Source organism: Coregonus clupeaformis, unplaced genomic scaffold (assembly GCF_020615455.1).
Source record: "Coregonus clupeaformis isolate EN_2021a unplaced genomic scaffold, ASM2061545v1 scaf0596, whole genome shotgun sequence".
NCBI classification, from domain to species: domain Eukaryota; kingdom Metazoa; phylum Chordata; class Actinopteri; order Salmoniformes; family Salmonidae; genus Coregonus; species Coregonus clupeaformis.
In genome coordinates, this window is record NW_025534051.1 from 138,764 (window position 1) to 282,942 (window position 144,179).

Below are 144,179 nucleotides of genomic sequence, written 5' to 3' on the forward strand. Positions count from 1 at the left end.
TCTGGCAGACATATCAGTATGGATGACGGATCACCACCTCAAGCTGAACCTTGGCAAGACGGAGCTGCTCTTCCTCCCGGGGAAGGACTGCCCGTTCCATGATCTCGCCATCACGGTTGTCAACTCCGTTGTGTCCTCCTCCCAGAGTGCGAAGAGCCTTGGCGTGACCCTGGACAACACCCTGTCGTTCTCCGCTAACATCAAGGCGGTGACCCGATCCTGTAGGTTCATGCTCTACAACATTCGGAGAGTACGACCCTGCCTTACACAGGAAGCGGCATAGGTCCTAATCCAGGCACTTGTCATCTCCCGTCTGGATTACTGCAACTCGCTGTTGGCTGGGCTCCCTGCCTGTGCCATTAAACCCCCTACAACTCATCCAGAATGCCGCAGCCCGTCTGGTGTTCAACCTTCCCAAGTTCTCTCACGTCACCCCGCTTCTCCGCACACTCCACTGGCTTCCAGTTGAAGCTCGCATCTGTTACAAGACCATGGTGCTTGCCTATGGAGCTGTGAGGGGAACGCACCTCCGTACCTTCAGGCTATGATCAGTCCCTACACCCAAACGAGGGCATTGCGTTCATCCACCTCTGGCCTGCTGGCTCCCCTTCCTCTGCGGAAGCATAGTTCCCGCTCAGCCCAGTCAAAACTGTTCGCTGCTCTGGCACCCCAATGGTGGAACAAGCTCCCTCACGACGCCAGGACAGCGGAGTCACTCACCACCTTCCGGAGACATTTGAAACCCCACCTCTTTAAGGAATACCTGGGATAGGATAAAGTAATACTTCTACCCCCAAAAAAAAAAAAAATATATATATATATTTTTTTTTAATTAATTGGGAAAGTGGTTATCCCACTGGCTATAAGGTGAATGCACCAATTTCTAAGTCGCTCTGTATAAGAGCGTCTGCTAAATGACGTAAATGTAATGTAGCCCTGTAGGTAGAGCATGGCGTTTGCAATGCCAGGGTTGTGGGTCAGATTCCCACGGGGGGCCAGTATGAAAAGTAAAAAAAATAATGTATGCACTAACTAACTGTAAGTCGCTCTGGATAAGAGCATCTGCTAAATGTAAAAATTTAAATATCGTTTTGTTTTCTCATGATTTGGTTGGGTCTAAATTTGTTGCTGTTGCTTTCCTGGGCTCTGTGGGGTCTGTTTGTGTTTGTGAGCCCCAGGACCAGCTTGTTTAGGGGACTCTTCTCTAGGTTAATCTCTCTGTAGGTCATGGCTTTGTTATGGAATGTTTGGGAATCGTTTCCTTTTAGGTGGTTGTAGAATTTAACGGCTCTTTTCTGGATTTTGATAATTAGCGGGTATCAGCATAATTCTGCTCAGCGTGCATTTTTTGGTGTTTTACGTTGTACACGGAGGATGTTTTTGCAGAATTCTGCATGCAGAGTCTCAATGTGTTTTTTTGTCCCATTTTGTGAATTATTGGTTGTTTAGCAGACCCTAGACCTCACAACCATAAAGGGCAATGTGTTCTATAACTGATTTAAGTATTTTTAGCCAGATCCTAATTGGGATGTCGAATTTCATGTTCCTTTTGATGGCGTAGAAGGTCCTTCTTGCCTTGCCTCTCAGATCGTTCACAGCTTTGTGGAAGTTACCTGTGATGCTGATGTTTAGGCCGAGGTAAGTATAGTTTTTTGTGTGCCCTAGGGCAACGGTGTCTAGATGGAATTTGTATTTGTGGTCCTGGCAACTGGACCTTTTTTTTAACACCATTATTTTTGTCTTACTGAGATTTACTGTCAGGGCCCAGGTCTGACAGCATCTGTGGAGAAGATCTAGGTGCTGCTCTAGGCCCTCCTTGGTTGGGGACAGAAGCACCAGATCATCAGCAAACAGTAGACATTTGACTTCAGATTTTAGTAGGGTGAGGCCGGGTGCTGCAGACTGTTCTAGTGCCCTCACCAATTCATTGATATATATGTTGAAGAGGGTGGGGCTCAAGCTGCATCCCTGTCTCACCCCACGGCCCTGTGGAAAGAAAATTGTGTGTTTTTCGTCAAGTTTAACTGCACACTTATTGTTTGTGTACATGGATTTTATAATGTCATATGTTTTTCCCCGAACACCACTTTCCATCAATTTGTATAGCAGACCCTCATGCCAAATTGAGTCAAAAGCTTTTTTGAAATCAACAAAGCATGAGAAGACATGTTTTGGTTTGTTTGTTTGTCACTTAGGGTGTGCAGGGTGAATACGTTGTCTGTCGTACAGTAATTTGGTAAAAAGCCAATTGGACATTTGCTCAGAACGTTGTTTTCACTGAAGAAAATTATGAGTCTGCTGTTAATGATAATGCAGATAATTTTCCCAAGGTTGCTGTTGATGCATATCCATTCTCATATGAGAATGTTGCCAAGCTCCAGTGCACAGTTTAGCTTCAGTGAAAAACTGTCCCATGCTTGTAACCTCGGTCTACACTAGACTCTATATTCGGTCAAAACAGCCTCTCCCGTATGTGCTAGAGCTCTTATGAATTTTGATCATCATAGATCTTCAAGCCGATATGGACATTTGGGATCTACACTACTTAGTGAAAACATGATGATGTTTCTGGATATTTTGCTTCCATCAATAATTACATATCTACTGTGCATGGACAACCTCTCAGACTCCTTATGCAGGAGCTATAAAGTCCCAAGTTACCTGGGACATGATACAGCTGATCCTGGAATAAAGGTTGTTATGATTTTCTATTTACATTGAGGGATATTGAATTGAGAAATGGGACCAGGCTAGGAATCACTGTGATGACATGATCAGTATGGGATGATTCCTGGTGCTAAATCTTTCATCTGTATTCAGCTATTTGAGTACACGAAGAGACATCCACTGGATTGATCATTAAGGTAAGGATTCATGTTTGAAATTGTAATGTTATTGAGCTTGGTAAAACTATTTGAAAACAAATCTTAAACTCCCACTGTAAGATTGTTCATAGTTTATAACAAATCAATAGAAATGTAATCTATCTTACTAAAAAGAGTTACAAAAAATTATGATAAACAATTGAATAGTTACATTAAATGATGGATAATTTGTATGATACTGTAGAGGTTGATATTTCTTTTTAAATTCTGTCAACTAGTGCCATTCATGGACCAGTGAGCTTAGTGGAGGAGAGGTTTTTGTACAACCTCCTCATCTGTTTAAATCACTGTGGTACATGTTTGGGCAAAGGACCAAACTGATCATTAAGAGTAAGTTGCAAAGAATTTCTACAATGTTTCTAATCAATAGACTATACTGTTTATAGACATTTCTGTTATTACTATTTTTTTAAAATAATTAAATAATAAGTTAATAAGTTAAACTGACTTTTTGAAATGACTAGTGAAACCCTGGGATTATTGTAAGTGGAACCATCATGGTGTAATTATGAACAGATATTTTACTGTAACAAACAACAACTAATTTAATTAAAAACAAGAGTTTATTATTCTTTCAGAGACATTTTTATTTTGATATTGCCCTCTCTATGCTGCTGAATTTGAATGGGTCCATCAAAACACTGCAGTTGTGTAGACTGCTTAATGATTTTCTTTTTTTAATCAATTTCATAAATCTAATGTTTTGGTAACACTTTGTATTTCATCCTATCATATAATAACTTTTGTGAAGCCTTCATAAATGCTTATACATGCTTTATAAATTATTATAAATGTTCTAAATTATTATGGAATGGAAGGCTTTTAATGCTTATAAATGTTTACACATTTATTCATGATAGTTATTATAATAAAGTCTTACCAATATTTCTGTTAATAATTATGTTGTATTTTACAAATTTACAAAATATATTTTATTATTATGTAAATCAAGAATACATATATTCATATTGTCTATCTGCATGTATACATATTTCATTCTGTTTATGCTGGAGGCTACGAAAATACTAAGGGGGGAGGGGGGGGTTCTACTAAGCTAACATATGGAATTGTTTTAAGATGGTCATACCATGGATCATTTAGCTATTTGATATTGAATTTTAGGACCCCTGTAGGTATCAACATTTTAAATGTTTTATTATTTGATAAAATATCAAATTTGGCCTTTACTACTATAGCCCATAAAAACACATTGAATAACACATTCATAAATGGCAAAACAACAAATAAATAATAAGGAATAAGGTTTTGAAGTGTCTGTCCTATATCTAGAAGATAAGAAAGCTCAGGAAATATATAAATATTTTTTGGAAACCCCTTTTATTTGTTGGCACAAAACTACTTGAATACTTATATTTTTTTAAATATCCGGTACCGGGTTACCTTCAGACGAGTCCCGTGACACTAGTCAGGGTCGGAGAGCAAAACGGAGAACACCATCATCTTCGTGCGTGGGAGTCTCCCCTTTCCAAAGAGTGGTTAAACCGTTCGGGTGCTACAAACATTTTCGTGAGAAGACTGATTTTCGGGAGGTCTCCTGGTCTGACAAACAGCGATGTAGCTCTGCCACTTTCCACCGCAGATGCGGAAGGCCAACATAGGCGGATGCGGTGGATTGAGACGCAGCCCATACAAAATAACAGATATCTCTAGCTTAAACAGACGGATTTTGATGGGGATGTTTTATTACGTTAATTAATTAATTAAATACATGCTAGTTTGATTTTCAGGTTGTATAATGTCTTACCTTTTTTATTTAGAGAGAATTGTAAAAAACAAACAAACAAAAAACATAATGTAGTATATTCCCAGATGCTGATGGTTGGATTTCCATTTATTCATTAATATGTTTTCCACAGGTCGTGCCACATCCGCCCCTCAGGTCGGTGTGTTTGCCCCAACTGGTAAGGACCAGAACTGGTGGTCAGACCACGCTGCTCTGTCTGATCAACAACTTCTACCCTGATCAAGTCACTGTGAGCTGGACAATGGATGGGAAGGGTGTCTCCGGAGACCAACAGGACAGCCAGTCCGTACGTAGCCCTGATGGGACTTACAGCACAAGCAGCACTCGTACTTTACACCGCTCCACCTGGGAGTCTGGAGAGAAGTACGTCTGCCAGGTCCAGCATGAGAGCCAGACTGAACCCATCACTGGAACCCTTCTGAGGAACCAGTGTGTGATGGAGGAGTAGCATCTCTATCTCTATACTTTCATGAAGTGTAGACATACAGCTGGTGTTTTCACTTCTGCTTTTCAATAGAATGGTTCTGTTACTATAGCTATAAGTGAATTTGATTACTTTGACTACAACTAACAATGTTTCACTTCAGTAGTCTATTTGAGAATAAATTGAGAGATCATATTTCAATAAAGTGTGTTTGTTGTAATTACTGTTTCGTCTGAAAATGAAAGTTATTAAGAGGCATTTCTCTATTTTCACTTACATTAAATTAAACGTTAACACACTAATGAATCATTACAATCTATGATGAAATGAAATGGTGTACATTTGTTAGATAGTATCGTCTTTGCTTGACAATAAACATTTCATTAAAAAAAGATAAATGCCTCAGCGTTACTATTTGATGGGCTGTTTGATTAGCTTATCGAGACAAGTGGGAATGCTGGCATGAAACAGGTTCTACTTTATTGCTCATGATTGCGACACATACCACAAAGCCACATTTATATTTATTTTGGGCATTCTTCAGGTTGTCAAGTAGGCTTATAATAAAACAACAAAAACACAGCATTATGAAAAAGGACCAAAAAAGTTGTATTTTTCACAGACATTTGTTTTTCCTTTCAGAATTGATGTACAGCAAGAGCCTCTCCTTATGGCAAGACATGAAATCAAGAACATGAAATCAACATATAGAATACCGTACAGTTTTGTCCTTGAATGTCCTTCACTGTGTGTCCACCCAACACCATACCTCATTCTCCCGTTGAATGCTCTGTCAAAAAAGATTGGTCATAGAAAATATATAAGCCACCGGCATCTGCAATCCAATGTTGACAAAGTGCCACTTACCCATCCCCAAAGCTCCTAAAACCATCCCTGCTGTAGTCCCTATCGTACCTGCCCATGTGGACCACCCCACTGCCACTGCTGCTGTTGCCCCAACAGACACCCCTGCTGCGCCTACCACCCCTAACAGTGCCCCTGAGGTCCCTCCCGCTCCCAGCACCACAGGGGAAGAGACCCTCACTACTATCAGAATGACCACTGCCAACCCAGCTGATCCTGCTATAACCCTCCCTTTATCTTCCCCCTGTTATGATTTAACTGGATAGAACCCAAATGCAGACAAGTACACCAAGCCAGAGAAGTTTTAACAGGTTTATTATAATGTTCAATAGTCCAGGTTTCCAATAAATGGGGAAGAGCAAGTCCAGGTTACAGGGAGGGTACAGATCCAGGTCAGGGCAGGTGTGGTACCGTAATGTCCTAGTGTCCGCGGTGAGTCCAAAGGAGAGGCCCGATAGTGGAGAGCAGGATGGTGGTGGCAGGAGTGAAGCGGAGGCAGGAGTCAGGTTCCAAATATCTGTGGCACAGGAGAAAAAGTAAATAAACAGTCCAAAAAAACACAAGAGCGAAAACAGACAGGTTGAGTCGGCAGCGAGACTAACATGGTTGTCTTGACTTTGATCTGACGATGAGTGGAAAGTTTGACCGGGTCTTAAAGGCTGAGGTGATTATGGTGAATGAGCTGCAGCTGGAACCCTGACTCCCGCACACCAGACTTCACTCCTGCAATCAAGGACAGACAGAGGGGAGGGGGAGAGCAGAGAGAGAGCTACCTAGCAGCAGTAGGCCTAACAGTACCCCCCTCTACGGACGCCACCTGGCGGCCGACAGGGTTTATCAGGATGTAACCTATGAAACTCACGAACCAGAGCAGGATCCACAATGAAGCTCCTGGGCACCCAGGAACGTTCCTCAGGACCATAACCCTCCCAATCCACCAGGTACTGGAAACCACGACCCCGGCGGCGAACATCCAGAAGTCGCCGGACAGTGTAGACCGGACCCCCACCCACGATCTTGGGCGGAGGAGGGGGACGAGAGGGCGGGCACAAAGGGCTAACCGACACAGGCTTAATCTGGGAAACATGAAAGGTGGAATGAACCCGTAGGGAGGCAGGAAGCTGTAGCTTAACCGCGCAGGGGTTAACAATAGACAGTATCTTGAACGGTCCTATAAAACGAGGCGCCATCTTCTTCGACTCCACCTTCAATGGAAGGTCCCGTGACTTCAGCCATACCTCTTGACCAGGAGAGTAACCGGGAGCCTGGGACCGGTGACGGTTGGCTTGCCTCTGCATGTACGCGAAGCTCGGGACAGAGCTACCCTGGCCTTCCTCCAGACCTTGCAGCAGCGGCGCATGTGGGACTGCACCGAGGGTACCGCAAGTTCCCTCTCTTGGGAAGGGAACAGGGGAGGTTGATAACCCAGAGCACACAGAAAAGGAGACAAACCAGAGGAAGCGTTAGTCAAGGTGTTATGAGCATATTCCACCCAGGGGAGCATGGAGCTCCATGACCCAGGGGTTAGACCCAGTGACACAGCGAAGTGCGGTCTCCATCTCCTGGTTCGCTCTCTCGGCTTGCCCGTTGGTCTGGGGGTGATATCCAGAGGACAGGCTGGATGTAATGCCCAAAGCTTTACAGAAAGCTTTCCACACCTGGGAGACAAACTGGGGACCCCTGTCAGAGACAATATCCGTGGGTAGACCATGAGAGCGGAACACATGTTCAACCAAAATATCAGCCGTCTCTCTGGCAGTGGGCAGTTTAGGTAGGGCCAAAAAATGAGCGAACTTAGAAAAACGATCAATCACCGTAAGAATGACAGTCTTACCAGATGAGGGGGGAAGTCCAGTGACAAAATCCATAGCGATATGCGACCAGGGCCGGCTGGGTATAGGTAGAGGTCGTAGATGACCAGCGCTGGCCTGGGTGGAGTTTTTACTTCGTGCACATACCGTACAAGCAGCAATGAAGGCTCGAGTGTCCGCCTCCATCGTGGCCCACCAGAACTTCCGTCGCACAAAGTCAAGGGTCCGCGAAACTCCAGGGTGACAGGTAAGGGGAGACGAGTGAGCCCACTGAAGTACCTGGGAGCGAGCAGACTCAGGGACAAACATCCGGTTAGGAGGACCCCTCCCAGGGTCAGCTTGATGATGTTGAGCCTGTCTAACAATCCCCTCGATGTCACATGTGATGACTGCAATACTGCAGGTAGGAGGCAAAATGGGTTCAGGGTTACTACCAGTATCAACAGCCGAATGAACACGAGACAGGGCGTCAGGCTTGACGTTGCGTGACCCAGGACGGTAAGACAGAGAAAAATTGAATCTCCCAAAAAATAGTGCCCACCTGGCTTGACGGGGGTTGAGCTGCTTCGCTGACTGGAGGTAAGCCAGATTCTTATGATCCGTCCAAACGATGAAGGGTTGTTCCGCCCCTCCAACCAATGTCGCCACTCCTCGAGAGCCAGCTTAACGGCGAGCAGTTCACGATTTCCAACATCATAATTCCTCTCTGCCTGAGAAAGTTTCCTTGAGAGAAAAGCACAGGGATGCAGTTTGTTATCTTCAGGAGAATGTTGTGACAACACTGCACCTACCCCAGTGTCGGATGCATCCACCTCCACGACAAACTGGCGGTCGGGGGTCCGGCTGCATCAGAATGGGAGCCGAGGCGAAGCGATGTTTCAGTTCTTCGAACGCTGATTCGGCCCCTTCATTCCAAGCGAACGGTCGTGAGATGGAGGTGAGAGCGGTGAGTGGCGCCGCAATGCGGCTGTAGTCCTTGATGAACCTCCTATAGAAGTTCGCAAACCCCAGGAATCGTTGAAGTTGTTTGCGGGTAGAGGGAGCTGGCCAGTCCGTGACAGCAGAGATCTTAGCTGGGTCCATCCGCAGCTCCCCCTGAGCTATGATGTAACCCAAAAAAGAGGTCTCAGACACGTGAAATTCACATTTCTCCATCTTCACAAACAGTTTGTTCTCCAACAACCTTTGCAACACCTGGCGCACATGCAGTTCATGTTCCTGGGAGGACTCTGAGAAAATCAAGATATCATCCAGATAGACAAAAACAAACCGATTCAACATGTCCCGAAGGACATCATTGACTAGTGCCTGAAAAACAGCAGGGGCATTAGACAACCCAAAAGGCATAACCCGATACTCAAAATGTCCCAAGGGTGTGTTGAAGGCAGTCTTCCATTCATCACCCTTACGAATGCGCACCAGGTGATACGCATTTCGTAGATCCAGTTTCGTAAAGATGGTAGCACCATGAAGGAGGGGAAAAGCAGAATTAATCAAAGGCAGAGAATACTTGTTCTTAATGGTGATGTTGTTAAGTCCACGGTAATCAATACAGGGTCTGAGGGTCTTATCCTTCTTAGCAACAAAAAAGAATCCCGCTCCTACAGGTGACGAGGAAGGACGCATAATACCTGCCGCCAAGGAGTCCCGAATGTAGTTCTCCATAGCCTCCGTCTCCGGCCGGGAGAGATTGTACAGGCGACTGCTGGGGAGCGGGGCTCCTGGCTGGAGGTCAATGGCGCAGTCGTAAGGCCGGTGAGGAGGAAGAGAAGTAGCTCTGTGTTTGCAGAAAACGGATGCCAGGTCATGATACACGTCAGGAACAGCAGAAAGATCCATGGACTCCAGTGGAGGTTGAGGCACAGTACTGGCAGGAGTCTGAGCAGAACACAAACAATTCACATGACAAAATGTGCTCCATGAAACAATGCTACCTGTCACCCAATCAATGTGTGGATTGTGTTTTATGAGCCAGGGGATACCAAGGACCAGGGGAGTCTGTGGGCAGTCGATAATATGGAATTGAATGTTCTCCTGATGATTTCCCGACACTCTAAGACAAACAGGAACAGTCTGATGGGTAATGCGGGTCAACAATTGTCCATTTAGACCCTTAGCCTGCAGCGGACAGTCCATAGGAACAGTCTCCAAATCCATTTGTTGAGCCCACTCTCTATCCAAAAGCTTTCGTCGGCACCAGAGTCAATCAGCGCACTAACAGAGAAATTCTGGAACTGCCACTGGAGGGATGCCTGGAGCAGAATGCGGGGAGAAGAGGAAGAATCCGCTGCTCGGCTCACCAAAACTTCTCCCATAAATGATGAGCCGGCCCTTTTCCCGGACGAACTGGGCAGGAAGGAACGAAATGACCAGCTTCTCCACAATACAGGCAGACCCGAGCCTGAATACGACGTGCACGCTCCTCTGAGGACAACCGTGCACGACCCACCTCCATGGCTCGGGTTCAGTGCTCCTCGTATCGACTCGGGAAGACACGGCTCTCTCCGTAGGGACGATGCAGGGAGGAGTTTGTTGATGACAGACAGGTTGCTTGGAACTAACACTCCTCTCCCGGCGGCGCTCCCGAATCCGATTATCCAACCTGATAGTGAGTGAAATAAGATTATCCAGCGTAGGCGATTCATCATATGACACCAATTCATCTTTTAAAGTCTCAGACAAAGCATTGATGAACACTCCTTGTAATGCCTCGTCATTCCAACCACTCACTGCTGCTAAAGTCCGAAACTCCACTGCCATCTCCGCCACACTACGAGCCCCCTGCCGAAGAGAAAACAACCGTTTAGCAGCCTCCTTGCCTCGTACGGGGTGGTCAAAACCTTCCTCATCTCCGTGGTGAAGGCCACGTAAGCGTTGCAAATGTCCGACTGACTCTCCCAGACCGCGGATCCCCAGGCACGAGCGGAACCGCTAGTAGAGTTGATAAGGTAGGCAATACGGGCTCTTTCTGAGGCGTAGGTGAGGGGCTGTTGTTCAAACACTAACGAGCATTGAGTCAAAAAATCGCCACAGGTTCCCATGTTCCCGTCATAGCGCTCTGGAGCAGGAACAAAAGGCTCTCTGATCTGGGCTGAAGGGGTAGTAAGGGCAGACACTTGATTGGTGAGTAATTGAACCTGATTAAGCAGCACCTGACTGTCCTCAGCAATCGTCTTAAACAGGGTATCATGTTGGCCAAGTAGAATGCCCTGATTGGCTATGGCAGTCCAAATTTGAGTGCACTCTGGGGTGGTATCCGAGCTACTGTCTGCTGGGTTCATGTTGGTCAGATCATACTGTTATGATTTAACTGGATAGAACCCAAATGCAGACAAGTACACCAAGCCAGAGAAGTTTTAACAGGTTTATTATAATGTTCAATAGTCCAGGTTTCCAATAAATGGGGAAGAGCAAGTCCAGGTTACAGGGAGGGTACAGATCCAGGTCAGGGCAGGTGTGGTACCGTAATGTCCTAGTGTCCGCGGTGAGTCCAAAGGAGAGGCCCGATAGTGGAGAGCAGGATGGTGGTGGCAGGAGTGAAGCGGAGGCAGGAGTCAGGTTCCAAATATCTGTGGCACAGGAGAAAAAGTAAATAAACAGTCCAAAAAACACAAGAGCGAAAACAGACAGGTTGAGTCGGCAGCGAGACTAACATGGTTGTCTTGACTTTGATCTGACGATGAGTGGAAAGTTTGACCGGGTCTTAAAGGCTGAGGTGATTATGGTGAATGAGCTGCAGCTGGAACCCTGACTCCCGCACACCAGACTTCACTCCTGCAATCAAGGACAGACAGAGGGGAGGGGGAGAGCAGAGAGAGAGCTACCTAGCAGCAGTAGGCCTAACACCCCCCTGCCCAAAGGGCCTCCTACGGTCGCCCCTAAGCCTAGCTGACATAGCTTTGACACAAAAAATCCTGCGCCCAAGGCCTCTAGAGAAGATCTGTGGTTCATCCGGGTGCTAATGTTCCCTCTTGATATATACTGACCAACCCTGCGCATTTTGATCGATTCCGACACCACTTCCTGCCCTGCGTGCACAGTGAGCACCGCTATGGCAAATGTGGCAAACATTCCCATGCACCCTGCGAACATCCAGAAGTTAACATTTGATGATTTCATGAACATGAAGGACATGAACAGGACCAAAGCTAAAAGGACCACAAACACAAACCGGTAGTCCCCGAATCCAAACACCCCAAATCCTGCTGTGATCATGGCGGTCATAGTCATGGGTATCCACCACCATTTTGTTGATCTGCTCTTGAATGGTCCTTTGCTCATTTACCTCCTCCATCCATTCTCTCCTCTTTCTCTCCATCTCCTCTCTCTCTCTGCGCTGTGCCTCCCAGGTTCCTCTGTGCTCCAGGTCCTCTGTCCTCTCTCCCTCCTTCTCCAATGTGACAATCCTCTGCTCCATCTCCACTGTCACTCTGTCTCTCTTCTTATCCTCCCTCGCCTCCATCTCTCTCAGCTCTCTCTCCCTGGCCTCCAGAGTGCTCTGTCCCAGGCGGACACAGGACTCTCCTTGTCTCCATTTGAACTTGAGAAGGAGGTGCAAAGCAAGTTTGAGCAGGGTGAATATGCTCAGTGCCCAGAGAAGTCCCACCATCCCTGAGTCCACCACGATTGCCTCAATCACTACGCCAAGTGTTGCTCCACTGGCTGTGGTCCCGAAAGCGCCAGCCAGTCCAACTGCGATCCACACAACCACAGATTCTGCCTGGGATGCTCCACCACCACTGCTCCTGGCACCCAGCAATATGGAAGCCATAGCCGCTGCGACTATGACCCCAGCCACCACTGAGGTCATGACTGTGGTTAGTGCCGTTGCTCCCAGGAGGGTACCCAGTCCCAAGGGCCCCACAGTCTGGACTCCGTCAGACACAGGCTTCAGCAGGGCCCCTGAGGTCATCACTGACATAGCCTCATTCACTGGCTCCTCGGTGGCCCCCAGCACACAGCCTCCCACCACTCCCAGGACAAAGCCCAGAGCTGCTTCCAACATGGGGCTCCTGGCCTCTGAAACACAGCAGGAAAAGAGAGAGTTACTGACATAAACACTGGATGTGGTATAACAGCTTTGTGGTATAGTTTCTATATATTGCCTAAAGATGTGTAATAAGTAAATATCGATGAAGTAAGTAAAGACATCTAATCATCCCTGATATTTAATTGTTGGCAATTTGAGTACATTAATCATATTCCTCTATTGTACTTACTGTATTGACAGTATTTAACTGTAGGCCTATGTATTTGTATTGTACTATGCAACTGAATGAAACCACCATTTGCCACTTCAACCGTGAAGTGCCTGTAGCAAGTGACTCTCAATAGACTTGCTGATCGGGTTTAACCAGCAGAGCTGCCAAGCATGGTGCTATGATATTTATATATTGTTCACATTGCTCACATGGTTCTAACTCTTGCAATACTAGGATTTAGCTCATGTTCAAGCACGTTACTGGATATACTGTAGATGTCCCAATGCCTTCTCTCTGAAGCAACAAAGTTGTTCTCCAATACTTGTTTGCCATAAGATGTCACAAAATAAGTACATGGTCAACATTATTCACAGTGTGCTGTCTGCACATGTATGTCAAGGCAAAACATGAGTTTCCATCTCATTGATAAATAGAATCAGCCAAACATGTCAATTCAAAACCACCTATCAAACAATTTGCCTCATATGCAAAGGTTGTTGCACACTACCTTATACAGCATAGGGAAATCATTCACCACCACCCCCACTATCTGAAATTAAAGGTTCAGTAAAATGCAGGTGACTTACTCAGCTTTGATGGAACCATGATGATACAGGAAGCTCAGTGAACAGTAGATGAGATCCCTCTTCTTCCAGAGATTACAGTGCAGCCTCTCCTCCAGCTCTTTGTTTCAGGTGAGCTCTGTCTGTGTGTGATACAGGTGAAAGTACTCCTCTGCTCCCTATTTGAGAGCCTGACCAGAACAGGATATACCCGTTACCTGTTTCACGAATTCTCCCTATCATTCTGTTCATACTAATCTCCATAATCTCTACTACATCAAATGAGTATCAACACTCACATGAGCATCGATGGTCTTCCTTTGTCTGGCATCTGACCTGACTCCTCCCTGTCCCTGTCCTGTCATTCATCCACACGCTACTGTCTTGTTTGGGGCAAGTTGAGTTGAACTATTATGTAGTTTGGTATGTGAAGGTAAAATAAGAGAAAGATATACACACATGCTAGTAATGTATTCATCTTTATTTATTAATTGCTTTCTTTAGTAGCGTGGAACCCCGTATTATCGGCATATTCAACAGCGTTTAAAAAATACATTAGCTTCAACAGTGTTATCTTGTGATCAAGCCATCAATGTTATGTGATTATTGGTGTCGTAAAAATTTTAGCTAACGGGTTAGCAATTAGCAAGTTTGACATTTCAGTTGAAATACTACTATTATCAGCTTTTTGATAAGCGGTTTAGCAAAAAAATACGTCCCGTATTATCGGCATACGGCCCCCAGTTATTGGCCACCTTACTATTCTGTTCAATTACAAGATATATCAGTTTAATTTTGTTCAAAAAAGAGACACCAACCACGTACCCAAAGTGTTTACTAGATAGTTGACTAGTTGGCTAGCCTTCCGGTAAAAAATAACTTGCCTGTCAACTTTTCATTACGTAGCCCGGTGCGCCCTCCTGTGGACTCTTAAAAAATGGTTCTTCACCAACATATTCAGTGTTGTAACCAAATAATGTGTCATCATTTGTTTTACAGATTCATCTTATATTTTGAGAAAGTATATAAATTGAATTCTAAAATATGAGTATTAATAATTTACATCAAAGAAAAACTTTAATTTCAGTTATGTGCATTGACCTAAACAATGAAAACACTGTTGGAGTTTGTTGCAGAGATGCACTTGGAAAGTAAAGGAAGAAATACACAAGATGGGTTCAATAAATATATATATTATATTTTAGACATTTCTTTTTTTGTACAAATAAATAATTTCATATGAACACAAACAAAACAAACAATTAAATCTCGACCTCCATCCCTATATTGTCAAAAAAAAAATCACAATAATAATCCAGCTCCACTGCTACCTCTTGATCCCACTGCACACACCTGCAGTGGAACCAGTGCTGACAGAAGTCACAGCACACCCATGGCACCTCGGATCTACACTCCTGAGTGGAGCTTGCAGGCGGATCATGCTCCACGCAGCGAGCACAGCAGGTGGTGTCTTCTTTTATAAAAAATAAAATAATAAAAATTGATTAATATGGTTTTGCAAAATGTAGAAGTTCTTCAGCAACAGTAGTAATTGATACAACTGAGAGAGAGAGAAAAACAGATGAAGTACCTGAGAGTGGTGCCATGGGTGGCGTGACCGACGTGACCGGTGGAGCTTTTCTCTTCCTTTTCTGTGCTGCAGTTTGAGAAAAAGTACTGTTAGACAGAGCATGTTTCATGAAAACCCTTTTCAACTTTTTTACATCAATACCTCTGGAGGAAGCTGCAGAGGTTTTGGAGGAGGTGGAGATGACTTGAGGGCTGGTGCTATGTACTGTAGATATGTAAAGAGAGATTATTTTTTTTACATTGCTGTTTTATAACAAACAGTAATTTTTTCGTAATTTAACATGTGTTTACCTGTGGAGGTGGCGGTATTCAAATTGCAGGGGGCAGGGACACCAGACGAGGCTGCTATGGTGGTGTGACCAGGGGAGACTGAGGAGGCAGTTGGTCCAGAGGAGGCCGTGTTGGTGGTGACAGACAGGGTGGGTGGTGTGCATCATGGTGGTGGTGGACAAAACCGCCGACGATGGCTTGGAGGAGCTGGTGTTTGTATTGGTGGGATTGAGGGGCCGACATTGGTGTGGCCGGGAGAGTAGGCACGTGGCCTTCTTCTGCAGCTGGGGACTCCGGCGGCTCCTACAGGTGTTGCACACTGGGAGGCACTGGCAGTGGTGATGCAGCTGTCAGGAGTGGTTCCAGCAGGGGGTCCTGCAGAGGCGATGGCGTCAATGGTCTCATCCATGGCAGCCCTCTCCTGTGCCCTCTGTGTTCTGAGGGCTGCCCGACGCTCTTTCTCCTCTGCCTCGGCCCTCTCCTTCTCACCCCTCTCCTGCCACTTGTGCGTGTATTCTTCCCCGGTGAGGCATGTGGCGACCACAGGGAGTCTTCTGTATCGGTCCAGCCGATACTTCAGGACAGTAAGGATGTGCCTCAGGTCCTTCGCTATCAGCCCACCCTCTATTAGGGGGTGCTCTTGTAGAGCTAGGCCTGGGACTGGAGCAGGGACTGGGACTGGAGATGGGGCTGAGGGTCCTCCTGTGGTCGCTGGGGAGGAGGCGCTGATGGATGGCACAGTGCTGCTGGTTCCAGGAGAGGCGGTGGTGGGACTCAGTAGGGACCGAGACAACATTAAACGCAACCCTTCAATGGCTGAAGGGTCAAAAAGGGAAGAGGCCACACTTCTTTAACCCTTCCACCACATAGCGCATGTCCTTGCATCGCTGGTACGGGTAGCGGAATACTCTGGCAAATTCTGATTTGTTTACCATGTAGGAGTGGTCAAAATGGCTAAGGTCTCTCAGCCTTTAAAGGGCCAAAGTATGCCACGTCCAGTGGCTGCAGGACATGGGTGCAGTGTGGTGGAAGACAAAGAAGTATAACCCCTTCCCTTAGTGCCGCCGCGAGCACTTCCGGGTCCATGTGGCTCTTGTGCCCATCGAAGAGGAAAAGGAGAGGGCGCTCCTTCACTGCATGCTTAATGAAGTGCAGAAACCACTTCCTGAACAGGTCCCAGTCAATGTAGCCACTGCTAGCCAAGGCTTGGGGGGGGGGCTCCCAGTGTGTAGTGGCCACCGGGGAAACACTTGGGGTAGATGATAAACGGGGGGGACGTCCTCCCCAGCTGCGTTGAAGCAGGCCAGCACTGTGATGTGCTCCTTGGTCCCAGGAGCCTGCTGGTACACGTGTTTTGCGCCCCGGGGAGCCAGCACTTTGTGCCTGCTCTGGTCGCTACGAAACCCAGACTTATCGCAGTTATAGATTTGTCTGGGTTTCTCCCTCAACCCACTCTCCTCCAAGTGCTTCTCATAAGAAGTGAAGAAGGTGTCCATCGTCGGACGTGTGGCACACTCAGCACTCCCCCTGTCCAGGGTGTCCGGCCTCCTCATGCTCAGGTTCTTGTGCCTCCTCCTGAACATTTCCCACCACCTCTTCCCCAGTGGTGGGATTGTTTCCCCTGGATGGCGAAACCTACAATAGAATAGAATATATAATTGTCCCTCCAGGATGAAAATATTTGTTTTGGCATCACCATACACATCCACATTTACATCACACACATTGAGAACAGTCAGTCCACCAATCTACATACATAAATACATAGAACACCAAATACCTGCGTATTTTGTCGGCGTATTTCATCAGCCTCTGTCTGGTGAAGGGGAACCCATGGCTGGCGCAGTAGATACAGTACTGCACCAGATAATTTGCAAGCAATGTGGGTGGTCCACTGCGACAACCATGGGTCACCCGGACGCTCAGCCTGTCCGCCAGGGTCTGCCGAGGTACACCATGCACCTTGGTAGATAAGAAAAGAAAACTGTTACTAGCAGATAAAATTCACATACTCATGGTAATCTCCTGAAAACAAAAGATGCCTAACCTTGGCAGCCTGTCGGATAGCCATCCCTGCCCCGCAGTCCTCCATGGCATGGAACATGTCCACCTCACTCCACTGCTTCCTCTTGACTTTCTCCATGCTGTGGTGTTAATACATGTAGCTAAATAACTTGGCATACTATACACATTTTAGAAAGATAACTCAATCTGAATATGTATAAACATTTACATTTCAGAGCTAAGGCATTGAAAGGTGATGAAAGTTTTCACAATAACTGAAAGTGTACCCACGTTTTTTGTTTGATGTTATCTGTAATGAAAATTAGTGTCCCAATTAGTTTAATATTGATGCATACATTGTACAATTTGACTAAATACTGCCTCTATGTAGCTGTTGTAAGATTAAACATAACCAACAGTGATAGGTGTCAAAAAGTTCATGGTTCAAAGTTTCAAATACATTTTTGCAGATTGTGCAAAACGCCTCCGTCAGAGGACTCCAATTTCGATACGATAAAGCTTAACAACATTCCGCTGTTTTCGTGATATGTATTATCTAATGCTTACAATTTATTTCCTTTTTGCTGTCTTATCAGTTCTATCAACATTTAGCAACTAAGCTAGTAACATTAGAAAATCAGTTAGCTATATTTCAGAGGTAAAAAGTTGGATATTAAATTATGTGTGGTCTGTCGCGCAGTCAAATTTTACAATAAGCAGCGTGTTCCACAAAATGTGTACATATATAACTTTTTTGATAACGCTCAAAACCTAACTTAACTTACATAAATTGCACTGAAAATCGGTGGTCAGCTAGCTAGAAGGGTGTCGTTAGTCGCAAAACTTACCGTTCTTTTCCAGTCCATTTAAATGTTGAGCTCGAGGTGATTTAGTCCTCCAACCGCTAGAGAGTGTCCGAAGTTAGGGGGTGTCCGATGTTGGGGGGAAATTAGCTAAGTGTAATAGAGTTCAAGTGCCTGTGCTGTTGTCTAAATGGGTTTGAATAAAAAAAAGGCATTGTCATTGTATAAGTACATTTTGACGAATTAGACTCAGAAATAGTTTTTCAGGGCCCATGATCAGAGTGACATCCAGTGACATCCAATATGGATGGTTGTAAATGTTAACAGTAGATTTCCAGTCCATCCAGCTGACCCCAGTTCAGTAGTTAGTAGTTCAGCTGCTCCCAGCACCATAGCCCCCAGTGCCACTAAAGCCAAGGCAGCTAAACTCAGAGCAGCCTCCACTACTGGAAGAATGTCATGTCCTTTATTGCGTCTGACTGGAGGTTCTGTTCCCCTCATCCAAGCAAACACTAGTATTGGCAAGGCTAGCGTTGCCACAAGAGCTGTATCTACTTTGCTCAATGTCACTGTTAGGTCTCCCAAAATGGTGCCAGTCACTGACCCAAAAACTGCCAGCCCAAGTCCCATCTTTGAATGTTGTTTCCCTACGATCATAACAACTGCTTCTAGAGACACCCCCGATGCCCCAGCCATGCCCATTAGCAAACCTATCGCTCCTCCAGTACCAAGGTATGAGTCTCCTTCATGGCCGACCAGTGACATATTCACCTGTATGTTGTTGAGCACCACAACCGTCATAAGAGATATACTCATAGACACCCAGCCAGCTCTGTCTGCCTCCAGGGAGCTAACTGAAACTGCCCCCAGAACAGAGCCAACCACCCCAACCAGCGTCACTGCAGTATGAGCCAGTGTGTAATGGATGTTTCATACTGAGGGCGACTGCCTTCCTCAGCACCAGTGGCGATTTTAGCATGTAAATCTTGGTGGTGCAAACTAAAAATAAATGTTGGGGATGCATGCCAGCAACACCATTACACAACACAACACAACACTAAACGATACATTAATTGCACTATAATGGTGACAAACTGTGCCCACAAACTGTTAGGGCCTACATAAAGCTGTCCCAACAGCAGAGTCCCAACAGCAGTCCCAACACCTTACCACTGCTACACCTGGCTATCAGCGGAGCCTTGTCTGGCAGCAAAACAGTACATTCATTTACTGCCTTAAAAAAAAAACATAGCTGATATGGCTGACTTGCTTAAACAAATGTGGTTTCTACTGACAATTGAGATGTTCAACCTATAGCATAAGGGGATGACAAGCGGATAAGAGGCAATCCGTAATTTCGATTATGACATTAATGAGCGATCTAGGACGGACGTAGTCAATATAACTATTTGTTCAGCACTTCTGAAATCTACAGCGACAGAATTCAGAACATGGGCCGTTCTTACAGTGTTCTCCCTGTACACCAAGTCAGAACCGTAGGATAAATAAAGGGAGCATATAAGCAGAAAGCACTGAGCTAGGCTGAAACACCTGCATTTTGGAGCTGCCTTACTCAAGAAAGCAAAAAAGAGACCATGTTTGTATGCGGCTTTATTAACTCAATACTTTTTTTTACATTGTTTGCAAATATTTTGTTGTTTTTTTTAGCTAAAAATGTGGGGCTCAAAACAGGTGGGGCTCTGCCCCACCTGCCCTGAATGACGGGTCGCCACTGCTCAGCACTCAGTCCGAACAGGAATCCTGCCACACCGACAAACCGTCTACACAGGGCTCAATTCCCTGCCTCTGTACTTAGTTTCCCCAAGATCATCTCTGCCAAAAAGGTCAGATGACCGGCTATAGGTAACAAAAAAATGCCTGCTAAACGAATGGAAGGCAGGACACCACCAGGAGACCTTGTAAACACCGCCAGCCAAACTCCTGTAAGCATAGTCATGAATGCCACAGCCATGAATAACAGCAACAGTCCAATCTGAGTAGTTGTCGTTGGCCTCTTTATTTGCCGTCTCAAGGGAAGTAAGGAGAGGCTGAGAATCAGTCCCATGACACAAAGCCCTTTTGGTCCCACTGTCATCAAAGTAGATCCTAGTACAGCTCCCCCTATTCCGGATCCCAGTGCCATTACCAGACCAGTTAAACAGCTGATCCTACTCTTGTTCTCGTGACCATTAACATAGCTCCAACTCCAAAGATAATGCCACATGAGATGGATAAAAAGACCGTCCAAGTACTAGCAAAACCAATGATTTTGGCTGCCTCATAAGCGACTTCAATGGATACATCATGCCATGCAATCATCACTTCCACAGTCTTCATGGCTTTCGCTGCTGCCAGGATCAAACTCTTATCAAACTGTCTGAGTGTTGGCCTGGGATCTTACTTATCTGATTCTGGCATAGCTTCAAGAGCTTTGTCCAAATACTGGTGGACTCAACTAACAAAAGAATGGACGATCTGACCAGAGAGGTCCAAGACCTTAAGAACAGTTTGCAGTTCTCCCAGGAAGAGGTGCATGTCCTGAAAGAGACTTGCAGCAAGATGACAACAAACGAAGTCCACGCGAGATGACATCAGCACTGTCTGCGAATCATTATTACTGATGACTGGGAAAACAGAATTGTCTAGAGGGACAATCCAGGAGGAATAACACTGTTGTTACCAGAGTCTCTACAGGTCTGGAAAATCTGTAACCAGCCCAGGTGACAGACACAGGCCGATAGTTGTCAGGTTCAAGGACAAGATGGCTGTTCTTGAGAGAGCCAAGAACTGGAGCTGTGCACCAGAGGCAGAAATAACTTATCCCAGCTATGTAAGCTGCCAAAGAGTGTGAGGACATTGCTTACATCTACTACGACAAGCTCACTGTCCACCCTCCCTCCCAAAAGTCTGGGAGGAGTGAGAGAGCCAAGCTTCCGGGTCAGTAGCTTCAGCACAACATCACACACACACCAACTGACATTCACAAGTGCCTGATTGACTGACTCTATAAGCTAAACAATGTTTTTATTTATTTATTTTTTGATAAGCTACACAGGAAAGGGCTAAGAATAGCCCATATTAATATATGTAGCCTTAGAAATAAGGTTCACGAAATCAATAACTTGCTAACATCGGATAACATTCGTACAATGGCCATCTCTGAAACTCACTTAGATAATTCCTTTGATGATACAGCAGTAGCAATACAAGGACATAACATCTACAGAAAAGACAGGAATGCCTATGGGGGAAGTCTTGCTGTATATGTGAAGAGATGTAAGGACAGCTGCTGGGACACGAGAAGCAAGTACAGGGAGTGAACATTTATTGAAAAAACAGACAGGAACAAAACACTGACAGCGTCTGGACAACGGAAAACGAAGCAACATTAATGCTGACACGGGGATCAAACAGAGGAACAGACAGATATTGGGGAGGAAATTAAGACGTGAGGAAGTCCAGGTGAGTCCAATGAAGCGCAGATGCGCGTAACGATGGTGACAGGTGTGCGTAACGATGGTGACAGGTGTGCGTAATGATGGGCCCCAGGTAGGGGGAGCGGGAGCAGGCTTGACTTCACCGTACAGAGGTTGCTCTCCGGTTTTGTGATGAAACAAAGGTATGGTTGAATCTATTCTGCCACTGTGTCTTCTTATTGTCTGGGCCTTAGGCCTATATATCACGGTCGCAAGGAATATTAACTAACAGGTTATAGAGCAAACAATGCAATTATCACAACACATAGGTTGTAATATGTATTTTACTGGCTTGGCTTCCCTAGTGATTTTACCCACACACCGCTACTGACTGTGTGTAGGCTAATGAGCTGCTTGTTAGTTAGCTAGCCAACTTTACATACTATAGCTAAGTGAAATATCATCAGCTAGTTAACTTCATATTAGCTTGTTATCTTGATGTAGGCCTATTTATCATTGTAAATTAAAAACTCATGCTCCACATGCATTTGTAGATAAAAGCAACGGAAGAGGGTGAAATGATTTTCTGCTCCAGCTGTCAGAAAAGGGAGTAGATGTACTAGTTAGATAGGGCAGGTTGTGGGATGACATTAAGATAATATTATCCAGTTTTAGTCCCTAGAGAGCAAAACTATGAAGACAAAGAGATAATAGTCAGGGCTGTCTAATTGTAATTAAATGAAGCCCCTGTTTCTTTGATGTCTGTCCTCAGATATGGAGAGCTGCGAAAGCCTGTCTGCAGATGAAGAGGTCCGAGTGAATGTCCCAAGAGACTGCAGGCACATCTTTGTATGCCATGTGTTGTCTGTGTACTTATGTTAGCAAATGTTGTATACAACAATACAGTTAAAAGTCACACACAATGTAGGCTACAAACCTATTACAACTGTAGCAGGCCAATCCTTCTCCCGGAGGTATGCTGGGTGCGCAGGCTTCTGTTCCAACCCAGCACTAACACACCTGATTCAACTTATCAAACCTAATGAGTTGATAATAATGTGTATTGTTGCTGGGCTGGAATAGAAGTCTGCTCACCTAGTATATCAGGGAGTGGAGCAAGGTTGGCCACCTCTGGTATGGACTTATTTTTTCAACCGGAATTATGTTTTACTAATAATAGCCTACTTACTATGATGTCTAACGTTTACTAACAAGTTAGATTACTTGTAAACGTTGAAAATATATTTTCATTGATTCAATGTTAATTCAGTGAAGTGTTTAAACTTGTTTTAATTGTTAACTTAAAAACATCATTCAAGATTAACTAGTGTCAATTCATCATAGATCACAATTCTGCAATAAAAAGGTGTAAAGGGTATCAGTCTCTAATGTGTCTGTGTTTCTGTGTTACTTTCTCAAAATGAGCATTACCTTTTTGTCCAGTTGTGAGCTCACCAATCGGTTTTATTTGATTGTCACTCTGTCTCAGGATATCAGCCATGTGAATCCATTTAGCAGCTTATCATAATGGCATGCTTCACCAATGCAGCCATAGGCCTACAGTAGGATGGCATTACTGGCCTAATGGGCATGTGCAATCAATGTGCCCCTTGTCATTGTACATCTGAAGCTGAGAATAGCTAAACTCACACATAATTTGCATATTGATGAGCTGGTTATATGTTCTCAATTTAAAATGATACCAGTAGATAATGCGTAGGAGGCTAACCATAAAACAGATGTTCTACATGATTTTTCTGACATTCAATTGTTTAGTGCAAATCCAACCCTTGTATTCTAGGTACAGTACTGTACATGAAAATAAGGAGCTGGCAATTTGTAGGCTAATTAAACATGTCAAAAATGACAATAGTGTGGCGTGTGGAGCGTAATTCTACCTCGTTGATTTGCTGAGAATGACTAGAATACAGAGACAAAATCAGAAGGTCAATGGCATGGAGGATTGCAGAGATGTTGGTGTTGATGGTGGGTAAAGAGAGATTTGCACAACAATGTTTGCAAGTCAAAGCCACAATTTCCTTTACCAAAAGTACCCATTCATGTGCATGTAGGCCTATGTATTTTACAGGAAGTGAGCAAAATCATCAGTCATGACACAAGTATAATGAAAGAGCAATAAGCTATAATATCTGAGAATCATAGTGTTAAGATACCAAAATCCAATTAGTAGCATATTACATTGGAAATTCATGCTTAGTGTATCATTTACAATGTTATAATACATGCTACTGGTGATTTCTATCCTTTGGAAGGGAAATTTCACAATTTAATTTACTCAACACATTCACAATGGTGGCTTTCATCACAGTTTTGAAGATTAGGTTGCTTGATGTTCATAGCTAGCTAGCAGCACAAACAAACATTGTCGCGCAAATCTCTCTTCACTCACCATTAACACCAACAATCTACGCAATCCTCCTCCATGTCATTGACCTTATGATTTTGTCTCTGTATTCTAGCAAAGCAAAATCATATAGAATTGGAAAACCAGACACAGCTATGATTGGCTTTCCTCAATTTCTTTGGTTGTGCTTGCTCGGAACTAATGACAGGCGGAACTATGTTTCACGAACAGAAGATTTTCAAGCAAACATCTGCTCCTCATCTGATTGTTTAACATCTGCTTCTCACCTGATTGCTTAACGGCAGCGGTGGCCGTGTGCAATTTGCGTAAAGCAGAGCTGAACTTTTTATTTTGCTCTGCTATGTCACGCCTGCTCCCCCTCCCCCTCCCTAGCGCTCGAGGGTGCCAGGCTGCCCATCATTACACACACCTGTTACCATCATTACGCGCATCTGTGCTCATTGGACTCACCTGGACTCCTTCAGGCTTCCACGCCTCAGCCGGCCCGTCATGCTCGACAGGTTCCTGCTCCTCGGCCGGCTCGTGAGGCTCCCATGCCTCCGCCAGTCCGTCAGGCTCGCCCAGGTGGGAAGGCGGGTGGCGTCCCTAGAGGGGGGGAGGGGGGAGGGGGGGGGGGGGCAGGTAGGAGGGGGGTACTGTCCTTCACTTTGTTGATTTCCCCTTCTATATCTGTCTGTTCCCCAGTTTGATCCCCATGTCTGCATTGATGTTGTTTCGTTTCCCCTGTCCAGACGCTGTCCGTGCTTTGTTCCATGTCTTTTATTTATTAAATGATCACCCTGTACTTACTTTCCGTCTCCCAGCGTCTGTCGAACCGAGATCGTCACACGCTAGCAGGGTTCACGCCGCTCACCTTCCTACAATCCCCTGTGCATTGCTCCGCGCAAATTCGGAAGTGGTGGAAACCCGACGTTAGAAAGGTGTGTTCCCACTAATTGCATTTTGGAACATTTGCGCATACCTACCGTCATGTTCGCATTGCTGGGCTTATAATGTGACTAAATAGCCTAATAGTTTATCAACAATTTAAGTTAAACGTTCTGCATCAGCCTCATTGCTTTTTTTTCTTTGCTTTTTTGATGTACAGTAGGCTAGTTGTATGAATTTTGGATCTGTCATCCCAGAACTGTCCCAGAGTCTGTTTGAACCGTCCCAGACATAGCCTTTTTTTTTTATCGTCCCCGGGACAACGAGACACCCTTAAATTCGAGCCCTACATAGCCTACCCAGAGAGAAAGCACATAGTTCGATCTTCCCTCCCTCTCTCTGAAACTGTTGGAGGACTATTTCTCAGTTTCTCTCCCTTGCTGTGTTGGCTCTAGTAATGATTGCTAGGACTGGGGGCAGTCAGGATGCAACGTGTCCTCTCTTTTAACTCCACTGCAGCACTCTCTCAACATCAATGACTGCGCTCAACACACACACACCCCTGCGGCCCTCGCTCTCTCTCCCCACCACTCACTTACTCAGCAACAGCTTGCCTCACTGCCTGATAGTCAGCAGCAGCAGGTCACAGTGAAATACAAAATACATTTTAAAAATGTAAATACCATAGCGGCCTCGGTGCAATTTAGAAGTAGCCCAAAAACCTGCAACCCGTGACCAATACATTTTCACCGGCAACATTGTTTTCAAAGTAACCCAATTTTGAGGGAAAACCGTGGACATGGCACTGTACAGAACTAACATCAACAACATGCATGCCAGTCTTTCGTGGTTGAGGGTTGAAGTGAGATTAACTACTTCCCTTCTAGTTTTCCTGAGAAATATTACTGTAATGAAAATTCCAGATTGTCTGCATAATCAAATAACATTCAGCTCAGACACCCATACATACCCCACAAGACATCCCCCCAGGGGTCTCTTCACAGTCCCCAAGTCCAAAACGAATTCACGGCAACACACAGTATTATACAGAGCCATGATCGCATGGAACTCCCTTCCATCTCCAATTACTAAAGCAAACAGCAAAATTCCCTTTAGGAAACGGATTAAACAACATTTAATGGAACGGCGAGGACTGTGAGGAGACACACACAAACACACATTATTTTTTTAGTTGTATTGTTTGTATTATTTTTTGTTGTTGTATAGTTTGTATATCGTTGTATTTAACATTTGTGTGAATGTCCTTGTCTATCAGAGTATCAGTGTTTTGTTACTTGTCATTGTTTGTGTTTTTTGTGGATCCCAGGAAGAGTAGCTGATGCTTCTGCAAAAGCTGATGGGGATCCAAATAAACAATTACATAGACTATGGCTAAGATGACTGTATCGTAAGAAATGCAGACTCAGACTTGATATTCTGGAAAGTCAAAGTGAAACAAAAATGTTGTCCTATGTGGTCTAGCGGGTAACGCCGCCTGCAGCACATAAACAGTGTGTGTACAATCCCGACCCCACTACTACTCTGCATCTTCATCCCTCTCTGTATCCCCTCTCGTTTCATACTTTACCTATCTGAAGAAAGTGGAAATACTGAAAAATATACAGTATCAGTAAAAAGTTTGAATACACCTACTCATTCAAGGATTTTTCTTTATTTTTTACAATTTTCTACATTGTAGAATAATAGTGAAGACATCAAAACTAAGAAATAACACATATGGATTCATGGAGTAATCAAGATTTTTTTATATATTTGAGATTCTTTAAAGTAGCCACCCTTTGCCTTGATTACAGCTTTGCACACTCTTGGCATTCTCTCAAACAGCTTCCTGAGGTAGTCACCTGGAATGCATTTCAATTAACAGGTGTGCCTTGTTAAAAGGAATGTATTTCCTTCTTAATGCGTTTGAGCCAATCAGTTGTGTTGTGACAAGGTACGGTTGGTGTACAGACGATAGCCCTATTTGGTAAAAGACCAAGTCCATACTATGGCAAGAAAAGCTCAAATAAGCAAAGAGAAACGACAGTCCATCATTACTTTAAGACATGAATGTCAGTCAATACGGTAAATTTCAAGAACTTTGAAAGTTTCTTCAAGTGCAGTCACAAAAACCATCAAGCACTATAATGAAACTTGCTCTCATGAGGACCGGCACAGGAAAGGAAGACCCAGAGTTACCTCTGCTGCAGAGGATAAGTTCATTAGAGATACCAGTCTCAGAAATGGGTAATTAACTGCACCTCAGATTGCAGCCCAAATAAATGCTTCATAGAGTTCAAGTAACAGACACATCTCAACATCAACTGTTCAGAGGAGACTGCGTGAATCAGGCTTTCATGGTCTAATTGCTGCAAAGAAACCACTTCTAAAGGACACCAATTAGAAGAAGAGACTTGCTTGAGATTTTTGGCTCCAACCGTGTCTTTGTGAGACGCAGAGTAGGTAAACGGATGATCTCCGTATGTGTGGTTCCCACCGTGAAGCATGGAGAAGGAAGTGTGATGGTGTGGGGGTGCTTTGCTGGCGACAATGTCTGTGATTTATTTAGAATTCAAGGCACACTTAACCAGCATGGCTACCACAGCATTCTGCCATCCCATCTGGTTTGTGCTTAGTGGGACTATCATTTGTTTTTCAACAGGACAATGACCCAAAACACACCTCCAGGCTGTATAAGGGCTATTTGAACAATAAGGAGAGTGATGGAGTGCTGCATCAGATGACCTGGCATCCACAATCCCCCGACCTCAACCCAATTGAGATGGTTTGGGATGAGTTGGACCGCAGAGTGAAGGAAAAGCAGCCAACAAGTACTCAGCATATGTGGCAACTCCTTCAAGACTGTTGGAAAAGCATTCCAGGTGACTACCTCATGAAGCTGGTTGAGAGAATGCCAAGAGTGTGCAAAGCTGTCATCAAGGCAAAGGGTGGTTACTTTGAAGAATCTAAAATATATTTTGATTTGTTTAACACTTTTTTTGGTTACTACATGATTCCATATGTGTTATTTCATGGGTTGGACAATATTGTTTTCATCACTTATATTGAAGAATCTATTACTTAAATACTGGAAGTCAAATCATACTCCAACGTTAAGAGAATGGAAGAATCAAATACTTTATTATTTAAATATTGAAAGAAATCTGGCTACAGACAGAAACAGCATAACACAATCTGAAGTCGTATGGGGCAGAGTCTTACAAGCATTGGAAACAACATTGGGTGTGGATACGGTGGGAAAATGTGGGTCTGAGCAAGTGTGATGTCATTAATGTTTGTTGAAATGTAAATGTTAAGTTGTATATTGTTTTTGTCTATGAATGTTTTTGTTTATTGTCAAAGAAAAGTAAAATAAAATACTACAGAAAAATAACTCCAGTCCATCCAACTGACCCCAGTTCAGCTGTTAGTAGTTCAGCTGCTCCCAGCACCATAGCCCCCGGTGCCACCATACCCAGGGCAGCTGAACTCATAGCAGCCTCCGCTACTGGAAGCATTTCATATCTCTTTCTGCATCTTGCTTGAGGTTCTCCACACGTCATCTGTTCAATCACCAGCTTTGGAAGGGCTAGCGTTGCCACCAGAACTGTAGAAACTATGCTAAAATTCCCTGTTGGGTCTCAGAGTATGGTGTCAGTCTCTGACCCAAAAACTGCAAGCCCAAGTCGCTTCATTGATTGGTGTTTTCCTATAAACATTCCAACTGCTCCAAGAGACACCCCTGATGCCCCAGCTATGCCCATCAGTAAATCTACCACTCCTCCAGTGTGAAAGTAAGCGATGGATAAAAATACTGGTCCAAACACTAGGATGCCCAACAGTGCAAAAAGTCCAGGCATTCCAATTATTTTGGCTGCCTCAAACTGCATCCACAGGATTTTCCTTCAATATAATGGCTTTTGCTGCTGCCAGGATCAGAGCTTAACTACCCAGGCCTGCGATCAGCAGCCACCCTACAGCTGTGGAGAACTTAGGAAGTGTATCAGCAATATCCCAGCCAGTGCTTAATTTGAGCCAGATCTTGCCGGAACACGATCCGGCACCTCTCGGTTTTGGACTGTTTCGTTCCGGAACCTATTTGGCAGGATCCGGTACCTCTCAAGGCATGAAAAATAATTTTCACTTTTTGCAATGTAAAAATTATAATAAAAGCTATCAAAAAGTTAATTTGAGTTGCCTCTTCGTTAGTTCTCCTGATATTCTGTCACGGTTTCGGCCGAGGCTGCTCCTCCTCCTGGTTCGGGCAGGCTTCGGCGGTCGTCGTCCCCGGAGTACTAGCTGCCACCGATCTATGTTTCATGTTCGTTTGGTTTTGTCTTGATGTTGTACACCTGTGTCTTGTTAGTCCTCGTTAGTGTCCTATTTAGTTCTCGTTGTGTGTGTTTGTCTTTGTGTGTGATTGCTCTTCTGTTTTGTGTTGGAGCTACGTACTTCCCTCCAGTGTTTTGGAGAGGTTTTTCGCACATGTTAGTGCGCCGTTTGTTTGACGCATGTGTGCGCCGTTATTTCGCCTTCGGGCTTATTGTGCTTATTTTCTACGTGAATATTGCACTAAAGTCTTTTGGACTGAGCTTCTGCGTCCTGCGCTTGATTCATGCACCACACCCACCTTCAGCACCCCTTGACAGAATCACACACCAAAATGGAATCAGCAGGATCTGCAGTTACGCTTGAGTCGCTCGAGGAGCATGTTCGCGGCCAAGATGACCAGATACGACAACTGGGGACCGCTCTACAGGACGTCATCAACACCCTGCACCGATGGGAGGCCAGCGGGGTACCCACACCTCCACCTACCCTGCCAACCCCATCGGCCGGTCCACCAGTCCCAGGTCCGGAACCCAGGGGGATTCGGCTCTCGCTCCCGAGGGCGTATGACGGAACAGCTGCCGGGTGTCAGGGGTTCCTCCTGCAGGTGGAGCTCTACCTGGCCACTGTACACCCGGTGCCCTCGGGACACGAGAGCGTTTCCGCCCTCATCTCCTGTCTCACGGGCAAGGCGTTGGAGTGGGCTAACGCCGAGTGGAGGAAGATGGACGCCAACACCATCTCCTACGCCGGGGAGCGTTTAGTCCACCTGAGACAGGGGAGGAGGAGCGCACAGGCGTTTGCTCTAGAGTTCCGGACTCTAGCGGCGGACGCAGGGTGGAATGAACGGGCCCTCATCGACCATTTTCGATGTAGCCTACGGGAGGACGTTCAACGTGAGTTGGCCTGCAGGGATACCCATCTCACCTTCGACCAGTTGGTCGATATGTCCATCCGTCTGGACACCCTGCTGGCCACCCGTGGACGTCCCGAGGGGGTCCGTCCATTCCGCCCTCCGGCACCTCCGAGCCGAGCCCTATGGAGCTCGGGGGTGCCGCGCTAGAGAAAGGAGGAGGAGGAGCCCGAGGGGGGCCTGTCTCCTGCACCAAGTGCGGTCATGGAGGGCACACTGCGGCCAGGTGCTGGGGAGGGTTCTCCGGGGGAGAAGACAACAGGCCACGCACTGGGGGGGCCTCCCAGGTGAGTAGACGTCCCACTTACCCAGAGCTTTCTGTTGCGCACTTTTGTATACCTGTGTGTTTTCCACAGGTTGCACCTCATTCCCAGCATAAGGCGCTAGTAGATTCAGGCGCGGCTGGGAATTTTGTTGATCGGAAGTTTTGTTTAGATTTAGGGATCCCTCTCCTACCTGTTGACAAACCTTTTCCCGTTCATGCCTTAGATAGCCGCCCGTCGGGGTTGATTAGGGAGATCCCAGCACCACTTAGGATGTGTGCGCAAGGGGGGTCATGAAGAGACTATACAGCTGTATCTGATCGACTCTCCTGCGTACCCAGTGGTGCTAGGAATTCCCTGGTTAAGCACCCATAACCCTGCTATTTCGTGGCAACAGAGGGCTCTCGATGGGTGGTCTGCTCAGTGCGAGGGGCGATGTCTGGGTGTTTCCGTGGGGGCGACTTCGGTGGAAAGTCCAAACCAAGTGCCCGCACTGCACCTTCCGCCTGAATATGGGGATTTAGCTCTCGTGTTTAGTAAAACTAGGGGCGACGCAGTTGCCTCCTCATAGACAGGGGGATTGTGCGATTGATCTCCAGGCAGGAGCAGCGCTCCCACGGAGCCACGTGTATCCTTTGTCTCAAGAGGAGAGAAAAGCTATGGAGACTTACATAGCCGAATCTTTGAGACAGGGATACATTCGGCCCTCCACTTCTCCCGCCTCCTCGAGTTTCTTTTTGTGAAGAAGAAAGATGGAGGGTTGCGCCCGTGCATTGATTACCGTGGTCTCAATCAGATTACTGTGAAATACAGTTATCCACTCCCTCTGATTGCGACCATGACAGAGTCATTGCATGGAGCGCGGTTCTTCACAAAATTGGATCTCAGGAGCGCGTATAACTTGGTGCGCATTAGGGAGGGCGACGAATGGAAGACAGCGTTTAGTACCACGTCAGGTCATTTCGAATATCTCGTCATGCCATATGGGTTGATGAATGCTCCATCAGTCTTCCAATCCTTCGTAGATGACATTTTCCGGGATATGCAGGGACAAGGGGTGGTCGTGTACATTGATGACATTCTGGTGTACTCGTCTACCCGAGCCGAGCATATAACCCTGGTGCGTCGTGTATTGAGGAGGCTGTTGGAGCACGACCTATATGACAAGGCAGAGAAATGTCTGTTTTTCCAGGAGTCGGTCTCCTTTTTGGGTTATCGGTTGTCCGCGTCAGGGGTGAGAATGGAGGTGGATCGTGTGTCCGCTGTGCGTAATTGGCAAACTCCAACCACTGTAAAAGAGGTGCAGCAGTTCTTGGGCTTTGCGAATTACTACCGGACGTTTATCCGGGGTTTTGGACAGGTGGCAGCTCCCATCACGTCCCTTCTGAAAGGGGGTCCGGTGCGCCTGCAGTGGTCAGCTGATGCAGACAGGGCCTTTAGGAGACTGAAGGACCTGTTTACGTCGGCTCCGGTGCTGGCGCATCCGGATCCCGCATTACCCTTTCAGGTTGAGGTAGACGCGTCTGAGGCTGGTATAGGGGCCGTTCTCTCTCAACGGTCCGGCACGCCACCTAAACTCCGCCCCTGTGCTTAACTATGACGTTGGGGACAGGGAGCTGTTAGCTGTAGTTCAAGCCCTTAAGGTGTGGAGGCATTGGCTTGAGGGGGCTCAACACCCTTTCCTCATTTTGACTGACCATTGGAACCTGGAGTACATCCGGGCAGCGATGAGACTGAACCCTCGCCAGGCTCGATGGAGTATGTTTCTCACCAGGTTCGTATTTAAAATCACGTACATCCCTGGGTCCCAGAATGGTAAGGCAGATGCGCTGTCCCGGCGGTATGACACAGAGGAGAGGTCCGTTGAGCCTACTCCCATACTACCGGAGTCTTGCCTTGTGGCACCGGTGGTGTGGGAGGTCGATGCCGAAATCGAGCGAGCGTTGCGTACCGACCCCAGCCCTCCACAGTGTCCTGAGGGTCGGAAGTACATTCCTCTCGAGATTCGGGATCGACTCATTTACTGGGCTCACACGTCACCCTCATCTGGACATCCGGGTATTGGCCGGACAGTGCATTGCCTTAGCACTAAATACTGGTGGCCCACTTTGGCTAGGGATGTGAGGGTTTATGTCTCCTCCTGCTCGGTGTGCGCCCAGTGTAAGGCGCCCCGACATCTGCCCAGGGGTAAGTTACAACCCCTGCCCGTTCCCTAACGACCATGGTCCCACCTCTCGGTGGATTTTGTGACAGACCTTCCCCTCTCTCAGGGGAATACCACCATCCTGGTCGTTGTGGACCGGTTCTCTAAGGCCTGTCGTCTTCTCCCTATGTCAGGTCTTCCTACTGCCCTACAGACCGCTGAGGCCCTATTTACCCACGTCTTCCGGCATTACGGGGTACCCGAGGATATAGTGTCTGATCGAGGCCCCCAGTTTACCTCCCGTGTTTGGAGAGCGTTCATGGAGCGTTTGGGGGTCTCGGTTAGCCTTACCTCAGGGTACCACCCGGAGAGTAACGGGCAGGTAGAACGTGTCAACCAGGATGTGGGTAGGTTTCTGAGGTCGTATTGCCAGGGCCGGCCGGAGGAGTGGGCACGGTACATTCCCTGGGCCGAGATGGCCCAGAACTCTCTCCGCCACTCCTCTACCAACCTAACTCCCTTCCAATGTGTGTTAGGTTACCAGCCGGTTCTGGCACCTTGGCAGCAGAGCCACATCGAGGCCCCTGCGGTGGATGATTGGATGAGGCGCTCGGAAGAGACGTGGAACGCTGCCCATGTCCACCTGCAGCGGGCCGTCCTTCGTCACAAGGCGAGCGCCGATCTCCACCGCAGTGAGGGGCCGGTGTACGCACCCGGAGATCGAGTCTGGCTCTCTACCAGAAACCTACCCCTCCGCCTGCCCTGCCGGAAGCTGGGTCGGCGGTTTGTGGGGCCCTTTAAAGTCCTGAGAAGATTGAACGAGGTGTGTTATAGGTTACATCTACCTGTTGAGTATAAGAATATTAACCCCTCGTTCCATATGTCTCTTCTCAGGCCGGTGGTAGCTTGTCCACTCCAGGACAATGAGATAGGGGAGACTCCTCCGCCCCCACTGGACATCGAGGGGGCTCCGGCGTATACCGTTCGGTCCATCTTGGACTCAAGACGCCGGATGGGGGGTCTCCAGTATCTCGTGGAGTGGGAGGGGTACGGCCCGGAGGAGCGGTGCTGGGTGCCACGTAGGGACATCCTAGACCCATCTCTCCTGTCGGAGTTCCACCGGGACCATCCCGCGCGCCCTGCTCCGCGTCCTCCTGGTCGTCCCCGAGGCCGGGGGTCGGCGCACGGCTGGAGCCGCGCGTCAAGGGGGGGTACTGTCACGGTTTCGGCCGAGGCTGCTCCTCCTCCTGGTTCGGGCAGGCTTCGGCGGTCGTCGTCCCCGGAGTACTAGCTGCCACCGATCTATGTTTCATGTTCGTTTGGTTTTGTCTTGATGTTGTACACCTGTGTCTTGTTAGTCCTCGTTAGTGTCCTATTTAGTTCTCGTTGTGTGTGTTTGTCTTTGTGTGTGATTGCTCTTCTGTTTTGTGTTGGAGCTACGTACTTCCCTCCAGTGTTTTGGAGAGGTTTTTCGCACATGTTAGTGCGCCGTTTGTTTGACGCCTGTGTGCGCCGTTATTTCGCCTTCGGGCTTATTTTCTACGTGAATATTGCACTAAAGTATTTTGGACTGAGCTTCTGCGTCCTGCGCTTGATTCATGCACCACACCCACCTTCAGCACCCCTTGACATATTCTAAGAGTTGAATCGGGTTGGTTGGGCCAGCCCGGGTTTATGGTTTGCGCAACATTGTAACCTATGTTTGAGACCAACGAGTGGCCTTGGCTGTGTGAAAAGCGCTGTATCTCTCACAGAACTAGAATGAGATTCACTTTCTATGATCTCACTCCCTCTCTCTGCTCTGATAGACATCTCTCAAGCATTGCACTTCATTTATTTCCTTATAGAATCATAGCCGCGCAAAGGGTTCTGGAGGAGCTGAAGCACAACTGATCAATTTTAATACATTTTGAAAAAATAGTTAGAGTTACTGCTGTCTGTTCAGAAAAAAACAAAATAATAATCAGAATAGCCTACTACACCATGAGAAAGCCTAACATTTTGCCCCAGAGGATCAATAGCTTCTTTTAAAAAATGACCTAGCTGTGGAGTGTAGCACAAAAACAAGACATAGCTGTAGCGGGTGATTTTGGACGGAGTCAGGCACAGGAGGGTAAATCACAGAATAAATGGTTTATTCGGCAATACAGCAGTACGCAAAAATGCGTAAAACACTCCAGTGCCGTAAAACGGTGAATTGTGGAAAACAAGGGTGAATATCCCGGAGATACACAATACAATATAGCTCCACGAGCTATAGTAACCTCCACAATAAAAAATCACACACAAAGACATGGGGGGCAGAGGGAAAACTTATACAGGTACTGATGAGGGGATATGAACCAGGTGTGTGTAATAAACAAGACAAAACAAATGGAATGATGAGATGAGGCAGTGGCTAGAAGGCCGGTGACGACGAACGCAGAAGCCTGCCCGAACAAGGAGAGGAGGCAGCTTCGGAGGAAGTCGTGACAATACCCCCCCTTGACGCGCAGCTCCAGCAGCGTGCCGACACCGGCCTTGGGGACGGCCAGGAGGACGAGGAGCAGGGCGAGCCGGAGGTCGACGGTGGAAATCCCACAACAGGGAGGGATCAAGGACATCCCTCACCGGGACCCAGCACCGCTCCTCTGGACCGTACCCATCCCACTCCACGAGGTACTGAAGGCCCCCCACCCGACGCCTCGAATCCAGGATGGAACGGATGGAGTACGCCGGGGCCCCCTCGATGTCCAGATGGGGCGGAGGGACCTCCCACACTGGAGCGGACCAGCCACCACCAGCCTGAGAAGAGACACATGAAACAAGGAGTTAATACGGTAATCAGGAGGGAGTAGTAACCTATACGTAAGCTCGTTTACTCTCCTCAGGACTTTGAACAGCCCCACAAACTGTGGGCTCAGCTTCCAGCAGGGAAGGCGGAGGGGCAGATTCCGGGTCGAGCGCCAGACCCGATCACCTGGTACAAAGACCGGGGCCTCACTGCGGTGGCGGTCAGCGTTAGCCTTCTGGCGACGCACGGCACGCTGGAGGTGGACGTGGGCAGCGTTCCATGTCTCCTCCGCGCGCCGAAACCAGTCATCCACCGCAGGAGCTTTGGTCTGGCTCTGATGCCCACGGTGCCCGGACCGGCTGATAACCTAAAACACATTGAAATGGAGATAGGTTAGTGGAGGAGTGGCGGAGAGAGTTCTGGGCATATTTGGCCCATGGTAAGAAGTCCTGGCAGTAGGACCACAGGAACCTACCCACATCCTGATTCACCCATTCCACCTGCCCATTAGATTTGGGGTGAAACCCAGAGGTCAGGCTGACCGAGACCCCCAGATGTTCCATGAACGCCTTCCAGAACCTGGATGTAAAACTGGGGACCCCGATCAGACACTATGTCCTCTGGCACCCCGTAGTGCTGGAAGACGTGAGTAAACAGGGCTTCCGCAGTTTGCAGGGCCGTGGGAGACCGGGAAGAAGAAGGTGGCGGCAGGCTTTAGAAAAGCGGTCCACAACGACCAGGATGGTGGTGTTACCCTGAGAGAGGGGAAGATCAGTTAGGAAAACAATGGATAAGTGGGACCATGGCCGTTGTGGAACTGGTAAGGGATGCAACTTACCCGCTGGGAGGTGCCTAGGTGCCTTACTCTGGGCGCACACCGAGCAGGAGGAGACATACACCCTCACGTCCTTAGCCAAGGTAGGCCACCAGTACCTCCCGGTCAGGCAGCGCACTGTACGGCCGATACCTGGGTGACCCGAGGAGGGGGACGTGTGTGCCCAATAGATAAGACGATCACGGACAAGAGATGGCACTTTGGCAGCTGGGCACTGAGGTGGACATGGCTCTATGGGTAAAGCCCGCTCTATGTCCGCGTCCACCGCCCACACAAAACAGTGGACATGGCAACACTGTACAGAACTAACATCAACAACATGCATGCCAGTCTTTCGTGGTTGAGGGTTGAAGTGAGATTAACTACTTCCCTTCTAGTTTTCCTGAGAAATATTACTGTAATGAAAATTCCAGATTGTCTGCATAATCAAATAACATTCAGCTCAGACACCCATACATACCCCACAAGACATCCCCCCAGGGGTCTCTTCACAGTCCCCAAGTCCAAAACGAATTCACGGCAACACACAGTATTATACAGAGCCATGATCGCATGGAACTCCCTTCCATCTCCAATTACTAAAGCAAACAGCAAAATTCCCTTTAGGAAACGGATTAAACAACATTTAATGGAACGGCAAGGACTGTGAGGAGACACACACGAACACACATTATTTTTGTAGTTGTATTGTTTGTATAATTTTTTGTTGTTGTATAGTTTGTATATCGTTGTATTTAACATTTGTGTGAATGTCCTTGTCTATCAGAGTATCAGTGTTTTGTTACTTGTCATTGTTTGTGTTTTTTGTGGACCCCAGGAAGAGTAGCTGATGCTTCTGCAAAAGCTGATGGGGATCCAAATAAACAATTACATAGACTATGGCTAAGATGACTGTATCGTAAGAAATGTAGACTCAGACTTGATATTCTGGAATGTCAAAGTGAAACAAAAATGTTGTCCTATGTGGTCTAGCGGGTAACGCCGCCTGCAGCACATAAACAGTGTGTGTACAATCCCGACCCCACTACTACTCTGCATCTTCATCCCTCTCTGTATCCCCTCTCGTTTCATACTTTACCTATCTGAAGAAAGTGGAAATACTGAAAAATAGACAGTACCAGTAAAAAGTTTGAATACACCTACTCATACAAGGGTTTTTCTTTATTTTTACAATTTTCTACATTGTAGAATAATAGTGAAGACATCAAAACTAAGAAATAAAACATATGGAATCATGGAGTAATCAAGATTTTTTTTTATATTTGAGATTCTTTAAAGTAGCCACCCTTTGCCTTGATTACAGCTTTGCATACTCTTGGCATTCTCTCAACCAGCTTCCTGAGGTAGTCACCTGGAATGCATTCAATTAACAGGTGTGCCTTGTTAAAAGGAATTTATTTCCTTTGTGATGTCACGAGAGGCTGTGTCCTGGAGGGACGTTACATCCCCCTGAGATGGCTGCAAACCCAGACAGCTATGGCTCCATCTGCTGGTATGGTCGGGAACTCCACCCCTCTATGGCCAATCTTCCCACGCAGCTGAAACAAATCAGGAGCTGATGAGCTGAAGGTTTGGGAAGGGAAGAGACACACTGAGGGAGTGTGTGGGGGGTGAAGAAACACAGTCTCCAACCTGGGCTCTCTGGAGGACAAGAGTGCTGCACGTCCACTTCCATGAGGAATATAAGGATTTGGAGATACTTACCTTTGGGAAATACTCACCTTTGGATATATGCACCTGTGGAAATACGTGAGAGACATTTGGAAGGACTTTTTGCTGGGTTGGCCACTAGCTGCAACGTGGACTACAGTAAGGCTGGGGAAAAGTTATCTGAGCGAGTGAGAATTATGACTTTGGATGTGGAAGAGACATCCCTGAACTGTTAACCCTTAAAGAGCCACAAGAGAACAGAATTTTGTTATATTTTCGTTAATTTCCCAAGACCTATAATAAAATCCTTGTTTTGTTTGAACCTTGTCTCCTTGCACTACTTGAGCAATCCCGCTGAAAGCTGTGTAGCCTCTCGTGACGTCACAGATGGTGGAGAATACGGGCAAGCTCAAGCGTTAATAGTGCATGTCAGAGGAGGATACCGAAGGTTTGATCACCCAGTTTTCCAAGTTGGCCGTAGGCTCCCCGCCCGACTGAAATGGAGGACATATTGAAAGCCCTTGTTGCTGGCCAGCACGCCCAGATGCAAGCAAACGTGGCTCTCTTGGAGGAGCAAAAGAAAGCCAACCTTCTGAAGGCAGAGGAATTGCAGTTGCAGAGACAGAGGGTTGTCCAAAATACCCGCCCAATAAAGGCAAGTGACTTTATATCTAAGATGGGAGCTACCGATGACATTGAGGCATACCTGCATGCATTTGAGGCCACGGCCACTAGGGAAGCCTGGCCCAAGCAACAGTGGGTTGGTCTGTTAGCCCCCCTTTCTAACCGGGGAATCGCTGAATGCTGTCCGGGACCTGGGCCCTGACCAGGTTACTGACTATGATGCCCTGAAGTCTGAGATCCTCAGCAGATATGGACTCACAAAGTTTGGTATGGCCCAGCGCTTTCACAGCTGGACCTTCCAACCAGACCAACCTCCTCGGGCGCAGATGCATGAACTTGTCCGAATCGCAAGGAAATGGCTGGATCCGCAGAGGAATACAGCAGCGGCGGTGGTGGAGGCCGTTGTGGTGGATCGTTACCTACGCGCCCCTGCCTTATGAGGCAAAACGGTTCATCAGTCAACAGGCCTTGACCACGGCTGATCTGACCGTGGAAGCTGTGGAAAAGTACCAGGCCACAGCGGAGATGCTGAATGCTTCCCGAAAAGACCCCAGGAGTGCGGCCCCACCACAAATGGGAAGAACCCGTCCAAAGGACCCCAAGGTCTCGAACCCAGCCACGTCAGGACTTATCCCGGCTCCAGGGGGAGCCAGAAACCAGGCGGGTCCAAGAAGAGTACACCAGGAGGGGGAAACTCGACAGTGTTACCGGTGTGGGGAGATGGGACATATCTCCTGGCAGTGTGGGAAACCAGCCGATGAACCTATGCCCACTGCGGAGTCCTCCAGCTCAGCACCCACACACCGTTTTGCCTCGCTCTTGGGAGTCGTAGATGGCGGCCCAGATCGACCCCCCACCTGCCCGGTAACTGTGAATCACCATGATGTGGAGGCCTTACTGGATTCTGGTAGCCGGGCCACCCTAGTGCGTAAGGATTTGGTGGGCCCAACGTGTCTGACCCCCGGGAAAAGTCCTCCCAGTTTCCTGTGTCCATGGAGACACCAGAGAATACCCCATTACTGAACTTACAATGACCAGCACACGGGGAACCATACACACGACGGCGGGGGTGGTTGATTCCCTCCCGTCCCTGTCCTAATTGGACGAGACTGCCCAGCCTTTTACCCACTCTGGAGAGAGTCTCAGGAGAGGATAACCCGAGTACCTCGGAAACGGAGAGGCAAGACTCATCCTGGGAAGGCTCCGGTGCAATCCTCCGAATTACTCACTCCCGCCCGGGCTCTGATAGGGATGGCAGGTGCCCAGACCGACACAGAGACAGAGCTACAGAATCTGGACAAAGAACTGTCTGGTCTGAAGGGGACCGCTGAGAGGTATCGTTTGTTAAAGCAACAGTTAGACATGAAGACAGAAGAGTTAGATATCCTCCAGGCTAAACTCCAACAGAGCTCCTTCCATAAGCAACAGGAGGAGCTGGAGATGCTGCGCAGGACCAGCGAGGAGTGTGAGGAGACCCTGCGCAGTAGTAAGGAGGTCCAGAAGAAGGCAGAGGAGAAGTACAAGGTGTTGGAGAACAAGATGAAGAATGCGGAGGCAGAGAGAGAGAAGGAACTGAAAGCTGCTCAACAGAAGCTAAACTCTGCTAAAACCAAGGCTGATGCGTTCAGTAAGAAACTCAAGGAGAGACAACAGGAGGCTGAGTCCCTGGTCCTAGAGTTGGAGGAGTTGAAGAGAGAGCAGGCTGGCAAGCACCACGGCAATGCGGACGCCCTCTCCCGGCGTGATGCCTTCTTCGCTGCCTTTACCCTGACGAGGACGTCGGTCCCGAGGGAGGGGGATGTGTGATGTCACGAGAGGCTGTGTCCTGGAGGGACGTTACATCCCCTGAGATGGCTGCAAACCCAGACAGCTATGGCTCCATCTGCTGGTATGGTCGGGAACTCCACCCCTCTATGGCCAATCTTCCCACGCAGCTGAAACAAATCAGGAGCTGATGAGCTGAAGGTTTGGGAAGGGAAGAGACACACTGAGGGAGTGTGGGGGGGTGAAGAAACACAGTCTCCAACCTGGGCTCTCTGGAGGACAAGAGTGCTGCACGTCCACTTCCATGAGGAATATAAGGATTTGGAGATACTTACCTTTGGGAAATACTCACCTTTGGATATATGCACCTGTGGAAATACGTGAGAGACATTTGGAAGGACTTTTTTGCTGGGTTGGCCACTAGCTGCAACGTGGACTACAGTAAGGCTGGGGAAAAGTTATCTGAGCGAGTGAGAATTATGATTTTGGATGTGGAAGAGACATCCCTGAACTGTTAACCCTTAAAGAGCCACAAGAGAACAGAATTTTGTTATATTTTCGTTAATTTCCCAAGACCTATAATAAAATCCTTGTTTTGTTTGAACCTTGTCTCCTTGCACTACTTGAGCAATCCCGCTGAAAGCTGTGTAGCCTCTCGTGACGTCACACCTTCTTAATGCGTTTGAGCCAATCAGTTGTGTTGTGACAAGGTACGGTTGGTGTACAGACGATAGCCCTATTTGGTAAAAGACCAAGTCCATATTATGGCAAGAAAAGCTCAAATAAGCAAAGAGAAACGACAGTCCATCATTACTTTAAGACATGAATTTCAGTCAATCCGGTAAATTTCAAGAACTTTTAAAGTTTCTTCAAGTGCGGTCACAAAAACCATCAAGCACTATGATGAAACTTGCTCTCATGAGGACCGGCACAGGAAAGGAAGACCCAGAGTTACCTCTGCTGCAGAGGATAAGTTCATTAGAGATACCAGTCTCAGAAATGGGTAATTAACTGCACCTCAGATTGCAGCCCAAATAAATGCTTCATAGAGTTCAAGTAACAGACACATATCAACATCAACTGTTCAGAGGAGACTGTGTGAATCAGGCATTCATGGTCTAATTGCTGCAAAGAAACCACTTCTAAAGGACACCAATAAGAAGAAGAGACTTGCTTGAGATTTTTGGCTCCAACCGCCGTGTCTTTGTGAGACGCAGAGTAGGTAAACGGATGATCTCCGTATGTGTGGTTCCCACCGTGAAGCATGGAGGAGGAAGTGTGATGGTGTGGCGGTGCTTTGCTGGCGACAATGTCTGTGATTTATTTAGAATTCAAGGCACACTTAACCAGCATGGCTACCACAGCATTCTGCCATCCCATCTGGTTTGTGCTTAGTGGGACTATCATTTGTTTTTCAACAGGACAATGACCCAAATCACACCTCCAGGCTATATAAGGGCTATTTGACCACGAAGGAGAGTGATGGAGTGCTGCATCAGATGACCTGGCCTCCACAATCACCCGACCTCAACCGAATTTAGATGCTTTGGGATGAGTTGGACCACAGAGTGAAGGAAAAGCAGCCAACAAGTGCTCAGCATATGTGGCAACTCCTTCAAGACTGTTGGAAAAGCATTCCAGGTGACTACCTCATGAAGCTGGTTGAGAGAATGCCAAGAGTGTGCAAAGCTGTCATCAAGGCAAAGGGTGGTTACTTTGAAGAATCTAAAATATATTTTGATTTGTTTAACACTTTTTTTTGGTTACTACATGATTCCATATGTGTTATTTCATGGGTTGGACAATATTATTTTCATCACTTATATTGAAGAATCTATTATGTAAATACTGGAAGTCAAATGATACTCCAACGTTAAGAGAATGGAAGAATCAAATGCTTTATTATTTAAATATTGAAAGAAATCTGTCTACAGACAGAAACAGCATAACACAATCTGAAGTCGTATGGGGCAGAGTCTTACAAGCATTGGAAACAACATTGGGTGTGGATACGGTGGGAAAATGTGGGTCTGAGCAAGTGTGATGTCATTAATGTTTGTTGAAATGTAAATGTTAAGTTGTATATTGTTTTTGTCTATGAATGTTTTTGTTTATTGTCAAAGAAAAGTAAAATAAAATACTACAGAAAAAGAACTCCAGTCCATCCAACTGACCCCAGTTCAGCTGTTAGTAGTTCAGCTGCTCCCAGCACCATAGCCCCCAGTGCCACCATACCCAGGGCAGCTGAACTCATAGCAGCCTCCGCTACTGGAAGCATTTCATATCTCTTTCTGCATCTTGCTTGAGGTTCTGCACACGTCATCTGTTCAATCACCAGCTTTGGAAGGGCTAGCGTTGCCACCAGAACTGTAAAACTATGCTAAAAGTCCTTGTTGGGTCTCAGAGTATGGTGTCAGTCTCTGACCCAAAAACTGCAAGCCCAAGTCGCTTCATTGATTGGTGTTTTCCTATAAACATTCCAACTGCTCCAAGAGACACCTCTGATGCCCATCAGTAAATCTACCACTCCTCCAGTGCGAAAGTAAGCGATGGATAAAAATACTGGTCCAAACACTAGGATGCCCAACAGTGCAAAAGGTCCAGGCATTCCAATGATTTTGGCTGCCTCAAACTGCATCCACAGGATTTTCCTTCAATATAATCATCACCTCCACAGTCTTCATGGCTTTTGCTGCTGCCAGGATCAGAGCTAAACTACCCAGGCCTGCGATCAGCAGCCACCCTACAGCTGTGGAGAACTTAGGAAGTGTATCAGCAATATCCCAGCCAGTGCTTAATTTGAGCCGGATCTTGCCGGAACACGATCCGGCAACCTCTCGGTTTTGGACTGTTTCGTTCCGGAACCTATTTGGCAGGATCCGGTACCTCTCAAGGCATGAAAAATAATTTTCACTTTTTGCAATGTAAAAATTATAATAAAAGCTATCAAAAAGTTAATTTGAGTTGCCTCTTCGTTAATTCTCCTGATATTCTAAGAGTTGAATCGGGTTGGTTGGGCCAGCCCGGGTTTATGGTTTGCGCAACATTGTAACCTATGTTTGAGACCAACGAGTGGCCTTGGCTGTGTGAAAAGCGTTGTATCTCTCACAGAACTAGAATGAGATTCACTTTCTATGATCTCACTCCCTCTCTCTGCTCTGATAGACATCTCTCAAGCATTGCACTTCATTTATTTCCTTATAGAATCATAGCCGCGCAAAGGGTTCTGGAGGAGCTGAAGCACAACTGATCAATTTTAATACATTTTGAAAAAATAGTTATAGAGTTACTGCTGTCTGTTCAGAAAAAAACAAAATAATAATCAGAATAGCCTACTACACCATGAGAAAGCCTAACATTTTGCCCCAGAGGATCAATAGCTTCTTTTAAAAAAGTACCTAGCTATGGAGTGTAGCACAAAACAAGACATAGCGGTAGCGGGTGATTTTGGACGGAGTCAGGCACAGGAGGGTAAATCACAGAATAAATGGTTTATTCGGCAATACAGCAGTACGCAAAAATGCGTAAAACACTCCAGTGCCGTAAAACGGTGAACTGTGGAAAACAAGGGTGAATATCCCGGAGCTACACAATACAATATAGCTCCACGAGCTATAGTAACCTCCACAATAAACAATCACACACAAAGACATGGGGGGCAGAGGGAATACTTATACAGGTACTGATGAGGGGATATGAACCAGGTGTGTGTAATAAACAAGACAAAACAAATGGAATGATGAGATGAGGCAGTGGCTAGAAAGCCGGTGACGATGAACGCTGAAGCCTGCCCGAACAAGGAGAGGAGGTAATTTGGTCGCCTGTGTTTTGGAAAACGTGTGTGCCAAGTCGAGGTATTCGGGGGGAATGCGCACGGTGGAGGTAGTGTCTAGACTTTCCACCGTGGTTGCACCAACGGAAACAGCTAGATGCCTACCCTGACACTCTCGCGACCACCCTGTGAGAACCCTCTGCGGCCATGAAAAGGTGGGGTTGTGTAGTGCGAGCCAGGGAAGACCCAACACAACAGGAAATCAGGGGACTCAATAATATAAAAGGTGATTTGCTCCCTATGGCTCTCCTGCATAATCATCGTGACTGGTGCTGTAACCTCCCTAACAAAACCTGACCCTAATGGTTGACTGTCAAGCGCTTTGATGGGCAATGGAATGGGTAGCGGAACCAATGTGATACATAACCTATTAGCTAAAGACCTGTCCGTAAAGTTCCCAGCTGCGCCTGAATCGACCAGCGCCTTACACTGGGGAACTACCGTGTGCTCAGGGAAGTTGATGTGTATGGTGAAGTGTGCAGCAAAGGGCTCTGAACGAGTGTGGGTTTGCGCAACCTGGGGTGACGCGAGAGTGCCCTGCCTGCCGCCTCCAGACCCAGAAGAACTCTGACGAAAGCGTGCATCAGTATGTCTTCTCTTGCTACAAGAGTGACACTGGATCTGTCATCCTCCGTTCTCCCGGATCGCTGCACCGCTCAGCTCCATCGGAACATAATCTGGGTTGCAGGGGGGTGAAACGGGCAGGCCCCTTCCAGGACGTCCTCTGGAAGCCAGCAGGTCGTCCAACCAGATGGCCATGTCCACCAGCTGGTTGAACGTCAACGTGGTTCCCAGCAGGCTAGCTCCCTTCGGACGTCCTCCCGCAGGCTGCACCGGAAGTGGTCGATGATGGCCCACTCGTTCCACCCGGACCCCGCCGCTAGAGTCCTCGTCCCCTGCCTCAGATGGACCATGTGCTCGCCGGCCTCTCTTCCTTCGGGGGGATGATCGAAGACTGCCCGGAAGAGGCGAGAAAACGCCCTGTAGTTGTCCAATGCGTCTCCTCCTTCACTCCAGACCGCGTTGGCCCACTCCAGGGTTTTCCCCGAGAGGCAGGAGACGAGGGCGGACACCTTCTACCGCTCCGAGGGAGCCGGGCTGATGGTGGCAAAATAGAGGTCCAGCTGCAGGAGGAATCCCTGGCAGCGGGCAGTTGTCCCGTCGTACTCCCTCGGTCGGGATAGGTGAATCCCTCTGGGTGCTGGGGTGTGGGTGGCTGGATCCGGTCACTCAGCTGGTCCAGAAGGGTCAGGTCCTCTCCTCTCCCAAGCCCAAGCTGGCTAGCATGTTGGAATGCTCCCGGACCTGCGCCACGACTCCAGGCATATTCCCGTTTCCTGCTGACTCCGTGCTGTCAGGTGTGTGATTCTGTAGCGGGTGATTTTGGACAGAGTCAGGCGCAGGAGGGTAAATCACAGAATACATGATTTATTCGGCAATACAGCGGTATGCAGCAACGCGTAAAACACTTCATTGCGGTAAAACGGCACACTGGGGAAAACAAGGCACACGGGTGAATATCCCGGCGATACACAATACAATATAGCTCCACCTCCACAATAAACAATCACACACAAAGACAAGGGGGGCAGAGGGAATACTTATACAGGTACTGATGAGGGTATATGATCCAGGTGTGTGTAATAAACAAGACAAAACAAATGGAATGATGAGATGAGGCAGTGACTAGAAGGCCGGTGACGACGAACGCCGAAGCCTGCCCGAACAAGGAGAGGAGGCAGCTTCGGAGGAAGTCGTGACAATAGCCTACAGTTGGGAACGCGTAGCAAAGGTGGTAATTTCGCTTCTAACAGAAACATACCCTGAACATGGTTGCCCTATTCTCAGAATATCAGAAATGTGTATATTTACAGAAGCCTGTCTGTACTTTCTCACATTTGCCATTTAAGCAATGATGATGCCAGTTATACCAAAACAATAATAATATGCCATTTAGCAGTCGCTTTTATCCAAAGCGACTTACAGTCATGCGTGCATACATTTTTGTGTATGGGTGGTCCCAGGGATCTAACCCACTACCCTGGCGTTACAAGCGCTGTGCTCTACCAGCTGAGCTACAGAGGACCACAATATACAACACAGAGTTCCATCTCCAAGTTTTAATGTGGAAAAATATACAAACTGCAACAGAATCCCTTGGGACCAGGGGATAATATATTACTTACAGTGAGTAACGGAGTAATATAACGATTTACTGTCTTCAAATATTGTAATATTATTACAGTTACTTTTTCAAGTAACCCGTATATTACAGCCAATCAGCATTCAGTGCTTGAACCACCCAGTTTATAAATATATTTTAAAGCCTTGTCTCATGCTAATGGAAGTCATGCTGTAGGCTATCCTATATCCAATAGGCTATCGTAATGCCACAAATCTAAGAAAGATGGCAGCTGTGTTGTTACAGATGTCAGATTTTAACTTGATCACTCTTTTGTCACAGAGAATTTTCCTGATGCAGCAGTAAATTCAAATGAGCCTCGTGAGTGGCTGACAATGAGCAGTTCTCTTTCTCTCCATGTGGGAGGAGTCGAGTAATTGGGACAAGTGCTTACTATCAAAATTATATTCTCTCTCGCTGGTAAACGAGGAAATACTTTATTTCTATTGTATGGATTCTTGTCAAATAGATGAATCGACCTTAGTCTGTTCAAAAAGGACTAAGTTGTTGTGAAGAAAATAACAACCAGAGGGCGAACATACACTATATATATACAAGTACATGGACACCCCTTCAAATTAGTGGATTCGGCTATTTCAGCCACACCGGTTGCTGACAGGTGTATACAATCGAGCACACAGCCATGCAATCTCCATAGACAAACATTGTCATAGGATGCCAACTTTTAACAAGTCCGTTCGTAATATTTCTGCCCTGCTAGAGCTGCCCCGATCAACTGTAAGTGCTGTTATTGTAAAGTGGAAATGTCTAGGAGCAATAACGGCACTGCCGTTAAGTGGTAGGACACACAAGCTCACAGAAAGGGACCGCCGAGTGCTGAAGCGTGTAGCGCGTAAAATCGTCTGTCCTCGGTTGCAACTCTCACTAACAAGTTCCAAACTGACTCTGGAAGCAATGTCAGTACAATAACTGTTCGTCGGGAGCTTCATGAAATGGGTTTCCATGGCCAAGCAGCCGCACACAAGCCTAAGATCACCATGCGCAATGCCAAGTGTCGGCTGGAGTGGTGTAAAGCTCGCCGCCATTGGACTCTGGAGCAGTGGAAATGTGTTCTCTGGAATGATTATTCACGCTTCCCCATCTGGAAGTCCGAGGGACAAATCTGTTTTTGGCGGTGCAAGGAGAACGCTACCTGCCCGAAAGCATAGTGCCAACTGTAAGGTTTGGTGGAGGAGGAATAATGGTCTGGGGCTGTTTTTCATGGTTCGGGCTAGGCCCCTTAGTTCCAGTGAAGGGAAATCTTATTGACATTATAGACGATTCTGTGCTTCCAACTTTGTGGCAACAGTTTGGGGAAGGCCCTTTCCTGTTTCAGCATGACAATACCCCCATGCACAAAGCGAGGTCCATATAGAAATGGTTTGTCGAGATCGGTGTGGAAGAACTTGACTGGCCTGCACAGAGCCCTGACCTCAACTCCATCGAACACCTTTGGGATGCTTGCCGACCGTGAGCCAGGCCTAATCGCCCAACATCAGTGCCCAACCTCACTAATGCTCTTGTGGCTGAATGGAAGCAAGTCCCCGCAGCAATGTTCCAACATCTAGTGGAAAGCCTTCCCAGAATAGTGGAGGCTGTTATAGCAGCAAAGGGGGGGACCAACTCCATCTTAATGCCCATGATTTTGGAATTAGGCGTTCGACGAGCAGGTGTTCACATACTTCATTGCAAAACAGTGTGTTTTATTCAGTTATTTGGAGATGTGAATATAGTATAGTTTTATCTAAAAAATTAAAATGTATTTAATGTTTCACTATTTTTATGTTATTGAAATTTACTGAGTAGGATGGTCCTCAATTCATCCAGGCATGGACTTTACAAGGTGTCTAAAGGAGCTGAAGCACAACAGAGGGATGTTGGCCCATGTTGACTCCAATGCTTCCCACAGTTGTGTCAAGTTGGCTGGATGTCCTTTGGGTGGTGAAACATTCTTGATACACATGGGAAACTGTTGAGTGTGAAAAACCCAGCAGCATTGCAGTTCAGATCGATTCTGTTAATTGTTTACTTGTTACTTGTTATTCGTGTCAGATATTTCCATTTTGAGATAGTTGTTATTTTGACAGAATAATTATTAATGACTAATTATTACACCCTGAAACTGTGTGAAATGTGTTAGAATGTGTGAGTGTAGGACCAGTAAAGATTATGACATTGTGTTACTATTTAGCAATGTGAGTAAGAGTTAGGCCAGACAACAAAGGACAGGGAGAACTGTCTACAGACAACTGAGAAACCAAGATAAAGAGGCCTCCCAATTTAGGGAGGAGAGAAACTGTTAGGCTTGAAAGGAGAGTATGAAAAGGTTTCAGGATATTGTGAGGACGGCGATAACTAAGGAATGCAGCCTATGATAAGAACATGTGTGTGTGACCTGATGGTTAGGAGAGCAGAGGAAAACATGAGCTAAACCCAGGTACAGTGGAAATATACAGCCCGCCTACAGCGGGGTGGGATTTTTGTATGACGTGTGTGTATAAAAGATGGACTCTGAAATTGTGATAACAGAATTCTCAATGAATAAAGATCTCTGACTATTGCAACTGGGAGCTCTGTCCGTTTCTTGATCCAAAAGCCTTACAACCTTTTGGGAAATGCACAGAGACACTGAAATAGTTAATAAATTATCTTAACATCTATTCACTGACTTGCTAGCACTGGTTACTCACACTGCTACAGTGGCTACAGTGTGGCTACAAATGTCCTGTGTTCGGTGGAACGTGAATGCGTTATCATGGGATGCTGCCTTCGAATCCTGTCCCAAATGGCAATAACCTACTGGAAAAGGCAGGTAGGCAGTAGCGTTTGGATTGGTTAAATAACAACAGTATGCTACACCAACATTAGTTTCCATTCATACAAACTGTCAAAATGATTTCTCAGCACTGGGTGCTTAGACCACTGCACTATGGCAGTTCACAATGCTCTAGCAAGCCGTGAGAATCTGGGTATTTTTCTAATGAGCTCCGGCCCCAAACAAGACCAAATTTTGTCGGTCCGGACCAGACCAAATCGCTGAGCGCAATACGCAACATCCGGATCTAGCATTCCTAGGCATTAGCCACTAGCATGGTGGTGGAAAATTGTGTTTCATAAAGAAAGTACGTATATTTTCCCAATTTTTTTCCACCTTCTCGCCATTAAATCGAATTAAGGAGGAAATCGACGCCTTTGTAGCCTGAATGGAGAATATTTTATGGATGAATCAGTCCACGGGGGATACAAGTGTAAGCTGTCTACATGGGTTCCCTTTGGACGGTAAGATGAAACGACTCAATATCGCCATCTGCCGGCCTTTGGACTACAGTCAAGTGGGAACTTTTTACACGGAACTAAACATCACGGAACGGTTTCAGTGCTGCACAATAATGGCAGCTGTGGAAAAGGCACATGTGGAGAACTCAGTAGAGATATTAGGTAAGCGTAAACCTTTACTGTGTCAACTTTAATTGTTTTTTCTTAGAATTGTTCAAAAGTAGCCAGCTAGCTAGATGATTAACCTTATATCGCTGGTCTCCTAGACTCAACAGACTGGACTCAAGCTGGTAGCAAGGCTAGCAATAGCATTGCCACTCTAGCATGATCATATAGTCTATGGCTGTACGTTAGGTATAGTTGGCTAGCTAGCTAACGTAGGTATCTGAAAAGTGACATTTACATTAAACCATACGTGGTTTTAAGTAGCCAGATCAACTAGCTAGCTACAATACTTGCTTTTAGTCGTCTGCACTCTGCATTTGAAATGTCAAATGGCATTAACATTCGCTAGCCTTTGTGACGTAACTTGGCTAGCATAGGGAGCTAACTTAGATAGCTGGCTAGCAAGCTGTCTGTGTAAGCCACGCATTTGATCGAATCAATAGTTAATGCCCAGCCTTAGATTGTAGCTAGTGTTTATAGAGAAGCCTGAATAATGATAACATTAAAGGGTGTTAACTGTCGGTTAGGTTAAGCTAGATCTGAAGTGGCAGAGCTAAATTGTTTTGAATTTGCAACCGATTAGGTCTACCTAGTATTTGTATCAGACAAATTGATAAATGCCTTATTTTCACACATCAGAAGAAGATTCTGAGCCCCAGGAGGACCACAACGCTGAGAGTGATGATTCTGACAGAGGGAGCGATGGAGAGGGGTCAGGTGATGGAGAGGGGTCAGAGGATGGAGGGAGCGATGATGGAGAAGAGGAGGATGGAGAGAGTGATGGGGAACAGGCTGAGGATGGAGGGAGTGAAGGAGAGAAAGAGGAGGGTGAAGGCAACAAGGAAGTAGATGATGTAGACACCAACCCCAATGCTGGATGGGCGGAGGCCATGGCCAAGATTCTGCAGAAGAAAACACCAGAGAGCAAACCCAGCATCCTGCTGAAGAACAAACAGCTGGACAAGATGAAGGAGAAGGAGAAGAAGGAGTATCTGGAGAGGAAGAAACAGGTATTGTGTATTTTTTCATGACTGTAAATGTGTGTGTGCATGCATAGTCCTACTTGTTTGTTTGTGCATGTACCTGTATGTCAATTTCTCACTTTAATCAAAACAGCTATTAACCTGATACTGGTTATTGAAATCATATAGATCATAGCCTGATAACAGAAATTGCCTCCAGTTCACCTGGAGTTGAATTGCACCCATGGCATTTATTCAGTACAGCTTGCCTGTATGTGCGTGCTTAATTACTATTTTTTCTGGCCGACAGACTGATAAAAAGCGAGCTTGGGAGATGATGTGTCGAGAGAAGCCAGACGTTGTAAAAGACCGAGAGAATGAGAAGAACCTGCAGAGAGTTGCTACCAGGTACATACACACTTGTGTGCCGCTTACAAACCTACAGTGCGTTCAGAAAGTATTCACACCCCTTGACTTTTTACACATTTGGTTGCGTTAAAGCCTGAATTTAAAATGGATTAAATTGAGATTTTTGGTCACTGGCCTACACACAATACCCCATAATGTCAAAGTGGAATTCTGTTTTTAGAAATTGTTACAAATTAATAAAAAATGAAAAGCTGAAATGTCTTGAATCAATAAGTACAGTGCGTTTAAAAGTATTTAGACCCCTTGACTTTTTTGACAAAATAAAATGCATAGATACCTTATTTACAATTCAGACCCTTTATTCAGTACTTTGTTGAAGCACCTTTGGCAGCGATTACAGCCTCAAGTCTAATTGGGTATGACGCTACAAGCTTGGCACACCTGTATTTGTGGAGTTTCTCCCATTTATTTTCTGCAGATCCTCTCAAGCTCTGTAAGGTTGGATGGGGAGCGTCGCTACACAGCTATTTTCAGGTCTCTCCAGATATGTTAGATCAGGTTCAAGTCCAAACTCTGGCTGGCCCACTCAAGGACATTCAGAGACTTGTCCCGAAGCCACTCCTGCGTTGTCTTGGCTGTGTGCTTAGGGTCGATGAACCTTCGCCCCCAGTCTGAGGTCCTGAGCACTCTGGAGCAGGTTTTCATCAAGGATCTCTCTGTACTTTGCTCCGCTCATCTTTCCCTCGATCCTGACTAGTCTCTCAAGTCCCTGCCGCTAAAAAACATTCTCACAGCATTATGCTGCCACCACCATGCTTCACCGTAGGGATGGTGCCAGGTTTTCACCAGACGTGATGCTTGGCATTCAGGCCAAAGAGTTCAATCTTGGTTTCATCAGAACAGAGAATCTTGTTTCTCATGGTCTGAGAGTCCTTTAGGCGCCTTTTGGCAAACTCCAAGCGGGCTGTCGTGCCTTTTACTGAGGAATGACTTCCGTCTAGCCACTCTACCATAAAGGCCTGATTGGTGGAGTGTTGCAGAGATGGTTGTCCTTCTGGAAGGTTCTCCCATCTCCACAGAGGAACTCTTGAGCTCTGTCAGAGTGACCAAGGCCCTTCTCCCCCGATTGCTCTGTTTGGCCGGGCGGCCAGCTCTAGGAAGAGTCTTGGTGGTTCCAAACTTCTTCCATTTAAGAATGATGGCGGCCACTGTGTTCTTGGGGACCTTCAATGCTACAGAAATGTTTTGGTACCCTTCCCCAGATCTGTGTCTCGACATAATCCTGTCTCGGAGCTCTACGGACAATTCCTTTGACCTCATGGCTTGGTTTTTGCTCTGACATGCACTGTCAACTGTGGGACCTTATATAGACAGGTATGTGCCTTTCCAAATCATGTCCAATCAATTGATTTTAGCACAGGTGGACTCCAATCAATTTGTAGAAACATCTCAAGGATGATCAATTGAAACAGGGTGCAACTGAGCTCAATTTCGAGTCTAATAGCAATGGGTCTGAATACTTATGTAAATAAGGTATTTCTGTTTTCACTTTGTCATTATGGGGTATTGTGTGTAGATTGATGAGGAATTTTTATTTATTTAATCCATTTTAGAAAATGGCTGTAACATAACAAAATGTGGAAAAAGTCAAGGGGTGAATACTTTCCGAATGCACTGTATTCAACCCCTTTGTTATGGTAAGCCAAAATACATTTAGGAGGGAAAATGTGCGTAGCGAGTCGCATGATAAGTTGCATGGACTCACTGTGTGTGCAATAATAGTGTTTAACATGATTTTTGAATGACTACCTCATCTCTGTACCACACATATACAATTATCTATAACAGGGGTGTCAAACTCATTTTAGCTCAGGGGCCACATGGAGGAAAATCTATTCCCAAGTGGGCCGGACCGGAAAAATCATGGTATATATAACTTAAAAACAACAACTTCAGATTGTTTTCTTTGTTTTAATACGATCAACATACAACATAAAGCTGGAGCCTGAGGACAGTGTGTCCAAAATAGTACAAGCACAACATCACTATTAATCATAAAACACGTCAAGTTTATTTGAAAATTCTAAAGAAAAAGAACACACAAACACACAATGCCTCAGTGATTAACAGAACTGTTTCACAGATCACAGAACTATATCAGGGTGTCATTTCTCAGGCAGAAATGTAGATAAAAAGAATGAAATCCTGTTCCCCAAACAAGTGCAAGAACCTCAGAGTCAAGAATAGGTTAATTATACAAATAAAATAAAATCAATTAAAAACAATAGCACATCAACATAAAAACATATAAACATAAATCTGAAAGCGTTGCTCAAACTCCCGTAACAGTCCAGTTATTTTATCTTTGAACCGCTTCATGTCTGCCACATGTTGGGTCGCGCACACATTTTTCAGACAGGGGAAGTGAGCTGCATCACCACCGGCAAGTTGCGTCTCCAACAATGACAGCTTCAACTTGAAAGAACGTATGCTGTCATAATACTTCGTGACAACTTTGTTGCGCCCTTGCAGCTGTTTGTTCAAGTTATTCAGGTGCTCTGTAACATCCACCATAAATGCAAGGTCCGGCATCCATTCTGCGGAATGAAATTCTAACACTGGTTTGCCCTTTTCTTCCATGAACTGTTCAATTTCTTCTCGTAAATCAAAGAAACGCCTCAGCACAGCACCTCGGCTTAACCATCTTACCTCAGTATGGCAGGCCATAGATGTGGTCTTTCTCTCTGAGAAGGCTGTCAAACTGACGGTGATTCAGGCTTCTGGATCGGATGAAATTAACAGTTTGGATGACCACCTTCATGACGTTATCCATCTTTAATGACTTGCAACACAAAGCCTCCTGGTGCAAAATACAGTGAAAAGTCAAAAAATCACGTCCTCCATTTGCAGATTGCACTTTCTCTCTGAACTTTGTCACAACGCCTGCTTTTTTCCCGATCATTGAGGGCGCACCATCTGTAGCCAGGCTGACAGTCCACTCCGACCCTGTCCAGCGCGCCGACGAGTGCGGTAAAAAATCAGCTACTGTCGTTGTATCTGTCATCGGCACCAACTCCACGAAGTCCTCGGTGACGGTCAATGTGTCATCAACTCCATGGATGAAAAAATGGCCAGTTGTGCAACATCTGTAATGTCTGTGCTTTCATCAATTGCAACCGAAAACGCAATAAATGACTTTACTTTTTGCTTCAACTGGCTGTCCAAATCCACTGAAAGATCGGAAATCCTGTCTGCAACTGTGTTTCTTGTCAGGCTGATATTTGCAAAAGCCTGCCGCTTTTCAGGGCACACAATCTCTGCTGCCTTCATCATGCATGTTTTTACAAATTCACCCTCACTAAATGGTTTTGAAGCCACTGCGATTTCATTAGCAATGAGGTAGCTAGCTTTCACTGCAGCGTCACTGATGTCTCGGCTGTGAGTAAACACAGACTGCTGTTTCTTCAGACCCGCCAACAGTTCATTCACCTTCTCTCATCTCCGCTGTCCTTGAAAGTTGTCATATTTGTCGGCATGAAGACTCACATAGTGGCGACGAAGGTTATATTCTTTCAGCACTGCAACATGCTCTGAACACACCAAACATACAGCTTTCCCATTCAATTCCGTGATTAAATAGGATGACAATTTTTCTTGGAACACTCTGCACTCTGCGTCCACTTTTCTCTTTTTTGACAGAGACATATTGGGGCAATGAGGGTGCCAAAGCACATAATGTTAAAAGTAGAAGCCGTAATTAATATCGCGGGCAAAACAAAGTAGCTCATTGGCTGCACGTGCTTGACCTACTTGCTCTGCCCCGGTATAAACAGTTTGCTTGCTTAACACAATTGCTATTGCGCCATCCAGTGGACGCAATTGGAACAGCAGTTAATTTTACTGAAAAATTGCAGCGCATTTTTATACTTAAAAAAAAAAATCTTTTTTTTTTTCCAATTTTTTTTTTCAAAATCATCTCGCGGGCCGGATTAAACCCGTTTGCGGGCCTGATCCGGCCCGCGGGCTGTACGTTTGACACCCCTGATCTATAAGGTCCCTCAGTCGAGCAGTGAATTTCAAACACCGATTCAACCACAAAGACCAGGGAGGTTTTCCAATGCCTCGCAAAGAAGGGCACCTATTGGTAGATAAAACATATATATTTTTAAAGCAGACATTGAATATACCTTTTGGATGGTGTATTAATACACCAAGTCACTACAAAGATACAGGTGCCCTTCCTAACTCAGTTGCAGGAGAGGAAGGAAACCGCTCAGGATTTCACCATGAGACCAATGGTGACTTTAAAACAGAGTTTAATGGCTGTGATTGGAGAAAACTGAGGCTGGATCAACAACGTTGTAGCTACTCCACAATACTAACCTAATTGACAGAGTGAAAAGAAGGAAGCCTGTACATAATACAAATATTCCTAAACATGCATCCTGTTTGCAACAACACACTAAAGTAATACTTTAAAAAATGTGGCAAAGCAATTAACTTTTTGTCCTGAATACAAAGTGAGTACCATGCGCCATATTGTCAACCATAGTGGTGGCTGCTATGGGTATGCTTGTAATCGTTAAGGACTGGGGAGTTTTTCAGGATGAAAAACTAAACAAGAATGGCGCTAAGCACAGGCAAAATCCTAGAGAAAAACCTGGTTCAGTCTGCTTTCCGCCAGACACTGGGAGATTAATTCACCTTTCAGCAGCACAATAACCTAAAACACAAGGCCAAATATACACTGTAGCTGCTTACCAAGAAGACCGTGAATGTTCCTGAGTGGCCGAGGTTAGTTTTGACTTAAATCTGCTTGAAAATCTATGGCAAGACCTAAAAATGTCTAGCAGTGATCAACAACCAATTTGACAGAGCTTGAAGAATTTTGAAAAGAATAATGGGCAAATATTGTACAATTGAGGTATGCAAAGCTCTTAGAGACTTACCCAGAAAGACTCACCGCTGTAATCGCTGCCAATGGTGATTCTAACATATATTGATTTAGCGATGTGACTTTATGTAAATGAGTTATTTCTGTATTTCATTTTCAATACATGTTTTCACGTTGTTATTATGGGGTTTTGTGGGTAGATGGGTGAGAGGGAAAAAACGATTTAATCCATTTTTAATTCAGGCTGTAATTCAAGGGGTATGAATACTTTCTGAAGGCACTGTAGTTTGTATATCTCTTAATGATACAGTGCCTGCCGGATGAGGATGGGGATAACAGAATGATTAAATCAGGAAAAAATCCCATGCATATATGATTTATGCTAAATATAAGCTTCACAAAATATCACAATGAATCTTAAAGTGAATTGACTTTAAATTCTACCAGAATAACAGTGTGGTGTGTGTACCTCTCCTCTCCACAGGGGGGTAGTACAGCTGTTCAACGCCGTGAGGAAGCACCAGAAGACGGTGGATGAGAAGGTGAAGGAGGCGGGTGGCTCTGAGAGGAAGAAAGCCAAGCTCCTCTCCTCTGTCTCCAAGAAGGACTTCATCAATGTGCTGCGGGGCACAGAGGGGGGTAGTGAGATCATCACCAAGAAAGAGAGACAGACGGTGAGTTTCATCCACGAAACCTCTCTCTACCACTGTTGATGTGTTGTTTTCCCAGAGTTGTTCTTCGGGCAGGGGTTAAAATCCCCCCCCACCTCCCCCAAATAAAGAAAATATATTTATTGCGGCCAAAGTGGCAGTTGTGCCCTTGGGCTGAATATAATAATTATAATTCCATTCTCCCAGATGCCAATCGCTGTGCACCAAAGCACCACTCACTCATATGGCTCTCTCAGATATCTCAATTCGTATTAGCTAATGCCCGTCACGTGATCGGATCCTTCTCACAGGCCTAGCAGCTCCGAAGTAGCCTAGAAGTGAAGACAGACACATTGGGGATGCAACGGCGTGCGTCCTTCTTATCGAATTCTGAGGCGCACGTCCTTCTTATAGAATTCTGAGGCGCACTTTGAATATGTTAGAAGAACTGTCCACATTTACTTTTCCTCAGCCAACAAGACAAGTAAAAAAACAGCAAAATCACTAGCCTATGTCAATTTTCTATCCTCCATAGTAATAAATCTATTGGTTAGCTTGTCGTTCTGTGCGAGAAATAAAGATTTGAAACAGACTCTGGGACAGTTGTGGGATGATAGATCCTAAATTCATACAACCACTGCACATAATTGTAAAAAAAAAAAAAAAGCAACAGATCAAAAAGTTTAGCTTAAAATGTGGATAAACTATTATTTCTTTACATTGTAAGCAATGCGCATACGGCAGTAGGCCACGCACGAATGTTCCAATATGAAATTAGCAGGGAAAAACATTCTCAAAGCATAACGCACATGAGTGGTTTCATGTGACGGAGATGAAAATATCTGTTAGTGATTTAGAAAGCGGGGAGATCAAAACATGCAACAACTAGCATGGGTTGCTAATATGACTATAATTGTGCCTTTGGCTACTTGACAATGAAAGAAAGTTGATTTGAAAACCAATAGAACATGAGAGAAAGGCTTTTTCCAGTGGCATATAAGGAGGTGTTTATATAATTCCTTCATTTTTTGGGGTCGGATTTTGGCTAGTTAAGACATGCCTCATAAAATGACAAAACATCCAGGTTTTAAACAATTACTTTGATGGTTAAATAGTTTCAAAATGCTAATTGACTGAAACAGTCAATGCACAACAATTCTTAATGCAATTGTGTGAAAAACACTTTTGTAAGCCAGAAATGTTTTTTCAAGTGATTTTATAATTTTACATAATTCTTATTGATAATAATAACAATCAGGATGTTGTGTCCAATGGGATAAATGCAGATGGACAAACCCTATGCTGCAGCCCATGTATAGCCACTATGCTGCATCAGTTGGGCTACAGGTGATAATGCTTATTGCTAATAGCACATCTGATAATATAGACCTCAAATATTCAACTCTGGACCTCGAAGCCAGTTCCACTGCCTTTTTTTCATTGTTCCTCTCTAGTCAAGGACTGATTTAGACCTGGGACACCAGGTGTGTGCAATGAATTATCAGGCAGAACAGAAAAACAGCAGTCTCTGGACCTCGTAGGGTAAGAGTTGAATACCCAGATATAGACCATGCATAGGTTATATGCATGGTCCAATATGTTAAAATCATTTTTACTAGTATGTTATTGGGCTCATTTATGGAGGTGGAAATTGTATTTTAGATGTGGTCAGCATCATTTTAATTTGTTTTGGGTAGAATGTCCTTTTAAAAAGTCACCAGACTTCTGTCCTTCTACATAAAAATTATCCCAGGGAGGACATTGGACCCCCTAAGCAAGGTGACTGGAATTGATAAAACTCGCAGTTTAGTACATATACAAAATTATCCTCTTTCCCTAAAAGCATGATGGTCATGACTTGTTTTTACATGAAAGGGGAAGTTAACTTGGCCCCGCAGATAATCGAGCTGAGATCGACTTGTTTCAGTCATGGGAATATTTTTTGCTTAAACACCTGTCTTCGGGACTGTGTTTTGCTCTTAATCATCTATTGGTCAGGGGTCCATGCTAGATAAGCATTAAAGTGACCTTTTTGTTGCCATTAATTGTATTGCAACTAGGGCTGTCCCCAACAACAACAAAATCTAGGCCGACGAAGAGTCGTCTGTTCTTTTGAACAATCACTTGGTCCACATTTTTAAGCTTGTATTTTTCCGTATACAGTATAGACACATCCTATTTGTTTGAATCAAATCAACAATATGCACTGAGCTTGTCTGATGCTTTAAGTGAACATGTTTTATTAAATAATTAAGACACACATGACTAGTGAGTCCGTCCGCAATTGATTTGATTGCTGGGCCTGGGTCAGCCTTGCTGGACTGTGTTTTTAAAAAAAAAAATACAGCGAGTGACTGTGTGACTAGCACCCGTTGTCTCTCTCTCCTCCCTGCTGCAGCGACCACCACAGAACATCAACAGTGTGTATCGCGCTGTCCGTGTTGCTGAAGCTGCAACCTAATTACAGCCATTTCTGACTGAAAAGTGATCTTACTGAAATCCCTAATTTGTTTAGGAAAAACATTCCCTATTCCCTCAACGTGACACTTGTATGCATCGCATGCACGTGACCAATAAGGCCTGACCTATAGCATATCATAGTCGCATCAATAAATTGGTTATAACATACTCTGAACACCATAACACGTGACAGCAAAATAGATGCAGAGGACGTGACAAACTCGAAACGGGGGAATGTTTACTGGTTGCTCAGGAGGTAAAGGGGAAGTCAGATGTGCATTTTCTTTTTTACTAGTTGTGGAAAATTAAGGCAAGGGCTGTTTTCTCATCTCTTAAGTCCGCTGCTGCCTCCGCCGCATTGTTCTCAACACCAATATGCTGGTTAACTTTGCTGTTATTCACATAGCAACATGGTCTAGGAAAAGGTGCCAATTCAACAGCGCACTGATGTGTTTTAGAACTGCGGAGAGCGACCACTATCCAATGCGGGACAAAGCACATTTGTTATTAAATAATAATATTTTTTATTTGTGTTGCTCCATGGACTATGCCATCCCCATGGCCTCCACAATGGATCAGTCCACTGGTGTCTTGTTACTCCCGAGTGGCGCAGTGGTCTAAGGCACTGCATCGCAGTGCTAGCTGTGCCACTAGAGATGCTGGTTCGAGTCCAGGTTCTGTCGCAGCCGGCCGCGACCGGGAGACCCATGGGCGGCGCACAATTGGTCCAGCGTCGTCCAAGGTAGGGGAGGGTTTGGCCGGCAGGGATGTGGGTTCGTTTCCCACGGGGGGCCAGTATGAAAAATATATATATAATAATAATACATGTATGCATTCACTAACTGTAAGTCGCTCTGGATAAGAGCGTCTGCTAAATGACTAAAATGTAAATGTAAATGTTGTACACCAGTGTCCTGTTGTCATAAGTGTCGTTTCCCTTGATGTCCACATGGTGGCACCGTTGACTTTGGGATGTTGTGAAACATTCTAGGAGACTTTTGTTATGATGAGACTGAGGAGTTGGGAGTTATAGTGGTGGTCTTATTCCTGTGTTTGATCATACATACACCTGAAGCAGAAATAGATTTGATATAAGAAACGGCTCATGTATGGTTAATAAGTACCATCTTTGTTTAGACCGGCAGGGGGGTGGAAGAGAAGCCAGCCTGGAGCGTGCTGAGAGACGACTTTATGATGGGAGCCTCCATGAAGGACTGGGACAAGGAGAGCGATGAGGAGGGGGGCGAGCAGGAGGCACCAGGGGGTGCGGAGGACTACAACAGCGAGTCGGACTGAACAGACAGGCCCATCTCTGTAAGTGTGTGTATGACTGAGCACACCCAGGAGTGTGTGTGCACAAGACCGTGCCTTTGTGTTCACTGTGAGGAATGGAGCTGAAGGGTCCTGCATCGCTGAGATCAGCTCAACCCAGCCTCCCTCTCCTCTTCCCCCAGAGGCAGCCCTACCAGGCCCAAAGACCCCTCTTTGACTTTTCAAAGAGGAGCTGAAGAAAGACTGGGGTCAAAGTCCTGTTCTGGCCCACAATGCTTTGGGTCAGGATACCTAGTTTGTGTAATGCTGGTGCTCTCTGGCTTGTCAATGTCCCACTGAACATTTTTCCATCTGAACTCTGTTGTATATATACCTTTTTTACCTAACAGTTGCAGCATGTCCCTCAATAAAAAGCCAGTTGATAAACATTTCCCCTTTCAGTTTTGTGTTTACTTGTTTTTAGGTGAACTGAGGGCTAATGTAGCCTATCACTGAATACTAGTTTAGTTGTAGTACTAGTTTAACTAAAGACTATCAATGTGTTTATACACTGTGTACAAAACATTATGAACACCTGCTATTTCTATGACAGGCTGACCAGGTAAAAGCTATGATCCCTTATTGATGTCACTTGTTAATTCCACTTCAATCAGTGTAGATGAAGGGGAGGAGACAGGTTAAAGAAGGATTTTTAAACCTTGAGACTATTGAGACATGGATTGTGTGTGTGTGCCATTCAGGGGGTGAATGGGCAAGACACAAAAATTTTTAGAACTGCAACGCTGCTGTGTTTTTCACACTCAACAGTTTCCTGTGTGTATCAAGAATTGGTCCACCACTCAAAGGACATCCAGCCAACTTGACACAACTGTGGGAAGCATTTGAGTCAACATGGGCCCGCATCCTTGTGGAATGCTTTCGGGACCATGAAGATGCTGTTTTGATGTCAAAGGGGAGGGTGCAACTCAATATTAGGAAGGTGTTCTTAATGTTTTGTACACTCAGTGTCTAGTTTATTTAATCAATTATATATACTGTGTATGTATTTTATGTGGTATGGTTGTAGTGATCATATGAACACAGAAAATACATAGTAGACATGCTCCCTGTCTGTCAGAGAATGTGAGATGCGCTGCTGATGACCCCTCGGAGAGGAAATGTGTGTGTGCCAGAGAGCACAGAACAGCTGGTGACATTGAAATGCTGTCCCACTACATAAACTTCTCATTTTGTGACGCCCACCCAGTTTTACACACTGCTTGCCTGCGTGTGTCTACTGGACGGTTGCCAAGGTGACGGATCTCGCCTCGGAGTGACCCTGAGCGCCAAGTTAATGTGGCGACTGCCCAGTGACAGTTCTGCTGACTCCTCTTTTCTCTTTCTCTACCTTTCTCTTCTTTTTTTTTTTTACTCCCTCTCTTCCTGTCTGACCCTTGCCACACACAAGTAGTGGAAATATTTGCAGAGCGCCCTTATCGCCGCAAGGAGAATGCCGCCACGTCTCAGCCGACCTGTCTCCACCGCGTAGAACGCTCATTCATCATGGCAACACTGGGACCTGCCACTGTGGAATGCCAGGCCTCTCCCGGCCCTGTTGACACACTGCTAGAGAACCAGCCTGCTATGTCATCTCATCCTCGTCAGTCTATACTGTATTTCCCCCTCTGTCCTCTGTCCCTCTATTAGGTCCATTAGGTCCAGCTGTCCTTTTGCTGCTCCAACCTGAGCCATGTTCATTAGGCACAGAATAGAAGACAATTTAGGTAATCAGCGAGGTACTACCTGAATTTGCCCAATAAGACTTTTTGTTTTCAGCTGTTTTGTCAGTGTGCCCAAATGAACACAACCCTGGAGAGGTCAAGGGTTTTCCTGAGCCGGTGTACAGGGATTGTAGAGATGGGGTTACTAATACAGGTTCACTGTGTGTAAAGGAATGATATAGGGGTATCTTCAGGTGCAGAAGGGGATTAAATATGACAGGGTCACTCACTACATATGTTTAGAGGCCTTAAAGTAATAATGTTGTTCTGTCTGTGTTACTGTATTGTATACACTGACTGAGGTCATGGTGTGTTCAACACAGTGAGCAGGTGTTGGAGAGGACATGCAGGAACTGCCCTCCCTGTGTGAGATATCTACCTCTACTCCCCATGCACCTCACACACACACACACACACACTCACACCTCTTGTTGGCCTCAGATGTCTGTGTGGGTACTGATTTAGTGACAACATCTGGTTTACACCAGTAAGACCAGGCTCTTGAGAGAGTTTCTGAGAGCCTGTCACAGCTGATGAATTGCAGGCTTTGGTTTGGGTGGAGGTGTGGGGGGCAGGGTGAGAGAGGGAGGTTTTAGCAGAGGAAAAAAGCCTTGGCAAAGGATGAAAACAGTGGGATTTTCTTGGGAGTGTGAATGTAAATCAACCAACCTGGCACATTATGAGAATACAAGAAAATAGAAAAATAGAGTGGATGCGGTAATGTCCATAGACTCTCATGGCTGACATGGTACAGTCCCCCTAAGACAGGTGCAGGGATGGTGAGAGAGCTGTAGTGTACCACTCCCTAACAAAGACCCAGGGTGAACCATTCTAAACACCCCCCATTTAAGAGCTGGATAAAGGGTTTAAAAAGAATGGGCATATAAAAGAACACCTTCACTTGTAGTAGTGATGTTGGTTCTATTTAAGTTATTCAAACCTCTGGGATGCAGTATTCTTGCCAACTTCTTTCATGTTATTGAGTAAGATTGAGAAAAGAAAAGGCTTACTCAGAGCCCACAAATCAAATCATCCTATATAACTTATTTATCCAGTTCATATAATTTCTCAGAAAGCTCAATTTTATGTTCTTGTAATTTCGGAGTTTTCGTCTGCAAGATGTTTCTTTAGAACCATCCCAACTCGAATCTTAAATATTTCTGGTCTACTATATCCATTGCGTAATGCGGTACCAAAAGAAGCGTATGTTTTACACCGGACTTGTGGATATGGTTATTGAGCTAGTGGACGTCAAATTATGCATCTGGCGTTAGGACCCCGTGGTTGCGCGCAGGGACATTACCCGCTGCACTGTCCGGATGGGTACACTAAACACTCATTACAATAAATCGTCTCGTAACCTGAAGTTGAAGGAGTCCCCCAGTCTGAAAGTGACACCGACAACATCAATTTGAAAGAGGGGGAGCACGTGGTTAAGTAAGTCTTATAAATCTCCCTCTTCAACCGGCCGCATGCTGTTGTGCCACTGGCAACACCAGTTCTGTGGACCGATTTTCAGCAAGAAGGGATGGAGGAACGCGTCAACGGTCTACCATTGTATTAAAAGGAAATACCGATTATCTTTATACTTCAACGTACTTGCCATACTTTTGATTTTTTAAATGCCGTATTTTCTCAATTTATATTGACCCAACACATGCGTTATTACAACTTTAATAGGTTATATCTCCTCGAGACGACACCTTGCGAGTACCAGGACGGGTAGTTGTTTTTACTGTGGTATGTTCTTCTGTCAAGAACGGCGATGCAACTGCTCAGCGAAGCCCACGTTGATTTTGAGATAGAGAAATCAAAGACGGACTTGTGCTGAGCGTGGTACTGGCCACAGTTGGAAAGCTCGCAGCGCTCTGATGCGGTGGAGGTGTGCGCTAACCCACAGGCTACGTCTGTTCTGTACAACTGGAGATAGCGAGCTAGCTGGTTGTAGTTTGTTTTGCTTCAAGATTTTTGTATTAAACTTTGATTTGCATTTAATGGCCACAATTCGGTCTTTTTCGTTTGGACAATTTTAACTTTACGCGCGTTTAGTATGCGTTTATTGTGAAGTGATTGGTAATATCATACACAGCCTACTGCTGCTGTCTGCTCTCCGCTGCCCATATAACGGATTTTACAGATTATTTCACCCTCATGGTTGTTGAATGGATTTCCAGGTACAATTTGAAATACTGTGCTGAAACTGGGATCACAAAACTACCACATTTCCCAATATTTAGGCTACATGTAGTTACGCGTATAGGCCTATATATAGTTGTCCCAAAAAAATCCTATATTTTGGCGTTTTAAATTTTTTTTTAATATATATTCCGTTTCCGTTATTTACATTCCCGTTCCAAGGCCGGTTTATCTTTTTTGTCAAGATTTCAAGACGCTGCTGTAGTCTACTTTTAGAGTTCACAATGAACTACTGCGTTTTAAGTCTTCTCCTGACCTTGGATTTAGCCACTGTGGCAGTCAGTTTGTCTACATGCAGTACGCTGGACATGGATCAGTTTATGAAAAAGCGCATAGAAGCCATCCGGGGACAGATACTGAGCAAGCTGAAGCTCACGAGCCCCCCGGAGACATATCCAGAGCCCGAGGAGGTGTCCCGGGATATCATCGCCATCTATAACAGCACGAGGGACCTGTTGCAGGAGAAAGCCAACGAACGGGCGGCGACGTGTGAGCGCCAACGAAGCGAGGAGGAGTACTATGCAAAGGAGGTTCACAAAATCGACATGCAACCCCCCTACCCCTCTGAGAGTAAGTGTGTGTGTGTGCGCGCGCCTGAATGCGTGCCAGAGCGCACGCGTACATGTGTAACGGTTAAACGCATAATTGAAAAGGTCCAATAACCAGTAATTACCCACTCGACACAGAAGTCAGTTCAACGTATAGTTTTGATCTACATTTGGTTGAGTTGTCTTACTAAAGTGAAATCAACAAAACATGTCACCATGTCATTGGATTTAGGTTAAAAGTTGGGTGACTTTTTGCGAATCGAATCAGTTTTCCACTTTGAGTTTTGGGGTTGAAATGACGTGGAAACAACGTTGATTCAACCAGTTTTTGCCCAGAGGATAGTATTAACTGCAAAGTATTCAAAGATCGCCATTCCCTTTATGTAAGTCATCATGTGTGTTTATGATTATTTTGGGGAAACTAAAGAAACTATTCCTGGCACTGTCGCATCCAGGCAGGTAAAACAACGATAATGCAAACCCTGCAGGTCGGCCTGTGCTGCTAGAGCAGTCATCGAAAAAAAAAAAAAAAGTAGCCTGACATTAACTTCTCGTGAGATAGGGGGATAGATTTCCTCCTAGGCTGTTTCCCGGCGCCGCCTTGAGAATGTATTATTGCATAGTTATGAGGTAGTAGAAGCAACTACAATGAAACACTGATCCAATACTTACCCCGATGGCAAAGGACTTATTAACACGTAGAGAGACCTATGAATATTTATATCACATTGAAAGAGTGGATTATACCAGTGATAACCTAAAATTCTCAGTGGGCCGCCTCTGAATTTCTGTTTTCCCTGACTGCTATAAACCCTATAAAAATTGATAATACACTTACACTTCAAGTACTTAATTGTTTACATGCCAAAAGCAGGAAAATCTAAAATATTGTCAGAATAGTTTTGTTCCTTTCATCTCAGGAGACAGGGGTTGATATTGAGAAAGTGGTGTGTGTTTTGTGTGACCACTCCCAAATTGGATTGGATTAATAGGAGTCAGAGACTGGGCTCCCAGAGTCACTACAATTATCTACATTTTTACATACACATTCATATTTTCAAAGTCATGGTTGTCTAAACACAATAATAATATTATTTTTTTCTCCTCCAGATCAAATGTGAGTACACAGCATGGAGGAAAAATTAATTAGGAGATATTTTATATGTCCCAAGGTATATTTTGCTTTAAATATTATGCTTGGCCCTGCCCGTTGTATAAATACCCTAAATATGAATAGATCAGGCAATGTGCCAAGTGCAGTCAGGAAGGCATTTACAGGGTATAAATAATCCTGAGTCAACATCCAGAGAAAAAGCCCGGATTATTTTATTTATTTATCCTTTTTAATCTTCACTTTATAAAATGCTCCACTCTTTAGCTCCTGGGAGGAAAGATGACAAAGAGAGAGGCGGGAGAGAGAAAGTGAGAGAGGGAGTCTAACCACCAGTTGTTAGTCCCATAGTGCACAGCCAAAGACGCTACATTTTTAAAAACAGTCGACTGTGTGTGTAATCCAGTGAGAATGTCTTTGCCTGCGAAAAATGCACACAGACACACAAACACACAAGGGTATCAACCTTATTTGGTAGGGCGCCAGGAAGTCCTCAGAGGCAGCACTGCGGGCCACAACGGCACTGGAACCCGCACTAAAATGTGCAAGGGGGAGAGGATGGGCTGTGGAGTGGAGTGGGCCGGAGCAAGGGGGAGATGGGTGGGGTTAAGGGAGGGGGTGGTGGGGGGAGAGACAGAGGCCTGGCAGGGCCCATAGTGCACTATTTAAACCAGCGAGCAGGCATTGTACATATACTACTGTATGCTGCCCTGGGCTCTGCTCTGCCACTTGGTCCATGGAAAATTCCAGCAGGAGACCCACTGTTGCTGGGCTGTGGAGTGGTTGGTAGAAAGAGAACATATCCTTCCCCCATCCCCATCTCTTTCTCATCTCCCCACTCCTTTCTGCCCCTCATTGATACTCATTGGTCCCCATTTAAACTCTTTCCAATGTTTGCCTTCTCTCACCCCCCCCCCTTTCCCAATCTTATATGTATGTGTGTGTGCGTGCTGCATGCATTGCCTGTGTGTGTGCGTGCATCTTTTTCAACCTTGTCACCTAGGCTATGTCATGGGACAGTCTCTCATGATGCTGCATTAGTCTCGTCCATGATGGACTGTACAAACTGAACAAGCTGATACAGCATTTTCCTGTTAGCAGGCCCTCATTGCCCTATACAGAAATGCTTGTTTAGCATAGCCCTGTCTACTCTCTTTAAGTTATTGTATGTCTCCAGTGTGCTATAGCTCTCCTGTGGACTAGAGCCTTCCAGGAACACAGTGACCCTAGTGTGTGTGTGTGTGTGTGTCTGTTGGGGGATAGTTTTGCCATTCCCTTTACCGTGGCACATGGTTTGTGTATTACACTAAGCTGTCTTTATGATTGGTGTATGTATGTTTAAACTATATGTGTTGCTTGCTTTTATAAAATGGGATTTAGATGATGTCATGTACACAGCATCGTTCAAAGGCAGGGGTTAAACTAATAGCCTCATAATTTAGCAGCACATTAATTCTGACTTGTCCTTCATGGGCTCCTGAGTGGCGCAGCGGTCTAAGGCACTGCATCTCAGTGCTTGAGTCGTCACTACAGACCCCCTGGTTCGATTCCAGGCTGTATCACAACCGGCCGTGATTGGGAGTCCCATAGGGCGGCGCACAATTGGCCCAGCGTCGTCCGGGTTTGGCCGGGGTAGGCCGTCATTGTAAATAATAATTAGTTCTTAACTGACTTGCCTAGTTAAATAAAGGTTAAATAAAAATAAAACGTGCAAACCTTTATCAAGTATGGTAACGGTTGGAGAGGAGAAAACATTATAGCCTAGACTTAGAAGGATGGCATCGTGAGAGTAGCATCACCTATGCCGTCTTGTCCTTGTGATATGACAGGAATGCTGGTTGGTTAATATTTAGCAGTGGTGGAAAAAGTACCAATTGTCATACTTGAGTAAAAGTAAAGATAACTTAATAGAAAATGACTCAAGTAAAAGTGAAAGTCACCCAGTAAAATACTACTTGAGTAAAAGTCTAAAAGTATTTGGTTTTAAAGATACTTAAGTATCAAAAGTAAATGTAATTGCAAAAATATACTTAAGTATCAAAATAAAAGTAAAAGTATAAATCATTTCAAATCCCTTATTTTAAGCAAACCAGATGGCACCATTTTGTTTTTTGTTTTTTACATTTACGGATAGGCAGGGGCACACTCCAACACTCAGACATAATTTACAAACAAAGCATTTGTGCTTAGTGAGTCCGCCAGATCAGAGGCAGTAGGGATGACCAAGGAGGTTCTCTTGATAAGTGCGTGCATCGGACCATTTTCCAGTCCTGCTAAACATTCAAAACGAGTACTTTTGGGTTTCAGGGAAAATGTAAGGAGTAAAAAGTACATTATTTTCTTTAGGAATGTAGTGAATTAAAAGTAGTCAAAAATATAAATAGCACTTTACACCACTGAAACAAGTAACAACTTTACAATGCAAAGTGTTACAGCTGTACTTGAATATAGAACATTCTGCTCATTTATATACTGAACAAAAATATAAACGCAACATGCAACAATTTCAAAGATGTTACTGAGTTACAGTTCATATGAGGAAATCAGTCAACTGAAATACATTTGTTAGGCTATGGATTTCACATGACTTGGGCAAGGGCGCAGCCATGGGTGGGCCTGGGAGGGCATAGGCCCACCCACTTGGGAGCCAGGCCCACCTACTGGGCCTTATTACAGACAGAAATACTCCTCAGCGCCCCTTCAGACGATCCCGCAGGTGAAGAAGTCAGATGTAGAGGTCCTGGGCTGGCGTGGTTACACGTGGTCTACGGTTGTGAGGCCGGTTGGACGTTCTGCCAAATTCTCTAAAATGACATTGGAGGCGGCTTATGGTAGAGAAATTAACATTACATTCTCTGGCAACAGCTCTGGTGGACATTCCTGCGGTCAGGATGCCAATTGCACGCTCCCTGAAAACATGAGACACCTGTGGTATTGTGTTGTGTGACAAAACTGCACATTTTAGAGTTGCCTTTTATTGTCCCCAGCACAAGGTGCACCTGTGTAATGATCATGCTGTTTAATCAGCTTCTTGATATGCCACACCTGTCAGGTGGAGGGATTATCTTGGCAAAGGAGAAATGCTCACAAACAGGGATGTAAACAAATTTGTGCTAAAAGTTTGAGCGAAATATGCTTTTTGTGTGTATGGAACATTTCTTTGATATTTTATTTCAGCTCATGAAACATGGGACCAACACTTTACACACAGTTCAATCCTCCCATAATTTTAGTCATATCACTGGGAGAGTTTGTATTAAATTATATGTGGCATTTGATTTACATTGTTAACTTTGGAAATGTACATTGTCGAATAGAACAGTACATTGTACATAGTGTAGTACACTATCTAAATTACACTCAACGCATTAGACATTGATGTTTTGTACTCACAGCAAATCACTTGATATATTTCCAATTTATGAGACGTTGTTGGGCAAACAATTCAAAGTGTTTTAAGAGAGGTCAGCCATTAAGGAGCTAACACAGTGAGTGGAAAACATCTACCTGTTGTACCAGCGTAAATAGAGACTACATGTTGATTCTGCCTTTATTTAGTCATGTAGGTTCAAAGGAGCACTTATTAGCTAGCCTTTCGGTAACACGTCAGTACATTACACTTCGAACAGGTTCTGAACCTCAAACTTTACATGGTTAAAATAAAAGGCATTATGGCAGGTTTGAATCACTTTAGATTTGGAGTGCTTCGGTGTTATTCGCTCATAAAGCCTCATTGATATACATTTACATTTTAGTCATTTAGCAGACGCTCTTATCCAGAGCGACTTACAGTTAGATATACACTGTAGTTTGGTATAGTTAAGTAACGCTTTTTTAGTGCAGTAACACAACTCTACTGAGGTAAATTAATTTAATATGAACGTGATAGAACAATATCCATGTTACTGATCTGTGACAAGCTATGATGCTGATGAATAAGTCTGGAACCAACAGGACCCTGAACAGCTTCTACCCCCAAGCCATAAGACTGCTAAATAGTAAGTTAGTTAACCAATAGCTACTTGGACTATCTGCATTGACCCTTTTTGCACTAACTCTTGACTCATGACATACGCTGCTGCTGCTGTTTATTATCTATCCTGTTGTCTTTATCCCTACAGTGAGGGAAATAAGTATTTGATCCCCTGCTGATTTTGTACGTTTGCCCACTGACAAAGAAATGATCAGTCTATAATTTTAATGGTAGGTTTATTTGAACAGTGAGAGACAGAATAACAACAAAACAATCCAGAAAAACGCATGTCAAAAATGTTATAAATTGATTTGCATTTTAATGAGGGAAATAAGTATTTGACTCCCTCTCAATCAGAAAGATTTCTGGCTCCCAGGTGTCTTTTATACAGGTAACGAGCTGAGATTAGGAGCACACTCTTAAAGGGGAGTGCTCCTAATCTCAGCTTGTTACCTGTATAAAAGACACCTGTCCACAGAAGCAATCAATCAATCAGATTCCAAACTCTCCACCATGGCCAAGACCAAAGAGCTCTCCAAGGATGTCAGGGACAAGATTGTAGACCTACACAAGGCTGGAATGGGCTACAAGACCATTGCCAAGCAGCTTGGTGAGAAGGTGACAACAGTTGGTGCGATTATTCGCAAATGGAAGAAACACAAAAGAACTGTCAATCTCCCTCGGCCTGGGGCTCCATGCAAGATCTCACCTCGTGGAGTTGCAATGATCATGAGAACGGTGAGGAATCAGCCCAGAACTACACAGGAGGATCTTGTCAATGATCTCAAGGCATCTGGGACCATAGTCACCAAGAAAACAATTGGTAACACACTATGCCGTGAAGAACTGAAATCCTGCAGCGCCCGCAAGGTCCCTCTGCTCAAGAAAGCACATATACAGGGCCGTCTGAAGTTTTCCGATGAACATCTGAATGATTCAGAGGAGAACTGGGTGAAAGTGTTGTGGTCAGATGAGACCAAAATGGAGCTCTTTGACGTCAACTCAACTCGCCGTGTTTGGAGGAGGAGGAATGCTGCCTATGACCCCAAGAACACCATCCCCACCGTCAAACATGGAGGTGGAAACATTATGCTTTGGGGGTGTTTTTCTGCTAAGGGGACAGGACAACTTCACCGCATCAAAGGGACGATGGACGGGCCATGTACCGTCAAATCTTGGGTGAGAACCTCCTTCCCTCAGCCAGGGCATTGAAAATGGGTCGTGGATGGGTATTCCAGCATGACAATGACCCAAAACACACGGCCAAGGCAACAAAGGAGTGGCTCAAGAAGAAGCACATTAAGGTCCTAGAGTAGCCTAGCCAGTCTCCAGACCTTAATCCCATAGAAAATCTGTGGAGGGAGCTGAAGGTTCGAGTTGCCAAACATCAGCCTCGAAACCTTAATGACTTGGAGAAGATCTGCAAAGAGGAGTGGGACAAAATCCCTCCTGAGATGTGTGCAAACCTGGTGGCCAACTACAAGAAACATCTGACCTCTGTGATTGCCAACAAGGGTTTTGCCACCAAGTACTAAGTAATGTTTTGCAGAGGGGTCAAATACTTATTTCCCTCATTAAAATGCAAATCAATTTATAACATTTTTGACATGTGTGTCCCCGTGTTTGTTTGTTTACATGTGTGCTTGTGTGCATTCAAGCATGTATGTGCATGTGTTCTTGTCTGTGTGTGTACAGTATGTCTGTGTGCCTGTCTAGTATGTTAAAGGTCCAATGCAGCCGTTTTTATCTCAATATCAAATAATTTCTGGGTAACAATTAAGTACCTTACTGAGATTGTTTTAAATTAAAATGGTCAAAAACAAACAAAAATAGCTACTTAGCGAAAAACAATTTTTCAAGCAAGATTTTCGCTAGGACTGTCTGGGTGTGGTGAGGGGAAAACTAGCTGTTATTGGCAGAGAGGTTTGGAACTCTCTTTCTTATTGGTATATTAACTAATTTACCGCCTGGTGATGTCACCAGGCAGGCCAAAACTCCATCCCACCAAAACAGGCAGAAATTTCAGGCGGTCTTTTCAAACAGCTCTTACACTAAAAGAGCACTATCATCATTTGCACAATTTCACAGTATTATTCCAACCTCATAGTACAGGGAAATCACGTTTTTGACTTCACTGGGCCTTTAATTTAATATCAGCGTCTTTGTTAGTTTGTGTTTGACTGCTGGTGTATGTGTGTTTGGATGTGTTAGCTCAGTATGTTGAAGCCTTGTATGTGTTGAGCCTGGTGTGGCTCGATGTGTGTGATGGATTATGTTTAGTTAGTTTAAGTGAACACTCTTGCCTATTTCCCCTGCACTTCTGTAAATAAACATGGTCATGTGGCGTGTGTGTGCCTGCATCTGTATGTGTGTTCGTGCGTGTGTTGCTGCTTTGTGAGGAGAGGGCTGTACAAACAACAGCCAAACAGATTAACACAAACACTTTGTGGAGAGCGGGCCCGTTTGAACTGTTTGGGGGCGAGTCAAAGCCTCACGCTGCGTTTGCCACAATCATTAACTGCATCTCACTTTCACCAAGCAGTTTCAAGGGAGAGGGATTTTCCTGGGGTTGGTGCCACGGCACCTCAAGCAATTGCACGTCAGTCTTGAAGGGATATTGTCCGAAAGCAACTCCTATAGTCAATGTGTTGCTCCTTTATCCCTGCTTCAGGTATATGGCTGTGATACGTAATCCTATATCTTTCTTATACTGGTGGCTATATTGTTGCTGTGTCATGGAGTTGAGTTCTATCATAATGAAACTGTGTTTGATGTGTAATCATAATGCCATGTAGCCTAGGTGTTGTGTATTTCTTTGACTGAGGGATCTACAGTAGGTCTTTGTCAGTGTCAGTTTCTCTGCCGTTGTGCACCCTGTTGATGTCTCATCGGTGCTCTTAGAGAAGGAGAGAGAGAGAGAGAGAGAGAGACAGAGCCAGGAGGTATCAGCAGCAGCAGCAGCACTGTGGGGTTGTTGTTGAGAATGGGGCTCGGTCCTCCGTTAAACTTACGCAAGACCTGGACGCTGCTGACATTTTGAACTGGAGGACAACCGTGGCCAAGCAGCATTGCGTAACCGAGGGAAAGATAGACAAATAAACGGGGAAAGAGAGAGAAAGAGTAAGCAAAAGAATAACAACTGTTCCTCCGACAACTTTTCGGATTGTTTACAACAATGGGACAGGTTCCCATGTAAGATGATACTCTAACATGGGAGTGATAGAAGGGAATGAGAGCTAGTGCTGTTGTTAGTGGAGGGCAGTTTTAGTGAATGTGTCCTGCAGAGAGGCACGTTTTATGGGACTGTTGAATGTGTGATTGCGGTTTGTAATGTTATGCAATCGTCGAGCAGAGGATAGTGTATTGAAGTGTGTGTCATAGTGTTCCGAAGGTTTATGTATTCAGCAATTAATGAGGTGAGGTATTCTCCCACTGAGTTTGGACCAGGCCACTGCTACCCAGCATGCATGCACACTCTCTCTCTCTCGCTCTCTCTCTCTCTCGCTCTCGCTCTTGCTCGCTCCCTCTCGCTCTCTTTTGCTTTCTCTCGCTCTCTCTCATACACACATTTAAACACAAACACACCGCCATGAGGTCTCTCTCTCCTTCCCTCTTTGTCTATGTATCTCTCTTCGACTATCTCTCCTCATCTTTCTCCCTCACTGCTTTGTTATGCTGCTGCCTAGCTTGCTTGTTTTCTGGTTGCCATACAGCAACAGTGGAGAGGGACCATGTGTCTGTCTGGTGGCTGAAGCCCAAAAGCCCCTCTACCTTCCCTTCTCATCTGTCTCTGTCTCTGTCTCTGTCTCTGTCTCTGTCTCTGTCTCTCTCTCTCTCTCTCTCTCTCTCTCTCTCTCTCTCTCTCTCTCTCTCTCTCTCTCACTCACACACACACACACACTGTGTGTTTCTGTGTATGTGTGTATATATGTTTCTGTGTGTATGTGTTGGTCTGTTGCTGGGAAGGAGGCCTGTGGAGACTGACAGGCCTTCGTGGAAGGGGCTTCAAAGCACCGGGTATTTTTAGTTCCATGGGATTATGTGCAGAGTTGTTTTCAATTTGCTATTGGCAGGTGAGGGGCTGGGCGGAGGCGTCTGCAGGGAACGAGACAGTCTCACATTCCCTCTCGCTCTTTCTCTCACTTTCTGTCGTATTTTTCCCCCTTTACTCTCACTCTCCCCCCCACTCTTTCCTTTATTTCCTCCTGTCTGTCTGTCCCTGTATCCTTCTCGACTTCTCTCTCGATCTCTGTCTCGCTGTTCTCCTATTCCATCTGTCGAGTTTGTCTTTCTCAGCCGGACGCCTTTTCCTCTCCTTCTCTCTCCTTTCCTTTCCCCTCCTCTCTTTTCCAGCACCTTTTCCACCACCTCTTCGTTACCTTTTCTTGACTAATATTTCTCTCCTTCCTTATTGCTCATGCCTTTTTTTTTTTATCCTCAGATGTTCATCTTGATTCCACACAGGATCTGTCTCTCCCGCTCACCTTTGCATTCCTCCCTTCTATCTTTTCTCTCCTCTCCACGTCTCCTAATCTCAAATAAAATGTTATTTGTCACATGCTTCATAAACAACAGGTGTAGACTAACAGTGAAATTCTTACTTACGGGCCCTTCCCAACAATGCAGAGAGAAAGATATAGAATAAATAACATGAGGAATAAATTCACAATGAGTAACAATAACTTGGCTATATACACGGGGTACCAGTACTGAGTTGATGTGCAGGAGTACGAGGTAATTGAGGTAGACACAGTGCATTCAGAAAGTATTCAGGCCGCTTCCCTTTTTCCACATTTTGTTATGTTACAGCCTTATTCTAAAATTGATTAAATACATTTTTTCCCTCATCAATAGCCCATAATGACAAAGCGAAAAACATTTTTTTGGATTTGTTTTGCAAATGTATTACAAATAGAGTCCACCTGTGGTAAATTCAATTGATTGGACATGATTTGGAAAGGCACACCTGTCAATATAAGGTCCCACCCGATCGAACATCTCTGGAGAGACATGAAAATAGCTGTGCAGAGACGCTCCCCATCCAACCTGACAAAGCTTGAGAGGATCTGCAGAGAAGAATGGGAGAAACTCCCCAAATACAGGTGTGCAAAGCTTGTAGCGTAATATCCAAGAAGACTCGAGGCTGTAATCGCTGTCAAAGGTGCTTCAACAAAGTACAGAGTATAGTCTCTGAATACTTATGAAAATATGATTTTTTTTTATTTTAATTTTTTTTTATTAGCACAAATGTCCCAAAAAATATTGCTTTGTCATTTTGGGGTATTGTGTGTAGATTGATGAGGGGAAAAAACTATTTAATCAATTTTAGAATAAGGCTGTAATGTAACAAAATGTGGAAAAATCAAGGGGTCTGAATACTTTCTGAATGCACTGTATGTACATATAGGTAGGGGTAAAGTGACTAGGCAACAGCATAGATAATAAACAGTAACAGCAGCGTATGTGATGAGTCAAAAGAGTTAGTGCAAAGAGGGTCAAATGCAGGTACTTTTCTTACAAGGAAGAATGTAGGCAGACATAAAGAAATGTTGACGCACAATGATACATATTTAAGGTAATAGGCGTACTGGTGTTCCTAAATAAAAATTCCAGGTCGCGCAGAAAAATATTTAGGCACAAATGTGAGTAAAATGGTCGCACTGTAGAGTTCTGAGATATTTGGTTAACTATTTAGTAGTCTTATAGCTACTCTTGGTAGAAGCTGTTCAGGGTCCTGTTGGTTCCAGACTTGGTGCATCGGTAACACTTCCTGGTCCAGAGTGTGAGAGAGAGAACAGACTGTCCCTCCATAGAGGAAGCCTGGGGAATCTGAGCGCATGTCTTACAGAAGTGAGAAATGCTTCAAAATAGGTCAAATAATTCTCCCTTCGGTCTGTCCCGGCATCTCAGCACTGCAAACCAATATTTGGTCTCAATTTCCATTTTCAAATGGTAAAAATGACTCTGAGGTAGCAAACAGTTGCATCCGGTAATTTTACAAAGTCATAAATCAGACTTTTTGGGAATTTGAACAAACATTTGGATATTTTCCTCGTAATTCATGGCTTGTAGGACCATTCCAACAATGAAGAAAATGAATGTCTCCTCATAAAATATATACCACTTAATGTCATATTTGATTAAAGCCACATGTTATGCCATAAAGGTCTCCAGGCAACGCAAATGTTTTAATATTACACAAAACACCCTGTAATATCCCCCAGTTTGTCTGTCTGTGTGTGTGTGACTGTGTTTGCATGCGCCATGCCAATTTATCTGCAAAAACACTTGCAGGTGTTGTTATGAAATCCTAATAGCCAGTGCTAGTACCACATGTTTTTATTGAAACCGCAGTTTTTTGCCTGGTCCCAGATCTGCTTGTGCTGTATAACTAACTTCTGGTTGTTGTCATGCTAAATGTTTGGCATGACAATGATCATAGGAATTGAGAAGACAGCACACACAGATCTGGGACCAGGCAAGTTTTCTCCAGAGCAGAACCTTGTGAGTTAGGTATTTTAGCTTTTGTAGGCACTCTTCAGCAGTTTTTCAATGATTTGCACTGTTTATTATCAGGGAGTGAGGGCAGTTGTCTTCAGTTAAGGAGATGAAGGAGCTTGTTGAATGAGATGTCAATACAGTGTGTAGATCCTAAGTAAAAACTGTGCAGACATTTTTATTGGCTGACCATTAGCAAAAGGAGTCAAAGTCAAGTGCTGCTGGAGCAGTGGGCTCAGCCGAAACCAGCAGAGACCAACTCCAAATTAAACAGTTTGGCCTTAAATTGTTTCTTCCTTTCTCGAAGGTCAAATGTTTGCCCACTGCAGGTGTTTCACCGACCTGTGCCAAGCACCATAAAGTCCCTTTCATGTAAAAAAAAAAAAACAATCCTTAATGTCGCTCTGTAAAGTAGAAACCAGACACAGCTTGAAACATCGCTCTTTGACAAACAGTCTGCAATTAAGGGCAGTTTTAGTGTCATTACCGTATAAACTGAGAGAGTTTGGGCAGCTGGAGGCTAGTCTAACTTCTCCACACAGATACACACACACACACACACCACGGTGTACTGTATAAAACCTGCATGTCTGGAGTGCATTAAAGGACAAAGATGATGCTGGCTGCAGTTCTGGAACCGCTCTGGGGAAAGGAAGCAAGGGGGTGGAGCCAGGGCGCAGGAAGTGTGTGTAGGGTCAGTGGAGGTCAGTGACAGTGTGAGGAATGAAGGATGCTGGGAGGGGTTGCATTGGTTGGCACAGATCCCTGTGACTCTGCTGTTTAGATAACTGCACAGCAGACATTGAGCAGTTCACACGTGGGAAAGATGCATATTTAATGTAATGCCCCCAAGATGAAGGCTAGTCTATCAGTGGAGGCTCTTCAGAGAAGGAAGGGGAGGACCATCATACTAAGTGAATTTCATAAAAATGTAATTAGTGAAACATTAAAAAAGTTATCATTATTAGATATACTCACGTCACCAAATAACTGATTAAAACACACTGTTTTGCAATGAAGGTCTACAGGAGCCTTCTAGACCATGGTGTAGCTGGACACTCACTACCGAATTTCAAACTGCCTCTGGAAGCAACGTCAGCACAAGAACTGTTCGTCGGGAGGTTCATGAAATGGGTTTCCATGGCCGAGCAGCCTAAGATCACCATGCGCAAAGCCAAGTGTCGGCTGGAGTGGTGTAATGCTCGCCGCCATTGGACTCTGGAGCAGTGGAAACGCGTTCTCTGGAGTGATGAATCACGCTTCACCATCTGGCAGTCCGACGGACGAATCTGGGTTTGGCAGATGCCAGGAGAACGTTACCTGCCCGAATGCATAGTGCCAACTGTAAAGTTTGGTGGAGGAGGAATAATGGTCTGGGGCTGTTTTTCATGGTTCGGCTAGGCCCCTTATTTCGAGTGAAGGGAAATCTTAACGCTACAGCATACAATGACGTTCTAGAAGATTCTGTGCTTCCAACTTTGTGGCAACAGTTTTGGAAGGTCCTTTCCTGTTTCACAAAGCGGGATCCATACAGAAATGGTTTGTCAAGATCAGTGTGGAAGAACTTGACTGGCCTGCACAGAGCCCTGACTTCAACGCCGACTGCGAACCAGGCCTAATCGCCCAACATCAGTGCCCAACCTCACTAATGCTCTTGTGGCTAAATGGAAGCAAGTCCCGACAGCAATGTTTCAACATCTAGTGGAAAACCTTCCCAGAAGAGTGGAGGCTGTAATAGCAGCAAAGGGGGGACCAACTCCATATTAATGCCCATGATTTTGGAATGAGATGTTCGACGAGCAGGTGTCCACATACTTTTGGTCATGTAGTGTATGTGTAAATATATATATACACTACCAGTCAAAAGTTTGGACACACCTACTCATTCAAGAGTTTTTCTTTATTTTTACAATTTTTTACATTGTAGAATAATAGTGTAGACATCAAAACTATGAAATAACACATATGGAATCATGTAGTAACCAAAAAAATATATTTTATATTTGAGATTCTTCAAATAGCCACCCTTTGCCTTGGTGACACTCTTGGCATTCTCTCAACCAGCTTCATGAGGGAGTCACCTGGAATGCATTTCAATTAACAGGTGTGCCTTCTTAAAAGTTTGAGCCAATCAGTTGTGTCGTGACAAGGTAGGGGGGTATACAGAAGATAGCCCTATTTGGTAAAAGACCAAGTCCATTATGGCAAGAACAGCTCAAATAAGCAAAGAGAAACGACAGTCCATCATTACTTTAAGACATGAAGTTCAGTCAATACGGAACATTTCAAGAAAGTGCAGTTGCAAAAACCATCAAGCGCTATGATGAAACTGGCTCTCATGAGACCGCCATAGGAATGGAAGACCCAGAGTTACCTCTGCTGCAGAGGATAAGTTCATTAGAGTTACCAGCCTCAGAAATTGCAGGGCAAATAAATGCTTCACAGAGTTCAAGTCACAGACACATCTGAACATCAACTGTTCAGAGGGGACTGTGTGAATCAGGCCTTCATGGTCGAATTACTGCAAAGAAACCACTACTAAAGGACACCAATAAGAAGAGGAGACCTGCTTGGGCCAAGAAACACGAGCAATGGACATTAGACTGGTGGGAAGTTGTACTTTTTGAGAGTTTTGGTTCCAACCGTCGTGTCTTTGTGAGACGCGGTGTGGGTGAACGGATGATCTCCGCATGTGTATTTCCCACCATAAAGCATGGCGGAGGAGGTGTTATGGTGTGGGGGTGCTTTGCTGGTGACACTGTCTGTGATTTATTTAGAATTCAAAGCACACTTAATTATAATAACACTTTATTTCCCTAATTAAAATGCAAATCAATTTATAACATTTTTGAAATGTGTTTTTCTTGATTTTTTTGTTGTTATTCTGTCTCTCACTGTTCAAATAAACCTACCATTAAAATTATAGACTGATCATTTCTTTGTCAGTGGGCAAATGTACAAAATCAGCAGGGGATCAAATATTTTTTTCCCTCACTGTATATGTATATATAAGTATTTGATACACTGCCGATTTTGCAGGTTTTCCTACTTACAAAGCATGTAGAGGTCTGTAATTGTTATCATAGGTACACTTCAACTGTGAGAGACGGAATCTAAAACAAAAATCCAGAAAATCACATTGTATGATTTTTAAGTAATTAATTTGCATTTTATTGCATGACATAAGTATTTGATCACCTACCAACCAGTAAGAATTCCGGCTCTCACAGACCTGTTAGTTTTTCTTTAAGAAGCCATCCTGTTCTCCACTCATTACCTGTATTATCTGCACCTGTTTGAACTCGTTACCTGTATAAAAGACACCTGTCCACACACTCAATCAAACAGACTCCAACCTCTCCACAATGGCCAAGACCAGAGAGCTGTGTAAGGACATCAGGGATAAAATTGTAGACCTGCACAAGGCTGGGATGGGCTACAGGACAATAGGCAAGCAGCTTGATGAGAAGGCAACAACTGTTGGCGCAATTATTAGAAAATGGAAGAAGTTTAAGATGACGGTCAATCAACCTCGGTCTGGGGCTCCATGCAAGATCTCACCTCGTGGGGCATCAATGATCATGAGGAAGGTGAGGGATCAGCCCAGAACTACACGGCAGGACCTGGTCAATGACCTGAAGAGAGCTGGGACCACAGTCTCAAAGAAAACCATTAGTAACACACTACGCCGTCATGGATTAAAATCCTGCAGCGCACGCAAGGTCCCCCTGCTCAAGCCAGCGCATGTCCAGGCCCGTCTGAAGTTTGCCAATGACCATCTGGATGATCCAGAGGAGGAATGGGAGAAGGTCATGTGGCCTGATGAGACAAAAATATAGCTGTTTGGTCTAAACTCCACTCGCCGTGTTTGGAGGGAAGAAGAAGGATGAGTACAACCCCAAGAACACCATCCCAACCGTGAAGCATGGAGGTGGAAACATCATTCTTTGGGGATGCTTTTCTGCAAAGGGGACAGGACGACTGCACCGTATTGAGGGGAGGATGGATGGGGCCATGTATCGCGAGATCTTGGCCAACAACCTCCTTCCCTCAGTAAGAGCATTGAAGATGGGTCGTGGCTGGGTCTTCCAGCATGACAACGACCGAAACACACAGCCAGGGCAACTAAGGAGTGGCTCCGTAAGAAGCATCTCAAGGTCCTGGAGTGGCCTAGCCAGTCTCCAGACCTGAACCCAATAGAAAATCTTTGGAGGGAGCTGAAAGTCCGTATTGCCCAGTGACAGCCCCGAAACCTGAAGGATCTGGAGAAGGTCTGTATGGAGGAGTGGGCCAAAATCCCTGCTGCAGTGTGTGCAAACCTGGTCAAGACCTACAGGAAACGTATGATCTCTGTAATTGCAAACAAAGGTTTCTGTACCAAATATTAAGTTCTGCTTTTCTGATGTATCAAATACTTATGTCATGCAATAAAATGCAAATTAATTACTTAAAAATCATACAATGTGATTTTCTGGATTTTTGTTTTAGATTCCGTCTCTCGCAGCTGAAGTGTACCTATGATAAAAATTACAGACCTCTACATGCTTTGTAAGTAGGACAACCTGCAAAATCGGCAGTGTATCAAATACTTGTTCTCCCCACTGTAGATATTTATATACCCAGTTATATATATACAGTTGAAGTAGGAAGTTTACATACAGTTTAGCCAAATACATTTAAACTCAGTTTTTCGCAATTCCTGACATGTAATCCTAGGAAAAATTCCCTGTCTTAGGTCAGTTAGGATCACCACTTTATTTTAAGAATGTGAAATGTCAGAATAATAGTAGAGAGTGATTTATTTCAGCTTTTATTTATTTTGTCACATTCCCAGTGGGTCAGAAGTTTACATACACTCAATTAGTATTTGGTAGCATTGCCTTTAAATTGTTTAAGTTGGGTCAAATGTTTCAGGTAGCCTTCCACAAGCTTCCCACAATAAATTGGGTGAATTTTGGCCCATTCCTACTGACAGAGCTGGTGTAACTAAGTCAGGTTTGTAGGCCTCCTTGCTCGCACACGCTTTTTCAGTTCTGCCCACACATTTTCTATAGGATTGAGGTCAGGGCTTTGTGATGGCCACTCCAATACCTTGACTTTATTGTCCTTAAACCATTTTGCCACAACTTTGGAAGTATGCTTGGGGTTATTGTCCATTTGGAAGATTCATTTGCGACCAAGCTTTAACTTCCTTACTGATGTCTTGAGATGTTGCTTCAATATATACACATAATTTTCCTTCCTCATGATGCCATCTATTTTGTGAAGTGCACCAGTCCCTCCTGCAGCAAACCACCCCCACAGCATGATGCTGCCACCCCCGTGCTTCACGGTTGGGATGGTGTTCTTCGGCTTGCAATAACCCCCTTTTTCCTCCAAACATAACGATGGTTATTATGGCCAAACAGTTCTATTTTTGTTTCATCAGACCAGAGGACATTTCTCCAAAAAGTACGATCTTTGTCCCCATGTGCAGTTGCAAACCGTAGTCTGGCTTTTTTATGGCGGTTTTGGAGCAGTGGCTTCTTCCTTGCTGAGTGTCCTTTCAGGTTATGTCGATACAGGACTCGTTTTACTGTGGATATAGATACTTTTGTACCTGTTTCCTCCAGCATCTTCACAAGGTCCTTTGCTGTTGTTCTGGGATTGATTTGCACTTTTCGCACCAAAGTACATTCATCTCTAGGAGACAGAACGCGTCTCCTTCCTGAGCGGTATGACGGCTGTGTGGTCCCATGGTGTTTATACTTGAGTACTATTGTTTGTACAGATGAACATGGTACCTTCAGGCATTTGGAAATTGCTCCGAAGGATGAACCAGACTTGTGGAGGTCAATTTTTTTTTATCTGAGGTCTTGGCTGATTTCTTTTGATCTTCCCATGATATCAAAGAGGCACTGAGTTTGAAGATAGGCCTTAAAATACATCCACAGGTACACCTCCAATTGACTCAAATGATGTAAATTAGCCTATCATAAGCTTCTAAAGCCATGACATCATATTCTGGAATTTTCCAAGCTGTTTAAAGGCACAGTCAACTTAGTGTATGTAAACTTCTGATCCACTGGAATTGTGATACAGTGAATTATAAGTGAAATCATCTGTCTGTAAACAATTGTTGGAAAAATTACATTAGTTTGTTAACAAGAAATTTGTGGAGTGTTTGAAAAACGAGTTTTAATGACTCCAACCTAAGTGTATGTAAACTTCCGACTTCAACTGTATGTATATGTATATGTGTATGTATATGTGTGTATATATAAATGTATATGTGTATGTGTATATATATATATATATATATATATATATATATATATATATATATATATATATATATATATATATAGGACACTACTTGCTCTATAGGACACTACTTGTGAGAAGGAGAGCATATTAATGCCCATGATTTTGGAATGAGATGTTCGGTGAGCAGGTACTTGCCTTCGGAAAGTATTCAGACCCCTTGACTTTTTCCACATTTTATTACTTTACAGCCTTATTCTAAAATTGATTAATTGTTTCCCCCCTCATCAATTAAACAGGTTTTTATCATTTTTTTGCTAAATTAATGGAAGAAAAAATATATATGTCACATTTACGTAACTATTCAGACCCTTTACTCAGTACTTTGTTGAATCACCTTTGGCAGCAATTACAGCCTTGCGTCTTCTTGGGTGTGACCCTACAAGCTTGGCACACTTGTATTTGGATAGTTTCTCCCATTCTTCTCTGCAGATCCCCTCCAGCTTTGTCAGGTTGATGGGGAGCGTTGCTGCACAGCTATTTTCAGGTCTCTGCAGAGATGTTCTATCGGGTTCAAGTCCAGGCTCTGGCTGGGCCACTCAAGGACATTCAGAGACTTGTCCCGAAACCACTCCTGCGTTGTATTGGCTGGGTGCTTAGTGTCGTTGTCCTGTTGGAAGGTGAACCTTCGCCCCAGTCTGAGGTCCTGAGCGCTCTGGAGAAGGTTTTCATCAAGGATCTCTCTGTACTTTGCTCCGTTCATCTTTGCCTCGATCCGGACTAGTCTCCCAGTCCCTGCCGCTAAAAAACACCCCCACAGCATGATGCTGCCACCACCTTGCTTCACCGTAGGGATGGTGCCAGGTTTCCTACAGATGTGACGCTTGGCATTCAGGCCAAAGAGTTCAATCTGGTTTTCATCAGACCAGATAATCTTGTTTCTCATGGTCTGAGAGTCTTTTGGTGCCTTTTGGCAAACTCCAATCGAGCTGTCGTGCCTTTTACTGAGAAGTGGCTTCCGTCTGGCCACTCTACCATAAAATCCTGATTGGTGGAGTGCTGCAGAGATGGTTGTCCTTCTGGAAGGTTCTCCCATCTCCACAGAGGAACTCTAGAGCTCTGTTAGAGTGACCATTGGGTTCTTGGTCACCTTCCTGAGCAAGGCCCTTCTCCCCCGATTGCTCATTTTGGCCGGGCAGCCAGCTCTAGGAAGAGTCTTGGTGGTTCCCAACTTCTCCATTTAAGAATGATGGAGGCCACTGTGTTCTTGGGGACCATCAATTCTGCAGAATTTTTTGTACCCTTCCCCTGATCTGTGCCTCGATACAATCCTGTCTCGGAACTCTACGGACAATTCCTTCGACCTCATGGCTTGGATTTTGCTCTGACATGCACTGTCAACTGTGGGACCTTATATAGACAGGTGTGTGCCTTTCCAAATCATGTCCAATCAATTTAATTTACCACAGGTGGACTCCAATCAAGTTGTAGAAACATCTCAAGGATGATCAATGGAAACAGGATGCACCTGAGCTCAATTTCGAGAAAATTTAAAATAAAATTTGATTTGATTTGAGTCTCATAGCAAAGGATCTGAATATTTATGTAAATAAGGTATTTCTGTTTTTTATATGTAATACATTTACAAACATTTCTAAAAACCTGTTTTTGCTTTGTCATTATGGGGTATTGTGTGTAGATTACTGAAGATTTTGGATTTATTTAATCCATTTTAGAATGAGTCTGTAACGTAACAAAATGTGAAAAAAGTCAAGGGGTCTGAATACTCATAATAGGGCACATTAGATTGTATACATTTTGAATGTGGCCTAATATACAAGAACCAACCCCACATCCCTGGTGTCACAGGCACCCTCTTCCAGTGAACTCAGCCATTGTAACCACACCAGCCGCTAGTGTTGCTTTAACCTGCCATGGCAGTACTCTGTGTCAGCAGCACAGGGTGGAGAGAGAGTCCAGCCAAGCCTAGCACACTGCCCTCTCTTTCCTCTCAGGAAGGAAGTTGATGTTTGAAGTATCCCAGGACAGGTTTTCATCGCCCCGCGCAGGAAGAAATTAATGGTGTATTCTTATGAAACAGTGTGATCCCCGAAAGATGGGCCCAGTTTTTTTCCTCCCTTCCTTGCTTGTATGTGACTTGCCCCTTGCCAGGCCGTCATAACTGACTTGCCTGGTTGAAAAATGTGATTATATAAAAAGTATGTTCTTGTTTTTTATTATTATTGGGTTTTTCTTTATTTTTACTATTTTCTACATTGTAGAATAATAGTGAAGACATCAGAACTATGAAATAACAAATATGGAATCATGTAGTAACCACAAAGGTGTTAAACAAATCAAAATATATTTTATATTTGAGATTCTTCAAAGTAGCCACCCTTTGCCTTGATGACAGCTTTGCACACTCTTGGCATTCTCTCAACTATCTTCATGAGGTAGTCACCTGGAATGCATTTCAATTAATAGGTGTGCCTTGTTAAAAGTAAATTTGTGGAATTTCTTTCTTTCCTTAATGCGTTTGAGCCAATCAGTTGTGTTGTGACAAGGTAGAGTTGGTATACAGAAGATAGCCCTGTTTGTTAAAATACCAAGTCCATATTATGGCAAGAACAGCTCAAATAAGCAAAGAGAAACGACAGTCCATCATTACTTTAAGACATGAAGTTCAGTCAATACGGAACATTTCAAGAAAGTGCAGTCGCAAAAACCATCAAGCGCTATGATGAAACTGGCTATCATGAGGACCGCCACAGGAAAGGAAGACCCAGAGTTACCTCTGCTGCAGAGGATAAGTTCACTAGAGTTAACTGCACCTCAGATTGCAGCACAAATAAATGCTTCACAGAGTTCAAGTAACAGACACATCTCAACATCAACTGTTCAGAGGAGACTGTGTAAATCAGGCCTTCATGGTCGAATTGCTGCAAAGAAACCACTACTAAAGGACACCAATAAGAAGAAGAGAGTTGCCTGGGCCAAGAAACATGAGCAATGGACATTAGACCGGTGGAAATCTGTCCTTTAGTCTGATGAGTCCAAATTTGAGATTATTGGTTCCAACCGCCGTATCTTTGTGAGACACAGAGTAGGGAAACGGATGATCTCCGGATGTGTGATTCCCACTGTGAAGCATGGTGTGGGGGGGCTTTGCTGGTGACACTGTCTGTGATTTATTTTGAATTCAAGGCACACTTAACCAGCATGGTTACCACAGCATTCTGGAGCGATATGCCATCCCATCTGGTTTGCGCTTAGTGGGACTGTCATTTGTTTTTCAACAGGACAATGACCCAAAACACACCTCAGAGAATTTCAACAAGCATTTTGCTACGGCTGGCCATGCGTTCCACCTGGCTACCACTACCCCGGCCACCAGCTCTGCACCCTCCGCTGCAACTTGCCCATGCCCCCCCCGCTTCTCCTTCACACAAATTCAGACAGCTGATGTTCTGAAAGAGCTGAAAAATCTGGACCCCTACAAATCAGCTGGGCTAGACAATCTGGACCCTTTCTTTCTAAAATTAGCCGCCAGAATTGTCGCAACCCCTATTGCTAGCCTGTTCAACCTCTCTTTCGTAACGTCTGAGATCCCCAGAGATTGGAAAGCTGCCGCGGTCATCCCCCTCTTCAAAGGGGGTGGCACTCTAGATCCAAACTGTTACAGACCTATATCCATCCTGCCCTGCCTTTCGAAAGTATTTGAAAGCCAAGTTAATTATCATCACCGACCATTTCGAATCCCACCGTACCTTCTCCGCTATGCAATCCGGTTTCTGAGCTAGTCATGGGTGCACCTCAGCCACGCTCAAGGTCCTAAACGATATTATAACCGCGATCGATAAAAGACAGTACTGCACAGCCATCTTCATCGACCTGGCCAAGGCTTTTGACTCTGTCAACCACCGTATTCTTATCGGCAGACTAAATAGCCTTGGTTTCTCTAATGACTGCCTTGCCTGGTTCACCAACTACTTCTCAGATAGAGTTCAATGTGTCAAATCGGAGGGCCTGTTGACTGGACCTCTGGCCGTCTCTATGGGGGTGCCATGGGGTTCAATTCTCGAGCCGACTCTATTCTCTGTGTATATCAATGATGTCGCTCTTGCTGCTGGTGACACTCGGATCCACCTCTATGCGGACGACACCATTTTGTATACATCTGGCCCTTCATTGGACACTGTGTTAACAAACCTCCAAACGAGCTTCAACGCCATACAACACTCCTTCCGTAGCCTCCAACTGCTCTTAAACACTAGTAAAACTAAATGCATGCTCTTCAACCAAACGCTGCTTGCACCCACCCACCCGACTAGAATCACTACTCTCGGCGGGTCTGACCTAGAGTATGTGGACAACTACAAATAACTAGGTGTCTGGTTAAACTGTAAACTCTCCTTCCAGACTCACTTTAAGCATCTCCAACAAAAGTTAGATCTAGAATCAGCTTCCTATTTCGCAACAAAGCCTCCTTCACTCATGCTGCCAAACATGCCCTCGTAAAACTGACTATCCTACCGATCCTTGAATTCGGCGATGTCATTTACAAAATAGCCTCCAACACTCTACTCAGCAAATTGGATGTAGTCTATCACAGTGCCATCCGTTTTGTCACCAAAGCTCCATATACTACCCACCATTGTGACCTGTACGCTCTTGTTGGCTGGCCCTCACTACATATTCGTTGCCAAACCCACTGGCTCCAGGTCATCTATAAATCACTGCTAGGCAAATCCCTGTCTTATCTTAGCTCACTGGTCACCATAGAGTCTGAGTTGGACCGTGAAGGAAAAGCAGCCATCAAGTGCTCAGCATATGTGGGAACTCCTTCAAGGGTGTTGGAAAAGCATTCCTCATGAAGCTGGTTGAGAGAATGCCAAGAGTGTGCAAAGCTGTCATCAAGGCAAAGGGTGGCTACTTTGAAAAATATCAAATATATTTTGATTTGTTTAACACTTTTTTTGCTACTACATTATTCCATATATGTTATTTCATAGTTCTGATGTTTTCGCTATTATTCTGCAATGTAGAAAATAGTAAACATAAAGAAAAACCCTGGAATGAGTAGTTGTGTCCAAACTTTTGACTGGTACTGTACATGGGGGCATTATAGTATTTTTCTCCCAGCAGCACATGCCTGACTATTTTGCCATTGGCCTATGATGTCATGGAAGTGATGAGTAATGAAGGGAATGATTAGAGGGATCAGGGGGCTGTCTATTCGCTGTGTGTGACAGCTCTCATGTGACATCAGGCTCCCCTCTGTGAGGAAAGAGAGAAGAAGGGAGGCCTTGGTCTGGTTAATGAAAGTATAGTGCAACCCCGTTCCGTGTGTGACATCACCACTGCCTCCTCGCTTCTCAATTCCCTGAATGAGCCCGGGTGCAGTGCCACAGAAAGACCACAGCGGCGCCAGTTGTGGTGGATCATTTTGGTGTCACGTTCATATAAATTAGTGTTAACGTGGTCTGACTGACACACTCTCTCTCTCTCTCTCTCTCTCTCTCTCTGTCTCTCTCTCTCTCTCTCTCTGCCACTGAACCTCATGTCAACCAGTGGTTGGCTTATTGAGTCACCCAGAATTCCCCAGTTGACTTGACCATGACATGAAGAGATCAGGATTTATTACCGTCTGAGGGAGGATGTATTACTGTATTGTGTGTGTGTGTGTCTGCTTGACTGTTTATGTTTTGTTGAGTAAAAGGACCTATTGTGTAGTAGTTGTGTGTGAGAGAGCATTCCATATGTATATAACGGATATACAGTAGCTTTGTGTGTGTGTGTTTGCGTGCTTGCGTGTTTGTTGAGTTGAGTTTATTACGATCCCCATTAGCTACTGTACATGCAGCAGCTACTCTTCCTGGGGTCCACATAAAACATACAAATACATAACGAAATACAGAACAGTTATAGACAAGAACAACATAAGATATCACATTAAATTAAAAATATATATTTTTAATTTTAAAAAGAGTTATATAGGAAAGACACAAGGAGACAACAAAAAATACTATTTACACACTTCATATATACATATTCATATTCTTATATACAGTACAGTTAGATTAGGTCTTTAGAAAGAGGAGGCACTGTTATACACAATGTATTCTTTATCTGTTTTTTAAAGCTAAACTTTGCTTGAGTAATCTCTGGTGGCAGAGCATTCTACGATGACATGGCTCTATACATAACTGAGCGACGCATTAAATCTGTTTTTGGTTTGGGTACCGTGAAGAAACCTGTTGTGGCGTGTCTGGTGGGGTATGTACAGTGAGGGAAAAAAGTATTTCATCCCCTGCTATTTTGTACGTTTGCCCACTGACAAAGAAATGATCAGTCTATAATTTTAATGGTAGGTTTATTTGAACAGTGAGAGACAGAATAACGCATGTCAAAAATGTTATAAATTGATTTGCATTTTAAGGAGGGAAATAAGTATTTGACCCCCTCTCAATCAGAAAGATTTCTGGCTCCCAGATGTCTTTTATACAGGTAACGAGCTGAGATTAGGAGCACACTCTTAAAGGGAGTGTTCCTAATCTCATTTTGTTACCTGCATAAAAGACACCTGTCCACAGAAGCAATCAATCAATCAGATTCCAAACTCTCCACCATGGCCAAGACCAAAGAGCTCTCCAAGAATGTCAGGGACAAGATTATAGACCTACACAAGGCTGGAATGGGCTACAAGACCACCGCCAAGTAGCTTGGTGAAAAGGTGACAACAGTTGGTGCGATTATTCGCAAATGGAAGAAACACAAAAGACCTGTCAGTCTCCCTCGGCCTGGGGCTCCATGCAAGATCTCACCTCGTTGAGTTGCAATGATCATGAGAACGGTGAGGAATCAGCCCAGAACTACACGGGAGGATCTTGTCAATGATCTCAAGGCAGCTGGGACCATAGTCACCAAGAAAACAATTGGTAACACACTATGCCGTGAAGGACTGAAATCCTGCAGCGCCCGCAAGGTCCCCCTGCTCAAGAAAGCACATATACAGGGCCGTCTGAAATTTGCCAATGAACATCTGAATGATTCAGAGGAGAACTGGGTGAAAGTGTTGTGGTCAGATGAGACAAATGGAACTCTTTGGCATCAACTCAACTCGCCGTGTTTGGAGGAGGAATGCTGCCTATGACCCTAAGAACACCATCCCCACCGTCAAACATGGAGGTGGAAACATTATGCTTTGGGGGTGTTTTTCTGCTAAGGGGACAGGACAACTTCACCGCATCAAAGGGATGATGGACGGGGCCATGTACCGTCAAATCTTGGGTGAGAACCTCCTTCCCTCAGCCAGGGCATTGAAAATGGGTCGTGGATGGGTATTCCAGCATGACAATGACCCAAAACACACGGCCAAGGCAACAAAGGAGTGGCTCAAGAAGAAGCACATTAAGGTCCTGGAGTGGCCTAGCCAGTCTCCAGACCTTAATCCCATAGAAAATCTGTGGAGGGAGCTGAAGGTTTGAGTTGCCAAACGTCAGCCTCGAAACCTTAATGACTTGGAGAAGATCTGCAAAGAGGAGTGGGACAAAATCCCTCCTGAGATGTGTGCAAACCTGGTGGCCAACTACAAGAAACGTCTGACCTCTGTGATTGTCAACAAGGATTTTGCCACCAAGTACTAAGTAATGTTTTGCAGAGGGGTCAAATACTGATTTCCCTCATTAAAATGCAAATCAATATATAACATTTTTGACATGCGTTTTTCTGGATTTTTGTTGTTGTTATTCTGTCTCTCACTGTTCAAATAAACCTACCATTAAAATTATAGACTGATCATGTCTTTGTCAGTGGGCAAACGTACAAAATCAGCAGGGGATCAAATACTTTTTTCCCTCACTGTATGTCTGTTTGAAGTGTATCCAAATAGATTGTATGTGTGCGAATGGATATCCAGACCTGTACAGTAGGTGAGTGTGTGTTAATTGTGGTTAGTCCAGCTGCACTATTCCCTGTGCCCTCGGTCAATGCGGCCAGTGTTGTGTTAAGCACAGCGGCCTCATTCATGAGGCAGCACCGCTGTGTAGAAGTTACACACAGCCTTAAGCTGGCCCATTGGGACTTGGAAGTGTGACTTTCTCTGTTGACGGATGGGAAGGAAGCGAGCAAGAGCGTAGTTAGTCTTGGCTCATCTGACTCTCTGGTCACAGAGAGAAGGGTTAGTGTTGGCGCGCCCAGACCATTGGTCACTGGCGCAACACACAGAGAGAGAGAAATACAGAGAGAGAGAAATACAGAGAGAGAGAAAATGAGAGAGAGAAAAAAGATTGATAGACTGATTAAAAAAATACAGGAACTGCTCTGAAACATGACGCTGGGACGGGTATTTGGTAGGTGCCTGTGAGAGACCTGAGTGTGAATCTCACTAAGAAGATCAAAGGTCACATTAGACACAGTCACCTCACACATGCTCCCTCTGGCACAAGAGCATTGTCACAGCTTTGTGTTTAACACACACACAAACCGCACACACACGCAAGCTATTATAATTCAAATCAAATCCAATTTTATTGGTCACATACACATGTTTAGCAGACGTTATTGCGGGTGTAGCGAATTGCTTGTGCTTCTAGCTCCGACAGTGCAGTAATATCTATCAAGTAATATTTGAGATAACTAATTTATCTCAGTGTTTAGTAAAGTAAATGGTATTTTGGCTGTAGTTGTCCTTTTAGGTCTGGTCCAAGTACAACTTAGCAGTTTCTCTCCCCCTTCTCTCCTCCCCCTCCCTCCTGTCTTGATGGTCGTTGCGGTTGTATACTCTCTTTAAACAAACCACGGTGGCTGGCTAATCCTGGGCTTCTGCCTAACGTTGCAGCCATCAATTTAAGGCTCTGGGCCTCCTAATACACCGTGGTGTAGGGAACTGTCAAACACACCGCCGCACACATGGTTCCCAGCATTACGGTTGTTGCATTACTTTCTGCGCCCGAGCCTGGCTGTCAGGCGCACCACTACACACAGGGTTGTCAGTGCTAAGTGCGTCACCCGGTTCTACTGTGTAAGCTTCTGTCAAACACACGCTTCCACCACACATGGTTTTGAGTAGTGTGTGAGTGTTACAGTACTACTGTGCAGGTCCCGTATCAGATACTTACACAGAGCTACACACATGTTCGGGAGTATTCAGTGAGCGTTACCATAGTACCGGGTTCCTATAGGAACCATATGTACTGCAGCATTACCCCAAGTGATCCGAGAGACAAGGAGACGTGTGTGTCTGAACATTGCAAGAGAGCGAATGGCATCAATTCTAATCTGGTGTGTGAGCTATTTGAAAACTGCTGTGGTTTCTGATAGAGAATTTGACCATTCTTTGAAGTTGCGAAGATGAGAGTGAACGTCATTTTGCCTTTTATGACCTCTCAACTGAACACAGTGAGTAAATAAACTGGGGAAGAGTAAAAGTAGGGAAGAATTTTCACCCTGTCAGCCATTACATTTGGATTGGGCTTGTCTTTACACACGCACACAAACACAATCGTCAGTCGTGTTGCTGAACTCCGTCCTCCGTCCTCCTTCCTGTGTTTCAGATGTCATCTCTCCCATGCACTACAACCCGTACTACAGACGGCTCACCTTCGACGTGACCTCCATGGAGAAGAATGCCTCTAACCTGGTCAAGGCTGAGCTACGCGTCTTCCGCCTCCAGAACCCCAAGGCCCGCGTGTCTGAACAGAGGATCGAGCTCTACCAGGTAAACCTCCTTCTGTCCTCATCTCTAACCAGGTTTCCATCCAATATTTTATTTGTTATTTGTTATTATTGTTGGTATTTTACCCCCTTTTTCTCCCCAATATTGATCATGTGTCATCGCTGCAACTCCACAACGGGCTCGGGAGGCGAAGGTCCAGTCATGCGTCCTCCGAAACATGACCCGCCAAACCATGCTTCTTAACACCCGCCCACTTAACCCGGAAGTCAGCCGCACCAATGTGTCGGAGGAAACATTGTTCAACTGACGACCGAAGTCAGCCTGCAGGCGTCCGGCCCGCCACAAGGAGTCGCTAGAGCGCGATGAGCCAAGTAAAGCCCCCCCGGCCAAACCCTCCCCTAACCCGGACGACGCTGGGCCAATTGTGCGCCGCCCTATGGGACTCCCGATCACGGCCAGTTGTGATACAGCCTGGGATCGAACCAGGTCTGTAGTGACGCCTCTAGCACTGCGATGCAGTGCCTTAGACCGCTGCGCCACTCGGGAGGCCAATGTGAGTAAAGTACCGTTGGATAAAACATTTTACGACCAGCCTGATGGAAACAGAACATTTGTCGGTAAACTTTCCAAATGTAGACTAAACAAAGTACGCTAGACAGGGTGGCATCTTTTTGTGTCAGTAAATTAATTATGTGAGAAATGTCGGTGGAAATGCTATTATTCACAAATATTGATATAATAACCATCATATCGAAGTAAACTTGGAGTCACGCGATGACATGTTGTGTGGTACTCCCACTATGACTTGTACGGAAAGCATGCGGTTTATTAGGCTACAGATTAAATAAATTATGATGAACTTCACAGGTTGGAGAAAGTGCAAGGTGATGAGCTTGATGCTCCTTTCCAATAAATATCGAGGGTCTTATTCTGGTGACATGATCATCGATGCTTGGCTGCCGTTTGACAAATAAATAATAATCTCATCTTGTAGGCTATAGGCCTACCCACACTGTATCTGCGAGCTGTTGGCTAGAGAGCACATGCCAATACCAGAGTTGGCACAGTCGCTATATAAAGCAACATTGTTTGTGAGAAAACCATCAGTAGAGTTGAAAATGCAATGGAAACCCATTGAACTTGTATTTTTTATTCGGTACATGGGAATTTAACCACAAAAAGGTATTTCTATGTTCACTATGTCATCACGCACAGCTTTTTATCCACAACAAGTCCATTTGATGGAAACACATCTCTGGTGGGAAAATGTGCATATTGTTTTTATGTGGATTGTAGAATATTCGCATGAAAATCTGTAGCCAGTTGGATGAAAACCTAGTTGATTAACCACTCTGAGCTGGATCTAGTGTAATTTCCACTTAAGGTCAAAACAGACCATGCCAGCGAATGGTCAAAAGCAGTGAGTTCGCATCGTATCACATCTGACCACAGAACAACTGCTGTCATTTTCTGTTAATTTCCCGACGATTCTACATGTGCAATCGCCACCGTTCATCGACACCCAGCAGGTGATTTACTATGCACGGCTGATGTACATTATGGTGTGTATTTTCCTTTAGTCTTTACTCAACCACTCCATACTATATACATACTGTGTCTCTATTGGCACACCTGACACAGCATGAATAATACTATGGTGGTGTTCCACAAAGATACCACTTTTTGTTTTAATCCCCTAAATTTTACCACTTCAGACCAGTGTGAAATAGATTACTAAATGCTTACCACTAAATTACTATATGCCATACTTGAGCGTACATGCGTGCACACACACACACACACACACACACACACACACACACACACACACACACACATTATGAAGCTCAGCATGGGCCTGTTAGTAATGTGTGAGTCAGTAGTGTCGGGAGCCGGGTGGCTCATGGATCAGTCCAGCGTTATTTGTGAGTGGAGAGAGGAGTGTGGAATGCAGAGCGGTGATTTAGACCCGGTGCTGAGTGTCCGGGGGCTGCGCTCCAGCCCAGCCAGCCCAGCGTCTACTGCCTCCACACAGTGTAGGGCCTTCGGCACCAGCCCATTCCCAGGGCGTGGTAGTGTTTATGTCCAGCCAGGGGAATGACAGGTGGCCTAAACACAGCTCAACATGGAGGATTTTCTCACGCAAACACAGGCGATTGAAAGCGTGTGAGGGAGGATGGATAGAGCCGGTGCAACCAGGGAGAGTTTCTCCAAGGAGATCAACTGATAACCTTCAGTAATACATTCAAGTCGTGCTGTACATGAACTGGACACCCAAAACCTTATGCAGATACAGAGTGGAATTGAGCCTATCATAATGATGTATTCTTCAGAGATACAGTGATACTATACATTATCTACTGGGAAGGTTTTCTCTTTGCCATGACTGTTGAGGAGTGATCGGGCTCTGAGATGGTTCACTCGCCAGGGCCTAGTGAAGACTAGCCAGGGCCTAGAGGAAAGATAGCTAGGGCCTAGATAAGTTGAAGTAAGTAGCCATCCAGGTAGATCGGCCCCCAGCTCTGTCTCTCATCTCAAGAGTTTATAAGCAATTGGCCCCAGTCTCTGTAGGCTTACTTTTCAGAGGTTTTGACTGGTCTCAACCTCTCTTTCCTTTCTCTCTCTCTCTCTCTCTCTCTCTCTCTCTCTCTCTCTCTCTCTCTCTCTCTCTCTCTCTCTCTGCCTCTCTCTCTCTCTGCCTCTCTCTCTCTCTCTCTCTCTCTGCCTCTCTCTCTCTCTCACCTTTCCCCTACCTCTTCTCCCTCCCTCTCTCGCTTCTCTCGTTAGGCTTCCTTGTAGTAGCAGTAGATCTCAGTGGTGTAGCAGACAGTGGTGGAGTAGAGGAGCAGTGTTTTTCACATTAAGGAGAGCATGGCCAACATAAATACATGGTTATGAAGGACAGCAGAATAACAACGCTCTGTCCGGCATCTGTTTCCGGCCCAGCTTGGCTCCTCCTAGACCTGCTCAATCAATCAGGGAGAGAGCAGTCTGGGAGACTGGGGGGACAGGGGGGACCACTACCAGACCCAAGTAACTGAACCAGGAGCGACTTCTGGGACACTTACCAGAGTTTCCCTCCAGGTTGTTCTCGTACATAGGACTTGTGTTGTGCATGTGGACTCACACGTGCGCTTGATGTGTTTTCACAGATTTTGAGTCACAAGGACTTGGCGTCCCCGACGCAGCGCTACATCGACAGCAAGGTGGTGCGCACGCGCACGGAGGGGGAGTGGCTGTCTTTTGACGTGACAGAGGCAGTCAGTGAATGGTTGCTTCACAGAGGTAGGACCTCCTATACTACAGCAGAATCACTGATCATACGTGATGCTGAAATCTCATTGGCCTGTTGTGGATGAACAATCCTGTCTATTTTTCCCCCCAGACAGAAACAGTGGATTCAAGATCAGCTTGCACTGTCCGTGCTGCACATTTGTGCCCTCAAACAACTACATCATCCCCAATAAGAGTGAGGAGCTGGAAACCCGCTTTGCAGGTATGTATTGGACAGGATATGTGTGTTACTCTACAGGTAAACAGATGCTATTTTAATTTGACCAGTTTCTCACAGCAGGAAAATAATCCTGCAGCAACAGGACATTTGAATTATTATGGACATTTTTGAAGGGGTTGATACATTTTTTGTTCGGGCAAATCAAGTGACATTTTTAAGTGAAAATTACAAACTTTAGAAGGCTTTTTAAACCTTGAACAATACAGTTTTCATTTCCTGCTGCGCAGGAAAATTCTCTGCGACAACAGAGTGGTCAAATTAAGGTAGAACATCTGTAAATTGAGAGGTAAAGGCAGTACATTGTATTTTACTTTTATTCATATGTAGCTAACTGACATTAATAGTTATGCAACAATGTGTTTGGCAAGTGTAAATAAGAAGTGCAGTAAGTAGCAGATATGCAGTTTGTGTGATTCACTGGTACAGATGATATTGGTTGTGTCCCAAATGGCACACTAGTTACTATATTGTGCTCTACTTTTGACCAGAGCCATATGGGTCCTACACAGATGTTCTATCTTAATTTGATCACTCTGTTGTCGCAGAGAATTGTCCTGTGCAGCAGTAAATGCACATTTTAGTGTATTCAAGGTTTTAAAAAGCTTCAAAAATACGTAATTTCCACTTTAAAATGTCACACTTGATTTCCCCCTAACTTGATTTGACATTGTATGTACATGATGGATATTGATGATATGTATGTGTATGATTGACAGGTATAGATGACAGCTTCCACCACAGCGGAGACCTGAAGGTGTATAGGAAGCGGCGCCACAGCGCCCAGGCTCCCCACCTGCTCATGATGCTGCTGCCCTCCTACCGCCTGGAGTCCCAGCACAAGAGCCACCGCTCCAAACGAGCCCTGGACGCTGCCTTCTGCTCCAGGTACTGACCCCTACTGACTCCACTGATCCTCACATGTTCCCGACACCCCTCTGCTGGCGGGAACTCAACACACACACAAGCATGTGCGCATGCACACACACACACACCTAATAGATACTGTACATACCTAGTAAATCGTTACCTTCTCTGTCAGCAGCTCACCCTCTCAGTGACACACATACACACTTGGCAATTGTTCTTATTGCAGAACTCTCTCCGCTCACAGCTAAGCATGTATTCACTCTCTCTTACAAACACACCCACACACACACATACAAACACACACACGTGTGGCTCCCACAGAACCGTATCCATCCCTCACTCCTAACGCTCTCTGGCTTCCTACACACAGAAATGTCCAGGATAACTGCTGCTTGCGGTCGCTCTACATCGACTTCAAGAAGGATCTGGGCTGGAGGTGGATCCACGAGCCCAAGGGCTACAACGCTAACTTCTGCGCCGGGGCCTGTCCCTATCTATGGAGTGCTGACACACAGCATTCCAAGGTGAGAATTCAAGGGTCAAAGGTTAAATAATCCAAAGGGATTGGTTTAGAGCCAGCAGAGGTCTGAGTGGTGGTGTAGAGCAGTGGTGAGAGTAGCAGTGTGGAGTAGCGGTCATTGTGGCAGCATTGTGCAGTAGAGTTCTTCTGTAGATCGTCTCATTCCTCTGTAGAATAAGGTCTGAAATAAGAAAAGTATTGGCCCTGTACTGTTTCATTCAGGGTCACCTCTAGCCCTGGTTTCATTGGCTCTGTGTTTCGTTGCGATAAAGAGATCATTTTTATTTTATTTTATCGTTTCAAGCAGCACTGGTCAAAGACCATTTCCTTTGTCAACATCAAGCCTCATACTTTACCTCTGTGTGTGATTCTTCACTACAGGTGCTAGGCCTGTACAACACCATCAACCCGGAGGCGTCAGCATCGCCCTGCTGTGTGTCTCAGGATCTGGAGCCTCTCACCATCCTCTACTACATCGGCAAGACCCCCAAGATAGAGCAGCTCTCCAACATGATCGTCAAGTCCTGCAAGTGCAGCTAGGGACTGTTACAAGGCAACACACATTCAGTCACACACATTCATACACACGTGCATATTCAGTCACACACATACCCACTTGCATACACACACATTCAGTCACACACACGTGCATACACATATGCACGTGTGTATGCACCTACCCACCCACACGTACACACACACACACATACACACATTCTTCGACAAACACATACTGTACATTCACACAGTCAGTCACACTATCACTCACCTGCACTATTGTACAGACATATTTGATCTCCTACAAGCAAGTTGAAAAGGTGCTGAGCAGGTCTAGGTACAGAAAACATGTCTCCCGAAACAACCATGCACACACACACACACACACACACACGGGCGAACACACACACACACACACAGCTGTGGCTTTTGTACAGGCGTGCCTGTGTTTTTGTGTTTAGAAAGGCCCTGTCAACATGCCTCACCTCACACACTTGTGACGCAAGAGTATGACAAACACTGGAAAAAAGTATAAGTGTCTATATGTGAAATAATACGTCTGAGAAACAAAGACGACCCCCCCGTTTTCAACATTCAAAGCCATCTCCTTGTTTTTGTTTGTCTCGTTTTTTCATCCTTTTGAAACGATTGTAATTTTCTATTTTGTTTAGATTTCTGATAATTGTATTGCCTATTTAAAATCCAGTGTTTTATGGTTAGCACCCAACTCGTTTTCAACACTCTCTCGTGGTGGATGAATCCACTTCCCAATGTCAGTTTACTAATATGTTATAACATAGTAACGTTGTAATCACGTCCCATATGCTGTTTATATGTGCTGTAACAGCCACGTAAGGCAGAAAGAGGCTAGGAGACTTTAAGAGAGAGAGAGCGAGAAAGAAAGAAAATAGGCGCACCTAGTATGTCTACCTTTTCAACAGAGACTCATCCTCACACAGGCATACTCATAAAAACACACACACATCCCACACCTTGCAGCAGGCAACATATTCAGACTGTTGGAACGAACAGTCCTGACATTTCGATAACAAAAAAACGAAACTACAAAAGTGTCCCAAAGTAGTGTTGAGTTCTGTTTACCTTGTCTACTGAATCTTGAATTCTTTCGGAAGCTCAACAGTGATAGTGGGTTCGATCCCCGGGACCACCCATACACAATAATGTATGCACACATGACTGTAAGTCGCTTTGGATAAAAGCGTCTGCTAAATGGCATATTAATTATTATTAAAATAAAAGGTACAGGAAAATATGTGATTCCATCAGCTACAAGCTACACAAGGGAAGTGATGTCATCATGAACACACATTTAACAGAGATTTCTGTGGATATGTTGGATTGTTCTGAGTAGAATTAAAGGTAGAGTGGTCGTTGTCTATATGATACAGTTGTATGGGAATGGGGAGGTATAGTAGTTAGGGAGCTGTAGTGGTGTTGTAGTGATTATTAGAGAGAAGGGATACAATTGGTGAGAATGGACAGTAGATGTGACCTGGTTCAGAGATTCTCCATAGACCTATGAGACTGTTCCATTAGGTCTGAGGTTACTTTAGGTCAAAAGGTCATATTTACAGGTGTGCAGTATCTATGGACACCAGCGTTGTGTCTGCTCATTCGCATCCGAAAAGCTTTGTCTCGTCCGCCTCCCTCAAAGTGTAAAGCCATTATTCAGTCATAGGTTTTTGTCATTTGTAGGAATAAAAATTGTTGGATACAAAGAATTGCACTGACGCTATTTTGATTCTACCTTTTTTTAACCTTTTTTATTAGTCGTTACTTCCCCCTTATTAAATGAGGAGTGTTGATGATGTGACTTAGATCAGGAAGTGTAGGTGACAGTACCCCGCCCCTAACCCCACCCCACTTTGGGCACCCGCGGCAGTGGACTTCCTGGAAAACTAGGAAGAGGAGCGAGGCACCAATATTGTCATGATAGAGCTTTTATTTTTCGTTGTTGTTGTTTATGATGATCATGTTTTTGTTGTTGTTGACCCACTATGATGTATTGTAACACATTATTGTTGTGGTACTCTAGTGGTAAATAAATTATTTAAATTACAAGGGAATAACGCAATTTGCCTTTTCTTTTTGCTGTTAATCTGTGTTAATCGAAGCGTGATATTACGTAAATGTTATCAAACCTTGAGAGAGATGTTGAGAGAGAAGTTTCCAAAACAGATTTATTTATTTGCCACTCCCATTGAGAAAAACAATAACAGTATGATTTTCTTATGCTGCATGAGTGTGCTGTCATTTTCATCTCCAACAAAAGCACTGAATGCATTTCTCTCTATTTCGTACTGTGAAAAGCTATGGAGATAAGCTAGAATGGCACGTTGTTAGTACTCCATGAATATACATTTACAGTATTTGTCAGAATGTAATAACTGTCCAGAAGAGTAACTGCCAGAGATTGACTGAGAAGGGAACGAAAAGGAGTCTGCGGGTGAGGAGGAAAAAAAGAGGGAGCGTGTGCACAGATAGGGTGCTGGAAAGGAAAGAGAGATGGAAGGAGTATGAACACTATTAAAAAGATGTGGGAGGTTTGAGTCAGTTTGTTCTGGTATGATGCTTCTCACCTTGAGAGTGAGAGGGAGACAGGCAGGCAGCCCAGGGAGAAATATGACATGGCAGACATCTAAGTAACCGCTGAGATAAATAAAGACAGTGTGGTCCCAGGCAGAGCTGGGCTTTCTGTGTGGTAACTAAGGAAGACACACGCACACACCCTCTAGGCCAACCTAGTGCCTGGCTCCACTCTAAAGACATCTGGCCCCTCATAAAACATGTCTCAACATCTCTGCTGGACCCAACGAGACTCTGGCATCATCTGAGCCTGAACCAATGGGGGGTCAGTTCTATTCTCAAATGATCACGTTGGATACGACTGCAATGTACAACACATCGTTCTCAATGCATTTTATGCACGCTTTCAAAACAACAACATCGTGGCGGGTGTGAGGGCCATCACCGACCCAGAGGAATGGGTGATCTCGCTCTCCGAGGACAACGTGGGAAAGGTCTTTAATCAGGTCAACACCCGCAAGGCCGCGGGCCCCGACGGTATTCCAGGGCGCGTTCTCAGTGCATGCGCAGAACAGCTGGGAGGCATATATATTCACAGTAATTTTCAACCTCTCCTTGTCCTAGTCTGTAATCCCCACATGTTTTAAGATGACCAGAGTCATCCCTGTTCCTAAGAACTCTAAGGCTTCATGCCACAGTGATTACTGCCCTGTAGCACTCACTTCTGTAATCATGAAGTGCTTTGAGAGGCTGGTTATGGCACACATTCACTCCACCATCTCAGACACCCTAGACCCACTCCAATTTGCATACCGCCCCAACAGATCCATAGATGACACAATCTCAATTGCTCTCCACACTGCCCTCACCCACCTAGATAAGAGGAATACCTATGTAAGAATACTGTTCATTGACTACAGCTCAGCTTTCAACACCATTATCCCCTCCAAGCTCGTCACCAAGCTTAGGACTCTGGGCCTGAACACCTCCCTCTGCAACTGGATCCTGGACTTCCTGACGGGCCGACCCCAGGTGGTAAGGGTAGGCAACATCACCTCCACCACATGACCCTTAACACAGGGGCCCCACAGGGGTGTGTGCTTAGTCCCCTCCTGTACTCCCTGTTCACCCACGAATGTGTGGCCACGCACGAATCCAACACCATTATCAAGTTCGCTGACGACAAGACGGTGGTAGGCCTGATCACCGGCAACAATGAGTCAGCCTACAGGGAGGAGGTCAGTGACCTGGCAGTGTGGTGCCGGAGAAACAACCTCTCCCTCAACATCAGCAAGACCAAGGAGCTGATCATGGACTACAGGAAACGAAGGGGTGAGCACGCCCCCATCCACATCGACGGGGTGGCAGTGGAGCAGGTAGACAGCTTCAAGTTCCTCGGTGTCCAAATCACTAAAGACTTAAAATAGTCCAGACACACATGCACAGTCGTGAAGAAGGCACGATAGTGCCTCTTCCCCCTCAGGAGGTTGAAAAAGTTTGGCATGGGCCCTCAAATCCTGAAAAGGTTCTACAGCTGTACCATTGAGAGCATATTGATTGGCTGCATCACTGCTTGGTATGGCAATAGCACCGCCCTCGATTGCATGGTGCTACAGAGGGTGGTGCGGACAACCCAGTACATCACTGGGACTGAGCTCCCTGCCATCCATATCAGGCAGTGTGAAAAGAAGGCCCGGAAAATCGTCAAAGACCCCAACCACCCAAGCTATAGACTATTTTCTCTGCTGCCGCATGGCAAGAGGTACCGGTGCATCAAGTCTGACACCAACAGGCTCTTGAACAGCTTCTTTCACCGAGTTCACCTTGTATCTTTATTTACCTTTTATTTCAATATTTGCACTGTCTCTGTGCACACTCACAGGGCCCTACACACTCACACACACTGTCACTCCGACACACACACACACACAAACACTCACTCCATCATTTTCTCACTCACACATAATATGCACATACATTTATACTGACTGTACACACCCACACACCCACTCACATGCAAGCTGCTTCTACTCTGTTTATCTTATAAACTGTTGCCTAGTCCCCTTACCCCTATACATATCTACCTCCATCACTCCAGTATCCCTGCACATGTAAATATGGTATTGGAACTGACTTTTTAAATATTTCCTGCATATGGTATGCTTACTTACTTACTTTATTGTGTATTTCAAATTTCTTATTCTTATTTCTTTTTTTCTAGTAATACGTTGTTATTGATTATTGCATTGTTGGGTTTTGAGATTGCAAGAAAGGCATTTCACTGCACTTGTGCATTTGACATTAAAACTTGAAACTAATACGTTACAATATGGGTTATGAAATTAACTATTTACATGAAACTATTTATATGCAATATGCAACAATATATCTCCAACTGCAGTACGCAACAACCTTCTCACTCATAGACAGAGATTTGCAAACCAATTCTTAGGCACGTCTATAGGATACCATCCATAGCAGCATTCTGGTCCTTTATGGAGAATATAGGCTGTTGAGAATAACATGTTTTGAAGCTAAACGGGCACTTCCTGTGATTGAGACAGAGTTGTGCTTGGAGAGATAAATGCTCCACTAACTGATGATATCACAGTTCACAGCAGTGCGAAAATCACTGAACAGTATCGAGTTTCTTCCAGCAGTCCCTCCCTGCCCACCCCAATCATTCCTAAGCATCAAGATGGCATCATAATTACTCATAGGAATTCTTGTCAAATGGAGGACAACAGAGTGACTAACCGTTTAAACCATTAGAAATAATCATTATGCTAAGAAAGTATTAGATAGCATTTTGATCATTGCAAAAGCTAGCTAAGAACTTCTAACCTGTTATGGTTGGGTAACACTGCAACTCCCCTTATGTATGCATTCATAAAGGATTTATAACAGCTACATAAGACATTATAACATCTGTCATAGGCAGTCATAAACATTATAAACAATGGCACAAGATTACCAATGGTTGATAGGTGCAGTGCTATGGGATTCAACTGAGAAACACTAACATACAGCTCAGGGATCATAGTGCTGTTGGGCTTTAGACAAAGACCAGCTGTGGCGGCAGGACGAGCAGTGAACAGCAGAGTCTAATTGGGTTGTCGTTTCCTCTTTGTTGTGATTCTTCACATGCGTCTTACTGTGTCCAGGTGTGGCCTCTCTCTCTCTCTCTCTCTCTCAGGGTCTGTAACCTAGGGGGAATGCTGAAGATTTCACATGCACTTCTGAAACACAGATTCATGTCTTATTTGCTTCTCAGCTTCCTCCCCGCTGACACACACATACACAAACGTATACACACATGCACACTTGTCTGCTCTAACACACGCATACATATGCACGTACACATTCAATCTTTCTAACACACGCGTACACACACATGCATGGACACATGCATTATTTTTCTCTCTTATACACACCCATACTGCACACACCCATACTGCACACACCACACACTTTTAGTCGTCCACAATACCTCAGAAGTGCTTTCCCTCCTTGGCATTCATGAACAAACACACAGTGAAAGCCTGAGAGTATCCAGCAGATGAGAGCGAGGGGGTTGGGGTGAAAGGGCTCCTCGTCCTGAGGGAGTAAAGAGATTTGGTGATTCAGCCGCAGCTGGCAGCACACAATAATATGAAATCAGAGCGAGGCACTCTGAACGGTGACATCAGCACGGAGCAATGCACAGGCCCCGATTATCACAGAGAAAATCTAAGGCTACTTGTCTGATGAGCCTTTGTGTGTGTGCGTGTGTGTGTGTGCATTTGTGTGTTTGTGTGTGCGTGCGCGCGTTCGTGCACGCTGTCACACCAGCCTTCGCTTTGGCTCCCCCTCCTGTCCAGCTCAGGCGTTCGGCGTCGCCAGCCTTCTAGCTGCTGCGGAACCTACTGCTGGCAAACGCCCTTCACTCAACAACCCCGGACTTGTCTCGTCATTATTACACACACCTGGTTCCAATCCCCACTCTATCACTGTATATACAGTGGGGAGAACAAGTATTTGATACACTGCCGATTTTGCAGGTTTTCCTACTTACAAACATGTAGAGGTCTGTAATTTTTATCATAGGTACACTTCAACTGTGAGATACGGAATCTAAAACAAAAATCCAGAAAATCAAATTGTATGATTTTTAAGTAATTAATTTGCATTTTATTGCATGACATAAGTATTTGATCACCTACCAACCAGTAAGAATTCCGGCTCTCACCGACCTGTTAGTTCTTCTTTAAGAAGCCCTCCTGTTCTCCACTCATTACCTGTATTAACTGCACCTATTTGAACTTGTTACCTGTATAAAAGACACCTGTCCACACACTCAATCAAACAGACTCCAACCTCTCCACAATGGCCAAGACCAGAGAGCTGTGTAAGGACATCAGGGATAAAATAGTAGACCTGCACAAGGCTGGGATGGGCTACAGGACAATAGGCAAGCAGCTTGGTGAGAAGGCAACAACTGTTGGCGCAATTATTAGAAAATGGAAGAAGTTCAAGATGACGGTCAATCACCCTCGGTCTGGGGCTCCATGCAAGATCTCACCTCGTGGGGCATCAATGAACATGAGGATGGTGAGGGATCAGCCCAGAACTACACGGCAGGACCTGGTTAATGACCTGAAGAGAGCTGGGACCACAGTCTCAAAGAAAACCATTAGTAACACACTACGCCGTCATGGATTAAAATCCTGCAGCGCACGCAAGGTCCCCCTGCTCAAGCCAGCGCATGTCCAGGCCCGTCTGAAGTTTGCCAATGACCATCTGGATGATCCAGAGGAGGAATGGGAGAAGGTCATGTGGTCTGATTGGTCTAAACTCCACTCGCCATGTTTGGAGGAAGAAGAAGGATGAGTACAACCCCAAGAACACCATCCCAACCGTGAAGCATGGAGGTGGAAACATCATTCTTTGGGGATGCTTTTCTGCAAAGGGGACAGGACGACTGCACCGTATTGAGGGGAGGATGGATGGGGCCATGTATCGCGAGATCTTGGCCAACAACCTCCTTCCAGCATGACAACGACCCAAAACACACAGCCAGGGCAACTAAGGAGTGGCTCCGTAAGAAGCATCTCAAGGTCCTGGAGTGGCCTAGCCAGTCTCCAGACCTGAACCCAATAGAAAATCTTTGGAGGGAGCTGAATGTCCGTATTGCCCAGCGACAGCCCCGAAACCTGAAGGATCTGGAGAAGGTCTGTATGGAGGAGTGGGCCAAAATCCCTGCTGCAGTGTGTGCAAACCTGGTCAAGACCTACAGGAAACGTATGATGTCTGTAATTGCAAACAAAGGTTTCTGTACCAAATATTAAGTTCTGCTTTTCTGATGTATCAAATACTTATGTCATGCAATAAAATGCAAATTAATTACTTAAAAATCATACAATGTGATTTTCTGGATTTTTGTTTTAGATTCCGTCTCTCACGGTTGAAGTGTACCTATGATAAAAATTACAGACCTCTACATGCTTTGTAAGTAGGAAAACCTGCAAAATCTGCAGTGTATCAAATACTTGTTCTCCCCACTGCCATTTGTCTTTGTCGGTCATTGTATATTTCCTGAGTACTTTATATTTTGCATTTTGGGTTCGCCCTGTGCCTTTTGTTTATGAAGATATATTTTGAGCACAACAGCGTTTGGGTTTCGTCCCGCTTTGATCTATGGCGCTTAAATACATTCAGTAGTTCTAAGCCTGCGACTGCCTCCTGCCTACTCCTCTCTACACATGTGACAGAATGACCGACCCAAGAAAACAGGAGCAGCAGGACATCCCGACCTCTCCGCTGTAGGAGCGAAGCTCCTCCACCACGACTCGTGCCTGGAGCGCCTCGGGACTGCCATGGACGAGGTGCTCCGGGCTGTACGCCAACTGCAGGCTACACCACCACCTTCCCAGCTCCCCGCAGTTGTTCCAGCCACCCCACCACCATCTACATCACCCGGTACGATCAGCAATGTCCACCTGCCCCTCCCGGAGCGGTTTGATGGCACCCCAGCTCACTGTAGGGGGTTTCTCCTGCAGTGTGACCTCCACCTTGCCTGTCATGCCGGGACGGCCTCCGAGAGGGACAAGGTGGCCTTGGTGATCTCGGTGCTGACAGGCTGGGCACTGGAGTGGGCGCTCTCCATCTGGGAGAGGGACGGTCCAGAAGTGCAGTCCTTTGAGCGCTTCACCCAACTCTTCCGTGCCATCTTCGACCATCCAACAGAGGGCCGAGAGGGAGGTGAGCGTCTCCTCCATCTACGCCAGGGGTCCAGGACAGCGTCGGAGTATGCTCTGGATTTCCGGATGGTGGCTGCATCCACTGGCTGGAACGACCAGGCCCTGTTGGACCAGCTCATCGCCATGGCCATCCGCCTGGATAATCTCCTGCGTGCCCTTCGTCGCCCATCCCGGGGGTTTGGGTCTCTCCCGGGAACCTCCAGCGAGACTGAGCCCATGGAGGTGAGCACGACGCACCTTCATTTTGACATGCATTTTTCTGTATTTTTGTTGTTGTTATTCTATCTCTCACTGTTCAACTAAACCTACCATTAAAATTATAGACTGATCATGTCTTTGTCAGTGGGCAAACGTACAAAATCACCAGGGGATCAAATACTTTTTTCCCTCACTGTACATACACAAAATCACACTCACACACACACTTTTACACTCATGTTTTGCTGCTGCTACTCTGTTCTTTATTTTACTCTTATTATTATCTATCCAGATGCCTAGTCACTTTACCCTGCCTTCATGTACATACTGTATCTACCTCAAATACCTCGTACCTCTGCACATTGATCTGGTACTGGTACTCCCTGTATATAGCTCCATTCTTGTGTATTTTATTTTATTCCCCTTGTGTTAGTTACTATTTAATTTTTTATTATTATTCTTTAAACTGCATTGTTGGGAAATGTTCGTAAGCAAACATTTCACTGTAAAGTTTTTGATGCAGCTGGAATCATTTAGTCACTTGTCAGTACACTTGTAAAAAATATTATATAAAACATTTTATCCAACTCCATTATATACATATGTGTAATAGCTAGCAATATCTATACCACAATGCAGTTGTGAGCATACTAGGCATTCTATATTATACTACAACATCAGTCTAACTGAATATGGATGTTGTGTTGGCTGAATGTTCCAGGCAGCGTGAACCTCATTTTGTGTTGGGCAATGGCAGCTGGTCTGGCAGAACTTCATGAGTTCCATGACCTTGGCTCATGCCAGCCATGTGCAGTCTTTTACTCATCCGAGTCAGATGATGTTGAGCTTGAACGTGTTCACGGCTGAAAGCTTTCATCCAATTGTTCTACAGGATCTGTACTACTAAAGCTGGTGTCAAGGTCATCATCACCCTTACAAAAAAATTGTTTTACTTTTGAACCTGCAGTAAAAGTGTAGTAACTGCAGTCCACTGTGCTATTTTGGACGCAGTAATTGCAAAATAACTGCAGCTAAACTGCAGTTAAACTGCAGTTATACTGCACTCTGGCTGCAGTCTTTTTTCGTAAGGGCATCAGCAGCAGCAGGATTAGTCTGTAGGACACACACTAGTCAGTGATTGGCCAACATTTTACTACTTTGTCCCCATCAATACACACTCAAACAAGGTACTTTATCCCCCATACCCCTCCTGTCAATAGATCATGCTGACTAACCTTCACAAATAAAACCCACCTCCAACAGACACCAGCCAGTCACCCAAACCATCCACTCCTTACTAATAGCTCAGATTTTCCAAAAATTCCCCAAAAAAGACTTCAAGCTTTGCATAAACAATAAACTAAGCCTCCATAATACATAAAAACTACAGTAGAAGTTGTAGCCTACTAAAAAAAAAGACCCCCTATGACAGCAAGACACAGACCATATTTATGCCTACAGTTGAAGTCAGAAGTTTACATACACCTTAGCCAAAGACATTTAAACTCAGTTTTCCACAATTCCTAACATTTAATCCTAGTAAAAATTCCCTGTCTTAGGTCAGTTAGGATCACCTCTTTATTTTAAGAATGTGAAATGTCAGAATAATAGTAGAGAGAATGATTTATTTCAGATTTTATTTATTTCATCACATTCCCAGTGGGTCAGAAGTTTACATACACTCAATTAGTATTTGGTAACATTGACTTTAAATTGTTTAACTTGGGTCAAACCTTTCGTGTAGCCTTCCACAAGCTTCCCACAATAAGTTGGGTGAATTTTGGCCTATTCCTCCTGACAGAGCTGATGTAACCAAGTCAGGTTGGTAGGCCTCCTTGCTCACACACACTTTTTCAGTTCTGCCCACACATTTTCTATAGGATTAAGGTCTGGGTTTTGTGATGGCTACTCCAATACCTTGACTTTGTTGTCCTCAAGCCATTTTGCTACAACTTTGGAATTACATGGTCCTCTGTAGCTCAGCTGGTAGAGCACGGCGCTTGTAACGCCAAGGTAGTGGGTTCGATCCCCGGGACCACCCATACACAAAAAAATTTATGCACGCATGACTGTAAGTCGCTTTGGATAAAAGCGTCTGCTAAATGGCTTATTATTATTATGCTTGGGGTCATTGTCCATTTGGAAGACCCATTTGCGACCAAGCTTTAACTTCCTGACTGATGTCTTGAGATGTTGCTTCAATATATCCACATAATTTTCCTTCCTCGTGATGCCATCTATAATGTGAAGTGCACCAGTCCCTCCTGCAGCAAAACACCCCCACAGCATGATGCTGCCACCCCCGTGCTTCCCGGTTGGGATGGTGTTCTTCGGCTTGCAAGCAACCCCCTTTTTCCTCCAAACATAACGATGGTCATTATGGCCAAACAGTTCTATTTTTGTTTCATCAGACCAGAGGACATTTCTCCAAAAAGTACGATCTTTGTCCCCATGTGCAGTTGCAAACCGTAGTCTGGATTTTTTATGGCGGTTTTGGAGCAGTGGCTTCTTCCTTGCTGAGCGGCCTTTCAGGTTATGTCGATATAGGACTCGTTTTACTGTGGATATAGATACTTTTGTACCTGTTTCCTCCAGCATCTTCACAAGGTCCTTTGCTGTTGTTCTGGGATTGATTTGCACTTTTCGCACCAAAGTACGTTCATCTCTAGGAGACAGAACGCGTCTCCTTCCTGAGCGGTATGACGGCTGTGTGGTCCCATGGTGTTTATACTTGCGTACTATTGTTTGTACAGATGAACGTGGTACCTTCAGGCATTTGGAAATTGCTCCCAAGGATGAACCAGACTTGTGGAGCTCTGCAATTTCTTTTCTGAGGTCTTGGCTGATTTCTTTTGATTTTCCAATGATGTCAATCAAAGAGGCACTGAGTTTGAAGGTAGGCCTTGAAATACATCCACAGGTACACCTCCAATTGACTCAAATGATGTCAATTAGCCTATCAGAAGCTTCTAAAGCCATGACATCATTTTCTGGAATTTTCCAAGCTGTTTAAAGGCACAGTCAATTTAGTGTATGTAAACTTCTGACCCACTGGAATTGTGATACAGTGAATTATAAGTGAAATAATCTGTCTGTAAACAATTGTTGGAAAAATTACTTGTGTCATGCACAAAGTAGATGTCCTAACCGACTTGCCAAAACTATAGTTTATTAACAAGAAATTTGTGGAGTGGTTGAAAAACAAGTTTTAATGACTCCAACCTAAGTGTATGTAAACTTCCGACTTCAACTGTAGCTCCAGTATATTTATTTGCTCATCATGGCGTCATGGAAATATTTAGTAAAGATTCCTGGTGCTGAGCTTGATGTAGATGCCACTGCAGATGTTGATGGAGTCGGACTCTGTGAATAGAATACATAGGCCAGTCACGTTAGCCTCTGCGGTAGTTAGTTAGCTAGCTAACTGTTAGATACAGTCCAGTAGTCTGTAGCTAATGTAACCGAACGTAGCTAATGTTAGCTTGCAAAGCTACAAATTACATCGCCAGATAGCAGCTGGCTAATTACAGTGATTTGTTTTGGAATGTCTAGCCAGCGTATTACGAAAGCTAGCTAGATTTGGGTTTAGATAAAGAAATATAGTTAGCTAGCTAAGTTAGCTATGTTACCTCTGCTTGATTTCTTAGTAAGGTAACCGATGAAATGTTACCCCAACAGCCTGTGCTTGCTTGTAGTATGAACATCCAAGTACTGAGCACCACACCATAACTACATTTTACAGTTGTTCTCGACACAAAATAAAAATAAATAGTTTTTCGCAAGCTGACGTTCTATGAACATATGGCTAGTCCAGGGAGTAATGTTAGCTAGCTACCTTTTGATACCCATTCTCAACTGGATCCACCTCGACAGGGGCGGTAATATGTCCTGAAATCTCTATGAATTCTGAATATTTTGCTTTGCTTACAGCCAGGAAATGTAGATGGCCCATTTCTACCCGTGAGATGCAGAAATGCTTGTATTTGTGTGTAGGGAGGAAATTCTACATTTTTATGACACATACAGTACCAGTCAAAAGTTTGGACCCACCTACTCATTCAAGGGTTTTTCTTTATTTTTACTATTTTCTACATTGTAGAATAATAGTGAAGACATCAAAACTTTGAAATAACACAAATGGAATCATGTAGTAACCCAAAAAGTGTTAAACAAATCAAAATATATTTTATATTTGAGATTCTTCAAATAGCCACCTTTATGACAGCTTTGCACAATTTTCCTTCACTCTGCCGTCCGACTCATACCAAACCATCTCAATTTGGTTGAGGTCGGGGGATTGTGGAGGCCAGGTCATCTGACGCAGCACTCCATTACTCTCCTTCTTGGTAAAATAGCCCTTACACAGCCTGGAGGTGTGTTGGGTCATTGTCCTGTTGAAAAACAAATGATAGTCCCACTAAGCCCAAACCAGATGGGATGGCGTATCGCTGCAGAATGCTGTGGTAGCCATAACCTCCCGAGTGGCGCAGTGGTCTAAGGCACTGCATCGCAATGCTAGCTGTGCCACTAGAGATCCTGGTTCGAATCCAGGCTCTGTCGTAGCCGGCCGCGACCGGGAGACCCATGGGGCGGCGCACAATTGGTCCGGGGTAGGGGAGGGAATGGCCGGCGGAGATGTAGCTCAGTTGGTAGAGCATGTCGTTCGATTCCCACGAGGGGCCAGTATGAAAAAAATAAAATAATGTATGCACTCACTAACTTTAAGTCGCTCTGGATATGAGCGTCTGCTAAATCACGTAAATGTAAGATGGCTTCCGTTTTACAGCCCTCTAACCAATTGTACTATTATGTGTGTTTTTTCACGTTATTTTTAATTTATTCTGTACACAATGTTTCTGCTACCGTCTCTTATGACCAAAAATAGCTTCTGGATATCAGGACAGCGATTACTCACCTCGTATTGGACAAAGATTTTTCTTCAACGAGTCGGACGCGAAGGATATCCTACAGACACCCGACAAGGCCCAAATCCCCGTCATTTGCATGAGAAAGAGACAAAGATATCGTGGACGTAGGTCGGGGTGCCTTGTAAGGATCCGAAGGCGAGCGCCTACTTATCTTCTATAAATATTTCCAAGATTAAGGTTATCCTACCAACGGGGCATTTAAAATTGTAATATCTTATGTTTCACCAAGTCGTGGCTGAACGACGAAATGGACAACATATAGCTGGCGGGATATACGCTACATCAGCAGGATAGAACGGCTGACTCCGGTAAGACAAGGGTTGGCGGTCTGTGTATATTTGTAAACAACAGCTGGTGCATAAAATCTAATACTAAGGAGGTCTCTAGGTTTTGCTCGCCTGAGGTAGTGTATCTCATGATAAGCTGTAGATCACACTATTTACCAAGAGAGTTTTCATCTATATTTTTGTAGCTGTCTATTTACCACCACAAACCGATGCTGGCACTAAGATTGCACTCAATGAGCTGTATAAGGCCAAAAGTAAACAGGAAAACGCTCATCCAGAGGCAGCGCTCCTAGTGGCCTGGGACTTTAATGCAGGGAAACTTAAATCCGTTCTACCTAATTTCTACCAGCATGTTAAATGTGGAACCAGAGGGAAAAAAACTCTAGACCACATTTACTCCACACACAGAGACGCGTACAAAGCTCTCCCTCGCCCTCCATTTGGCAAATCTGACCATAACGATATCCTCCTGATTCCTGCTTGTAAGCAAAAACTAAAGCAGGAAGCACCAGTGACTCGGTTAATAAGGAAGTGGTCAGATGACGCAGATGCTAAGCTACAGGACTGTTTTACTAGCACAGACTGGAATATGTTCCGGGATTCTTCCGATAGCATTGAGGAGTACACCACATCAGTCACTGGCTTCATCAATAAGTGCATTGATTACGTCGTCCCCACAGTGACCTACGTACATACCCCAACCAGAAGCCATGGATTACAGGCAAAATCCGCACTGAGCTAAAGGGTAGAGCTGCAGCTTTCAAGGAGCGGGAATCTAACCCGGAAGCTTATAAGAAATCCCGCTATGCCCGCCGACGAACCATGAAACAGGCAAAGAGTCAATACAGGACTAAGATTGAATCGTACTACACCGTCTCTGACGCTCGTCGGATGTGGCATTGCTTGCAAACTATTACAGAATACAAAGGGAAGCAAAGCCGCGAGCTGCCCAGTGACACAAGCCTACCAGACGAGCTAAATCACCTCTATGCTCGCTTCGAGGCAAGCAACACTGAAGCATGCATGAGACCATCAGCCGTTCCGGCTGTTCTTAGAAGTTGCTCTCGGGGGATGTGTTAGTACCATTCTTTATTCATGTGTGGGGTTGCTTCTCAGCTAAGGGAGTAGGTACAATCACAATTTTGCCTAAGAACACAGCCATGAATAAAGAATGGTACTAACACATCCTCAGAGAGCAACTTCCAAGAACAGTTTGGTGACGAACAATGCCTTTTCCAGCATGATGGAGCTCCTTGCCATAAGGCAAAAGTGATAACTAAGTGGCTCTGGGAACAAAACATCGACATTTTGGGTCCATGGCCAGGAAACTCCCCAGACCTTAATCCCATTGAGAACGTGCTGTCAATCCTCAAGAGGCGGATGGACAAACAAAAACCAACAAATTCTGACAAACTCCAAGCATTGATTATGCAAGAATGGGCTGCCATCACTCAGGATGTGGCCCAGAAGTTAATTGACAGCATGCCAGGGCGGATTGCAGAGGTCTTGAAAAAGAAGGGTCAACACTGCAAATATTGACTCTTTGCATTACTTAATGTAATTGTCAATAAAAGCCTTTGACACTTATGGAATGCTTGTAATTATACTTCAGTATTCCATAGTAACATCTGACAAAAATATCTAAAAACACTGAAGTAGCAAACTTTGTGAAGACCAATACTTGTGTCATTCTCAAAACTTATGACCACAACTGTAAATGTTAATAGGATATTAATGGTCATATACAGTGAAAGAGCATCGGTGAAATTTGGGGTTATGGTTAAGGTTGGGGTTAGGGTTAAGGTGAGGTTTAGGGTTAGGGTTAGAGGTTATGGAAAATAGGATTTTGAATGGCAATCAATTTTAAGTCCCCACAAGGATAGTAAAACATATGCTCTGTGTGTGTGTGTGTGTGTGTGTGTGTGTGTGTGTATGTGTGTGTGTGTGTGGATGTGTTTAACTATACTTCTGGGGACCAGAAGTCCCCACAAGAATAGTAAACCAAGACAAATTTGACCATCTGGGGACATTTTGTTGGTCCCCACAAGGTCAAATGCTATTTCTAGGGGGTTTAGGGTTAAGGTTAGAATTAGTGTTAGGGTTAGAATTAGGTTTAGGGTTAGGAGATAGGTTTAGTTTTAGGGTTAGGGTTAAGGTTAGGTTTTTGGGTTAAGGTTATTGTTAGGGTTAAGGTTAGGTTTAGGGTTATGGGTTAGGGAAAATAGGATTTTGAATGGGACTGAATTGTATGTCACCACAAGGTTAGCTGCGCAAGACTGTTTGTGTGTGTGCGTGTGAGTGTGCGTTTGTGTGTGTGTGGCCAAGACATTCCTTTGATAGCAATTTGACTGAACTCAATATCATTCAGTTTCAACCTCTTTTTCCCCTTTACCCCTTACTTTCTCTCTCTCCCTCTCTCCCTCCATCTCTCCCGTGTGGCTGCTGTAATTGCCTGGCAGACAGAGTGTTGTGTTGCGTCTGTAATTACACAGGAAAAGCCAGCTCTCCTTTGAGCTCCGGATTAGCAACTCTCTTTGTGAGCGGACAGAAAGGAGGCAGATTGAAGTATCACACAGAAGTACAAAGTGTTTTTTCCCCCTCCGTCTCCCTTCCCCTTGAGTTTGACAAGCGTCTTGGAGATATCACGATAGAGAGAGGCAGGAAGGGAGCCCTGGAGCTCCGGACATTCAATCCCTCCAGCGCCGGCCTGCCTGCATGCATGCACACACACACACACACACACACACACACACACACACACACACACTGCCTGCCTTTCTCTCTGCTGACAAGGCCAGACACAGCTCCAAACCAAGCTACCGAACCCCCCCAGGCCAGACACAGCTCCAAACCAAGCTACCGAACCCCCCCCGTATGTAAACGTGTGGACACACACATGTTTACATAACACCCACATCCAAATGTTCTCAGGGTAGACCCTGATGGCTGTTGTGGCTTCCAGCCTGTTGAGTTGAGTTGGGTTGAGTTGAGTGTACTCTGGCCGGTGAACCTGGGTCTGCTGGAGAGTTTAGCTCCACGTTCTCTCCCAGGGTGAGCGTGTAAGGGAAACGCCTGGTGTGTGGCGTGGGTGGGCCACGCAGAGAAGCTTAGCCCAGGGCTATGTGTGATGTGTGTGTATGTGTGGGTGTTTGTGCATGCGCGTATGTGTGTTTGTATGTGTGTGTGTACGTCTCTGTGTGCACGTCTGTGTTTGTGGAGGTCGGGATGAGAACATGCGGATTGAGTAACAGCTATTCCATATTGGTTGAGTGACCCCCATGGAATATTTGAGCTGAGCGTGTAAAATCCCACTTACCATAATAACCAATAATAATTAAAAGTGGATAGCTGTTGAAAGTGAGCTGGATTCCCATTGGCAACAGAGAAGGGAGGAGTGGGGTGTAGAGGAGGGGGCTGCCCTGGGCATCCATATTACCTCTGATAATAGCGATCTGGTATTGTCATTATGGGGAGGCTGCCAAGACGTCCACAGCAACCAGTGTGGGGTTTAACTCTTCCCTAGCACAGCGCACTAGACCACAGCTCTGCTTAGTACAATATGACACACACACGCGCGAGCATGCCGCACGCACGCACGCACGCAGGCACGCACGCACACACACACACACACACACACACACACACACACACACACACACACACACACACACACACACACACACATACACACACACACACACACACTCACTGTGGTATTACTCACTAGTAAATGAGTAATTACCATGTTTTTCCCTTTGAAACTTCTCAGTAGCGCATAGTGCAGGTATGTGTGTTGGTGAGTTACAGTATATGTGTTCTCCCATTGAAGAATGGCGCCGGAGAAGATGTCTGCCATTTTACAGCCCTCTATCCAATTGTACTATTATGTGTGTTTTTTCGCATTATTTGTAATTTATTCTGTACATAATGTTTCTGCCACCATCTCTTATGACCAAAAAGAGCTTCTAGATATCAGGACAGTGATTATTCACCTCGTATTGGGCGAAGATTTTTTCTTCTACATGTCGGACGCGAAGGATATTCTACAGACACCCGACAAGGCCCAAATCCCTTGTAAGGATCCGACGGCGAGCGAGTAAACTGCCTCTTCCATATACAGTGGTGAAAAAAAGTATTTAGTCAGCCACCAATTGTGTAAGTTCTCCCACTTAAAAAGATGAGAGAGGCCTATAATTTTCATCATAGGTACACGTCAACTATGACAGACAAAATGAGAAAAAAAAATCCAGAAAATCACATTGTAGGATTTTTAATGAATTTATTTGCAAATTATGGTGGAAAATAAGTATTTGGTCAATAACAAAAGTTTCTCAATACTTTGTTATATACCCTTTGTTGGCAATGACACAGGTCAAACGTTTTCTGTAAGTCTTCACAAGGTTTTCACACACTGTTGCTGGTATTTTGGCCCATTCCTCAATGCAGATCTCCTCTAGAGCAGTGATGTTTTGGGGCTGTCGCTGGGCAAGACGGACTTTCAACTCCCCTCCAAAGATTTTCTATGGGGTTGAGATCTGGAGACTGGCTAGGCCACTCCAGGACCTTGAAATGCTTCTTACGAAGCCACTCCTTCGTTGCCCGGGCGGTGTGTTTGGGATCATTGTCATGCTGAAAGACCCAGCCACGTTTCATCTTCAATGCCCTTGCTGATGGAAGGAGGTTTTCACTCAAAATCTCACGATACATGGCCCCATTCATTCTTTCCTTTACACGGATCAGTCGTCCTGGTCCCTTTGCAGAAAAAAACAGCCCCAAAGCATGATGTTTCCACCCCCATGCTTCACAGTAGGTATGGTGTTCTTTGGATGCAACTCAGCATTCTTTGTCCTCCAAACACGACGAGTTGAGTTTTTACCAAAAAGTTATATTTTGGTTTCATCTGACCATATGACATTCTCCCAATCCTCTTCTGGATCATCCAAATGCACTCTAGCAAACTTCAGACGTGCCTGGACATGTACTGGCTTAAGCAGGGGGACACTTCTGGCACTGCAGGATTTGAGTCCCTGGCGGCGTAGTGTGTTACTGATGGTAGGCTTTGTTACTTTGGTCCCAGCTCTCTGCAGGTCATTCACTAGGTCCCCCCGTGTGGTTCTGGGATTTTTGCTCACCGTTCTTGTGATCATTTTGACCCCACGGGGTGAGATCTTGCGTGGAGCCCCAGATCGAGGGAGATTATCAGTGGTCTTGTATGTCTTCCATTTCCTAATAATTGCTCCCACAGTTGATTTCTTCAAACCAAGCTGCTTACCTATTGCAGATTCAGTCTTCCCAGCCTGGTGCAGGTCTACAATTTTGTTTCTGGTGTCCTTTGACAGCTCTTTGGTCTTGGCCATAGTGGAGTTTGGAGTGTGACTGTTTGAGGTTGTGGACAGGTGTCTTTTATACTGATAACAAGTTCAAACAGGTGCCATTAATACAGGTAACGAGTGGAGGACAGAGGAGCCTCTTAAAGAAGAAGTTACAGGTCTGTGAGAGCCAGAAATCTTGCTTGTTTGTAGGTGACCAATACTATTTTAATATGATGAAAAGTACAGGCCTCTCTCATCTTTTTAAGTGGGAGAACTTGCACAATTGGTGGCTGACTAAATACTTTTTTTCCCCACTGTATCATATTAGCCAATGTTCAATCATTTGAAAATGACTTGGACGACCTAAGATTAAGGTTATCCTACCAACGGGACATTAAAAACTGGAATATCTTATGTTTCACCGAGTCATGGCTGAACGACGACATGGATAACATACAGCTGGCAGGATATACGCTACATCGGCAGGATAGAACAGCTGACTCCGGTAAGACAAGGGGTGGCGGTCTGTGTATATTTGTTTTCAACAGCTGGTGCATAAAATCTAATACTAAGGAAGTCTCAAGGTTTTGCTCGCCTGAGGTAGAGTATCTCATGATAAGCTGTAGAACACACTATTTACCAAGATAGTTTTAATCTATATTTTTCGTAGCTGTCTATTTACCACCACAAACCGATGCTGGCACTAAGATTGCACTCAATGAGCTGTATACGGCCATAAGTAAACAGGAAAACGCTCATCCAGAGGCAGCGCTCCTAGTGGCCAGGGACTTTAATGCAGGGAAACTTAAATCCGTTCTACATCATTTCTACCAGCATGTTAAATGTGCAACCAGAGAAGAAAAAAACTCTAGACCACCTTTACTCCACACACAGAGACGCTTATAAAGCTCTCCCTCGTCCTCCATTTGGCAAATCTGACCATAACTCTATCCTGATTCCTGCTTGTAAGCAAAAACTAAAGCAGGAAGCACCAGTGACTCGGTTAATAAGGAAGTGGTCAGATGACGCAGATGCTAAGCCTGCAGGACAGTTTTGCTAGCACAGACTGGAATATGTTCCGGGATTCTTCCGATTGCATTGAGGAGTACACCACATCAGTCACTGGCTTCATCAATAAGTGCATCGATGACGTCGTCCCCACAGTGACCGTACGTACCCCAACCAGAAGCCATGGATTACAGGCAACATCCGCACTGAGCTAAAGGGTAGAGCTGCCGCTTTCAAGGAGTGGGACTCTAACCCGGACGCTTATAAGAAATCCCGCTATAGCCTCTTACGAACCATGAAACAGGCAAAGAGTCAATACAGGACTAAGATTGAATCGTTCTACACAGGCTCCGACGCTCGTCAGATGTGGCAGTGCTTGAAAACTATTACAGACAACACAGGGAAGCACAGTCGCGAGCTGCCCAGTGACACGAGCCTACCAGATTAGCTAAATCACTTCTATGCTCGCTTCGAGGCAAGCAACACTGAAGCATGCATGAGACCATCAGCCGTTCCGGATGACTATGTGATCACGCTCTCCGTAGCCGATGTGAGTAAGACTTTTAAACAGGTCAACATTCACAAGGCCGCAGGGCCAGACGGATTACCAGGACGTGTACTCCGAGCATGCGCTGACCAACTGGCAAGTGTTTTCACTGACATTTTCAACATGTCCCTGACCGAGTCTGTAATACCAACATGCTTCAAGCAGACCACCATAGTCCCTGTGCCCAAGAACACTAAGAAACCTGCCTAAATGACTACCGACCCATAGCACTCACGTCTGTAGCCATGAAGTGCTTTGAAAGGCTGGTCATGGCTCACATCAACACAATTATCCCAGAAACTCTAGACCCACTCCAATTTGCATACTGCCCCAACAGAGCCACAGATTATGCAATCTCTATTGCACTCCACACTGCCCTTTCCCACCTGGACAAGAGGAACACCTACGTGAGAATGCTATTCATTGACTACAGCTCAGCGTTCAACACCATATTGCCCTCAAAGCTCATCACTAAGCTAAGGACCCTGGGACTAAACACCTCCCTCTGCAACTGGATCCTGGACTTTCCGACGGGCCGCCCCCAGGTGGTAAGGGTAGGTAACAACACATCTGCCACGCTGATCCTCAACACGGGGGCCCCTCAGGGGTACGTGCTCAGTCCCCTCCTGTACTCCCTGTTCACCCATGACTGCATGGCCAGGCACGACTCCAACACCATCATTAAGTTTGCCGACGACACAACAGTGGTAGGCCTGATCACCGACAACGATGAGACAGCCTATAGGGAGGAGGTCAGACACCTGGCCGTGTAGTGCCAGGATAACAACCTCTCCCTCAACGTGATCAAGACAAAGGAGATGATTGTGGACTACAGGAAAAAAAAGAGGACTGAGCACGCCTCTATTTTCATTGACAGGGCTGTAGCGGAACAGGTTGAGAGCTTCAAGTTCCTTGGTGTCCACATCACCAACAAACTATCATGGTCCAAACACACCAAGACAGCCGTGAAGAGGGCATGACAAAGCCTATTCCCCCTCAGGAGACTGAAAAGATTTGGCATGGGGTCCTCAGCTCCTCAAAAAGTTATACAGCTGCACCATCGAGAGCATCCTGACTGGTTGCATCACTGCCTGGTATGGCAACTGCTCTGCCTACGACCGCAGGGCACTACAGAGGGTAATGCGTACGGCCCAGTACATCACTGGGGCCAAGCTTCCTGCCATCCAGGACCTCTATACCAGGCGGTGTCAGAGGAAGGCCCTAAATATTATCAAAGACTCCAGCCACCCTAGTCATAGACTGTTCTCTCTGCTACCGCACGGCAAGCGGTACTGGAGCGCCAAGTCTAGGACCAAAAGGCTTCTTAACAGCTTCTACCCACAAGCCATAAGACTCCTGAACAGCTAATCATGGCTACCCGGACTATTTGCATTGCCCCCCCACCCTACTCCACTCCACCCCACTCCACTCCACCCCACCCCAACCCCTTCGTTTACGCTGCTGCTACTCTGTATATTATCGATGCATAGTCACTTTAACTCTACCCACATGTACATATTACCTCAATTGCCTCGACTAACCGGTGTCCCCGCACATTGACTGAGTACCGGTACCCCCTGTATATAGCCTCCCTACTGTTATTTTATTTTACTGCTGCTCTTTAATTATTTTATATTTTAAATTTTTTACTTATCTCTTTTTTACTTTTCTTTATTTTTTCAAAAAAACTGCATTGCTGGAAATGGGCATGTAAGTAAGCATTTCACTGTTAGGTCTACACCTGTTGTATTCAGTGCATGTGGCAAATAACATTTGATTTGATTTGATTTGATTTGATTGTGTGTGAGTGACTTGCCCATTTTCCTAGACCCATCTCCTTCCCCCCCATAAGGCACACATAAACTAGCAGAGTCAACCTGCGCTAAACGAGCAGGGTCAACCTGCACCCCCTGTTGAGACGGATGGAGGAGGGGAGAAAAAGAGAGAGGGGGGAATGAGGAGAAGGGAGAAGGGAACACCACCTGGTCCTATAGCCAACAGTCAGTCAGACAATGAAAGAGGGAAAGAAACGGATGAGAAAGGGAGAAAGAGAGAGAATTAGAGTGCTTGACAGAGAGAAGGCTAGTTAGACGTAGAGTAAAGAGATAGGAAGGAGATTGGGACAGAGATGAACAGTGTTGTTGTGAGAGAGAGAAAGAGAGACGGTGAAATACTAGAGTGTGAGAAAGAGCTGAAAGAGGAAATATATAATGTCAGGGCTGAGGAGTGGAAACTCTACAAGGCTGGTCTCTCGCTCTCTCTCTCTCCCTCACGTGCTCTGGCATGGTCATCACACCGCAACAGCACTCTCTGCTCTGTTTCCCCTCCTTTAAGCAAATTACCTAGCCAGTGTTTTTGGATTCTAAATAAAACATCTGTCGCTGTAGTGGCGGAGGACTCAGTCAGGACTCAGGCACAGTCCTGCAGACAGTATTATGTTTTACACAGACTGGGACGTTCCCATACTTTTATGGGCTGGGGGTAGGGGTGGGGGGGGCACACGCTTAGGGAGAGGCAAGGGGTGGAGAGGTCCACTATATTTCCACCATAAGGCCTTATATAGAGGGTTCTTCTCCAGGTGTGGGGTCGAGTGAGTTCCCTCAACTCCCACCCCACAACCACAAAAAAGCATTAGGGTTTCATTGAGGTCACCACCCCACTTTGCCACATAGTCAGTTTAATCTCTTGGCTTTATGTACATTGACATGGCCCTAAACCTTTCTCTGAGTGTGCATTGGGGAAAAAATGGGTGATTGAAAGTTATAGCACACTGGTAGAGAGAGACAGCGAGAGAGAAAGCAGAAAGAGATAGTGAGAGAGAGTCAGAGAAAAAAAAAACAGAGAGCAAGAGAGAGAGCAGAAAGAGAGTCTAGATAGACTGAGACTAAGACTGAACGGGGAGCCACAGTGGTCCGATTAACCCCTGTGACACGTTGACCGTGTAAGGAAACAATTACCCCCAAATAGGGCTTCTTTGGCTTGGCTGTTGTTGATGAGCTCCATACATATTTCAGCACCAGTGCCAACCGTCTGACCTGGTAGACCTGCCCGCTCATCTTGGGGTCCAACAGGCGGAGCCCTCACCCACCCTTGCCCCCGTCCTGCCTGCCCCCCTTACACTGCGCCCAGCGGGTAGGAGAGTAATGACACATAATGACTCACACCCCGGCCCAGCGAGATGAATGGCCCGTAATGACTCGTCGCCAGCCTGTAAGATTAATAGCACTTAATGGTTTGTAATGCCGCCCGTAATCGAGCTGTCACTGGCCCTGCTTGAGGAATAGCAGGACCTTGCATAATTTCTCACGCCTCGTCGTTCCCTCGGGGCTCCCAGTCGGTCTCATGTCCCCGGGGCCCCCTCTCCCACTAGACATGGTAAGTCCTATCTATGGAGTATAAGGGAGGGTCAAATACATGGTCAGGCCTGAACTTTCTATGGAGCTTATAGGGGGGAGGGAGGGTTAATGTCTGACCCCTCTACCACTAGACATGGACTAAGGGAGGGGGGGGGGGGGTCAAAGACATGGTCAGGCCTGTCCCATCTGTGAGAGTCTACACGGCGGCTTGATGTCTGAGGAAGTCCCCCCACCCCCACCCCAGTGGTCTGCTCCACATCTCTCAGGGAGACACTACCCTTTCATGTGACAGTGTCTGTCTGAAGCCAATATATTACGACTGGGACTAGGGGCATAACCCAGCATTTGATAGAGTGGGGTCCATACTGTAGCAACAGTATGCATTGCGGTATTCTGGTCTATAAAGCCCTCTTGCATAAACTTCCGCCATACCTTAACTCATTGTTAACCTTCAGACATTTAAGTTACCAGACCCGGACTCAGGTGAGATAGGTAAATGTGCTTTTAGTTTTTTTGCGCTTGTGGAAAGATCTCCAAAAGTCCTTGTATAGATACAGTATGTATAATGTAATTGTTGTTTATTGATGTGTTCGTGCAGGGCTCATATGACTCCCTGCTTAAATAAAGGATGAAAAAAATATATATACACTAAGACTTCTTTGGTTACTACATGATTCCATATGTGTTATTTCATAGTTTTGATGTCTTCACTATTATTCTACAATGTAGAAAATAGTAAAAATAAAGAAAAACCCTTGAATGAGTAGGTGTTCTAAAACCTTTGACCGGTATTGTACATGTTTATATTGTGAAACCTGGCATAGGAAATTACTAGTCTCAAGCTAAATAAATGGCTGTAGTCAAGCTGCACATTGAATCTCAGAGGCAGTTTATTTCATGGGGATTTGTGGCATAGAAGTTATATTATTTTTATTATCCTGAATATATAGAAATATTACGTATTGAATAGGTTTGGACATTGACCTTTTCGTCTGTCTTCATTATCTTTCAAATCCTGGTTGGTTGACTGGCTTAGCAGGCCAATGACAGTCACAGAGGTTGTGTTGCAGGTCAGAGCACACTGAGGACAGTGTCTCAGGCAATTTAGCCAGCTAGCTCTCCCCTTTCCCCCCAGAGGATCTGATAACATCATTATGTGGATAAACTATGGCTTACAAAAGCAAATGGAGGATCTGGCATAGTTTGTCATTCTGAGAGTCCCCTTTTTCTCTCTGAGAACCCAATTACAGTTTTAGTCCTTCTAAAGCTGATGTTTGCTGTTTGAAGCATCAGGGTCACGGTACTCTATCTTGATCGCATAAATCAAAACTAAGCTTCAGCTCTTGTTCATAATGGTCTTTTTAGTTTGCAGAAACACTGGACACAGATGATTGACAATGTTTTTGTCCATGAAGTCCTCAGTCCTGTAATCCAGAGTTTGTGTGTGTGTGTGTGTGTGTGTGTGTGTGTGTGTGTGTGTGTGTGTGTGTGTGTGTGTGTGTGTGTGTGTGTGTGTGTGTGTGTGTGGCAGGTTAGCGTTTTTCGTCATGAATCTTGTTCTGGAGTGGTAACTAGCTGGCACAGCCACAAAGTCTTAACCCTAAACTTACCACACTGCCCACCCTAATGCCTAACCCTAACCTTCAATTAAGACCAAAAAGCACATTTTTGTTTTCATGCATTTTTACAATATAGACAATTTTGACTTTGCAGCTGGCCTATCTAAGGGGAAATTGCTCAGTTCTGCCTCCAGGACAAGACGCATGACAATAAATGTCAACCTGCATGTGTGTGTGTCTGTGTGTGTGTCTATGTGCGTGTGTCTCTCTCTCACCTCCCCCCTTCCTCCCTCTCTTTCGACAGAGTTGTTTGGGTAGGGCATGTGAGACAGCAGTGTATTGAATAACCCAGCGCTGCGTTCTCCCTTGTGGAATGGTCCCCCTTATTGAATAGAGCGTTGTCTCCCAGGCCGAGCGCCGGCCTTGATTCGGAGCCAGGAAACCCAACTGTCCCTGTCCATCAGTGTGACGAGACCAACGGAGGATAAACCCAACGACCTGGACAGAGAAGTGCACTCTGGGAAGGAGGGTGGGAGTCCAGGGTCCGGGGTGCTTCACTATGTTCGGCTTCCACTTGGGTGGGGAGGGGGCACTTAGCTGCAAAAGTTGATCTACTCCCAAGTTGCTGTGTTATCTCAAAGACTAGGCCGTGATACAACAAAATAAACAAAGCATAAAGCGGTTGCAAATATTAGTCAGTGGACACTGTATGTGTGTGTAGTGTGTGTGGGAGAGGAGAACAGGAGTAGTAAGGGATAGCGTGTGATAGACACCATGTGTGGGTGTGTGTTTGTACAGACATGCTGGTGTATGTCTGCTTCACTGTCAGCAAGTAGCTCTCTCCTTCCTGTATGAAGGCTGACTGTGGTGTGTTCCTGCCTGGGATCAGCCAAGACGTTTGAGTCAGAGCAGCATGGGAACGCTTCCCCACTGGTCCTCCCATCCCTGGGGTGTCTCTCGTTGTGTGTGTGTGTGTGTGTGTTTGGGCCAGTAACCGAAAGGTTGTTGGTTCGAATATCCGAGCCGACAGGGTGAAAAATCTGTCGATGTGCCCTTGAGCAAGGCACTTAACCCTAATTTGCTCCAGGGGCGTGGTACTATTATGGCTGACCCTGTAAAACAACACATTTCACTGCACCTATATGTGACAATAAAACATATTTTTTATTTTTTGTCTCCCTGTCTCTCCCAGTGTCTCTCTCTGTCCAAGTGCCCCTCTCCCCAGCCCGGGCCGAGGCAGCTGTCCCCCCCCAGCCCCAGTCACCCTCTTGTCCCATTGTCAAGGTCAGTGGAGGTTGTGTTTCTCTGTTAGCAGGAAGTAGAGGTCAGAGGTTATCCGTCTGACGATGCACAGGCCTTGCTAAACACAGACAGAGGCAGGGAGCTGTCGTTTATCAAGCTCTAACACGCTTGCACTCTTTCTCTCTTTCACATACATACAAACATGCACACACACACATGCACATACATACATACATACATACATACATACATGCACATACATACATGCACTTATACTTTCACTCACTCTAACACAAACACTCAAGCACGCACACACACAAACACACACACACAGCAGGCTCCCATCCTCACATTGTTTGGTGTGTGTGTGACCTGAGATCCCCTCTAGCGTGGGTTTGTGTCTCCTATGATGTCACTTCACAGGCCCTGGGATGATGGTGACCCAGCTTGGCCTGCAGCGGAACGGACTCCCTTTCAATCTCTCTCCCCTCTCTCTTTATCTCGCATGTTGGGGGGAAAGCTTTTTATCTTTTTCTGTTTGTTATTGTTATTGTTTGTCGCAACTTGATAAAATGGTCGGAAGTTAATCTTAGGGTAGAGTTGTAATCATTCCATTCCATTCCAATATATACTACATGCTCTCTCAAATACACACACACACACACACACACACACACACGCACACAAATATGCTCTCCTTCTCACAAGTAGTGTCCTATAGAGCAGTGGTTCCCAAACTGTGGGGTCGGCACAATATATACAGTACCAGTCAAAAGTACCAGTCAAAAGTTTGGACACACCTACTCATTCAAGGGTATTTCTTAATTTTTTTACTATTATTACATTGTAGAATAATAGTGAAGACATCAAAACTATTAAATAACACATGAAAAAACATGTAGTAACCAAAAAAGTGTTAAACAAATCCAAATATATTTATAGCCACCCTTTGCCTTGATGACAGCTTTGCACACACTTACATTTTAGTCATTTAGCAAACGCTCTTATCCAGAGCGACTTACAGTTAGTGAGTGCATTCATTTTTTATTGTTTTTCATACTGGCCCCCCGTGGGAATCGAACCCACAACCCTGGCGTTGCAAACGCCATGCTCTACTAACTGAGCTACATGGGGCCGTGTAGCTTGATGACAGCTTCACCTGGAATGCTTTTCCAACAGTCTTGAAGGAGTTCCCACATATGCTAAGCAGTTGTTGGCTGCTTTTCCTTCACTCTGCCGTCCGACTCATACCAAACCATCTCAATTGAAAAACCCTTGAATGAGTAGGTGTGTCCAAACTTTTGACTGGTACTGTATATATACAGTTGAAGTCGGAAGTTTACATACACTTAGGTTGGAGTCATTCAAACTAGTTTTTTCAACCACTCCACAAATTTCTTGTTAACAAATTATAGTTTTGGCAAGTCGGTTAGGACATCTACTTTGTGCATGACACAAGTAATTTTTCCAACAACTGTTTACAGAAAGATTATTTCACTTATAATTCACTGTATCACAATTCCAGTGGGTCAGAAGTTTACATACATAGTTGACTGTGCCTTTAAACAGCTTTGAAAATTCCAGAAAATGATGTCATGGCTTTAGGAGCTTCTGATAGGCTAATTGACATAATTTGAGTCAATTGGAGGTGTAACTGTGGATGTATTTCAAGGCCTACCTTCAAAGTCAGTGCCTCTTTGCTTGACATCATGGGAAAATCAAAAGAAATCAGCCAAGACCTCAGAAAAAGAATTGTAGACCTCCACAAGTCTGGTTCATCCTTTGGAGCAATTTCCAAACGCCTGAAGGTACCACGTTCATCTGTACAAACAATAGTACGCAAGTATAAACACCATGGGACAACGCAGCCGCCATACCGCTCAGGAAGGAGACGCATTCTGTCTCCTAGAGATGAACGTACTTTGGTGCAAAAAGTGCAAATCAATCCCAGAACAACAGCAAAGGACCTTGTGAAGATGCTGGAGGAAACAGGTACAAAAGTATTTATATCCACAGTAACCTGAAAAGCCGCTCAGCAATGAAGAAGCCACTGCTCCAAAACCGCCATAAAAAAGCCAGACTACGGTTTGCAACAGCACATGGGGACAAAGATCGTACTTTTTGGAGAAAATTCCTCTGGTCTGATGAAACAAAAATAGAACTGTTTGGCCATAATAGTATGGAGGAAAAAAAATGTATGCACTCACTGGAAGTCGCTCTGGATAAGAACTAAATGACTAAAATGTAAATGTAAAATAATGAACATCGTTATGTTTGGAGGAAAAAGGGGTTAGCTTGCAAGCCGAATAACACCATCCCAACCGTGAGGCACAGGGGTGGGCAGCATCATGCTGTGGGGGTGCTTTGCTGCAGGAGGGACTGGTGCACTTCACAAAATAGATGGCATCATGAGGAAGGAAAATGATGTGGATATATTGAAGCAACATCTCAAGACATCAGTCAGGAAGTTAAAGCTTGGTCGCAAATGGGTCTTCCAAATGGACAATGACCCCATGCATACGTCCAAAGTTGTGGCAAAATGGCTTAAGGACAACAAAGTCAAGGTATTGGAGTGGCCATCACAAAGCCCTGACCTCAATCCTATAGAACATTTGTGGGCAGAACTGAAAAAGTGTGTGCGAGCAAGGAGGCCTACAAACCTGACTCGGTTACACCAGCTCTGTCAGGAGGAATGGGCCAAAATTCACCCAACTTGTTGTGGGAAGCTTGTGGAAGGCTACCCGAAACGTTTGACCCAAGTTAAACAATTTATATGCAATGCTACCAAATACTAATTGAGTGTATGTAAACTTCTGACCCACTGGGAATGTGATGAAAGAAATAAAAGCTGAAATAAATAATTATCTCTACTATTATTCTGACATTTCACATTCTTAAAATAAAGTGGTGTTCCTAACTGACCTAAGACAGGGACTTTTTACTAGGATTAAATGTCAGGAATTGTGAAAAACTGAGTTTAAATGTATTTGGCTAAGGTGTGTGTAAACTTCCGACTTCAACTGTATATGTGTGTTAAAAAAAATTGGAACTCAGTCCGGCTTTCAACTTACTCTTGAAAGTTGTAATAGTAAAATGCACAAGGTGCAATTTCAAAATTGGGTAGTGCATTATCAGTTTTCCTCTTGTCATGTCAGTCATTGCATACCTTAGAGAGCTTTTTATAACTTGTCAGAGATGTCCAGATCAACTAGCCCATGTCAGCTAAGGGTTTTTAGCTAGGTTTTTTAGCCCATAGATTTAGTTGTAATGTTTGAGTCACTCAAATATTACATGAATAAACATTAGGCAAGATTTTCTCTGCACCCCATGACAGAATGTGTAGAAAATAAGGATATAAGCTTTAAACCTGCAAAATGTTCTCTCCTCCAACAAGAGGGGTGTGAACAGTTTGTGTCATGAACAGCCCTTAGAAATAGATGTGGCACGCATGCTTGCGAAGGTGGCGGGGGGATGGGGGGCGGCATATTCCCCAATGCTGGAAGGGGGCCTGAGGGCCTGAGTGACTCCATATCTCTCTCCCACACACATGCATACATGCATGCAAGCGCACACACACACTAGTGATGTATGGGTTGACTCAACCGGTCAGACTGATGTCATTTGAAAATTTGACATGGAAAATCCGTTCCCATTTTCTTTGTTGAGTTATTGCATTTTCTCCCTGGTCCCTAAAGTATTTGCTGCACAGAGAATTAGAGATGAAAGAGGAAAGAGAAAACAAATGTTACCAATGTCAACTAGATTGAAGAATTTCAGATTTTCACTTTATCACATATAGTTGAGCGGTTGCGGATAGGTTATTAGCAATTGCTGGCGGTTGCAGGTGAACAAACAGCATTACTAACACACACACAGACACAGACACACACACACACCAGACGCCATGCACACACACACATATACACACACACACATATACACACACACACTTACACACACGTAAGCAAATACACAGAAAAACAGGGAGCTAGGGATGAACTCCTTAAAGGGCAATTCCACCACTTTTCAACCTCATATTCATAATCTCCAGGACCAAACCTGGAGATGGCGAAACAGTGCGGTCGTGATTTTTTTCTGTGTCCTTGTGTAAATAGCCAGTTATTTTAGTTTTTTGTCTATTTTGTATATATTTCTCAATTTTACTTTTAATTCTTTAACTAAATATACTTCCCCGCAACCCGCCTCACCCAACGTGGAAAGGATTCTATTATTTCTTTATAACTTTTATCAAGAACCTTAAGCTGAAACTAGTCTAGCTGCAACCGAATGGCTACTTGCTATTAGCCACCGTTAGCGTCTTCACCATTGTCCGTGGCCTGCACTACCCACCAGCCAGCTCTAGCTCTAGCCTAGACAATTTGTCGGCCAGTCTGCACAGCATGCTATCGACCCAGAGCATATCGGATTTTCTGCCGGAATCACTGGACCCTAGCGCCGGATCATCGCAACCAGCTAGCTGCAACCAAATGGCTGTTGTCGTTGGCTAATTACCATTGCCCCTTAGCAAGCACCAGTTAGCCTTGAGCTAGCCTCGAGCCAGGCCCATCTCCCGGCTATCTACCTCTCTGTCAACCGGACGGGACCTCCTAGAGTTGACACGGAGCCCCGCCGATCCAACACGACTGGTTTGCCGACGAAATCGTCTGATATGGTTTCAATAGGCTTCCCGTTACGACGTCGACCACGCAGATCCATCTGCTAGCCCCGGCCCACTAGCACACGCAAGCCGGGCCTCTTGCTCACCAGTGCTGTAGCAGCCCCCGAACTACCTCCGAACTCTCCTATTGCTGTTCACCAGACCTTATGATAACTCAGCTATACAGTTGATGCCTGCTGGACTGCATCCTGTTTATGTTTAGCCTCAGCCCAAACTTTGTCGCCATTACCAGCTGTTGTCTTTGCTCTCTCGAATAACACCTGTGATTGCTTTATGCCTCTCTCCCATGTCAATATGCCTTGCTTATTGCTGTTTCGGTTATTTCTTATTGTACTATTTCACTGTAGAGCCCCCAGCCCAGCACAACCTGCCTTAGACAGCTCCTTTGTCCCACCCCCCATACACGCGGAGACCGACTCAATCGGTGCCTCCAGTGATGCTATCTCTTTCATCGTTACCCAACGCTTAGGTTTACCTGTCACGGTTTCGGCCGAGGCTGCCTCTCTCCCTTGTTCGGGCAGGCTTCGGCGTTCGTCGTCTCCGGAATTCTAGCTGCCACCGATAGATGTTTCATGTTCGTTTGCTTTTGTCTGTTTGTTTCCACACCTGTTTCTGTTTTACGTATTAGTGTCCTATAAGTTTCTCGTTGTGTTTGTCTAGTGTTGTGTATGATTGTTTCCGTCAGTGTTGTGTTTTGCTCGGTTGAGCGTATTTCTCCACTGTGCTGGAGCTTAGTTGCACTTGTGTGTGCACGTTTCATTTTTGTCGCACCTGTTAGTGCGCATCTACCTTCGCCTTCGTGCGTGTTTTTGCTGTCGGGCTTAGTTGTCCTGTTGCCTGTGTTGGGCCAGTATTACAGCATTTGGAACATTCAGTCTGCGTCCTGCGTTTGATTCCTACACTACACCTACAACACGCCCTGACATTACCTCCACTGTACTCATATCCTTCCATATCCTTGTCTGTACATAATGCCCTGAATCTATTCTATAACGCCCGGAAATCTGCCCCTTTTTTTCTCTGTACCCAACGCACTAGAAGACCAGTTCTTAAAGCCTTTAGCCGTATCCTTATTCTACTCCTCCTCTGTTCCTCTGGTGATGTAGAGGTTAACCCAGGTCCTGTAGCCCCCAGTATCACTCCTACTCCCCAGGCGTTATCATTTGTTGACTTCTGTAACCGTAAAAGCCTTGGTTTCTTGCATGTTAACATCCGAAGCCTCCTCCCTAAGTTTGAGTTATTCACTGCGTTAGCACACTCCGCCAACCCTGATGTTCTAGCAGTGTCTGAATCCTGGCTTCGGAAGGCCACCAAAAATGCAGATATTTCCATCCCCAACTACAAAATGTTCCGTCTCGATAGAACTGCCAAGGGGGTGGGGTTGCAATATACTGTAGAGATAGCCTGCAGAGTTCTATCATACTATCCAGGTCTGTGCCCAAACAGTTTGAGCTTCTACTTCTAAAAATCCACCTTTCCAGAAATAAGTCTCTCACTGTTGCCGCTTGCTACAGACCCCCCTCAGCCCCGAGCTGTGCCCTGGACACCATATGTGAATTGATTGCCCCCCATCTATCCTCAGAGTTCGTACTGCTTGGTGACCTAAAGTGGGATATGCTTAACACCCCGGCCAACCTACAATCTAAACTAGATGCCCTCAATCTCACACAAATTATCAACGAACCTACCAGGTACAACCCAAAATCTGTAAACATGGGCACACTCATAGATATCATCCTGATAAATGTACCCTCTAAATACACCTCCGCTGTCTTCAACCAGGATCTCAGCGATCACTGCCTTATTGCCTGCGTCCGTAATGGGTCCGCGGTCAAACGACCACCCCTCATCACTGTCAAACGCTCCCTAAAACACTTTAGCGAGAAGGCCTTTCTAATTGACCTGGCCCGGGTATCCTGGATGGATATTGACCTCATTCCGTCAGTAGAGGATGCCTGGTTGTTCTTTAAAAGTGCTTTCCTCTCAATCTTAAATAAGCATGCCCCATTCAAAAAATTCAGAACTAAGAACAGATATAGCCCCTGGTTCTCCTCAGACTTGACTGCCCTTGACCAGCACAAAAACATTCTGTGGCGTACTGCATTAGCATCGAACAGCCCACGCGATATGCAACTTTTCAGGAAAGTCAGGAACCAATATACACAATCAGTTAGGAAAGCAAAGGGTAGCTTTTTCAAACAGAAATTTGCATCCTGTAGCACTAACTCCAAAAAGTTTTGGGACACTGTAAAGTCCATGGAGAATAAGAGCACCTCCTCCCAACTGCCCACTGCACTGAGGCTAGGAAACACTGTCACCACCGATAAATCTACAATAATCAAGAATTTCAACAAGCATTTTGCTACGGCTGGCCATGCTTCCCACCTGGCTAACACTACCCCGGCCTCCAGCTCGGCACCCTCCGCTGCAACTTACCCATGACAGCTGATGTTCTGAAAGAGCTGAGAATCTGGACCCCTACAAATCAGCTGGGCTAGACAATCTGGACCCTTTCTTTCTAAAAATTAGCCGCCGAAATTGTCGCAACCCCTAGTACTAGCCTGTTCAACCTCTCTTTCGTAATGTCTGAGATCCCCAGAGATTGGAAAGTTGCCGCGGTCATCCCCCTCTTCAAAGGGGGTGACACTCTAGATCCAAACTGTTACAGACCTATATCCATCCTGCCCTGCCTTTCGAAAGTTAACAAACAGATCACCGACCATTTCGAATCCCACCGTACCTTCTCCGCTATGCAATCCGGTTTCCGAACTGGTCATGGGTGCACCTCAGCCACGCTCAAGGTCCTAAACAATATTATAACTGCGATCAATAAAAGACAGTACTGCGCAGCCGTCTTCATCGACCTGACCAAGGCTTTTGACTCTGTCAATCACCCTGTCGTTCAAAGGCAGCAGATAGGTCTAGAAGGACGAGAGCAGAGGAGAGAGAGTTAGCTTTAGCAGTGCGGAGAGCCTCCATGACACAGAGAAGAGCAGTCTCAGTTGAATGACCAGTCTTGAAACCTGACTGGTTTGGATCAAGATGGTCATTCTGAGAGAGATAGCAAGAGAGTTGGCTAAAGACAGCACGCTCAACAGTTTTGGAGAGAAAAGAAAGAAGGGATACTGGTCTGTAGTTGTTGACATCGGAGAGATCGAGTGTAGGTTTTTTGAGAAGGGGTGCAACTCTCTCAAGGATGAGTTGATGAGCGAGGTGAGGTAAGGGAGAAGGTCTCCGGAAATGGTCTGGAGAAGAGAGGAGGGGATAGGGTCAAGCGGGCAGGTTGTTGGGCGGCTGGCCGTCACAAGTTGCAAGATTTCATCTGGAGAGAGAGGGGAGAAAGAAGTCAAAGCATAGGGTAGGGCAGTGTGAGCAGGACCAGCGGTGTCATTTGACTTAACAAACGAGGATCGGATGTTGTCAACCTTCTTTTCAAAATGGTTGACGAAGTCATCCACAGAGAGGGAGGGGGGGGGAGGGGGAGGACTCTACTCAGCAAATTGGATGTAGTCTATCACAGTGCCATCCGTTTTGTCACCAAAGCCCCATATACTACCCACCAATGTGACCTGTACGCTCTTGTTGGCTGGCCCTCACTACATATTCGTCGCCAAACCCACTGGCTCCAGGTCATCTATAAATCACTGCTAGGCAAATCCCCGTCTTATCTTAGCTCACTGGTCACCATAGCAACACCCACCGGTAGTCTGCGCTCCAGCAGGTATATCTCACTGGTCATCCCCAAAGCCAACACCTCCTTTGGCCGCCATTCCTTCCAGTTCTCTGCTGCCAATGACTGGAACGAACTGCAAAAATCTCTGAAGCTGGAGACTCTTATTTCCCTCACTAACTTTAGGCGTCAGTTGTCAGATCAGCTTACCGATCACTGCACCTGTAGACAGCCCATCTGTAATTAGCCCATCCAACTACCTCATCCCCATATTGTTATTTATTTTTGCTAATTTGCACCCCAGTATCTCTATTTGCACATCATCTTTTGCACATCTATCATTCTAGTGTTAATACGAAATTGTAACTATTTCGCACTATGGCCTATTTATTGCCTTACCTCCATAATTTACTACATTCGCACACACTGTATGTATATTTTCTGTTGTATTTTTTACTTTATGTTTTGTTTACCCCATATGTAACTCTGTGTTGTTGTTTTTATCGCACTGCTTTGCTTTATCTTGGCCAGGTCGCAGTTGTGAATGAGAACTTGTTCTCAACTGGCTTACCTGGTTAAATAAAGGTGAAATAAAAATAAATAAATAAAACGTTTCTACATATGTGAAAATTGCGCATTTCTATGATCTGTGGGTAAAAATATTTTTTAAAAAGCTTCTCGGTGACATCACAGGGTAGGATTAAAGGTAAAAAACTGTGATTTTCACAAATCTGCAATGAGTTTCTAGCCCAAGGGAGGGTATTTTACTTACTCCCCACGTCACCGCGAATCTCATGGTGTTTGAAAATCACTGTTATAACTTTTGATGTCATCAGGTAGAACTTTTTAAATGTATATTGTTTTCTACAAAACGTAGAAATGCGCTGTTTTCACATACTGTATGTTGACACTGGTATTGTGCTGAAGATAATGAAAATGAGATTGAAAAGTGGTGGTTGCCCTTTAATTCGAACAGATGCATGTTTCCAGGCAGGCTCCCTTTCCAGAGTGTTATGAAAACAGTGGGAAAGAATGTGAAACATCTGCAGCATTCATACAGAAGACAATAATCTAGCAGGTATGAAGACGGGGGTGGAGAGGGAGAGAGAGAAGATCATCTACAGAGGAAGAATCTGTAGTATGTGTGCTCTTTAAGTTGGTGTTAGGTACCATAACTTCTCTAGCACATTGTCTCCCAGTCAGAGAAGGGAGAGGGGGGCAGAAAGGGGTGCGTGGGAGGAGAAAGGGGGGTGTAGTGTCCGTTCCTTTCATGGTGAGCCAAGAGAACACCACAGACAAGGAGCGACGAGGAAGTATGCGAGTCATGGCGCAGACAGTTAGCCTGGGGGGACACTGACTGTTGTGACTGGGGTTCAACTACACAGACCCTCTTTCTCCCTCTCTCTCTCTAGCACCCACACACATACACACACATACTGTATATGCATACACACACACACACACACACACTGCCATCTGGGCAGGTCAGCTCACCCAGTTAAGTTATGTAGCTGTGCATAGAACCATCAGTGGGCCCAAGACTTGGTGACTGTGCCAATCAGGCAGGCTTTATTTGACTGACACCCTGTAGTGACTTTCTTCCAATCCTCTGTTTACAGACTATTGAGAAGTAGAGGAGGTACTCCGCTCTCCCGAGTTCCATTCTCTCCAGTGCCCACAATGGCCATTTTGTCCTGTGTCCCCATTAGGCGTGTGCTACAAAAGGACTGCCCAGGGTCAACAGAGCACAACACCATGCACTCTACGCACCCTAAAAAGCTAATAAAAGCTATTATATTAACACGAGTTTCCTGTCTGAAGTACAAGAGTTTCCCTCAGCGAACCACAATAGTTTCCTGGCCCAGCAGCAGCCACGGCATTTCCTCCCCTTTATCAGCAAGGGAGAGGGACTGAGACAGAGAGAGAGAGAGCGAGAGAGAGGGGAGAGAGAGGGTAGAGAGAAACAAAGGCCTGTGTGAGTATACCTTCACCAGTGTTGTTTATCTAGCAGACAGACAGGCAGACAGACAGACAGACAGACAGACAGACAGACAGACAGACAGGCAGACAGACAATCACTCAGATAAACAGACAGACAGGCATATTCTGGGGCAGCCCAGAGAGAGAGAGGGAAGAAAGAGGAGGAGAGGAGTGGGAAGGGCATGCGACAGAGGCGTCTCCACACCGTCTCCACCGTCCGTCTGCACAGAAAGACAATCCGAGGTAGCGTGTGAAGCATATCTCATCTCCACATCTGAGGGATTCGCCTCTCTCTCTAGCCCAGCAGCAGGCACCTGCTACCACATGAACCCAACACCCTCCAGGAGTATACAGGCCCCAAGGTGTCACCCAATACACCTCCCATGCAGAGAGAACCCTGCCTGGGTGTAAGGTGTTCCTGCAAGCTCAGGAAATTAGTCCAAACATGAATTCCATAAACGTTTGTGCCCCCAAAAATTACTGTATAAGTGAGTACTGTATCTCTGTTTATGTTTGGACACTAGTGCTTGTTTGTGTGAGAGAGAGAGAGTGAGAGAGAGAGAGAGAGAGAGAGAGAGAGAGAGAGAGAGAGAGAGAGAGAGAGAGAGAGAGAGAGAGAGAGAGAGAGAGAGAGAGAGAGAGAGAGAGAGAGAGAGAGAGAGAGAGAGAGAAGAGAGAGAGAGAGAGAGAGAGAGAGAGAGAGAGAGAGAGAGAGAGAGGGGGAAGAGAGAGACAGAAACTCGTCTCAGGTTGGAGTTGATCTGACAGCTGGGTAACATTAACCAGCCTGTGTATGAAGCAGGGATTATTAAGTTGAGTTATTTGATATGTTCATAGCTCTCAGACCTCTAAAAGCATAATACTTGATTGCACATGGTTTTACTATAATGTTAAATGGAGTCAGATAAACATTTTAATAGGCTAATTGCATAGTCTTATCACAGGTCGCATGTGAGGAACATATAATATCACATATATCAAATATTACCCCCCTACACCCTTGCTCTCTATTTTTAAATACACCCACACTCATAAACACCCACTCATAAACACACACACGTAAACAAGCATCTTCACTGTCTGGAGGCCTACTTTCTCGCTTGTTGTGATGGTGTGCTAATGCTATGCGGCGGTGTGGTGTGGAAAATATGTCTGTGTCATTCTGGGAACGTTGTCAGACTTAAAGAATTACTAAGTAACATTACAGACGTATTACTTTTATTTGTCTGCTATTTTACTGGGAAGGGGAACAGCCTTGGCTGCTTTGTTACCCCCCTCAGCAGTGGAGAGTGGTAATCCCCAGGCCATTCCAGCAGCATTGGTCTCCAGATCCAGTGTGAGGAAGGAGATGAATCATAGCGCGGGGAAACACTTGTTAGATATAAATTCTAATAAGGCTGTATAAACCCCATGGAGCAAGCATTAGAGGTATGCAGTGTGGAGAGCACTCCAGAAGAATGTGGGACCGGAGATGGAGGGAGGAGGGGAAACGGAGGTCAGAAAAAGGAGGGTGTTTAGGTCTTTCACCGTCGTGTGCAGAAAGAGAGGGGGGAAGAGAGAAAGAGTGATTCCAGGAAAGAGGAGAGAGGGGGTAGGCTGAGTTCCCAAAGTGTGGTGTTGATAAGAATGCTATTATTATAGCTAAATGATGAGAGTAGGGATTGCCGCTGTCACATTGTTCCCATGAAACCAGATAAATGTGAAAATGACAGTGATTTCTTCAGGAGAGAGATGGCCATGTGATAACTACAAGAGAACTACTGTAGTCTCTAACACAGAGATACATTAAAGTGGAACTGACAGCGTTTTAGCAACATGAAATCTTATTAAAATCTGTTGATATACACTTTTTTTTTACATTTTCTTACAAGCGAGCACTTACCGTAGATATGGTCATTTTCATTAATTCATAGAATGTTTGGGAATGACATATAGAAAGGCATTTGTGAAAATTCTATAGCAATATAGATTGGGAAAGCGGTCTTGTGTTTGCACAATTAATAGACACTGCAGTAAATAAAACCCCCAAAAAACTGTCTTGTCCAGGACCGGAGTCTATGCAGACCAGTGTGCCATAGCTAATCAGAGCTACAGTAGACCTATATGCAACTAAGCCATTTGCCACACAGGCCTGCCATCATTCACTTTGAACTGAACTGTGTGTTTACAGGCAGTAGCAACAGTGCGACTTTAGATCATTAGAACGCATTCGCCAAAAAGCCACAAAATACACCTGAATTGATTTCTGCAAATATGTAAATACCAAGGGAGTCCTCTTACATTTGGGAACTTCACAGTCCTATTGATCAAACAACCATGAAAAGGAAGGCTATCTCTCCATCAGTTGCTCATGCACATCAACAACAACAAGATCAACAACTAATGCTAGCCAGAGCGAGATGAGCTAAATTCTAACGAGTGAACATTAGATAAAACCTCCCAAACTTTTTCAGCTAGTTGGCAGTCAACATTGTACTGATAAATGATGGGGAATAGTAGCCTGCTCGTCCTTCTGCAGCTTCCCTGCCAATGCATGATTGTCCCATCCCACGTTTTGCTAGATAGCAAAGTGATTCAGATTTCTTGCTAGCTAACCAAATGACACCTAAATCTTTAACTGTAGCCACCGAAAAACGATACGAGGGGAAAAGTCAGTCACTCACCCACTCCTCCAATGACGTGACATCCTCCCAGCAGCTAGCTAGCTAACATTAGGCTCTGTCACAGACAGAAGGGGTTAGTTATAAATACAGTATCTTTGGCTCCGTGTTTTTAGCTTGCTAAATAAATAACTAGCTACATAAACACATACGCTAGCCCAGAGATGTCAAACTCAATCAGTGCACGGGCCATATTGTAAAAACACAACGAATTCATGGGCCATTGTTTTATTTGAACAAATATGGCCATATATAATGGCCACTTATGTACATAGGATGCTGTATATAGCATTTTAACATATTAAAACAAAAGAAGATATAAATAATATTTGTCCAGCCTTTGCTGCTATGCTTGCACATGTGCATAATATGCTGCAACCCTAATTAAAAGTATTTAAAAACTCAAAATAACAAAAACGTAGATATAGGTTGATTTAAACATGTACAAAAATTGCACTGCATGGATCACCGGTGCGGTTGATTGCAGCATTGCTGTATGGTGCACTCAAAATGTATTGTAGTTGAGTAGCCAGCCAAGGCTACTGCTCAAATGTTGCTGTAATAGGCTCACGTTTCTCCTTTGCACTGTGTTTTGTTGCAGGTTTTGTTTCCTTGTCAAGCTTTAAAAACCGAAGCCAGACTGCAACATTTTAGTAGCCTAGCTAGGACTATGGCATGTGTCTGTACACTCTCCCTCCGCTGCGCGCTGTAAACGGGACACATGAAAGCAGCGCAATTGAAGTTGAATTCACCGATGCGAGCGCATCAGGCTGTAATTTCATTAAGTGGATGACTCAACTGTTGACTCATTTATACTGGCTTGTGTGTCCAATTCGGCCCTTGGGCCTTGTGTTTGATAGCTAGCTAGCCTATTAGCCACGTTATGACTGACTTGTGATCATTGCCGTTTCTAGTTTGATCAAATCAAATCAAATCAAATATTATTGGTCACATGCGCCGAATACAACAGGTGCAGACATTACAGTGAAATGCTTACTTACAGCCCTTAACCAACAGTGCATTTATTTTTAACAAAAAAGTAAAAATAAAACAACAACAAAAAAGTGTTGAGAAAAAAAAGAGCAGAAGTAAAATAAAATAACAGTAGGGAGGCTATATATACAGGGGGTACCGGTGCAGAGTCAATGTCGGGGGCACCGGCTAGTTGAGATAGTTGAAGTAATATGTACATGTGGGTAGAGTTAAAGTGACTATGCATAAATAATTAACAGAGTAGCAGCAGCGTAAAAAGGATGGGGTGGGGGGGCAGTGCAAATAGTACGGGTAGCCATGATTAGCTGTTCAGGAGTCTTATGGCTTGGGGGTAGAAGCTGTTGAGAAGTCTTTTGGACCTAGACTTGGCACTCCAGTACCGCTTGCCGTGCGGTAGCAGGGAGAACAGTCTATGACTAGGGTGGCTGGAGTCTTTGACAATTTTGAGGGCCTTCCTCTGACACCGCCTGGTATAGAGGTCCTGGATGGCAGGAAGGTTGGCCCCAGTGATGTACTGGCATTCTTACAAAGTTGGTTTTGAAGCATAAACTGGGAATTTGATCATTCTTACTAATATTATGATAGTCTGTTTGTTTCATATCTGCAAAGTAGTTAAATGATGTCAATTCCAGGTATCTAAATGTACATTTAGAGGAAACTTGAGTTTGAATTCCCGCAATGCTTGGTCTCCCATCATCCTTTGTAAACCCACAGCGGGGTCAGTACGCTGAATGAGCCTGTGGTCAAATGAACCAGAGTAGACTTTGGTGAACAGTGACATCCTCCTGTGCTGGCTAAAGCCAGCAGACATCTTTACTGTAATCCCCCACTGCCAGACTGTACTCCTTCTCTCTCTACATTTCGTGCTCCTAGTTCACTAGAGCTGAGGTCAATATAATGACAGAATGGAAAAACTGACTACTCGTTTCTCTCTCTCTCTCTCTCTCTCTCTCTCTCTCTTTCCGTTTTAACTGTGATACATTTAATATGTCGAGAAGATCATGAAATCTAACCAAACATGAAAAGCCTGGCCACAATGGCCATAGTTTCCAAGTTTGTTAACTCAGTCGAGTAACTTTCCCAGAGCGTTTGAAACGGATGCATCCACGATAAGTGTGCTGCACTTCCTCTGCAATCTGATGACCGTGGCCTGTCTTCCACGCTTCTGCACTTTCCATTTCCTGCCATATGAAAAGAAAACTTCCAGGCTGGATTGTAGAGACATTTCCCACATACAATTGATTGCGTCCATTCATTTCCTTATGCTGTACCACATTGAAATGAGCCACCACATTATATGTTTATAAGGGTCTTATTGGTGGCTAGAAGGATCCTCGTCGATGCGCACCATGTAAGTGTATTACCTATGTATAGGAGATGCACATCAGCCATTTTTCTGCGCTATTGCATGTATCAACCACAGTTTGAATTGGGGTGGCCATTTTAATTTGCCTATTTATAAGTAGGGGATTACCAAAGTGCCTGCATGGCTTTACAAATGGGTGGTAACTCTGTCTGTCTGTCTGTCTGCAAGGCGCCTCCCTGCACGATTCCTTCATTTCAATACAGGTGTTGCTCCTCTCCTGAGTTAAGGTGTGCCCTCGATTATCTGCCTGTCACCTGTTTACACCTTCCTTACACCTGGGCGTGTACCATCTGATCCAACGCCTCGGAGCAGTCACAGCTGGGTCTCTTTCTCTCCCTGTTCTCTCTCTGCCTCTTTGGCCCTTTCTTAGTGAGCAGCTTTTCAGCAGCTCTCTTAGTGTGAGCTCAGTGGACAGATAGGAGCCTGAGGCCCCTTCATTGTCTGTATGATTGTCTGCTCAGCCCTTTTCACAGCCGATTAGTGTAAAACCCTTCATTACACAGAAAAGGATTAGGTTCCCCTCAAGGGAGAACAGAACAGGGTAGCTGTTTTTATTTGTGACCATAGGCGTGATGTGATGAGACGCATGAGAGGGTGCCAAGAGGCGTGGAGGTGAGGGTGCATGGAAGGGGAGAGAAGGGGGTGAGAAGGGGTGAGCAGGGGAGGGGACGCCAAGTCTACCACACTCATACATGCCAAACAGGGGCGTCATGCACCCCAAAAATCTGAGGGGGCACAAAGTACGCAAGGATAAATGGGGGGTGGTCCGAAGGTGGAGTCCCCCTCCGTAATTAAGTTGGAGAATTTTGCATTTTTCAAACACCTGAAACCACTTTTTCCTGCAATCTAGAGCCATAATCATTACGCTTAATTCCATGTCAAAAAATCTATATTTTTTCTGCATATCTAAGCATACCTTTTGAGCTGTCTGTATCCTCCTGACTGGAGGTTCTTTTTTTAAAGAAACTAAATATGCTTCTATGGATCTCTGCTAAATTCTGGGTGAAAGATTGAAAGAAATGTGAGTCTTATTCAGTAGGCTACATTTAGTTATTGCTTGCTTTTCTAAACTCTACCAACCTTGCCAGCAGGCATGCCAGCTAAAATAAACTCTTAGAAAAAAATATGCTATCTAGAACCTAAAAGGGTTCTTCGCCTGTCCCCATAGGAGAACCCTTTGAAGAACCCTTTTTGGTTCCAGGTACAACCCTTTTGGTTCCAAGAGTTCTACCTGGAACCAAAAATGGTTCTACCTGGACCCAAAAAGGGTTCTCCTATGGGGACACCCGAATAACTCTTTTGGAACCCTGTTTTTCTAAGAGTATAGATAGACAAGCTAGGTACTCTAACTTGATTGATAGGCTGAAATGGCTTCCTGGTAGCTAGTTATGAGGTTGGGAGATTAGGAACCTATCTGGGCTAACTAAAGCCAACTTCATAAAATTGCTAGGTGGCTAGCAGTATAACAGGACACCTCTGATAACACCCCTCTGGAATCCTCTAGGTTGAAAAGAATAGTCTCTGTAATGATTTGTGACAGGACACGCATGTTTTAAAAGATGGGCTTTTTGATTTCACTGGGTGGGGCGTTTAAATGTGAAAAGCGATATGTGCAGCCTCATGCTGGGACGTGATCCTGAGACTTATCTGATTCTGGAGACAGATCACATGAGGCTGTACTTACATCTGTATGACATCCAGCTAAGCTCTCTGTGGTGGAGGAGGCCACAACTACACCCTCACATTTCACATCACCCTCACACACACACACACACACACACACGTACGTCACCCTACACCCATCTCCATGACTCATTAACTCTCCAATACTTATCTTTTTATCTCCTAAACGCTGTCCGGATATAAATAAAGCCCTCATGATGGCAACATTACCTTTAAAGTGGCAACAACATTTACACTCAAGCTTTAGGGTTTGTTTTGGCTGACGAGAGGTTGGAGTTATTGTGGTAAGTGTGAGAAGGAATGTTGACAGGGTCATAATGCTAACTGATGTCAAACTGTAGAAGAACCATCTTTGTGCACGTCCGCTCTTGGAAGCCCAAATGTTAATGGTTCTCCATAAACATGGCCAACGTCATGTCTGCCTACCACAATCAGAATGTAGACCACAAAACAAAAACGAATGGGCTATCATATCATCGCTGGCAAGCAGACTATCCTCAGGCATAGTAGAGCACAGACAAAGAGCAGAGCAATAACATGTTTGGCACTGTGTTGACTGTGGTGGGTATGATGTGACATAGGTCCCGTGTCGCTCAGTTGGTAAAGCATGGCTTTGCAACGCCAGGGTTGTGGGTTCGATTCCCACGGGGGGCCAGTATGAAAAAAATAAAATGCACTCACTAACTGTAAGTCGCTCTGGATAAGAGCGTCTGCTAAATGACGTAAATGTAAATTTCGCTCTCAGACAGTTGTCAGATTGTTTGACAGAAAACTGCAGTTGACTCATACGTGCACAGACAAGGGTTGTCCTGATCATCACCGGCAGCCAAGGTGGCACGTCCCTCATTTTTTGCCTCCATTCATTTCATACATGGTGCCCCCTGTGTGTGCTCCAATCAAGCCCTTTATATCTCCCAAACATATACACAGAGATTACATCACACAGCAGGCCATAGCACAGTGCAGCCTTGTTCCTCCAAGCAGCACAACACACACGTTCAGTCATCAGATGTGTACAGAGCCTTTCACGGGAGAGAGGGGAGAGGGGGACCAGAGCCAAAATGAGAGGGGGGAAAACAGAGGGGGGTCTCGGACTTACCCCTCCAGTGAGTCACGCAGGCATTAGAGCCAGGGTCCAGGGTCTCCAATGCCCCCCTCCCCCAGTGAAATGGGGGCTGTAGCTTGGGAGTCCACACACAGCACAGGTCGGTTTCTGTGTGTTAGACCTACAGAGAGTAGATACCCCTGTCCCCAATGTACACACACAGCTAAATAAAACCACTCAATAGGTACACAAACACATTCACTCACCAGGCACAGGGCAACACATTTATAAACGAACACACGCAAACCCCAAAACTTCCCCAAACCTGGACTGTTAAAGTTTTTCTTTAACCTGTCTCCTCCCCTTCATCTACACTGATTGTAGTGGATTTAACAAGTGACATCAATAAGGGATTAAGCTTTCACCTGGATTCACCTGGTCAGTCTGTCACGGAAAGAGCAGGCGTTCTTAATGTTTTGTACAATTCTGTATACACACATGCTATAGACATAAAACAATGACTCATACTACAAACCCAAAACCACACACATATTACAATACATATACACATTGAAATACATACACATTAATACATTTCTATGGATGTTGTTACATGCTGACCACACCGGCCACGTTGCATGCTCGAGTGTTGCGTGCTTGAGCGTTGCAAAATAAATGTACACATACATGTTATTCAATCATTTCATCCAAACTGCTATGAGTGTCTGCGTAGCCAGGCGCTAAAATAGAATTTGGTTCTATTTTAGACACTTGACGTGCTGCAAGTCCTGCCTCTCCCATCTCCTAAGTGGTTTTTAGGAGCATATACCCACGTGGGTGATTGAAAGATGAACTACGTCCACACTCCAGTTGGTTGCAGTAATGTACCTTAAAGTTGGTTGACAACGCCATATAAAATCCACAGAAGAAGACTGAACTAGGAGAAATTAATAGAAACTAACTAGGTTTCCCCTTTTATCTGTGGATTAATTGTCGGAGTATAGAACACACGATTTTGTGTGACTCAAAATGGGTCGATATTCTACAAAGATCCAGCAAAAAAATGACCTTTTACAATTCTGGTAAAATAATAAACCAATGTTTATATCCCAGGACAAATTAGCTAGCAACAGCAAGCTAGCTAGCTAAATGTCCATGAATGTTTCATATGTGTTTTGACCTGTCCCCAAATTAATATAGTTGGTTCAGAGTTATTTTTGATATTTCGAGCTGCGTGTCCTGATTTGAGTCTGGTGTGGATGGACAAAA

At 45.0% G+C, this 144,179-nt stretch overlaps 3 protein-coding genes across 3 annotated transcripts; 2 read left to right on the forward strand and 1 right to left on the reverse strand.

Annotated features, from left to right (window-relative positions):
• Nucleotides 1–11,600: 11,600 nt before the first annotated feature.
• On the reverse strand, nucleotides 11,601–13,701 carry LOC121585418. The gene is made up of 2 exons (XM_041901765.2): nucleotides 13,538–13,701; nucleotides 11,601–12,768 (listed from the first exon to the last, which is right to left on the reverse strand). The coding sequence occupies exons 1-2, from the start codon at nucleotides 13,554–13,556 to the stop codon at nucleotides 11,849–11,851; spliced, it is 939 nt and encodes a 312-aa protein (XP_041757699.1). The 5' UTR covers nucleotides 13,557–13,701; the 3' UTR covers nucleotides 11,601–11,848.
• A 35,821-nt stretch (nucleotides 13,702–49,522) lies between these two features.
• Nucleotides 49,523–60,635, forward strand: LOC121585907 (RRP15-like protein). Its single transcript, XM_041902222.1, has 5 exons — nucleotides 49,523–49,595; nucleotides 50,238–50,608; nucleotides 50,871–50,968; nucleotides 56,308–56,497; nucleotides 60,071–60,635. The coding sequence occupies exons 1-5, from the start codon at nucleotides 49,547–49,549 to the stop codon at nucleotides 60,227–60,229; spliced, it is 867 nt and encodes a 288-aa protein (XP_041758156.1). The 5' UTR covers nucleotides 49,523–49,546; the 3' UTR covers nucleotides 60,230–60,635.
• A 2,692-nt stretch (nucleotides 60,636–63,327) lies between these two features.
• LOC121585906 (transforming growth factor beta-2 proprotein) lies at nucleotides 63,328–99,691 on the forward strand. Its single transcript, XM_041902221.2, has 7 exons — nucleotides 63,328–64,731; nucleotides 92,092–92,255; nucleotides 95,366–95,498; nucleotides 95,599–95,709; nucleotides 96,444–96,612; nucleotides 96,965–97,118; nucleotides 97,496–99,691. Exons 1-7 carry the CDS (start codon nucleotides 64,386–64,388, stop codon nucleotides 97,652–97,654), a joined length of 1,236 nt encoding a protein of 411 aa, XP_041758155.1. The 5' UTR covers nucleotides 63,328–64,385; the 3' UTR covers nucleotides 97,655–99,691.
• The last annotated feature ends 44,488 nt before the right edge of the window (nucleotides 99,692–144,179 follow it).

Excerpts from the sequence above, each read along its gene's own strand:
- LOC121585906 (XM_041902221.2), top strand. The coding sequence starts at position 64,386 with ATGAACTACTGCGTTTTAAGTCTTCTCCTGACCTTGGATTTAGCCACT. Across the intron at positions 95,499-95,598 it reads TGAATGGTTGCTTCACAGAG|ACAGAAACAGTGGATTCAAG; the intron begins GTAGGACCTCCT and ends TTTTCCCCCCAG. Across the intron at positions 97,119-97,495 it reads CTGACACACAGCATTCCAAG|GTGCTAGGCCTGTACAACAC; the intron begins GTGAGAATTCAA and ends TCTTCACTACAG.
- LOC121585907 (XM_041902222.1), top strand. The coding sequence starts at position 49,547 with ATGGCAGCTGTGGAAAAGGCACATGTGGAGAACTCAGTAGAGATATTA. Across the intron at positions 50,609-50,870 it reads ATCTGGAGAGGAAGAAACAG|ACTGATAAAAAGCGAGCTTG; the intron begins GTATTGTGTATT and ends TCTGGCCGACAG. Across the intron at positions 56,498-60,070 it reads CCAAGAAAGAGAGACAGACG|ACCGGCAGGGGGGTGGAAGA; the intron begins GTGAGTTTCATC and ends ATCTTTGTTTAG.